This window comes from Scleropages formosus, chromosome 8 (genome assembly GCF_900964775.1).
Source record: "Scleropages formosus chromosome 8, fSclFor1.1, whole genome shotgun sequence".
NCBI lineage: Eukaryota > Metazoa > Chordata > Actinopteri > Osteoglossiformes > Osteoglossidae > Scleropages > Scleropages formosus.
Genome location: NC_041813.1, coordinates 16,099,611 through 16,238,567, shown reverse-complemented (window position 1 = coordinate 16,238,567; position 138,957 = coordinate 16,099,611). Strand labels below are relative to the sequence as shown.

Below are 138,957 nucleotides of genomic sequence, written 5' to 3'. Positions count from 1 at the left end.
TTAAAAAGGCTACAGGCCAATTCAATTAATGTCCTAGGACCATAAGGGACATTGGACTTCCTGAACTAGTGGTATGTCCTGAGTTATAACTGGCTGGGCAGGTTTATGATTCTGCCTGGGAGCCTGTTGGGTTGTGTGTCAGTGTTACCCTGGTCGATAATTTCACGTCCACTCTCAAACGCCATCGCCGGGCGAGTTGGGGTTAGTCATCTTCTTTAATTCTGTTTCACATTTTTTAATTGTCTGGGGAGAGTTTCCATAGACACAGTGCATTAGAATTGAACACACACACAAAAATACAAGACCAGCTGTAAACTAGACAACTTACCTGATAACCTACAATAAGGAAATACAGTCAGTCCCCGCGTTACGAACATCCGACTTACACAGAACCCGTAGTTATGAAACCCCCCCCCTTTACTGACTGGAAGTTGATTTGTCACCCTTAAATGAAAATTAAGCCTGTTATAAAAATTCAAGTTATTCTATATACAATGATTCATAACAAACAGGCACTACTTTGTGATGTGCATCTACTGCGGTTTGTGGCCGTGTGAGCCAAAGTAGGACAGACTTCCTTTTCTTGTTAAGAGTCTTGCGTTACGGGATTTGGCTTTTTTTTTTTTTTTGTTTCTACCTTCCTAACCATGGCACCAAAGCATAAATGTGATGCATCAAAGGAAAACTATCACAACAAACTAAAGTGGAAATAACAAAGCGAAAGGTGAAATGCCAACAAAGACTGGAAAAACAAAGTTTAACGTTTTGCGCGCGCGCGCACACACACACAGTACTCTCCTACAAAAGGCACTTCTTCCCAGTTGTTGAATCTCACTCCACACAACTCTCCCCTCTGCGTTCTTAAACCTACCTCGCTTTGCTCTTCCAATCCCCGTTACACATCCCCTAGATAACCACCCGCCTTACTCCCCCCCACCATGATTTCGGATCCTTGCCTCTGGTCAGTTTGCCATCGACCAACCGACCACGAGAACACAGCTAATCCCTTAGTTCTGAATAAACAATCCTGCACTTGGGTCCAACCTCCTTCATGTCCTCTGTTCATCATCACAGTACTAACATTTATCGCTTTCATGTCTATTATACATACTGTAGTTACATTTATTACTGTTCTATTAAAAATGTTTGTGTATCCGGAAGTGTTTCTTTAATGTATATGTATAGAAAGGTACATGATATACTAAGACAAACATTTGACAAAATGACAGATACCCACCATACCTAAAAGTTCTGACTTACGTCAAAATCTGACAAAGACGGACTGAGGACACGGAACTCATTCGTAATTCGGGGACTACCTGTATATTGAAAGCTTCACTGTAAATAAGTATTAAATCAAAACAATGCCAAAGGTAAAATAAAATCAAGTATGCTTTCATGGTATTCTAGTGACCCCAAAACAGAACTGGTGTTTCACTTTCCACTCAGTTTTCTGCCTATATGGTTAAAATCGAATTCATTAAGTCAGCATACTAGCAAATTTAATAGAAAAATTTTTGGCAACCAGATTATGTGGTATCAGTAGGCTTACAAGAGCTGTTTGCCACATTTTTTTGGCTTCAACTACCAGCTGACACTCCTGCCAGACTGCAGCCAGAGCCAAGAAAACACTTCACACTGCAGTAGTAACCCCAGACACTGCCTTCAATCAGCTTGCTGAACCTACAAATTGCCAACAGCATTTTCATGGACCCAAGGTCAGTGACTGGGGTCACTAAACACAAGCTTAAAGCAGAAGTGACAAATGTGCTGCGGTAACTTCAATGAATGCCTTTTACACAAAACAGGTGAGCCAGCTTCCTGTCCCACTAATACTTTCAATCCCTGAACAGACAAAGCAGAAGAAAGTTTGTAACCTCCCAGCCCCTGAAGACAGAGCCTCCCACCCTACTTAGGCAGATAGATGCAATCAAGTCTCGGGTTGCTCAGGCAAGGGCCTGTTTTTGCATGTGCATGCAGGCAAAAGTAATCAAGCAGGAAGCCAAGAACAGAAAAGATTTAAGTTGCATTTATTCATTGTTTAATTTTTCTTTCTGGAAAACTGTACAGTAAATTTGTGTATTCAAAATTCAACAATTTCTATATGATAAACCCCATAGGCAAGTTATCTGAACTGATTGATTGACAGCTTGGTAAAAGGCAGATTTCTACTTACAATGCACACATTACACACACCTGTCCAGGTAATGGTGTCCCCCATGTCACCAAGCAGGACACCCAGTTTAGGATGCCAACTCAGCTAAATGGAGTGAATTATCCAGTAGAAAGATATCAGGAATAGCCCTATTAGACCATCCTGAATCTTCCTCATAAATAACATGACAGGAAATGAGATTGAGCAAACTCATTTTGATTTCTAAAAAAAATTGCTTGTGAGAGTTTGACATCTTAGATAAACACCATCCTAGACAGCACTCAAATGCTTTTGGACACAGGTGTGTGACATGATACACTTAATTAGGCTTACAACCAGCTTGTCTGAAGGACCAGTTAGCAGTTCAATAAAATTACTTTAACATATGTTAAAATAAAAGCCATTGTACTGGGGCCATCTTGCACGTTTTATAGTTTGTCATGTACACACACCTGGTACACCCTTCAGTCATTTAAAGCAAAGGTAAAGAAACCAGTACACAATGGGGGCTTGGCACAAGATGCAGGAATGAAGGAGACACTGAAACAGGGACCAGACTGGAAATGGGAGTGATACTGGAGTTGTTGCATGCACGCACTTTTCTTCCAGCGCTACAACGTGGGACTGGTGTCAAATTTTTCTCCCTCAACTATTCTGTCACGGCTCTGAGTCCGTCAACTGTTTACTGGAATGTATAAACACACAAATGATATCCCCTCCCGTATCCCGATTTTACAACTGAGTAAGGAGTGAGATCACCATTTGAGCACTCATTTATGGTTCTCAGGCTTTGACTTAGGCAGTACTGGCTCCAGTTTATGGCAGTGTGTAAAATAGCAACATCATAATATTGTCCCTGATTGACTCCATTTTAACATGTTATTTTGTTAAAAAGTAGAAGCATACACATTCATCATTGTACTGCAGGAAAGTAACGCAAAGAGTGAACAAAAACGGTCTACAAGTTTCCCTTTGTATACCTGAGAGCCAAGGCAGTAAATGCAGGTATTTTTTTTTTACTATCTGTACACCAGCATCGCATACAAGTCTTGACCTCTGAAGCGCTTTAACAAGACATGTGCACTTAAAGGTTGTGTGTGGACGGCGCTTTGATCTGTAAATAGATCACATATCGCTGAGAGTCATCTCTGCTGCACTGTTTGCAGTTGAGAATTCGCTTCCCAGCAGGTTTACGTCTACCTCTAAACTACGTGAGCCTGACGGCCAAACACGATTTACGAGAAATTAGATTCCTTAAACATTTGAATGCCTTATCAAGGGCCTGGAATGGAGTCTTTACAAATGACAAAGCTCAGTGTCTAGTGAAAGAAAACACCACTTGGATACTAGGCTACACCGAGTGCTCAAAAAATATTAAGACTAAAAATGCCACTGCATAAATGAGCTCAAAAACTGGTGCACTTGTAACAGCCGATACCGAAACATGCGAGAGCAAGGCAGCGTATTCAGCTGGTTGCACAACTGTTTCTGTGGTGTGTCTGTGCTGAGAAATGAACATACGTCCGGTTAGTTTTTCTAGAGACTCCTTTACTATTATAGGCATAACTGCAAGACAAGGCCTCCCAGCTTGAGTATCTAGAGACCTTAACACTGAATGCAGCCATATAATCAAAAAAAGAAAAAAAAAAAATTACTCCAAGTCTCTAGACTTCCTCCAGATCTAGCCAATTTTCATCACAGCTATAATACACTTAAGTGACATTTAATTTTATATGGGAACATTTTGTTTGGGGATTAAAAAAAAGTTTATTTAAATTTTTGTTTAAAAGTCACTATAGTAAACTTGCTGAGCAAAACATGAAAATAAGTAGCTTCCAACTTGATTTTAGTGTCGGTACAGGTGGCCCTTCTCCACATCTACCGTGAAATAGATACCCAGACACCACACATGGAAACACTGCACTGTCACACACGCAAACAAAACACTGGCAACACAGGGAGAGGAAACTGAAAACAGCAGCTGCACCCAGACATGAACAAAAGAATCACTCACTGAACACACTAAATTTCTGATGAAGAAAGATGAACACAAGGAGACAATACAGTACTTAAGCAGGACATTAGTTGCGCACAGGAGCATCTGTGTGGTACTGATCATTACTAGAGCTTTCTGAGAGTACCTCTTGCTTCAGAGTACCAAAGCGAACACTCGACGGTATGCCTGTCTGGCTGCCACCCCGCCTGCAGAGACAGCACAGGATGCGCTTGAACGTCGTCAGCATCTCCTCATCCCGTAGCGAATAGATAATGGGGTTCACCACTGAGTTGCACTCAGCCAGAACAAGGACGAACTTCTCCACTTTGAGCACACTGCAGGCTGTACACTTAAGCCCATCCAGCAGCAGGACCACCAAACCTGGGGTCCAGCAGATCACAAAGGCCCCTGGGAAAAAGAGGTTTCGCCATGTCAAAATTAACATGCCTCTTTCACAACTACAATATCAACTGAAATGTGCTTTGCTTTGTTAGTATACTTTTCACATAGCATCCTCTAAACCTCAAGATTTGTGCTCTCATCACTCCAGGCACCCAAGAGGAAAAGAAATGTGTCATGCATGTGGAATTCATGCACTCACTGGAGGTTTCATTTAACATACTTTCTGAATGAGGAAATCTCAGATGAAGAAACTCCTCCAAAAGATGTGAGGCTTGTGGCCTATGTGAGAGCATACATAACGTTCTCACCTAGGATCATGGTCACAGTCTTCATGAGGCTCACAACGGTTTCCTTATGCTTCCTCTGCGTGGTGTGCTGCGACATACTTCGGCTCTTGTGGCGTACATAAAGGAAGATCCGCAGGTAGACCACCACCATGATGGAGAAGGTGACCAAGTTCAGCACAGCCCAGAAGACCAGGTAACTGCGGCTATACATGGGTGCCATGACTGAACAGCCTGACAAGTCGCATAGGCAGTTCCATCCCAGTGTGGGGATCAGACCCATGATCACAGCCACCACCCAGATGCCCAAGATAAGTAGCATCACTCTCCGGTTTGTCATCTTGCTGTGCAGCTGCATAGTGAAGATGGTCTGGTGTCGCTCCACTGCCACAGCCAACAAGTTGACCACAGAGGCAGTCAGGCTGGTGTCGATCAGGCCTTGGCGGATGAACCACCCACCCTTGCTCAATTTGCTTGTCCATGGACCCGTGTGGAACATGAGATAAAGGTAAGAGAGGCCAGCAAACAAGTCAGCTGCTGCCAGGTTGCCCAAGAGGTAGTAGATGGGATAGTGGAAGCGCCGGTTGATGAAGATGGCAGCCATGACCAGAACATTGGCCAGGATGACAACAACACACACAGTGAGGCCCAAGCCCACTACCACTAAGTCCTTTGTTCTCCATACCGTACTAATTAGCTTTCCACTTTCGTTGTAGAAGAAGTCTACCGAGCGGTTGCAGTAGCAGCCAGGCTCATCGTTGCCGTCAATGTCCATGCACATTTCCGGTGAGCAGCTGGAGAGTCGGGGGCTGGGTGTGTGGACTACGGTGACAGCTAGGGGGGTGGGGTTGTGGTGGAGAACGTCAGCTCAAGTGAAATTAGGCATTTGTTACTCTGATGAGATCATCACACTTCTTCAGCAGTCAACACTTCAGATTCACGATGATACTCTCCACGCCGCCTCTACAGAACAAAGAAAGTACACTGATTTTAGGCATTTTCAAAGCTACCAAGAACATTACAGCACTACAGTCATCCTACCCAGTTCACCTGTGTGTTAATTCTCAAGGTGTCTACTCTTGTTCTATGGGATGTCTTTGCCGTTGATTGACCAGGATCATATGTTTGGTGTTGATTCATGTTGAAAACTGAAAAAGTGTTTTCTCTGGAAGGAAAAGGGGAACAAAGACTAGTAGAGCAGCTGTGGTGACGTACAGACGCTTATGAAAAGGAGGGGAGCTGCAAGGTCACATGTGAGTCAAACACACATGGCTGTCTCTCTCTGAGCTGAGGAACCTCAAAACCCAGTTACACAACCGCACCATGAAAAATGTCCTACAGTCAAAGAATAATGCAATCAAAACAACTGCGCAATCAGACGACCATAACTGCAAACCCAGTCTGGACCAAAAATACCTTCATGTCCAGATACATCCTTTTCCTTGCTTCCAGAACAACAATATGGTCTAAACTCAGCCCTGCAATTAATTGATGGACAAATACATACATTAAAAAAAAAATTACACATGGGCAGTCCCCAAGAAGCTGTAACTGGGCAGAAGTCAAAGAACTTGACAGCAAACTAATGGAAAGTGAAAGTATTCAAGACCTGCGAGACAAACAGGGCTGAAATATTCAAATCGAGAGTTCAATACACTGGTTTGTACGGCAGGAAAGTACTGTATCCTTGCAGAGTCGGGGCTTTATTGGCCAGAATGTTTAATTTTAAAGCACTTATTTTTGAATGCATGCACAGCAAACTACAAAGAGCAGTCAAAACCACAACTCCCAAACCAGGAAAAGTAGACTTTGTATTCATCACCACTCTTTAGAAACCACCACAGAAACCAGTAACAGCACACTCAGCAAGTCAACATTAATGAAATGCACACAAATGTAGTCAGTTTTAATGCTCAAAGACTCAAGAGGGGTTAAACAACAGGAGAAGTCCATTCCTAATCCTGAGGCAAAGGAATGAATAGAGAACAAAACCTTCAGCTGGTTAGATTTCAGTTAAATTCTAAAAAACATTTCTCATACTTGGGCATCATAGGGGGTGAAAAGTTCCATTCTGAAAATTCGTACTGCGGTGCATGCAAAGGTCAGATCTGTCAAGCTGCACTTCTGAATAAAATTTTATGGCTGACGGAGCTCTTGACCGATAGCAATCAACAGAACGACAGTCAAACTACCTTCCTGTTTTAAAGATGGTGAATACAAATACCAGCATGGGGGGGGGTGGTGGTGGTGGAATTTCTCTCCTCTTTGATCAGATCTAGGAAACAAGTAATCTGTTGATTTTAAGAGGTAAATGAGTTTGCACGCTCTGGGGAGGGACCACTCAGCCAGTCTTCGGAGCAGCTCTGGATGTCCGTTCTATACAGGCTGCTCTGTGCGTGCGCGCAAGTGTTGGGGTGAACAAGTCTGAATCCGTAAACACAATGAGCAAGCCTGTCATTACTACTGCGGCCACACCCGCCTTCCCAGAAGAGGGCCTCCTCCTGCCGCCTCGCTGCCACAAGACTCACTGTTTGCCATTCCTTCTCACTCTCTTTTGCAGACATGGAGGAGTCAACTCGCTGTGCCTGCCCTCCTTCTACCAGTGGAAATCTGTGCCTCGTCAACAATTCCCTGTGGCGATACGCATCCGTAGACGCCGTACGGCTGCAAGGTCAGCCGACACGGTGCCCAGAAGCAGAAGGGATGACGCAAGTGGGCAAAGTGATGGCGGTGGCTCACCGAGGACCCCCAGGACCCACTGACCTCACTCCTCTCGATATATACGCCTGAGACATTGCTCATCCAGACAGGTTTGGTGAGGAGTCATCCATCTGAGAAGCCCTACCAACTCCAGCATCCTAAATTATGAAATGCACCCTCATGCCACCTGTAACTCCTCATAACCCTGCTCTTCTGGTTTGAAGGGTGTCACAAGCCAAAGCTCTACCAGGCAGAGAGGGCAGCAGGAGAGAAGACTGCAAAAAACCAGTGACTCCCCCACCTCAGTTGGCCCAATAAATCAAGAAAGTTTTAGAGTAATACCTTTTCCCCTTACTCACCTTTTAATGTTCCCATCCAGTGAAAGTACTATTATTTAATGCTTCAAGTCATCATCATGTTGCTATTCGTAGTAATACTACTATATAATTTACAAAAGGTTTCCGAGTTTCTGTGAGGTGTAGAAAAGGAGCTGTTGTGTTTGCACAACTGAACTTAACTACAAGAGTATGTTTTTTTTTTTTTTTTTTCTCCCCTAATGCAAACAGAAACTCGGAAACCTGTGCGCCATTGCGTTTGTAAATTATAGACAAAGTATTTTTCTGCTGGGCAGGCAGCGGCACCTATTGTGCCACAACACGTGAGAAATGAAGGAATTCGCACAAGGCGTGTTTTTATTAACTGCGAGGCAGCGGCTTCTCGTTCTTAATCTTAGCGACTCTACCGCGCGCGAACCCTCGAGCGCAGCCGCGTGGAAACTACGCGTTTTTAAAAAACCACAGTAACGAAAGAAAACTGCTCCCTTTCACAAAGGAAACACGAAAACTGAAAAATTATACAAAAAAAACTTCCTCCATTTGAGCAAATACGCGCTTTGATAGATACGTTTCAACTCAAAAACAAAAACAGGTGCAAATTCACAAAACTTGTACTTGTATGAGACGCGTGGTAGAGGACTAGCTCAGCTGTTCTTCCAGAAGTGAAGTCTTCGGAAATTGCTAAAAAAAAAAATTTTTTTTTCTTAAATGGGCAAAAAACATAAGCCCTTACCGGTGGATGAGCGCAGGGGATTATCGCAGGTGCTCTTCCATCCACGCAGTTCTCACAAATCCGAGTTCCAAACCGACATGTAAAGGGTACGTTTACAGCCGCCTTCCCAACCTCACCTGCAGACCATCATTCCCTCGCCTGGCGCACTGGGTGCGGCCGCGCGCTCCTCTCGCTTCTCCAACCTGGACCGCAAAGCCCCGCCTCGGCTCTTCATTGGCTCATAGAAAACCTGAGGGACCCCGCTTGCCGCAAGGCCCCACCTCTTCCATTTTTGCATATTAAAGACCACGCCTTCCATCTTCTAATTGGTTGATTCGATATGAACTAGAAGATCCCGCCTTGCCGTCTCCTGATTGGCTGCAGTAGGGCCCGATACCCAGTAAAAACTGAACCAACTACTGTTATTGACTATGAATGAATATGCGGGAGTCCCTGCAGTCTTTCCTGCAATCCAGTTAATCAAGACGACTGCATTCCAGTTGGTTGCCTGATTGATATTCACAAAAATCTATTCTTTTAACTGTAAGAATAAACCAACAGAGATCCTGGTTGGTTTGATCTCTGACCTAGTTACCACTGCAGTCTGTTTATCACTCAGACACCCAACACCAGGACACCCTTTCGATGCACCAACCACCACACACACCGCTCCTTGAACAAAAATGCAGCATGCTTTCACCAGTTTGGTCTAGTCCAGATAAGGGGAGGAGATTTGAGGCATGTTTGTGCCTGTTGCTGAGTGATCTGCTACCCTTTTGTTCTCATTCTCATTACTACAGTGCCTGTCAAGTAGGAGGGAATATATAAACCCTGGAGGCATTCTGTAAAGTCACAATGCATCAGACAATCGACCAACACCCAAACTCTTTTTAAAAAAAAGTGGCAGATCGTTCATCTTTTTTGCCTGTTGTGTCGTTATAAGAATCAGACATCTGTTAGGTAACCGGTAACAATTCAGCTTTACACAAAGCAGACTGACACGTGATATCAGCCCATATGCCACACTTTATACTGTGTCATGAGGAAAGTATAGAAAGAAACATACAAGCCAATGGGTACCGAGTTGTCCGGTGAAAATGGCGTTACTGGGTGACTGAGCTTCAACTCAAAGCCCCGACTCAAAATCCAAGAAGGGAGATGATCTTAAATCCTTAATTCGGATTGCTTTGTCATCATAAAGCAATCTGATTTATCAATTTATGTCCCAGGAGGACTGAGAAGAGATCAAGTTCCCAGCGGTCACTGTGATCCTTATTCCAGATCTCAATAGTACATGCTGTAAACAGTCTTTGGTAAAGCAGGCCCCTCAGTGACACCACCGCCAGCCATTCAGAATGAGCTTTATTTTGACTTACTTGGAACTGGTTTAGTCGGATTCCTGTGGTTGACGTGGAGACGTGGAAGTCGAGCGCTGTCGTGTACGAGGATCCTTAATAAATAGTTGGGGGCTATTTTCTCAGAGAAGATAAAGATTCCGATGCGATTATTTTCACTCCGCAAGAGTGCCGTCATGTATTTATACGTGGGGGGAAAGGCAACAAGGTGAGAAACGGGGGGCGGGCGGATGACGACAGCGCTGAGAACAGATGCCAGAGGAGGAACACGTGGAGCTCAGTCTCCCATTATGCCCTGGGAGGACTAGAGGCAGATGATACCAGGGAGGACTTTTGAAAAAGGAGAATTTGATCTTTTGGGGACATGGGCAGGGTGGAGGCGCCGGGTACAAAGGAAGGGGAGGGTTTCTGTGGCTGCACTAAAAAATAATGAACTGCATAAAATACACTTCAAACAGCACATCCCACCCCTGCACACACTCCTTACAGTCTGGTAAAAAGAAGTTTTTCGGTCCCGCCTCTGCAGATGTGACCACACATGGAACTAGTTACGGCAGTCAGTGATCTGGAAACGATTATCTGCGAGGAAGGACAGAAGTCAACCTTCAGGCATCTATATCCTGACTCTTTATGGTTGCATGGCGGCCACTCTGGATTCAGCAGCTGCCACAGTCACGATGTGTGCTTTTCACTCTTTGAGAGCACAGCAGTGAAATTGTGGTTCCTCCAGACTCAAGATCAGGGCAATGAAGTGCCAGCCCGAGTTTCACCTGGCCTACAATGCTACCTAGGTGCATGATTCTTGCTGGGTACTGGCTCAAGGTAATGGGAGCTGTTTTATAGCCCTTATTTACGTTGCACGTCTTCGGCAAATGGCTCACAGGCACAAACAAACACATTAATTGCATCACCCTTCTGGGGGGTTGGGGTGGGGGTTGGGGATCCGTTCAAATTACCCAAGGGAAGAATGCCTTCACAGCAACGACTCTGGGAGGGACAGGACAGGGGCCACTCCTCTAATCCCAAATGTGAAGGGATTTTTGAAGGGGGGTAAAACTGTAAGAAACACACACATACACGTAATAAGAGGGCAAAGCAACAACTTTGAAGAAACACAACTTTGGTTCCAGTTTGCTCTCCATATCAACATGAGTCAAATTGTCATGGAAAAACAATGGAATCATCCCGAAGTGAGCTACTGCCTGAATCAATGAGCTCTTGTTCCCGAGATTTTAAAACGCTCGTGAGGAGAACTACAACCAACAGTCAGGCTTCAGGTGGAGAGACAAGGATGGGTGAAGGTTCAGGTGAGGATAACCTGCACAAAGTGAACATCAAGAGAAGCAGGAAGGTGGACGCGTGGAAAGGAGACGGGTGAGGGATGGTGGCTAGAAACCAAGACAGAGGAAAGCGAGGTAGCAAGAAAAATGGCTGGGTACTGAATGGAGATAGAAAAAAAAATTTAAAGCCAAGATGGATACAGCAAACTCCAACAGGCCTGATGCTTCCTGTGGAGGAGAAGCAATCAGTTTCCACTCATACTTTAACAACTTAAAAGTGAAGATGCAGAGCTGTGAGATAACAATTAGACTGTGAATGTGGGACCCTTTAACAGAGAATTTCATAAAGTCATAAACACCACTGTCTCTTACACTGAAAATCTGAATGTATTGATGCCACATGAAAGACAACTACTTCTGCTTATTGGCATCAGATGCCTGCTGGGAGGGGGAGTGACATATTACCAAAATTATTTTATTCAATAGCCTGACACAGTCAGATGAGAGTGACCCCAATATGCATACCTAGCACCCCAAAATACCCACATTGTTACTGTGGCTAATAATAACACCTTGAAAGAGATTTCAACTCAACAATAGAAAGAAAAGTTAAGAACATGTGTACTTTTCACAAAAAAAGGCTTTATATTAAATTTTAGAAATAGAAAGTTGTGTTTTAAAATAAAAAATACACAAAAATGAAATTAGGGGACATAAAAAAAATTTACTTTTCAAAAGCAGACTAGTTCTTAACTTTTATTTTCACTTTTTGAAAATTACCCATAAATACATTATAGAGTACTCCATCCCCTCCAGAAGAATAATGCTCTATTTCTGGGGTACGTGGTGTTGAGATTCTGATTAGCATATCAACACATGCAGTTTTACATTCTGGTCATTTTGACGAATTGTATGCAATGGTGTATCTGTCGGTCATTATTATCACACATTGTGCTTTTTCCTAAAAAGTTCTCTGTATTTCAATGTTGCAAAACATTACATTTTACCGTTTTCTCTGTGGCCCAGGGAGGGCGCGGTAGTGCAGTGGGTCTGGGGTTCGAGTCCCGCTTGGGGTGCTTTGTGTCAGAGTGGCGTCCCGTCCTGGGTGTGTCCCCTCCCCCTCCATCCTTGCGCCCTGTGTTGCCAGGGTAGGCTCCGGCTCCCCGAGACCCCGTCTGGGACAAGCGGTTTCAGATGATGTGTGTGTTTGTGGCCCAGTAAATAATGAGGTAAAGAAGCACTCTTTTTGTATGTGACAACACATTGGTCATTTTTACCCCACTATGGCATTCTGTTGGTTAAGGGTCAAAAAAGACCCCACTTGTGCATTCCAGAGGATAACTCTTGGTAGCATTGCAGATTGCACTGCTGACAACCTGTACAATCACTAAGGCAATATGTAATATGGAGTATTTCCGACTATCTCCAGCATTAATCATGCAAACAGACATCACATTGGGTTTGTAGAGAGATGCTCTCCTCCAATTTTGCAGTTTTCCATGCATACAGTATAATGTTCTTTGCAGGAATCCCAAGTTGCCTGGGATAAATGAATCAACTGAAAAAAACTGAGTAAACTTTTACTTACTAACACTATTACTTATTAACAGAGATTATTTGCTTTCTGATGGGGATGAATTTATGTGTCTTTGCTTCACTCTCTCCCACACAGCAGATTTCAACAGAGAGGCTGAGAAAGAATTTGCACTTTTCCTTCTGCAGTGACCTTCTGGAAGTGCAGCTGCACCAGCCTCACACTGCCACTGCAAAGAGCAAGCATGAGATTTGAGCTCGTGACATTTAAACTGGAAGCTACAGCATCAAGTAATTATTACTGAAGTTTTGCCACAGTTAAGAACTGACCATTTTTTATTTTCATATTCATGACTGGTAACCGCTCCTCCTAACATAAGGATCCAATGGACCAGAACCTGTCTTGGAAATACATGGTGCTGGGCTAGGCAGAGTACACCCTGGACGAGACACCCGTCCACTCCAGGGTGATCGCTAACATAAATTCATTTAATTTCCTGTAAAGTCAGCCCTACATGTCTGCTCACTGTTTTCTGCAGGTCAGTGAGATCACCTCCCCTTACGCATACCACCACAGACTACATGTAAGCATCTGAATGACACCAGCAGCCAGATGTGTTCTGACACAGGCTTCACATTAAAGTGCACGCACACTGTGATTGTGTTTAGCTTGCGGACACTAAATGCTGCTTTGTGCAGGTTTGTCCAAGTTTACAGTATGACACGCGCTCCCAGTTGGAGTATCCAAGACGCTGTGCGTGTTGAAGAGAAAGATGAGACAATCAGCCAGAGTGTGACTGAACGACAGTGGGTGAAAGCTGGTGTGTGTAACTGTGCTCTAAAATGCATTTGTGGGGTCTCTGTTAACCTCAGAATGTGTTTTTACCATGGCAACAAATTTGCTAAACATCATGTTTTGCCATCCCAAAAATATATTAGCCTATGCCTTTTCAATGCCCTGAAACATCAAAAAACAAATTTGGTGTTACAACCGTTATTTCTGTGAACTCAGTACCCATACAATGCAAACGTCTCAAAGAACCACAGATTTATATAGTAAAGAGTCACAAAATGTAAAATTTCATGTTTTGTTTCATTTTTCATTTTTTTTTAATTTCAAAAATATGTAAGAAGTAAGGTGGTGCAGTGGCACAGTGGGTTGGACCACAGTCCTACTCTCCAGTGGGTCTGGGGTTCGAGTCCCACTTGGGGTGCCTTGCGATGGACTGGCGTCCCGTCCTGGGTGTGTCCCCTCCCCCTCCAGCCTTACGCCCTGTGTTGCCGGGTAGGCTCCGGTTCCCCACGACCCTGTATGGGACAAGCGGTTCTGAAAATGTGTGTGTGTGTGTGTGTGTGTGTAAGAAGTAACTGAAGGGAGATGGGGCATGGGCATGGGCAGCAGGGGGCTGGGGTGATTTTATGACCCAAGGAACAAATGGTTTATGGGTAGTAGTTTAGGGCCAAAGGAGTCTTCCTGGCAGGGACAGGTAATATAGGTGCACTTCTAGCTGCTCAGCCATCAGTTGGCATGCCCCCTACTTAGACCCTGAGCGTGCGTGCACACACACACTCATGCAGTGGGAAAGTTGATCACATTGCTTCCTAGTTCATCCTTGCACTTGCTCCTCCTTCTGAGCAGTACATGGTCTCAAATGTCATCCACTCTTGTGTATGTGTGAGAGAGACATTAATATATTAACACACCTTGAAGTCTTCCAAGGAGATAGAGATCTCAGGAAGCAGAAGCAGACATGGCATGGAGCTTATAAGGCTGTTTCAGAACTGGATCTGCAGAGATATGGTGATACACACTCACTCACTCGCCGGGTGCTTTCTCTTTCAGCAGCACATCAATACAGTGTACATCAATTCACTCGCATCTAAACACATCTATTATGACAAGACTGTCTGTGTGCATAAAGGTAGAACATATTACTGAGGACAGCTGTTATCTAGCAGGGGGTGTGGTGGTGCAGTGGGTTGGTCCTGGTCCTGCTCTTCGGTGGGTTTGGGGTTTGAGTCCCACTTGGGGTGCCTTGAGACAGACTGGTGTTCCGTCCTGGGTGTGTCCCCTCCCCCTCTGGCCTTATGCCCCATGTTGCCAGGTTAGGCTCTGGCTCCCTGCGACCCTGTGTGGGACAAGCGGTTTAGACAATGACATGACATGACCTGTTATCCAGCTAAGCGATTGGTGTGTAGCATTCATGATGGCTGGACTCCAGACAAAGTACCAGACCAGCATGCTACCCCTGCCAAGTCAAGGCTAACCAGCATGCAGCTTGTGTAACCTGCAGAGAAAACGCAGATGTGCACATGCAAAAATTTAAAGTGCATGTTAAGACAACACATACAAACACATGTACGAAAAAATAACACAAACAGCATTTTTCTCACTCACTCACAGACAAAACACACTCACCAAGGCCATTTAGTGTCCCTGATGTTGTCCAGTGCTTTTCCAGAGAGTAGACCACAGCCAGAGTCCAGAGTCACAGTGTAATACTGAACAATGAAGTCACATAACTGGGATCTCCATGATAACCTACAGGCCTACAGTGGAACAAGCTATTGAAACCCAGGGCCAAAAACTCTGTCTGACAAACCTACTCCGTATACTAGAGGCATAAATTAAGATAATTATTTACAAGTGGGGGGGCACAGTGGCGCAGCGGGTTTGACCGGGTCCTGCTCTCCGGTGGGTCTGGGGTTCGAGTCCTGCTTGGGGTGCCTTGTGACAGACTGGCATCCCGTCCTGGGTGTGTCCCCTCCCCCTCCAGTCTTCTGCCCCGTGTTGCCGGGTTAGGCTCCGGCTCCTCGCGATCCCGCATGGGACAAGCGGTTTCAGACGATGTGTGTGTGTACTTACCAGTGAAATCAACAAAATATGTCTGGTTTCAGTGGTGAAGCTATATTTTCAGCTAAGTTTGCGCACTGTTTATAGTTAAAAACAGAGTACTACGAAACTTGCAATGTTAATGTTCTGTAGCAGTTATCAATCAATCAACCAACCAGTCAACAACCATGAATAATGATTAATCACTTTATAGTTCCTATCTTGAATAAATGTCAGATATTATTATTATTATTGTTGTTGTTGTTAATAACAATAATAACAACAGTGATAATAGGGGTCAAATCCGATGCTTGCTCTTTGTCGCCCTCCAGAGGCGCTGTTAGGTGGGTGCAGCTGCAGACTCGGAAGGTCACTGAAGAAAAAGTACAAATTCTTTTGTCATGAAGGCTTCGTGTTGAAATCTGCTGCGGGATAGACAGTGAAACAGAGACTCAGAAAATCCTCCATAAAAACAGCAGATAATATCTATGTTTTTCCTAGAATTTTTTTCAGTGGATACCTTCGCCGGCTGATATCAAGGCACTGTTTTCTGAGGAAAGCTTGCACTTTCTGCGCAGAGCAGTTTGTTTGTGTGTGTGCAGGACAGTGATCCTGTGACTTGCTGAGTGAAAGAAGCCAACAGGAACGGATCTGTTCGCAGTTCTCTGGAAACCCATGAAGGACGAGAACAAGGGACTTCGGGGTGTCGAATTTCTCCTCAGTGAATCCACAGTGCCGGGGGGGGGGGGGGGCTCAGATCAATAAAGGGGCAAGAAAAGACAAAGAGAGATCAGTTCATTTTACCGACAGCGAATCATATGAATATAGGAAAGGATTGTGGGGCAGGGGGCGACTGTGCAGGATTGTTTTAAATACGGTGGCACAGGAGGGACCAAGAACCAGTCAGGGGGAGCCCATGGGAAATTAGAAAATCCTGTCAGAAATAAATAAAGTATATATATACATACATAAATTATAAAAAATATAATAAATATTACCGATAAAGTAATATTTGTCTATTTTCTATTTATGTGCTGGTGCACCGCTGCTCAACGGGAAAGTCACTCAGTCATATTCACTGGTCTGCCGACGTTACATTAGCTAAGATATCTAACTAGCTACGTAATATTATAATGAGACTCTTGGGGAGCGTTGAAGCCGTTAGGGTTGTCTCGGGCAATCGAGGCTTAGACCCTTCCGCCGTCGGTCGGCTACGTCTCTCACTACTGTTGCTGTTGGCAGGGAGGTGTTTTAAAAACGTGGTACTGTGATTCCGCATATCAGCTGAGGCAGCTATTGACAGCGCTCTACTCCAATGGGGTTGGGTATTGTCAGATTGACAGTACTCTAACCCAATGGCGTTAGGGAATGCCGGGTTAATCATATTTGTGAAGGCGGTGCCACCCCAGCCAGCCCTTTAGACACGCCCCTGCTTGCGGGGCAAACAAGAAATCGTTGATATGTTTTCCTGAATGTATTTCACGTTTTTGTAATTTTTCTTAGTGCTTTGGAAACTTGTATTTGTCATGCTAATTTTGCATATTTGAAGTACCAACAGGCCCACATCTAATAACAGACCGAAAGTGAAACATGTGAGAGGCAGAAGAAAAAACGAGAGGGTCAGAGAGGGAGACAGAAATAAAGACAGCTTTACTAAAACTGTAGAGAAAAACAAAACAAAGGATGACAAGTTCATGGTTAATTTTATATTCTCTATTTTACACAGGACTAGCAAGAAATGTAAGACATGAACACTAATTACTGATTAAATTCACTGCTTACATGATTTTTTTAATCCAAAGCAAGACTCGGTATTTCCGCATTTTTGTCACAGGGTGTCACATTGTACCAATTCAGAATAAGTACGTGAGTAAGAGTCCTTCAGTAAGAGCAGTAGGAGGAGGGGGGCACAGGGGATACACATGATGGGTCCAGGACAGGGGTGCCTGAATACGGTTGTCTCCACAGATGGAAAAATCACAGTCCAGTGTATAATCTTTCTCTATCAATTTCTAATCATAAACTATCCACAGATTTAATGTAACTAAGTCAGTGTAATGTCACCTTCAGCAAAGCTCTTCATTGATCAATTTTATATCAGTCAAATCTGGTACACAGTGCACAACCCAAAAATCATATAAGACATATAAATACACTAAACCAAAGAAAATATGGCCTCAATCCAGAGCTCTCAGTTCTACGTATAAGAAACTTTTAATGAAAAGCAAAATATAGCCGCGTTATTGCTCTGAACATGTGATTATTGTAGCAAATACGTGATGGCGAATTTATTCGTGGACGCCGATTGGTCAAGTGATCTGAGACACGCAGCCAATCGACGGCAACGCTGTCGGTATCAATCGGGATACAACGAATAGTACATTGGACTCACGGTGACGTTATTAACTCACAGCCTAGGCTCGCGCCGAGCAGTGGAGTTGGAGACCGGAGATCTACGCGGATGAGGTGGGAGTGAGATGGCTGCCTGATCGGACGCGTATTTTGAGCTCTTGCACTAAATTTTGGATAAGTGAAAAGGCTTCTAAATTGAACAGTGACCGTCACGTGCATTTCCCGTTTGTTGACAAATTAGTGAGGTGTTTTTGTTCCAGTCAGTGGTCCGTAGCTTCATGCCGGCTTTCGAGTTTCGTTTTCTTCGGCCGAGGAGTGAGTGTAAATAAAGGCGGTGAGCTCTGCCTGCACGCGTGCTAGCATCCGGGGACACGATTATACACGAGACATGATGACGTGTGAGGACGAGGCGGTGTGTGTACAGCCGAGGAGGAGGAGGAGGAGGAGGAGGAGCCCCCCCCCCCCCCGCTGTCCGCCACCCTGAAGTCGCCCGCTGCCAAAAAGAAATCGCTGGAGTCTGACGCCACGATCGAGGCCAGCTGGCGAGATCGCGTGTCAGTTAGCGAACATCGCCCAAGCTGATAAAACAGCAGGTCCGAGGCGATTGAGAGGCAAATCCCCCACTTCTTGAGACCTGAGGTCTCCGATGAGAAAGTGGAAACTACTGTTACTGACCTCAGGGCAAAGCTGTCATTGTCGTGAAAGTTTCTAACCTCGAGCAGCATTTAGAAAAAAAGAGTGGAGCAGCCTGTCAGGTCGGTGCAGAGGAGATCATTGGAGGAGCTTGGAAAATTACATGAGAAGGAGGAGGAATTTGAAGCTGGTGGGAGTTCCAGAAGATTCCCAAGAGAACGTTCGTCTTGAAGTGATGAGATTTTGCCAGAACGCCTAACCCAGTGAGAAGGATAAGCTTGTTGATGCCTTGACACTATGGCCTCGGCAAGAGCCCGAAGACGGATGGAGGCGGAAGACCTGGAGATCATCCTGCGGTTCACGTCATGTGTGTATGGAGGGCTGCTAAGACTTCTTCCTACCTGAAGAACCATGGCTTGCACTTTAAGGAGTATGTCTCTAAGGAAGATGATGACTTTGTTGAACTCTTTGCTTATTGTTGTTCTCATGTGCCTTATTTAACATAGTTTTGCTACTAGATTGGCCTGTACCAGTAGTGCAGACATAATTTTACATGGGTTTGTGCCATTTTCTAAAGTGCTGGTCAACTTTGATTTAAGAAGCACATTTTATGTTCTTGAAGTGGTCGCTTAAGGTGATGTAGCTTAGATAACTGTAGAATTTTTCGAGAAGTCTCTTCTCACAACTTGAAATGTTCTGTGGTGCTACTCATTTCATTGACCTACTCATCTCATTTTATATAATATAGCATTAGATGCAACAGAGGTTAAAAAGTGTTGTTGGTTTTTTTTTTTTTTTTTTTTTTTAAATTTGATCTTTGTATTTTAATGTATTTTTCAGTTGTGTCTGAATGGCGGGAGGTTGAGACACTGTAAAAGTACTTAAAGTACAAAGCACTTAAAAACTTTTTTTTCTTCTTTTTCCTCTCTTCTCTCCCCCCCCCCCCCCACAAAAGAGACACACTATATTGCTAGTGACAATTTTTGGAAATCACAATTGGGTTGGAATGTCTGGCTGTCTCATGGGTCAGAGCACTCTGCAGGGATTTCTTGCTTAAAAAGCCATTTTGAAGGTAAGGTGCTGCGCACTGACTGATCTTCACGGTCATTTAATTTTAGTTATCAAATATAATTCTATTACTTTGATTGTAGTTAACATTTATTGGTCGCTTTTCGTTTTAGAGTTAAACAAATTACTTGATTTGTTTGAGGAGAGACTTGTACACTGGCACCTGGAGCAACAGAGATGGCTCTAGACCGTCTTGTATAGTGTTGACTGACCCCAAAGCTATCAGTTTTTTTGCTGGAACATCTTACAGTAGAGGGACTTCTTACTGGAAGCTGAACACCTCCCTACTTAAACATGAATGTGAAGTGGAAGCCGAAGAGGCTTATCACTTATTACTGGAATAAAGCCCAGAGGGATGGTATGTTTACTTGCAACTGGGAGATATTAAAGTTTGAAATCGGCAAATATTTAAGAAAATACGGCAGCTCTAACTAAATCGAGACATGTTTTGGAGGAGGAGGTTTTTTTCACTGATCACTACCTAGTTTACTGCCAGGTACCTTATCGGAAGAGGAAAGGTTAAGGTTAACTGAGCTACGGAGTAAATTGGATGACATGTACAGAGTGAGAGCAGTGGGAGCTTTCATAAGGTCTAGACAGAAGTGGTTGGAACATGGGGAGCAAATTTCTGCATATTTCTTCAAGCCTGAGAAGTCATGAGCTAAACATAATTCTGCTTCTCAGCTGAATGTTGAGGGAAGTGTTACTAATAGCCCAGAGGAAATTTCCAACTTTTGTTATAACTATTGCTCCACACTGTACAAATCTAAGTTTAATGATGATGAGTTGGCAGCCTTCTTTAAATATCTCAGCACCCTGAATTACATTAGTAAAGATGAAACACTGATGTGTGACCATCCAGTTATTATAGAGGAAATTTTTGATGCCATTAAATGACTTAAAAATTAAGTCACCGGGCAATGATGGGATCACGGCTGAATTTTATAAGCTCTTTCCTGAGTTCATTGCGGCCTTTTTATTTGAAGTTTATTCAGATAACATTGCTCGAACTGCTCTTCACACTAGTATGACGCAAGGCAAAATCTGTTTAATTCCTAAGTCTAGAAAAGACTTGCTCTTTGCTGACAATTGGAGACCAGTTAGTTTACTTAACATTGACTATAACATTTTTGCCATTGTTTGCCAGAAGATTCTAACAGGTGTTAGATTCAGTTATTGAGGAAGATCAATCTGGATTTATTAGTAACAGGCATATTTTCAGTAATATAAGATTGGTCCTAGACCTCATTGATTATTCTGATTTTGTTGTCGATGATGGCTTTATAGTGTTTTTGGATTTCTACTAGGCTTTTGATACTGTTGAGCACCTCTTTTATTTTTTTATTGTTTACAAAGTTTTTGAGTCAGGAGTTACTTCTGTAGGGAAATGAAAACCCTCTATGCAAATGGTAACAGTTCTGTGAAGTTAAATGATAGTACCTCCTGAAGGTTCTCTCTCAAAAGATATTGGACAGTTGGTCTTCAATTTTCTGTGGGTAAACAGAGTACACTATATCCAGAAGTCTGTTGTTGTCAATTCGTATAAGAATGGTGTCCTTGATTTCTTGGGCTTTATTACCTTGAATTTGACTCTTAAAATTAACTGGATGAAACACACACACTTTCTGAACCGCTTGTCCTATACAGGGTCACAGGGAACCAGAGCCTACTTGGTAATACAGGGCGTATGGCCAGAAGGGAAGGGGACACACCCAGGACGGGACGCCAGTCCGTCACAAGGCACCTCAAGCGGGACTCAAACCCCAGACCCACTGGAGAGCAGGACCCGGTCCAACCCACTGCGCCACCGCACCCCCCTCCTGGATGAAACAGTTTCTGAGAAATGATGCCTCCATCTGGAATTTCTTTCCGAAATTTGTTTTTGACCAAAACGGTGGTCTCTCATTCCTTCTGATGTGCAATTATAAAATAGAGAAGTTACCGGTTAAGTTGTCAGCCTTTCACAGACAGACCCTGTTGGCATGGAAATTAATTTACAAGCACAATTTTCTCCACACCACTATTATATTTGGAACAATGGTGAGGTCCTGTATAAGGGTAGGAGTATTTTTTTAAGAAGTTGGTTCGACAGAAATATCCTTCTGTTGGGCCAGTTGATGACCTCACAAGGTGTTCTTATGAGTTACACTGAATTTGTGTCATATTTTGGGTTTCATGTCACAAAGGAAGAATTTGGCCTGGTAATGAAGGCTATTCCTAATGGTTGTGTGACTCTCCTTAGAGAGGTCTTTTACCCTGCTGTTGTTTCTATAGTGAATCTGGTTGATACTCCTTGTGGAACGATCTGTTTTTTACAATCTTTTAGATATAATAACGGAGCGGCTCATTGTTTCAGAATGAGGTTGCCGCCTTACCTTATGTTACTGCTTACTGGAATACCTTCTGTTTTTCATAAAGAATTTTAGTACACCCTATTGAGGAGTATAATAATAAGACCATTGAGACTGTATATTATTGTAATATATTTAAGGTGTTGATGTAATGTCTCTGGTTACTGGAGCATTTTCTCTTTTTTTTTTTTTTTTTTGTGATTTATTTATTTTATTTCCCTGGCTAGGTTTGGTTGTTTTGGATTAATGTATTTGTAATTGTTTGAAAAAGGGGGAAAAAAGATTACCAACGGCTTCGTTTTGAACGGCTCCGCCAGGCCACCATATTGGAAAAATGTGGTTGTCAAGCAGCACGCAATGCTATGCATGTAACTACTAATTACAGAAAGAAATACAGCAAGGAGAAAGGCTTGTCATTCCACAAGTAAGTACTTCAGTTTCTTCTGGTGTAAAAAATGTCCTAAGGTGGAATTAATATTCCCACAAGTGAGTAAACTCAAGAACAAGTCCAGAAATTATGTCACATATTTGTGCAGTGTCTACTGTCCTTTAAATCTGAATCAGCAAACGTGTTAAAATATTTAATAAGCTGATCTTCAGGAAGGAAAATTATATGGTGTAGCTTAGTTTGACTGTTTTTTCAGGCATACCCACATATCAACACAACTTCTACATTTGTTCATTTAACAGATGCTTTTCTGCAAAGCTACGCACATCTCGGAAAATGTGTGCATTACATTAGCAGGAAGAGATGTAGATGCAGACACATGATTCTTAATGTACATCACACGAGTAGCTGCATAAATTTTTATTGAAATATCACTTATTCCCAATCACCTTCCTAATATTTTATGTCTATATAGACATTTACGTTACATTACAGGAGTAGCTGTGTGAAGGTTTAGCTGTTGTTTAACAGGTACTGTATGAGCTCAGAGTTATAGTTCATGTTCATTTACATGTTAAATGAACTTAAGAGATCATGGGTGAAGTGAGTCTGGAAGAGTTGAGTTTTAAGACCCTTTTTAAATGTGGACAGAGATTCAGCAGTTCTGAGTGAGAAGGGGAGGTCATTCCACCACATTGGAGCTAGAACCGAGAACATTTGTGCTTTTTCTTTTGGACCTTTCGTGCGTGGGACCACCAAGTGGGCAGCGGTGGAGGAGTGCAGCAGTCTGGTTGGGATGTAGTAGATGATCAGGTCTTGTAGATATCTGGGAGCAGTTCCATTTATGCTTTTGTAGGCCATAACCAAGTAGATAACATCCACAGGATCCATCCTTATCTAGTTATGCAGGATGCACCTGCAGGTCTGGTTTGTGGCTTCAATGTGCTGAGAGAAAGATAGATTTGAGTCAATCATCACTCCCACATTTCTAGCTGAGGAGGTAGGCAAAATGTGTGAGTTGTCCAGTTTGAGAAAGAGTTCACAACAGGAAGACAGGCCACCTGGGAGGTGAAGGATCTCTGTTTTGGAGAGGTTGAGTTGGAGGTGGTGATCAGACATCCAGGCAGAGATGTGAGTGGAAATGTCTGATGTTCCCAGTGGAAATGAGAGGGAGATCTGGATATCATTGGCATAGCAATGGTAGTTGAATTCATGGGAGGCAATGACAGGATAAAGTTTTGTCGATAACCGAATATCAATGATATTTTAAAGTTTTATACCGCTACTCACGTGATGTTTATATGGTGGAAAGTAACAAATTACAGTGGAATCTCGGAACTCAAACACTTCTGAACTCGAACGAGTTGTTCGAGAAAGAAACGTCTCAGAACTTGAACTGATGAACCTTTCAGGCTAAAACCTGTCGGACGCGTGACGCATCTTTTTTTTTTTTTTTTTCCCGTAAAACAAAGGGCGCGTATGATGTGTATGACTTGAAATGAGTCAGTCTTGCCTGAAAACTCACGGAGTGAACATCTCGCTGAATTATGCTGTGAATTTCCACTTTTTTTTTTTTTTTTTTTTTAAATCTAATATTAAATAAGCCATCATGGGTCCTAAGAAGGCTACTAGTGAAAGCAATCAGCCAAAAAGGAAAATAGTGAGCGCCATTATAGAGGTTAAAAAGGAAATAATTGAAAAACACAATAGAGGTGTTTGCATGGTTGATCCGGCTGCACAGTATGGAATGCCTAAATCTACGATTTACACTGGATTTTACACTTTTTATTTATGGTTTTAGCATCAGGTTATGTATATGGGGGGCATGGTGGTGCAGCAGGTTTGACTGGTGCCTTGCTGTGTGGCGGGTCTGGGCTTCACGTCCTGCTTGGGGTGTGCGGCGGCCGTGTCTTTCTCCCTGCGTTTGCCTCCCCCACCATGCAGAGGAAGGATCTGGCAACCCACCTCTGTTCCTCCCTTGACTTGTCTTGGAAACCACGCGAGTGGTCGCTATGGGTCGGCTCTGACTCGGCACCTTGCCTGCGTGCATGTATGTATATAGGTTTAAATAGGCAATCATTTGGGGGGTCTGGAATGGATTCATCCAATTTACATTATTTCTTATGGGGAAAAATTAATTCAGAACTCTAACTTTTCAGAACTCAAATGCCCTTCTGGAAAGAATCAAGTTCGAATTCTGAGGTTGCACTGTAACGGTACTTAAGAATCACGCGTCTGCATCCAAGTCGCTCTCTCGCTATCTCTCTCTGCTAATTTAATGCACACGTTGTATTTTCTATGAGATGTCACTTTAGAGAAAAGTGTGTGCTAAATAAAAGTAAATGTAATCACCAGAATATTTTCTGTTAACTGGCATGGGCTGCCCTGCAAAAGGAGCGATGCATCATGAATTCCCTTGGAGCAAATCCATAATAAAGTATTTCTTGGCAAAGGATTTTTAAAATTTTATTTATTCAAAGCAACAACTTTTGAAATCTGTTTTCCCTTGATATCGATATGTTTTGCCCATGATAACTGCTCATCTACAAGAATTCCCAGCAAGTTAAGATTTTTCTAGTTTCAGTATAAGCCCTAGAATTTTTTAAAAAATTCAAGCTTTACAGATTTTACCACAGAATTTCATAGCTTTATAATTCATCAATAGGCACTTTAAGAATAACTGATATTACTAGTATCAAAATAAACTGTATATTTTTATACTACATTGTCAATTTCTTTATAGGCCGGTAAACATCCTCCATTCAGTTAAATTTAATTCAAAATTTGACTGAAAAAAATGACATGACAATTAATTACATTAACCAGCAAACTTTTAAGTTTCTTCGGCTGCCACGTATCAGGTGTATATGGCTATACTAACAGAATGTTGAGATTATTGTATTTTATCTAAATTAAACAAGTCCAAATTCTAGGACAATCTCTGCTATATATTAAGAGATGCTATGAATGTGTGATGATGATGATGATGATGATGATGATATTACTTTGTTCCTGTTATGCATAGGAAGCTCTTATTATGGGAAAACAGGTAAGAGAGATATGGCACCATGTAGAATCTTCAGACTCAAGCACATCAGTTAATACAAAATATACTTTAAACTTTATCATGTTTCAAAAGATAATTTTTCAGTACTGACAGCCTATACTACCTATAGCTCAGTGCCTAGGTACTAATACTGTATATATACATCAGTAAAACTGAACAGTAAAGCATTCAGGTTTTTGTCTGATGTTACATGTATGGTTTGATCAACCGATAGAAAATATATTTTGCTTTAAAACAAGCTATGTTCATGGAAATCAGTTGAGAATTGCCCAAGCTAGACTTTTTGAGGTTGAGTGCATCCAGAGCCTTGTGCTTTTGTTTAGAAGTGTGAATAATGTTTAAAGTATGGTGAACGACGTTGCTGTTGCGGCGCAGACGTAATTGTGTTGAGCCCATCTATGTATCTGTGGTGGAATGGTCAATGAAGAGACAAGGAAATATTAGAATTACCTTTAATTTTAACTCCTCACTTTATTCAGGAACTTTCTAGAATATAAAGTCACAAAGACCTATTGTGTTGGAAACAATAATGAATACAACCAGTGGTTTGACGTGGAGACTGTTCTGAAAGTGTAATGTGGAGGAAGTAGTGCCTCTGGGGGATGACAGTGGTCCTTTTATAACAGACACCCCTCTTATAACAGGTAATCAATGTGAATAACGTCATGATATAGCACACATTCATATTACCAATAGCATACTTGAATTCAACCAAAACTAGCATTGTAGTAATGTATCGAGGGATACCCCGTGCTTTGTGTATACATTCCAGAATTTTCCATCTTTCCATATAATGTAGTGTATTATCCAAATTGAAAAACACAGACATGCCACTAAACACAATAACTAGAACTGAGGTGTAGGAAGTGTGCCCAATGTTTATGGGAGCAACCAAAGGGGGTGTGGTGCGTACACAACTTTGATCAGTTTACAGAGCAGCCTGTTTTACACTGTTCCGAGTTGGGTTAATGGTTAACACAGTATAGATGGGATGAAAAGCATCTACTGCTTCAGGATCTCAGGGAAATTACATCAGTACTACAGGTCCTTGGAAGCAATGAGTAGGGAACCAAAAATGGGAGAGTTGTGGGATGTGCTGAGAAAAGTGGACAAATGTGTGTGAACCAGAGATTAATAAGCATAAACAGTATATGAATCATTAAAGACACCCAACCATGGACAAAAGCTCTTGCACACCCAATCTTCACAGGGTATGTGTTGAGGGTTCTGTCCCCTCCACACCCCAAGGACAACACCTTACCCAAGACGCATTCTTTTTTAAAAAAAAGATGTTTATTCATGATCGTAGACTACTGTTCCTCTCCGAACTCTGGCATAGCAACGGTAATCGAGGAAAACACAAAAACCAAACACACACAAAAAAGACACAAAAGTAAAAACCTGAATAAAGCAAACTTGCGGAGCTGAAGGTCAGCACTTTCTTTGCGGAACAGATATCTATGGCACATAACATCCAACTGTTAACATGGAAACAAAAATCAGAATACAGTAAAAGGCATGAAGGAATGAGGAAATGCGCATTTTTTCTCTTGCTTATTTAAACCAAATTATAAAAATTTTACGCAAATAACCTTCACTGAAATGAATAAAGGAAATAAAACAACAGTGTGAATTGTTCTTTAAACATCTATTCGTTCTTCCTTCTTTACACTTACAACTGTCTGCAGGTCAGCACGCTGAACTGTGCTGAGAACTGTAACACACACAAACACCCATACACACAGCTCTGAGACTATGCTGAATCTCAACTTGAAATATACCAACTGGAGAGAAGAAATATATTGTGTCTGGTGTACATCAAAGAAACAGCTAAAACTAGACTTAAATTGGATCATATTAAGTGGGTAAAATGCTGTATGTGTACAGTGTGTCCTATTTGTACACAAATCCCTCCTGCCTCACCACCCACCCTAACCCTTTCAAAATGTTATCAATTCCAACTAGAATTATACAATACAGGTTCCAAAGGGGGGAGGGCACTAGGGAAAAATTTCAAAGTCTTACACTCCTCTTTTGCTGCCTGAAGAGTAAGAACTCACGCCACTACAATCCAACAAGAATGATAATGAAATGTTCACTTCCATATTTCGTAATTTTCCCCCAAAGCTTCTGCTACAGCTTTCCATGTGCCTAGGATTTAAAGTCCAGGTAGAAAGGTATGCAATGAGAGCACGCATGCTAGGACCACAAGATTGGCAGAGAGGTGAGTCTCATTAGCCTGCATGGGGGTGCGGGTGGCGGGCAGTGACTCTATGCTACTCCACAGCCCTGTCCTCAGAGTCCAACAGTTTAGAGGTGGAGGGAGAGATAAATAAGACTGCTATACTGCTCTGGAAGCATCGCAAACACACCAAGATGAAGAACCACACTGGCACAACCTCCCTTGGTGGTTTTTTTTTTTTTTTTTTTTTTTAAAAAAAAAAAGGAGGAAAAAAAAGGGGGGAGTTGGACAAGTTGTCACAGCACACTGTGAAAAAGGGCAGCGGCTGCTTTTCCGGTGCCATCTTCTTTACTTGTTGCCATGTTGTAGCAAAATCTGTTTTCACTTTCATTCATGCACTACCTTGCTTATTGATGTAGGGCAAAGAAAAAGTTAAATATTTAATATTATATTCCTTTTCTACAAGGAAGCAAAAAAAGCTTAAATGAGTTGTCAGCACTAGAAAGAAAAAGTTTGGCATAAATGGGGAGCAAAGGGCATCAGTGAGGGATGTTAAATAAAACCACTTAAGATAATAAAAAAGTTCTTTACAGTAGATCCTACAAAATGAGATACAGATGCAGAATGAGCTGTGAGCTCCCAACAGGACTGAATTAGTATCCATTTCAACTGTTTGTTCATGTGTGCAGGTGTGTATATATAATATATATTTATATTGTGTATGTATACAGATCAGAAGTGTAAGGCAAGTTCTCGATACCCTCCTCTCTTGAGAAGACTAGTCTCAAGCTGTCCCCCTCCTCAACTTCCTTGCCTGCTTGCATGTACTCTTCAAATTCATAAAACCAAAAAAAAAAAAAAAAAAATGGCCACACCACCATCTTAAAGCCATTGCCCTACCCCCCCTCAAGTCCAGCAGTTTATCCTTTCTTCCTTAGTTTTCTTTTTTGACCATTTCTTTTTCAATACCACTCAATTTGTAATTTCCAGCTGGACAGGTATCTGCACATGGCCCACATGTGGCAGATGCAGATGGTACTGGCAGTCTATCACCTGTGCCAATGGTGACCGCTACAAAGAGGGGTCTATTACTTTGCCCCACTGTCAGGTCCTTAATGCACAGCCACCAGGGGGCGGCCTATCCCTCGAGTTCAGCAGTCTCAGCTCCGTGTCCGGTGCTCCATCAGATGGGTTGCAATCTTTTGTCATTTTGGTCTCCCCTACTACCCCACCCCACATGTGCAGGGGAGTTTGAGTTCATCGATTACCCCAGCTCACTTTTATTTGCATTTATTCAGTGACACTTTTCTGTTCTCCTCTTGCACTCAGAAAAGGTTCTCCTCGAAGATCGCCATCAGGTCACTTTGGAAATTCATATCAATTGTTGCTGCCATCTGTGAACAGAGAGGGTACGTGAAACCTCAGGAAACATTTAAAATCCTCAAATAAAACATCCAAAAATAGAAAATAGCATGCGTACCGCTTCTCTCCTCCTCCTCTCCTGCTCCTTGCGGCGTGCCAGTTCCCTCTGTTGGTCCAGTGCACTCTGTGACGAGGTGGGTGGCGGTGCACTTGACTGGGGTGGCTGGGGGGCTGAACTCCCCTGTGCCTGAGATGGCTGGGCTTGTACGGGCTGTGGTGGCTGCACTGGCTGCGAGTGTTGTTGTTGCTGCTGCTGCTGCTGCTGTTGTTGTTGTTGTTGTTGCTGCTGCTGCTGCTGCTCCTGGCGTCGGCGAGAATCCTCAAGGGGCCTCCTGGCCTGCTCCATGGCCTCCTCCTCCTCCCTCCTGCCAGGACACAGAGAAAGTGACTGCTGCAGTTGCCTGGACAAACACCTCTGTGACCAGTCACTCTAAAGTCTCCATCAGGCTGTTTGGTAATGCCAAAAAATGTTTTCAACATCGCACCACTCAGAGCTCTAATACCATGTGATCACTCTGGAAGACAACGCGACACGGAATCGAGGCACTGGACTGAGTCCTCACCGCAGTCGCTCCTGCTCCCTCCTCAGGCGTTCCTTCTCTGCCTGTTCCGCTTGGGCCTTCAGGGCCTTCTCCCGCTCCTCTTTCTCACGTGCCGCTCGGCGGAACTGCTCAAAGCTGTCGCTCGATGACTTGAGCGTGGAGGAGGGAGCAGACGTTGACTTTTGAGCAAGGCTGGCCCATGGGCCCATGTTCTTCAGCTTCACATCCTGTGAGGTGCGAGCGAGGTATTCGTGTCATCAGCATTTCATTCAGTCAGCCCTTTGTACTAGATAAAATCAGAATAATCAGTCCTGAAGGAAACTACATATACACAAACAGCAGCATACATTCAGCTACATAGTGACAGAAGACACTAGAATCACACTCGAGTAAGTATGACATTTACACAGGTGTGTAAGTTTTAAAAAGCAGTGCAATCAGCTCAGCCCCACCTCAACAGCAAGAGGACTCATTATAGAGCCTAACATTTGAGGAAGGAATAACCTCAGGTAGCTCAACACAACTGGACAAGTCTGGTGCTGAAGTTGCTCTTATGTTTATCAAAAGTGGCGTGCAGAAGGTAAAGGGGCTGTCCAGAATGGATAGGGAATTCTTTAGTGAGCAGCTCATCGCGTAGGTTAGAGCCGCTGCTTTTGGATCTTAAGGTTGCCTTTTAAAAATCTTACTCTAAATTACTCCAGTAAAATTATCAAGCTGTATAAATGGGTGAATAATTGTAGGTAGCTTAACATTTTACATCATTTTAGAGAAAAGCATCAGCTAAATAAATGCCTATGTAGAGTCCCCCTACTTCTAGTCCACTACCTCCAGAGTCCAGCCAGACTCTCAGCACAGAGCCAGCTCCCCTCTTTATTCAGACTGCTGGCATCACCTGTAGTAATGCCATTGCCAAAACATACCAGTCAGTGCTTACAAGACCATATCAGGTGCAAGAGACTGGCAAAACATCTGCCAGTGACCTGTGTACTCCCAAAGAACTGAGCCTCCCCAGAGAGTAAATCTAACTTTGGTCCTTTTTCTACACATCAATGCTCCTGGAGCGCTCCAGCTTGCTGTCCACATGAACCCTAAGGTACTTGTACATCTGTACCACTTCAAATCCACCAATCGTCACTAGGCAATAACTATAATACTGTATTTGGAGAGCAGAAATCAGTAGTTCAGAACATGGGACTTCTGTGGCAAAACATCTACCCTTCATTAATAACTGCTTAGGGTTATGGCAGTCCCGAATCTATCCTGGAAGCACAGGATGTAAAGCAGAGTACTTCCTGGATGGGACACCAGATCACAGAGCAAAAAGAGGTGTATTTACAGTCACCAATTTTGAAAGATCAAAAATCAAACTTACATAAATTTAACAAGCAATAAAACTACAAGTTCAAGCACAATAGATGTTAAGCCAAGCCAAATACACCCAACAGCAGCAGAGTCTTGTACTGGAGCCACACCCAATCCTCCTGTTTCCCACCTTCTTAGGGGCCACTGGAGTCTTTGGCTCCTGTTTGAACTTGTCTTTATCTGGTAAATGCTGGGCAGGACCCCCAGACTCCAGAGAGCGGATGACTGGCCGTGAACTGTCCAATAGCTTTATGTCAGATCCTAGGAGACAGAACCTTCTTGTTACACACGTGTACTAACTGCTACATGTAGAAACACACACAGCATAGAATAGATGCTCACTGGGCGGGGCATGCCCTGCTAGTGGAGGCTTGCTTTCAGGGTGTTTGTGAGGCTCCTGGCGGAGGGGTGGGCTGAACGGTTCCCGTGTCACTGGGGAAGGGGGCAGTTTCTCCTCCTTAACCCCTCCAAGGGCAGGGGGCACCTGCTGCTCCTGATAAAGATGCATAGATACTCATTACATGGCTGTATGGATGTGTGTTGCAGTGTGTGCGTATGAAGACACACGTGACAAACAAGTTCACCGATGGAAGCAGTTGAAGTCACACAGGTATAGGACACCAGAACTTACTGGTTTCTTGGGCTGCAAGTTGTGAGGTGGAGATGGGTGGGCAATCGGGGGGTACTGGGGCATCTGAGGGGAATGCATCATGAGTGGTGGAGGGCTCTCCCTCAGATGTCCTGTCAGAAGAGGGGTGAGAGCCAGGGTTCTCTCCATTTTGTTTGAAGGGACTCGGTACAATATATTTCCAGAGCAAACAGGAAGCTATTTGGAAAACAAATGTGTGTCCCCTTTCACAGCAAACAACAGAAAGGGCCAGTATACAGAAATGACCCCATGTTCACACATCCAGCACCTGATACACAGTGATAAAATCTTGATACCAACAGTAGCCCGGACAGATCAATTATCTTCATTTGGCATCCATTATTGCGATATAGCGCTATATCACTTTGTGTAAGTATACACAAAGTGCTCTAGGAATCGGGCTTGTGCTGGTGTGCATGCGCGCGCCTCACCTGTGCTGTAGGGGTCAGGCTTGTGCTGGTGCGGGGAGGGATGCTGCTGTTGCTGAAGTATCTGCTGCCCCTTCGCAGGGGGTCCAGGTACCTTGTGCTGCTGCTGCTGCGGTGGCTGTGTGAGCTGAGCAGGTCCTGCTGGGTAGGACATCTGCTGCTGCAAGTGCTGTATGTGCCTGGGCGGCTGAGTGTGCTGCTGGGAGAGTGGCTGCTGCTGTGGTGGGGGAGGGGCCTGAGGAAGCTGGGCTGACTGCTGAGGGGGTGCCTGCTGCACTTGTGCAGGCTGCTGAGTCGGGGCTTGTGATTGCACCTGCACCGACTGCAGTAGTGGAGCCTGCTGCGCCTGTGTCTGCTGCAGGTGCTGTAGGTATAGCTGCACCTGATTGAGTGGCAGCTGAACAGGCTCCTCATCATCCTCCAGTAGCATCTGCGGAGGCTGGGCTGACAGCAGGCCCTGCGGGGTCAGTGTAGGGGGGGAGAGCGGGCGCTGCCGCATGGGCTGATGGAGGGGCTGTAGAGAGTTTAAGATATGTGGGGGCAGGGGGTGCTTTGAGGGAATGGTCTGCTGCGGCGGCGGCTGCGGTTGCTGAGGAAGGGGCTGAGGCTGCTGTGGTGGTGCTTGTTGCTGGAGAGGCTTGGCAGGCAGGGGGGCTGCGCGGTTACTCGGACGAGCTGGCTGCTGAGGCATGGCATTGTGCAGGGCTGCACATGTTCCAACAGGAATGAGCAACCAAGAAAGAGACAGGAAAGTGGAAATAACAGTTAAGTCTTGTGACTCATACACAATGTGCACAAGAAATACTTCAAATGAAACTGATAAACAAATAAATCCTAGAATACTAAGTGCAGCAGGGACATCTCGTATGTAAGGTTTTTGTGCAAGAACGATACAATGTACCATAATGTACTGAACTGACAAGTCTAGGAAAAACTACTGGGAAGGATGAGTCCCAAGTGTGAAATTGGTTGAGCAGGTTGAAATTTGTATAACCAAAGTTATTCCTGGACAAGTGTACGGACCACACAGGCAGACCTTTGGATACTGTATATGCAGGTCTCTTATGGACAGCTGAAGACCAAGTTCAAGCTTATCTCAAAGTTTGCAGCAGCCACAGTATGAAGAGGTAGCTTACCTGGGGTGGAGATCATATGCTGGTTGAGGAACGGATGTGTCTCAGCTGCCAGGGGTGACACAGGGCCACTCGGTGGGTGCTGAGCGTTCAGGTTGGGAGGAGCTGGAGGTGACGGTTCACTGGGGTGATGGGACAGGTGCCGCAGCGGCTGGCCGAAGTGTGGTAGCGAGTCAAAGGCATTTCCCAGCATTTGCGAGGACTCCAAGGTCGGCACAGGGGGGGCCACATAGGCCGAGGGGGATGGCGACTGCTTGAGCTGCTGCTGTGCAGGTTGAGGCACAGGGGGCAGGCATGCGGTAGCACTTTCCCCCACCACCTGGGGGTGGGGCTTTTTCCCCTCTTTCCCAGAGTGACTCTTCTTCTTCTGTTTAGAAATGACTCCTAAGAGAAAATTCAGTGTTACGAATTCAGGCACTGCCTGCAATGCTACTGTACACAACTCCCTTGTACGAGAAAAGGTGGTGTGAATGAGTGTGCGCGCATGCGAGAGAACAAGATTCTCACCTGCTTCCGAGCCTTCGCTGTCAGAGGAGCTGGACTCACTGCTGCCTGAGTCTGATGAAGAGCCAGTCTTTGCCTTCATTGTGCTCATCGCTTCCATTGTCTTTTCAGCCACTGCATATGAGGGGAAGGAAAGAGGCATAAGCCAACAACCAGACAGAAACCAGGGCTGTTCAAGAACCTACAGGTGGTGTACAGATATTAGAACCTTAACCTTGCAATTGAAGTTCAAACACCACTCCTGCTACAGAACCCTTGAGTAAGGTAACAAACTGACACAGTAAATAACCCAGCTGTGCAAATGAGTAAATAATTCAATGTACAATCCTGACACCAAGTCATTTCATAGAAAAGTGTCAGAAACGCAAATTAAACCTCTCATAAATGCTGTTCCCACAAGCACACTGCACATTATTGACCAGACCACTGCAACACATAGTGAAAGTAACTAACCAGGCAGCTTCTTCTTCTTGCGCAGGCAGGAGGACACGTATCTCTCAAGCTCCCGCAGCGTCGAAGGCTTCAGTGTCTCAAAGTCAATCTCAATCTCATCAGGGTTAGAGTTTTTGAGTGACGGCTCACGGGACTGGATGATGTGCACCACACGGCCCAGCTTGTCACCCGGAAGCTTGTTGATGTCCAGGCTCAACTGGCGCTTCTCCTCATACGACATAGGTTTGCACCGGTCTCCAGCTGCCAGCCCCAGGTCTTCCTCTGGGTCCACAAGAGCTGATGACGCTGGGGCTGAGGGAACCTGGGCAGCTGGGGGGCCAGCGCGATTGGACTTCATTCCCTCTTTTTTACTGCAGAGAGAAGAGTAAAGGTATGTCACTTTGCAGCACGTCAAACTATGAGCAACATAGTACGATGAAAGCGGCCACTTGTAGCCTACCTGGGCTTCTTAGTCTTCTTCGGCACAGGCTCTTTGCTGCTCTTGTTCTTCTTGGGGATCTGGGCTGGGGGGTCCGGCAGCTCCTCTACCAATGGCGGGGGCCCGCCCGCCTTCTTCTTATGTTTCTCCTTCTTACGCTCTTTCTTCTCCTTCTCTTTCTTCTTTGGCTTGCCAGCCTGTGGCTGCGATAGGGCAGCCAGCTGCTCATGCACTGCCTTCAACTGCAGAGGTATGATTTGGCATCACAATGGCATTCAATCACACACAAGTTCTTGCTGTCAACACAGTACGTGCCTCCCGTCATGACTAGCCCTAAGACTGTCCCTCTCTGTGATGATTATCCTTTGCCACAGGACAACATGTGTCTGAAATTAAGAGGGCCAGTTTGTTTATCTGTGCCAGCTGATTTCCCCAAACTGTGGTTAGGTTCATTAGAGGACAAGCTCTGCATTAAATTAGCCCCACTGCCTCTGCAGAGGGAAGAGGAGCGGATAAGGATGCTCCTCCAAAGGGTCTGCATCCTTGCTCTCCTCACCTGCTCCTGTAGCTCAGCCAGTCTCTGGGCTCTTTCCTCTTCAGAATCATCGGTTGATGAGTCTGACTCTGAGGAGGAGTCACTGGAACTGTCTGAAGATGAAGGTGGGGCTGGCTGCAGCTGCTGCTTAACGGGGGCAGGGAGTGGCACGGGTGAGGGAGCAGGGATGGGCGTCTCCTCGGGCTCATCTGGCATTTTGGCAAAACGCATCTCAAACACATCCTTGAGGAAAGAGAGGGAAAAACAGTTAAGTAAACTCCCCAAAAAAAAAAAAAAAAAAAAAAAAAAAATCATCATCATGAAGGTAGGCCAGCCCCTTTAGTGTGGTTTGTAATGTGGAAAGCTTTCTGTGTGCAAGTGTGTTCACACCTGCAGTTTTCGTGCCATGGCTACCACCTCATGGTCCGGTGGGTTGTATTTGTAGCAGTTGGAGAACATTAACCGCACATCAGCTGCAAACTCCTGTGCCTCTCGGTATTGCCTGGTGTCCAGCTTGGTCTTTGGGTAAAAGGAAGAGCACTAATGATTCTGTGCCCTCAAACCAAACACAACCCATACCTTCTTCCCCCTTCTTCCATGTTCCCATCCCTTACCTTGATGGTGCCAAGGTCCATAGGATGCTTAATAATGTCATAGTAGTCATGCAAGCCCAGTGACTCCACATCCACCGGCTTGTAGAAGGGCCAGGCGTAGGCAGCATGCTTTTTGGACAGCATCTCCCTAACGATACCCGCACAGTAGCGCAACTGCTCCTGCTGCTTGAGGCCAAGGGTAACACCTGCAGCCAGGTGATGCTGGGAATCAGGTGCCTCCTTCTTGGGCTGCTTTGCTGGGCGGCTGCTCTCACGCCGTGGCATCATCTTGCCTGACCTGGGCTCAGAGGTAGCAGGCGACGACTCACTCAGCTGGTCGTTGGCAGTTGGTGTGGTCGTGTCCGCTTTCCTTTTCTGGCTCTTCCTCTGCTGCAAAGCAGAGCCAGTGTATCAGTGAGCATGAGGGCTATACACAACAGTGAGTTAACAGTAAGTTCAAAATAAAGAGACAATGAAAACTGAACTGGAATCTTATTCAACTTTGAACTGAACACCTCCATTCAAACCCATCTTTTACTCACTTTAGCCAGAGGTGGAGCTGTCTGGGAGACAGGCATGGGGGGCAGCGCTGTCTGGGCCAGAGGGGGCACCGAGGTCATGAGGGGGCCTTGGCTAATGCAGTCCGCAGGGCCGAGTGAGTATGGTGGGCCCTGTGGAGGAGCGTGCGTACCAAGTGTGGGGGGTACGCGGGGAGGCAGCCCTTGAATTGCAGGAGGAGGAGGAGGTAGAGGTGGGGCACCCTGCATGGTTGCACCTCTTGCCTGGGGTGCAGATGGGGGGGCAGATAGTGCCCTGGTGTGAGGGGTGGATGATGGAGAGTCCAAGACAGCCCCTGGTTTCACACTCAGGCCTGAGGAGGGAGTAGAAAGGGAACTCCTTTTGAAAGTATCAAAACATAGTTGATGCACCCCTGAGCATGGAGAGAGTCAATACCTGCATCCCTACGGCCTCGGCCACGCCCCTTCCCTGTCATGACTGGGATCTCGGTCTCTTCCTGAGGCATCGCCGAGATCTTCTGCAAGAACATCTTCTCCAGAGCCTCTGCCATGAGGACTATGTCATCTCCAGGCTGGGTGAGAAGGCAAATGCATCAGCAAACTGGAGTGTGACTATTAATGCTGCAGCTATATTACAGCAAGAATGACAGAACACTACACTCTATAAAGCATGATTACTAGAAATTATTAAATACAGTTTTTAACCAACTTCATTTTTTAAAGTGATTTCTAAGTTTTGCATTTCAGCAAGGGAACTAACTACATTATATCACCTGTGAGACGACATGCAGATTTCTTTTCAACACCTTCCACGCTTATCTACACCATCTGTTTTTGAATGGTTGCCAGCATGAAGTGAACCGCTCAACAAGGCTGCAACCCGTATCAGGGTGAAAACAGAGACAGAACCACAAAGTCTTGTCTGCTTCCATAAACACCGGTAAACAGCAGCTCTGGGTTCATACAACTTCAGATGAACCACCTCAGAGAAATGTTCCATTCCAGATAATCAACAAAAAAAGGCTGTAGTAACGACACATACCTCTTACAGCTGTGTACTACTGGAGAGAAAATGGCTTTATGAGAACATCCCCTACTTAAAAATATCCCAGTAGTCTCCTGAGAACACAAGGTCTGTCTGCAGGGTATATAACTATTGTAATCAATCGTTTCCAGCTTCCAGTTTATTTTGAGAGCCATCTCCACCCCCATGCCCCAGATTCTGTGGCACAGATCTGGGCTGGCCAGTCCTGATCAGTTACCCATATAATGGCCAGTGATGTTCTTGCATTGTGTGCAGTCAACCAAGGTGGAATTCACCTCTAAGATGCCACCATAAAGTCAAAAAACTGTCAACACTCACTGTCCCATAACGTATAACATCGAAAAATAAATAAAAATCTCTGTTGCTACTATACAGGAGTCTCAGGTAAAATATCTCACCATCTACACATACACAGAACTTTTTTGGCACACTAGCAGACTTTGTAAAGTGTTCAACAATACCTTGTTGTAAATATAGCAGTTGGTAAACATGGTATTGAAGTCTTGGATACATTCCTGGGCGTTCCAGTAGTAGCTGTTCTCCAGGCGGCGCTTAATCGTTCCCATGTCCATAGGACATTTAATAATCTTGTAATAGTCCTGACAGATGTAATGGCAAATTCTGTTAGTTTCCATTTCCACTGCAGAATGAGACAAGGCCAAACTGCATGTCTTTGCACGTCTGATGTAACACGTGAAGGTTTCAAATTCGCCCACATTCCAGAGATCAGATGGAAACGTACCGCGTACAACATTGCACAGCAAAATCTACAGCATCTCAGTGGAAAGGAGGACATTCACCTTTGACCTGGATACAATCTGAATGTGCTGGATACATTATGTTCACTTATTTGATGCATTTCTGCAGTGAAGTGACTTACAGTGAAGCTAGTTTGCATTGAAGCACCTCATTTTCAGGTAGTGTAAGAATCTAAGTTACAATCATCAGATTGTAAGGGTCATAAGAGTTTTCCAACTGGGCACAACTCTAATGCATCACTCCATTGGGGCACAGATAGGGGAAATGTGATGAGAAACGGAAAGGGAGTCGTCATCGTCAGAACAACAAGAAGCAGAACTTACAGGCAAGTTGAGCTTGTCAGCATCCACAGGCTGTTGGAAGGGCCAGGAGAAGTGGTGCTTCCATAACGTCTTCAGAACTGTTTTTAGCAAGTACTGCAGCTGGTTGGTCTGGCGCTTGGGCCGGTTGGGGTTCGACGTCTCAGGGGGTGGAGGGTTGTAGGAGGTGGGCTGGGCTGAGGGCTGCCCGTGGCTGCTGCTGCCCCCTGACATCTGCGTGGCATCCAAGCCGTCCCCCATGCTAGCAGAGAGGAGTGGGGCTACGTGAGGGGGGACAGAGGAACCCCACTCGTTCAGTGTCGACTCCGGCGCGGGTTGCACTGGGACAGCACCATGGATCCCATTGCACTCCTCACTGGGCTCTCTGGAGAAGAAAAAAATTTTCATCAGTAACACTACCACTTCCTATAAGCAGCACTGACTCCACTATGCATCATAACCCTTCCTTTTCCTGGTCTCTCAGTTTCCAGACATCCAGGTACTCGTCTTTACAGTTCTTTCATTTTTGACAGAAGGCCTGCTTTTCTTCACTTGTGTAGCCACTCACCGGTCATCTCATATCTCCAAACATCTGCTGGCTCAGCATGTAACTTCCTTTTCCTGAGAGGAAGAGTTGGGGGACTCGAAAACAAAGCAACCTTCCTCTAATGACCCACATCCATCCCGAGAAGCTTTGAACAAGGTGGAGGTCACAGCCCTCCATTCACCCTACCTTGTTGCCTGGTTTGGACTTGGCTGACAACTGGAGGGCTTTGTGCTGTGACATGAGATCTATCGCCCCACAAGCTCTTGCCTGATACCCTGCCAGCCACTTAAAAGAATAAAACTCTCAATGGGCCTCATTGAAGGCATTTGTACATCGACACACTAGGCAGCCCAACTGATCACAGGCTCTTTACTACAGACTGGCCAGGTCAAAGGAGAGAACTGGCCACCCAACATGACCGCAGGAGACCATAACTTCAAGTCAGACAACACAGATGAGTGCTTGCAGAGATTTTAATTATTTATTCATTTAGTTGAGCCTCTTCTACACAGCAACATAGAATGTTAGATACTATGTCATACATGATTCGCAGATTTATACAGCTAGGTAATTTTACTGTATCAATTCTGGATAATTACCTTGATCAAGGAAACTACGGCAGGTGGTGGCATTCAAACCCAGACCCTTCAAAGTGTAATTCAAAAACTAACCACTACACCTTCCTATAAGCATACACTCGTGCACATAAACACAAGCAAACACCTGTGCTTGTGCTAACTGGAAATGAACCGGCAAGACCAAGCAGTGCTTGGTTTCCCCCTGAAGGAAGAGGCAGCAGGGATCTTAATTAACGGCTGAGAGAAAAGCACAGGAAATGCTGCTTAGGAGGGGGAATCCCCATGCAGCTCTGCAATGTCTGACCTCAGGGGGCAGGAGCCCCTAGGCTTCTTGTGCTGACAGCAGGGGTGGGGAATTTTAGACCAAGGACCCGTGTCGTAATCTGTCTGCACACATCACTGAAACACGGAACCCTTGAAGGCCCAACAGTTATGACTCATGACCTGAAATTGTCACTGGGACATATTCTGTTAGCCCACTAGCATAACAGATTAAAGTGTATCGACGTGAAGGTGTTGGAATTGCAATAAGTTTTTTTTTTTTTTTTTTTTTAAATAAAAAAAATTGGTCTGCTGGTCCAATGGCAGTCCCCCAAAACACTTGGAACTACATTCCCAGAGGTCTGCGGTGAGGACGGCCTGTTCAGAACATGCCTCCTTCCCCGAGGGCTTAGGTCACGGGAAAACTGCATACGAGATGGAGTGTAGCAGCATCCAAGGCAGCGTGTAGCCCAAGGCAGAATGCTGCTCCTGCACTGTGCCGCTAAAAATACACCACAGTCCAAGAGCGAGGAATGTGGCGGACAAGAAAGAGCCGATTGATCTTTCAGGGGTCAGAAGAACCATCAAGTCTCTCACACACAGCAAGATGCCTCCATCACCCCTCCACCCACAGATATAACAAAACATGGCATTCGTAGGCATTTTCATTGGTTCCCCCCAGTGCTGCATTCCACACCGCAATCAAATGACAACAAGGAACCAGCAAGATGATCAAAACTTGCAGATAGCAAAAATCCAAAGGTTTTGCATTTAATGCTTTTCTTCCTTTACGTGTCTCATGTCTTGATATAGACTGTTCTGTATTGGTAAAAATTTCATATAGCACAATCCGCCAAACAAAACCAATTGTGACTCTGCCAAATGCGAAAACATTGCGAAACCCTGAGGCAGTACCACTGAACTCTGGACTCTCTTGGCTCCACGCTGCTGGTTTTACGCCACACCATTGTGGAAGTGATGGTTCCAGGCTCAGACTTGCTTCTGTCCCTTCAGACACAAGTACCAGTCCCATGGACAAATGAGAAAGGTCTACTGTGCCGCTGGGTCCAAGAATCTGCTGTGGGCCCCTTCCTTTCCAGAAGGCTGCATAACAGCATATCACTAAATATGGTATATGCCTATCAGTGGCATAAGTAATACAAAACATGGGGGGGGGGATACAAAAATACACATTTAAAAAACCAGTTTCAATTAAAAATTAACTCAATTTCAGCATCTGCACACAGTTCCAGTGGATAGGCAAGCTGATACTTAAGCAGTCTTTGACCACCTTTGTGACAATTTAATACTTTTGTTGTATTGCACAGCAGTACAATTAAAACAAAGTCAATTCAATTTTGTGAATCACTCTAGTGTGAAGATGTGGACAGGTGACCTATAAATAACTAAACTAAGTCTTCACAGGGTACAAGACATATAATGGAGTATGTAAGGAAAAGTACAGTGCACTTCAGTACGCTACACCTGAATACTCAAAGAGTTGTGTGACAAACACCGAGCTCTGTGACATGCATCTACTTTAGAAATATGCATCAAAATCCATTACAAGTTGCTTTGTTTGGCTGCTGAAAATGTCAATTAACTGAAAAGAGACTAAAACAAGGATAATGTTCAATATGAACTAAGAGAAAAGACGAAGAAGTGCAGGAGACACTGGGACCACTATGGAACAGGAAGGCGGGTCACTTCTTGTTAAACACTGACAGTCTTCCGGGACAGAAACGTGCAGAGCGGAACACACAGCAGACCTCATACTAACGCTCACACAGATTGCCAATGCGCACAGTTTGTGCTGGAGCCAGACCAAAAAAAAAAAAAAAAAAAAGTCTTTTTTGTCACAACATTCTCTCACATAGGCACACACACAGACCCTAGACCTTCCACTAAGGTATCGGCTTAGGGTACTTATGAAGAAAAGCCAAATTCCCCAAAAGTTTGATTTCAGGTCACAATGAAAATACTTGGAACAATGTCTTACATCCAACCAAGAAGGAAAAGGAAGGAAGGAGGAGAAAAAAAGGGGGATTTCGTAACTCTTGTCCCAACAAACACTGATGTCCTGAAAATCTAGTGTGGTTAAAAAAAGACTTGAGCCCTTAACTGAGACCTGACACGTAAACATAAATATTTAAAACAGCAATCTGTTACCTTTTCACAGGCACTGAGTAGTGAGCTATTTTCTCCAGAAGGGCATCCAAAGTTTGAAAATCCAGCATGTCATTTGACTTGGCGTGCATTCTGTAATCCATTTACGAGTTTATCGATTGAAGAAAAATCCAGGGGGAAGCGGGGACAGCCGTGAGAAGTTTGGTCCCTTTCCAGCAGGGCTCTCCTAGTCTTCAGAAAGGTCGCCTCCAGGAGCAGAGGAAGCCAAAAGTGTTTTAATCCACAGTCCATGCCAGGGTGGGTTTATTCCACAGGGGGACAGCCCGAGAAAAGCCCCGTGAGCCCGGGGCCAGGAGACAAACGGGGGAGGGCGGCGGTGTACGGCAGACTGTGATAGCCGTGTGTACCAGTCTCCGCTGCGCCCCTCCCCCCCTCAGCAGTGTGCCGGCCTCGTCTCCGCACGCTGCCCCCATTGTGCGTCCATTCCTGGGGCCTCCCGCTCGCTCACAGACACACACGTGCTCACGGAGGCCATGTGAGGAAGACAGAGAGAAGAGGCAGAGCAGCGACAGAAGGAGAGGCGGCGGCCGAGAACAGCCCGGTCGGGAACAGGGCCGAGCGCACACACAAAGAGAGCAGCGTGTTGCTGCTTGCCAGCGAATATGGCTCTCTTCCGCTTCCTCATTGAGGAGACTTTAAACCCACCCCCTCCTTCCCTCCCTCCAACTCGCTCACTCGCTCTCTCACTTGCTCACCCATCTTTCAACCCCTCCCTTTTCTCTCCCATCAATAGCTTCGAGCTCCTCTCTCCCACACCCACACAGACACACACCTTCCGCCCCTCCCCTTCTTTCCTTTTCACCCAGTTGCCCTACTCTCCACCTCCCCCTAGCACCCCTCCCCCATACACCAGCACCACCAAATCATGGGCTTGGTTATCAGCCCCTCCTGCCACTCCTGCCGGCCGAGCGCATCTCGCACATTCACACACGTCTAGACTTCACTACGGAGACAAAAGGGTCTGGGCGCAAGGAAGGGGTGAGGGTGGGAGAGGGGAGCATCATGACTGCTTCTTTGGACAGTTTCACTATCAAAGACACTGCACATTAGACTGAAAACCCTGACTGCACATCACACTGCCACATAAGAGAAATGAGCTCCGAGAGATCTCAATGACCAAACAGTAATTTAATTTTTCACCTATGCAATGTATTTATCCACATTTCATTTAACTGATTCTTTACATCAAGGCAACATTTACAAACCTGTTTTTTTTTTTTTTTTTTTTTAACTAAAGGATTAGAGATTAATAACATTCCTAACTAAGCTATTCACAATTCACTCATTTATAGAGCAGAATACTTTGCCATACTGTATAAATTCAGCACTGGTACTAGACCAGCAGCAGGAATTTAAACCCAGGTCCTTCCAGTTGCTAGGGAATAGTACCAACTAAGTTATCTGCTGCCCCAGTTACAGTATTTCTCTCATGTACTGTATCAGTTCAAGGTAAGTTGCTTGATTAAGGGTAATTACAGCAGGAGTGGAGAATGGGGGTTCAAATCAGAAAGACCGACTAAATTCAAGCAAAAAACGGTCAGACTAAACGTACCAAACCACACTTCCTGTGTATCACGACAAAAACATCTCATCCACGGGTCACCTCGAAATGCCATAAGATCAACTGAGCTCTGAATTTCACTTATAGCAGCCATTTCTAAGACCAAACAACTTTGGAAGTTTTCACGGAGCACGGTCCCTAGGAAAAGAAAACTGAAAACAACTGGGAAACGGAGCTGAGGATAAATAATGAACTTCAGACCTTGTGAAGTGTGTGGGCCGATGCAGCCGTGCAGAAACAGCTATATTTCTCGGGACATAATGAAGGGCTATTTACGCAATCAGCTCGGAGGTTGCTGAAGCCGGTTAAAATCAGAACAGCGCCCAGGAAAAAAGAAAAAAGGGGGAAAAAAAAAAAAAACAAATGTAAAAAACCGCAACGGTAACGGCAAAAACTGCACATATGATTCAGTGCTGGTCCACCAGTCAGCTGTTAAAACACCCCATAACCATTAAGACAGTGCATTTAATTTTACCATTTTTCCTTATACGTTTCCTTTAAAAAACAAAAAACATCAGCAACAGACTGAGTAATTGACCATGTTTAATGCTACAACAACGGCAAAAAATATCCTGTGGAATAATACTAATTAACAGTTCTCACGTGTGAAATAATTAACATTAAACAGCCTTTTATCTGAGTTTCACTTTATTACTGTTCATATAACGGTACAAGACTATTGAAATTAACAACTGTTTGCAGTAGATTCATTTGGGACCAGTGTGAGAAACCTTTTATTTGTCTCTGTTGCAGTGGAGGTCCTCTCCTCCCCCATTTCCTGACTAATCTGACTCAGGTCCCGTTCATTCCTACTCTACCACGCAAGGGTGGGTGAGTGGGTGGGGAGTTATTGCGAAAGAAAATCTGTGCAGTTCTAGCAATGATCAGAGTTGATTTTTTCTTTACTTCCTGCCAGTGGAACCCCCTTTCTCTGCCCCATGCTACTGACTGAGTGGAGTAAAGGATGAATCCTGCAGACAGACTTTGGTATGGCGCAGTGGTGGTGAGCACAATCCAGTCAAGGCAAGGCAGTGCAGGTGGGACCTGCATGCAGGACTCTGACTCAACATATTGGAGTGGACTTCCTTCTCTAACTCCAAGAAACAAATGCTACAAGCTCAAGAGAAACATCTCCTTAGGGTGTAGCAGAAGCTGAGACATGCAACAAAGACCAAAACAAGACTAATAAAGCAAAACTCCAGAGCCAGGGATACCAGCTGTTGGTGTGATGAGTGTAGGTGTAGGAGTGCACTGCTAGAGTGTGGACTACTTGCACTCTGGCCACAGATGCTGGTGGTCAAGCTAATGAAAGTGTGAGACTGAACAGCCTTAATTCAGTTTTGAACTAATCACCGCCACTTTGCAACACCACCACCTTGCAAAGCTGGTCAAAACCCAGTCATGAGCCATGGGGACAACTGGCTCACCCTCCCAAGGGCAACGAGGGTCAAGAGGTTAGGATTCAGCCAGAGAATAGACTGCACATCTTAGTGAGGTCATCCTTAGCAGCAGTCCAAAAGCAGCAGATGGGAGACCCCCCACCCCCAATCTACTTCCACTTTACTCCCCCATGCCCCCATCCACAAACAACTGAGGTTATGCTTCACACTTCCTCACAAATTCCCTTCATCTTCAGCAGCTCCTGCTCACTCTCACCCACAACCCCCAAAGGAAGACCCACTGCTGTCCCTGAACAGGAAAGCTTATGTAGTTTCCATGATCTTGAAGTGAAAACCTTTTTATAGCAAGGGAAGAACTGAATGCAAACCAAAAAGTTGTGGTAGCACCCAAATGCACAAAAAATAGAAGTGCCAACATTCTACTGCCCCGCGAATCCATTATCAGATACCCTCCTTCCCAACACCCAACTCACAAAGGGGAGCTCCAGGTCTTCAGAGAGCACAATGAGAGTCAGAGAAGGGGCAGGGTTCACTGTAATCACTGGGACACCTGCCCCCACAACCCCTCCCATGAGTAACCACATAATGCGTGTCCTACCAACTGGGCCATCCCCCCAAAAACAACCCACGTGCATGCCAGTGGAAGACCCACCGTCAGCTGCTGGGCTGACAATGCGGGGTGACCCAGAGGAGGGTGTCCAGACGTATGCTGGGTGGGGGATGAGACGGTTTGTGCCGGCTGGCCAAGTTGGACATGCCATGCAGTGTCGGGCTGTGGGTAGCTGGCTGGGAAGATCTCCAATGGGTGTAAGTTACACTCTTCAACCATAACTTTCCCAAACCATTACTAACTACATCAACAGGACCCTCCTCCTCAAAATCCCAACAACCACTCAATACAAAACACAACTTGCATGATCCAACCTGCTCCCCCTCCACACAGCAGATTAAATATGGAAAAAAACATGCTACAGCACATAAAATCTTTCAAACAGGACTTAAACTTACATTTTTATGGATTTCTGTAGAGGGGCCCCTATCTAAAGGAGCTCATCTTCTCTCTTTGCCGTTTCCAATCAGAGGGTGCCCGTTGGATTGTTCCACAACTCCCTCTGCTTGGCAAACAGCTTCTCAGCACACAGACAGCAAAGATCACGTCCTGTACAGGAAGGGGGTCGTCTTCCACAGGAGGATATACCTGGAGATGCAAGAAGTCAGCTGGAGTCAGGAGAAACCACAAAAGTCTTAGTGAAAATTCACAGTGACGAAACATGATCACAGCAGTTTCACTCATTTGCCTGCCCAGAGAGTACCTCACTCCGCGACTCTACATTCCCAGATTTTTTGGGATAGAAAGAGCAGGTGGTTTCCAGAAAAGTACACAGAGAATACCCTACACTTACTGTTCGGATCCTCACGCTAACACAGACCTTCGAACATTCTGGAAGTCCTGGCAGCACAGCTGCACAAAGGTTTCCTTTGCATGGGACTTGCACCAAGAACTCAAGATGGATGCATTTACCTCAGACACCAGCGCTCAGGTTCCCTGGGTTTTGCTTCCCCCTTTCTTGCTCTCCAACAGCATACCTCCCTTCAATCCAGGAACCAGTTAAAATCAACAACCAGGTTGGCAACAGGGTTTCCATGGCAACAGCACTAACATGAATATACAGCTTTTTGGAGCAGGGGGCAGGAAAAGTACATACCCTCAAAAAGTGAGATTTGAGAAGTAAAAATGAAAAAAAAAATACGGCAAATTAAAATTAAAACAAGCCACTGCATTCTTGCAGTAACATCACACAGCTTGGCAAAGGCGCTGGTGTACGTACAGGTGTGCGACTACCAGTTCGTCTTTAGGGAGAAACTGCCCCAGATTTTCTGAGCTCTAGTTAATGCCATTGGGACTACTGTCCTCTTGGAGAATTTTAAAAAAAGTGACTTCAGGAGAGGAAGAGCTGGACACTGCTGCCTTCTGGCACAATTCTGTGGAACATGGTAAAACTGCAGCCAACTACAACCTGACATGTGCAATGTACTATTAACCATTACCACAAATGTCCTGAACTGCACCAAAACGTAGTGTAAAAACTCACGTGCAGCAGCCTACGTGTACCTGCAATTCTTTTCAACACAAGGAACAAGCACACATATCAGTTTACATATATTCCTGCTAAAACAACCAAGTCAAAATTGTAATGTTCCTTTAATTCAAGGGGGGAGAGGTGAAAATATTTTATATTTTTATGCAGTGCAACTTGAAATAGCTTTTGTTCATTGCGTTAAGCATCTCAGCATGAGGGTTTTAAATGCTAATCAGCACGCTGACAGTTACAGCCCCATACAGTAAGGAAAACAATGACACCCCCCAACAAGGGTTTCCCTTGTTACACATCTTACTGTCCCTATCCCTGATGTGCAGTTCTTTCTCCTCTCTCACGTGTATACAAACTGAGAACGGCACACTTTCTCTGCCAACACTTCAGACCTTCAAACTCATTTATTACGCACACAACAAAATGCCACTCCTGCATAGCACTGTGTACAAACAAAACACCAAGGCATCAAAAACTGCTTTGGATCTGCCCACATATTAAACAAATATTAACAATATAAATTATCAAAGAAACAGACACATGCACAGAGCTCTGCTCACACGAACACTGCACTGCCTTTGACCCAGACAAACCCTCCCTTCCCAATCAACACAACTCACTCCTATCTCAGTGCACTTTGATCGGACGCAACGCCGTTTTATGTATAACTCTCGGCCAGATAAACAGAAAGATGGGCAGAAAGACAAGTCACAGAAAGGTGCGGTTAAACAGTGACAAGGTAGCGCAGTGATTTAATTTTGCTAGAAGAAAGTAATCTTCCTGCTTGTGGGTGAGAGGGTTCAGGGGTGGTCCCGCAGCTGGCTGATCAAAGAGTCCCGACGCTCCCTGTCCCACCCCTCCATTACTCCCACCCGAACTCCACCCAATCTCAGCTTCCTACAATGAATGAAAAATAGTCAAGAAACCTGAACTGATCTTTCCCAGCTGTCAGGTCCATGTGCTAGCATTTGAGTTTGAACACTCGGGGAAGGGTAAACAAGAGCAGCTCCAAAGAGGGCTCCAGGACTTTGGCATGAATGGGGGAGTGGGTGTGATAACCAACCATTGCTGTGGTGTCCTGCAAGGTGTCAAAGGTCATATCACTGTACAGTCAATGTATTCCAGTAGCACTGGTTCTCATCACATTAGAGGTATGTATTAAATTACCAACTTAAGATTTACAGGGAATTGCTGACAGCTGGCATTTTCAGTTAATTTTGTACCAAACACCTCTCAGGAAAAATAAGACAGAAGGGCCAAAAAAAATAAAAAAATTCAATTTTTGAACATCATTATTATTGATTCTTTGATGCGATACCCTTCTCCACAGAGTATCAGTGTTGAGTTTGTATCCTAAGCTACTGATCATAATTTACCAATAGATACAGTTGAATAGTTTTTACTGTATCAATTCAGAGAATTACCTTGCACAACGATATGAAAGTATGAAACTGAAGCATTAAAATGTTCAATCTTCCCCAAAAAATAAACACCTCCACCTACCCAAGGGAAACAGCTGGAAAAACTCTGCCAGGCCTAGGAACATGTCCCAATGCCTTATTACATAGATGCTCAGAAACACAATGCCAGGAGAAAGAAAGCAGAAGCCCCCCCCCCCCAAACACTCACCTCGCCATTACCTCAACCAGAACACCAAGCTTCGGCAGCACAGCACTTTGTAGAAAATCCTTCCTGAAGACACATTCTGCCAACCCACAGCAACCACCTAGAGACTGATATTTTGCATAAACCAAATTACTCAATGAAATTAAAAAAAAAAAAAAAAAAAAAAAAAAAAAAAAAAAACACCTACCACTACAGAAGTATATAAAAACAGACATGTTTAACAAAACTCAAAACTTACACTAACGGTGCAATACTAGGTAAAAGCGTAAAATTACAACAAGACTGCAAGAGCTAAGAAAGAAAATGACATTATCCAGTGTGCAAACCATGCCAAGTTCTAAGGCAAACAGCTGTGTACAAAAACAGGTCACAATATCCTGAGAAAACTGCATTATGGGAGAGAGAGCACACTATCCTTTCTCTTCACCTTCACCACTACAGTGCAGAAATACTTTCCACAGGCAAACAGCAGCTATTTACATTTATCCATTTAGCAGACACTTTTCTCCAAACCAAAGTACATGTCATAGAAAATACAATGTGTGGTTTACATTAACAGAAAGAGCGATGCAGATGTGAGATTCTTAAATGCAGTTAGTTTCTACCATATGAACCAATGTTGATCGCATGAGTAGCTGCATAAAACTATCAGAATATCCATGATTTCTGATCACCTTCCAAGTAATTTTCTTTTGAGATACAGCTATAATTCCTAGACAGTCCTATGGGCGATATGAGGAACAATCATCAAAATCAAAACTGCCAGCAATGAGCAGAAAGGTCTTTGCAATCTTCACTGCAAATCATAAACAAAATAAAAATGTATGGGCAAAATTAATCACTCAAGACACCACAACCTCTAAATCTTCCCAACTATTTTATTTTCAACTGAATACTTTAGCACACGGAAATTGAATACCTATGGTATGGACACTACTCTGCACACCATAATTCACAACGAAAAAATATGTCTGAAACCAGGCACACAAAAAAATCTAGACTGTCAATCTGCAGTCATGCAGTGCACCCAACATAATACGGTATTATATCATACAAGAACGTCATGCTTCTGAAATACACTATTGCAGTCATCACTTAGTTCTGAAACCGTTCCCAACAAAAAGACACCTTTAAAAAAAAAAGATACCCCACGCAGCCTATGAACCCACCAGCTTCGAACACACATTGCTGCATCTCGAGAAAGGTTTTAACACACTCAAGTGATACTTGAACGCAAGAAATGACAGCAATCCCTCACACATAGTGTCATAAATGATCACAATCTCCAAGGTGAACTGCAAATGTGATTTAGACACCTGGGCAATTTTTTTTAGTGTATCGATTCGGAGCACGGACCTTTAGTATAATGCAGCGGGAGATGGGATTTGGAAATGAGTCTTTTACAGCAACATCCCCAACAACTACGCCACCTGCTGAGGTGGTAACATTCCTGAGCACCAAAAAGAGGAGGATCATGAAGCACAAGTTTTTGGAAAACGCCCAGACTCGTAAGGATCGACCGTGCATTTTTTGTATGAATACAAAGGGTGGTGTGGACCTGATCAGGCTGATGTGTATTTTAGCGTGGACACGGGGGCGGCCTAGTACATGTGTTTATTACGTGACAAGATGCTCTAAACTGCGCCTGCGCACCCGCGGCGGCAGCGAAACGCACCACCAGACTGTAAAAATTTAAAAAGAAAATGGAACAAACCCACCTGCACGCAAAGTCAACCCAAAACAGAAACACGGCAGTGGTGATGAGCGAACAGTCACGTAGCAGTTATCCTCCAGCACTCACTAGCCCTTTTCTTTGCTCGCCTCCATCAACGCACAAAATGGCGACTGCGGGCCGTTTCACCTTCCTTTCCCTTCTTCCCGGCACCAAAACACTCACAACCGCACTATAATTCATTATCAGTCGATAGGATACCAGCTAATCAGCCAGGTGACGCGATGTTGGTAGGATTTTGGCCGTGAAACCCTAGCGGATCCACTGCTTTTCCGAAGCGCCGATTGCTAAGACGCAACGCCAACGGCGCTCAGTTACGCTGTGCTAACGCATCCTTCGTTCCAGACCTCCAACTTTAAAATTCAACAAAATATACACTTCGAAACATTTTACCTAATAAAATGCCCCTTCTGTTTGGTAGGATTTAACGCTGTGAATATTATATGCTTTTAATTTCGACTGTAATAAGAAAACACGTCCTGGCACGTAAACGGCGTTTGAGAATAGCGCTCAGGCTGATTGGTAGTCCTGGAAAAAGTTGCGTCCAAATTCTAACGTAGCGACGCAACGTATGGCGCCGGTTACGCGGATTGCGTGGAATGAGGCGTAACATCACGGCCTTGACTTGAGGCCGCGCATAAAAAACAACAACTCGGCTAGCTTAATTATTTCAGTTCTATATTCGAACTGACGCCTTAACGCGGAGCTCTAGAGACACATACTTGAAAAACTAATGCTAAAATGCAGCAGTCACAGCCAAGATTTGAAGGGGCGCTGTGCGAAACGAAAAGGACGTTCAGCTCCCATCCCTCCTCACCTCACTCCGGCGATAGTAGGCCTTCGCTAAGGGAAACTCGCACCCGACGGGCGCCGCTCGAGCTACACGGCGAACCCGGCACCCCTTCAATCAACCCCCGCGCTCGCTCGACACGCCTGACTCACACCTCGTGTAAGAAAACTCGGCCATTCCGCACCGACGGGAAAGCGAAAGAAACGGTTTTGCGTCTTATTTACCTCGTTCGATCGTCTGTGGGGGCGCGCGCGGATCTCTCTTCACCAGAAGCCGAACAAACAGCTCTTTGGACGCCAGTGACGTCAGACGCCACGGAAGACGCGACGTTTTGTTCATGCGAACGCGATTGGACAGCGACACCGTGCGCTCGCACGAGGATGGCGCAAGCGCAGCACCGCGAAAATCAGAACGCAATCGGCGACGAGAGCGTGAGCACGTCGCGGTGTGGACGGGCGGAGAGAGCGAAGTCAATCGCCCATTCTGTCAACAAATGTTACTTGTATAATGGGAGCACGAGTAACGCTGTTGTCTTACAGTGCCTGGGTGGTGCCAAGACTCTTGGCAAGAGGACGTAGTTTCCCCGCTCAGTTTGTATCATACAATCAATACAAATCATACTCCATACGTTGGCACGTTGTCCCAAGTTGTCTGTGCGAGTGACTCTAAGAGTCTATTTCAAAGAGGTATGGATGAGTAAGTAATTGTAAATAGTGTCTCTGCTATTATAAGTCACTTGGGAGAATTAAGTGTGGGCTGATAACACATACAGTTTGTAAGTCACTTTTTTTGGAGAAAAGCGTCTGCTAAATAAAGTAACCTCGACGCAATGGACCAGGACTGGTCTGATCCCAGTATATAATTTCGAGCTATACGATAATAAATAAAAAATTATTTCAAAATTATTTTCTGCTCTCATTTATACACTCATTGTTAATACAGTGTACGTGACTGCGCAACCTTGCAGTCAAGCGCAATGTTTAACTGCGCCACCTGGTGGTGGGAGAGAAGTCGACGAAAAAGCCGTGACGCGCGATCGTGTCCAGGATTGGCGATTCTTTAATTCATTTAATCAGATTTTGTAGAATCAGTTTTTTTTTTTTATCTTGAGCGTCCTCCGTAACTGTAAACATTTAATAGCAATGTTATCAAAATATTTTTCTTCCTCATGTTTTAACATTGTTCAATTTTAATCGCTAAAAAGTGATGTCATTGATGCGGAATCCGTGCAGCTTCTTTCTGCTTGTGTATTTCACACCAGTTTAATTATCCCAGAGTCCTTATCATTCATTTTATTCAAGTGCTGATAGTTTTCAGTGATTTAAAGCTGTTTTCTATATGTTACCCAGTAAACTTAAGATTTGATGGAAAAAAAAGATATTGGGGGGGGTTTAACTTTTAAAAAAGTATAATTTGATTTAAATCCAGCAGCTGTGATCATGTCACCTGCTAACATGTTTTACTTACTCAGTTGCTGAAACTACTTCTAGAAGAAAAAAATACAGTAACTATGGACATATGTCAGAATTACAGCATCATGCAGATTTGATGTTTAGCTTATTTCTGTCCCACATTGTTCTATGTTTTTGTTGCTTTAACTTCAAAGAGACTGGGATATATTCTCATTCGTTTCATCATTTGGAAAGCTGTCAAAACCTTCTACCATGAACACAAAAAAAAAAAAAAAAAAAAAAAAAACAGATGGTAGGTATTGACTTTTATTGAAATGTCCAAAAGTGATAAAAATTAAAGAATGTCACAATAACAGTACATCTGTTTTCCACCCAAACCAAATGTTTCAGTATTGTCCACAGTACAGAAACATTTCTCAGAATGCACACTGCTACACAGCATAGGAAGTAAAACAATGATGGTGTGTTTTGCTGAAGGAGGAGACATGGGTCTGGGACATTTTCCAGAACAAGTAGCAGACGGAAGACCAGTTTCAAGGTTAAAAGCCATGAATGGAAGCATGGAGCACTATTTTGAGAGTGGGGAGGTTACGCTACTGTGTCTACATCTCCTTCCTCCCCTTCCACAACATTCACTCCCTCTTCTTCTCCGTTCCCTGACCCCAGCTCCTCAAGCAGGCTTTCCTTTTCGGCTGCTCCTTGTGAGTCCACTCCTTCTTCCTTCTCTGCCTTTTCTTCTATTCCATGTGTCCCCAACTCCTCAGAAGGACAGACATTTGCTTCTTCTGTGCCCTGATTCTCCTCCCCATGGCCATCATTAACCAGATCTGATTCCGGCACATCCACCATTAGGGAATTGTCTAGGTCCTGGTCATCAGGGTTGGTGTTAAAAGGGTTCTCACCCTAAAGGAAAGGAAACAATACAACCATTTAGACACAAAGCACTGCAAATCTGAAAGATGGAATGAATACATTCGCAGAATGCACGGTAAAGCTTTGGGAGTGGGCCGCACCTTGAGGAAGAGCTCAAGCTTCCTACTGATGACCTTGTGATTGAGAATGCTGCGCGCCACAGACAGGCTGGCTCGTTTTGACTGCTCCATCATGCCCTAGGTCAACAGCACAAACAGGTCAGAACTGCACCTCCAACAACGCAAGCATCCACTACTTTTCAACAACAGTTCTTTTAATCAAGAGATAATCCAGGAAAACACAGGAATGGTTAATGTATCAACACATATAGACACAGTTAAGTGTGATGCTCATTCCAAACTCATTCCACAGCAGCTTACCCTGCGGTTAAAGTTGTGGTCAGGAGACCGGAGGTGTCTCTGGATAAGGTGGTGCTGCATGGGTATGAAGAGGTTGCAGGCAGCACAGTGGGCTGCCTCCACCTTCCTCATGAAGTGCTCCATGCCGAGATCTACATAAGTCCACACAACAGAACACAGTTACTGATGGAACAAGTGGCTGGGAACAGACAAATCTGTTAACGTCTTTCTGGACTGGAACAAAATGAGCAAGCTATAATTAAACAAGGAAAAGCAGTGAGTGAAAGGACAACAAAGGTTCAAAGCAGGAAGGGACCATACAATTTTCTTGGGTGTGCCTCTCACCTCTAGTCAGATCTTGCTCTTCGTACATCTGGCAGATAGCTGCGTTTATGTCATCTATGTGGTTCCTCCTCAACTCTGTCTTCTTATACTTGTCATTCAGGTACTCCTGCCAATGCAGGACACAACATTTTCACAACTTCTGCAGCAGCAGAGGTTCAAGGACATAATTTCAAATGGATTTTTGACACCTTGGTACTTGTTAAATGGGTCAGAAGTTTGGCTCAGCGGGGGTCAGACTCACTTGCAGAAAATCCGTAGTGGGCTTGGACAGTTTGCTGGACAGGAACTTGAACTGCTCTTTGTGGAATCTGCTCTCCAAGTGGGTGTCCATGTCATCCTTGTAGAAGGAGCGATACTTGCACACTGAACAGGCAAACATCATCCTGGTCCGGAGAAATGGTGAGGGGGTGTCAAAACACAGCAGAAAATTCTTCAGTCAAACTCAATGGCTGTTGAGTTTAGGCCATTGAAATCTCTCCACTTTATCATTAAATTATCCAGCCATAAGTAGTCATGTCCAAACAGGTTTAAATAGCAAGGAAGTTTCTAAACTGTTCTTTCACTGTATGGAAAAGCCTGCATAGCCACTGCTGGTGTCAACTAGACACACTTGTGGGAGGGTCTGTTTTGCTCGTGTGTTTCCATAGTCATCTTTTATATAAACTTAATGTTCTTTGCACAATAAAATGTAACTACTAACTAGGCGAGACAGTACGTCCATGGTTAACAATAAGTCCCAGTTATCTGGCACTAGGTATTTTTTAGTCTTTTTTTCTTTTTACACCAGATTTTTAGCAAAATGCCTTCGATTGAAAACTTGTCCAGGTAGCCAGAAATGCCTGCAGCATCAGGCAATGATGTTCACTCTGCTCTAAATCTTACACTCACATTCATCATTTGTGTGCTGACCTGTAACGATGTAATAAAGCTGGTTTAATTTTGGGTCACTTTAGATTTTATTTTAAAAATACATTGAAATGTCTATGGCCTAAGGATGCAAATGAAGAAATTACAGTTTTTATTTGACTTTTACTTCACTTATGAGCCTAACAACATATTTCCAAATAGAGCTCATGCGACATATGGTTCGGTATAATCCAGATTTGCCACTTTGTCCCCGTTCTCGTTTAGGTCAGATAATTGAGACTGCGGTACATAATGGAGGATGACAGCCAGTGTGTGCAAGTTGTGTGCATTAGAGCTTTACGATTTATGTTTGCATAGTAACTCCATTCAGCTCATTCTTGGCTCCCAAGAACATGAATTCATCAACAAAACATAAAAGAATTCAACACTGACAGTATAAATAAAATAAAATAAATAAAGGGGTAGTTGAAAAGCAGCTTAAGTGTTAGAAGTAGGTTCTGACCTCTGAGCATTAAATATGACCCCTGATCTCTCCAGAAAGCGAGTGTTCCTCTTTCTCTGCTTGGGCACTTTGTCCTGGGCGAGTGGCTGCTGTTGCTGGCCTTCCAAGTTCTTCTTCACCTGTGTGGTATCGTCCTGCGTCATCAGGGCTGGGGAGTGAGGAGTGCAGAGAATAGCAACCCAGCTCAGATCCAAGAAGGGTAAGACAAATGTAAACTCACAGTGAAGAGGAGAAATTAAGCAGCCTTACCATCTCCCTCCACTGCTACCATGCCCTCCTATGAAAGAATACAGCAGAAAGTGATACACATGCAACTAAATTTGCTAAAGATGACTATCTTTATCAAGTATGAGGCTTGGGTTTATAATCACAAAACACAAAATTGTTGTATTCTAAAAGAAATTATATCTACACTGCATCTAATGCGAGATATGTACTTTTCCATGTTTTCATGCAAACCAGAGGGTTCTGGTTTCTACCCAGCGCCAAACACATATTGGGCAAACAGTTCTTGATAACTGAAGGATTGATGAATTAGCCAAAATGGATAACAGCTCATTCAAAAGTTTTAAAAAGACATGTGGGATTAGCAAAAACACAACTTTATAAGCTCAGACCTGGGATGCCTTGCTTTCTTCTGCTTTCTCACCAGGTTCCTTTACCTCTGTAAGAGACAGACAAATTTTTCTGAAAACTGTTGAAATGGAATGGAAACAGGGGGAAGGAAAAAAAAAAAAAAAAAAACCACACACACACACACAATGGAATCCAGATGCAGGTGGGTTACCATTGGTGGGCTCTCCGTCGCCTGTCTCAGCTTGGCTTGTTTTAGGATCTGGCTCATCTGCAGCAGATGGCGAGAGCCTCCGCTTCTTCCTCACATCCTTCTCTGGCTTAACCTGCTGGGTGGCGCACTGTCCATCAACACTGACCCCCTCTCTCATGTTTTCTCTCCCCTACTATTTCAATTTAATTAAGCTTTATTAGTATGGTACAGCATGCATGCATACAAAGACAATTTACTACAAATACAATAAAAAGTAAGAACAGGAGTCATTGCCACACTTTCTCTGAAGGAGGGCCAAGCCGTAAGACACTGCACTGAAAGCATTTCCCTTTTTCTCGTCACTGAGGAGGATTTTCCATTTATCTGAACCTAGAAGGTCAAAGACTTTGCAGCACACATTGGTAATTTTTGCAAAACAGATTTTGTTTTTTTTCAATATCCAATCTGGAAATCCAACATTTTAAATCCTTTTCTCATCCATAGACCCACCCAGCCACACCTACACAGATAAGATCTCTAGGTCTCGTGCACAGCAGTTGCACAAGGTTGCAGACATATGGTTGTCACGCAATACCAAAGACAAGTCTGACGATTTCACACAAACATCTCCACCACCATGGTTATAAATATGTACATATCATCTATAAGCAGGTCTGAGTGGACTCCTCAGAAGAAATGCTGCTGTTTTGGATCAAGCTGCTTCTATTTTAATTATAGCCATATGTGAGACCAACTGTCATTACTGCTGCTTACACTTTCTTTTTGAAGTGCTATGCTATTAATGGCAAAATTAGTATGAATCTCAGTAAAACCGCATTGTAAAATAAGCATGACTGCTACATGTATTTTTAAAAAAACCTATAACCAAAAAGTAAATCTGCACACACATTTAAAGCCATTAGTGAATCCATGAATTCATACCCATGCACACAGAAATCAAGTGCAATAGACCACAGAAGTCCACCTCCCCTGGAAGGAGAAATGGGGACATGGCGAAGGGTTCTGGTTGGAATCGACTTCTAAACGCTCACAGTGGAGAGGCAGAGAGAACCAGGTGTCACAGACAAAGCAAGGTTGTGTGTGGCACCAGTTACACTAGTATAAAGTCCCGCAAAAATAGGTAATCGGTAAAACAGCCCCTGAAGCTCCCGTGGTACAGGTGAGCATTTATGGGGTCTTGCCCAAGGGCAGTAAATCAGAACAGAATGGGGAGGGCTTTGCATTGTGGGACGTCTATTTTCAGGAAGGGGCAGGCAGGGGTTTCCACTTCCACTCCAGGCTCATGGCTGCCGGGTGGGAAAGGGGGTCCATGGCGGTACTTACTCGATTGACGGGTCTCTTGCGCCCGCGCTGGTGCCCCGCCCAGGCACCCCCTCCAAAGTGGCCGATGCCGGGGATGTCCTGTGGGCCAGGACCCTGCCGGTACACACCCATCTCTGGGTACACGTGATGGGACAGGAGTGACGGGGGCTTGCCCCGACCGCCAGGGAAATGGCTCCCTGGGCCTCCGCCCATCGAGGGTTCTTGCCAGCGCCCAAACCCGGGACCACCTGGTCCCCTTACCCTGCCCCCTGGGCTGGGTTGCCCTGCCCAAGCTGGGCCAGGGAATGAGTCACGTGGCTGCCGCACCAGCTGAGGCTTGGTGGATCCATAGGAGGAGGAACCTTCATAGCCGCCTCCCCCGGGGCCTGCGCCCCCCCGCTGGCCCTCACTGTAACCATAGTTACCGGATCTGTAGAGATCACGCTGGATTAAGGAGGGACGCGAGTCGAAGGACTCGTATTGGTCAAACCTGCAAAGGAGTCGCAGAGCAAGAAGAGTGAAGGAGAGACTAGCAGAGACGATGCCTTTCTCACATGTACGCGTGACCAAAGGCAAACCAAAACACAACCAATGGAGATCTGAATGCAATGGCAGACTACTTTTCTATACGTTTTCACCACAGGTTGCCCACCTTTCCAACTTCAGACAATTATTGGTCATCTTGAAATAAGATCTCAGTGAGCTGACCTCACTGCCTCTCTGTCCTAAAGCTTAGTGCCAGTAGTCCAACCCACCCTCTTTTCCCTCCTTCAGTCATGTTTTAACATGAACGACTGTCCTGTCTAACTGACTGACTGGTCAGCTGTCCTCTTTCCAGAGCTTACAGTCTGCATGACCTCAGAAAGCTGAGCGTGGTATCTAACCTAAGGGAGCACTCTGATGTGAGAGGTGATGGTTTATACAAAGCAGACGGACAGCAACGTCACCCAGATGGACACAGTGAGGAAGACGATGGGCAGGTGAACTGCAGCATAGTATCAGGGAACTGAAGGGGCAGGTTTCAGGATGGAGGACATCAAAATTGCACAGAACACCATGGCTGTGCGATATACATTTCTGCTTAAGGAGTAATGTAAGATGTCACGTGTCTCAACCCGATTCTACACGTCATGCATACAAAACAGTACACATCCACAAGCACTGGTAATGCTTGATAGGTCCATGTGAGACAGAAGATTTCGTAGTCAGTAACGACTAAAACATCTGACAGGTATTTTGTGAGAACTGCAGCCAATGCATACAGCCATCCCATAAAAGTCCACTTCAAGACCTCCCAAAAAACTGGGAACTATATAGGAAATTTGACCATTTGCCTGGGAACACCTAAACCCTACTACTACAGCAATCAATACAAACACTCCTGCTCATGTAGGAATTATGCAGATTCATATTCATGTTCAGAGATCCAACATTCTTACCCAAAAATCTATGGGAAATCTGTAAAAACTTAGTACTTGTTTATATACGCACACAGAGCCACTCACACAAGCATGTCCGCACACAAGGCTACTTCCAGACAAGCATTAACAAGGATCTGTTTTAACTGCAAACCAAAAACACGTCAAAGAAACTATCAACCATTCGATCGTCAGAATAGGAATGCTAGTTAAAGTTGGGCATCAGCAATTGCTGCCTGTTGCTGCCATACCTCCAAACTCCTCTGAATTAATGGCCTTCACCTAGAAACCCAGTGTTTCAAGATGGTGGTTTGGAACTGCTGAAAATCCACTTTGTTCATTCATACCTTGCCATTTCATCCACTTTGTCCTTCTAATTATGAAACCAATGAAAGCAGACTTTGAAAGTTCAGAGGTGTGTGTGTGGGAGAATCAAGGAGCAGCATGTGGGGCTTTTCTCTGGTTTCTTGGGTGAACCCCTAGGCCAGCGGGAGTAGGTCACATACAGGAGTTGCACAAACCGTTTATGGATGGTTCTGTCAAAGGGGGGTTGGGTGTGGAATGTGTGATAATGGGGATAGGTGCCTAGATGAACCACATAAAAGGAAATTACGATGAACCTGGTGGATATGAGCCCACAGGGAGAATCAAAGGCTGGAGGGTGTTACCTATCACCTCGGCTTCCTCTCTTCATGCCCCCTTCCATCTGGGTCAGCATGTCCAGTCGCTGGTTGATCTTGGCGATGACAACATCGGCGTTTGTACCCGTAGGAGAGGCCACAGACCCTCCAGAGAAACCCCTCTTTGTCAAGCCTGAGCCGCTGGTCCCGTAGCCACCCCTGTACCCTCCATCGCTGTGTGCCCCATAGCTATCTGGGCCTGTGAAAGACATGGATGGATGGATGAGGATGGAAGGGAAGGATCACAATCATCCAGCACCGTTAACGTCTCCATAGAATGGCTGGCTGCAATAAGACCTTGAGTTAAGAAACAGTGACAACTGTTCGAGTACAATCAGGTAGGGGCACCAGGTGGCGTAGTTGCTAGAGCTGCTGCTCTCTTTGGACTCGAAGGACCTGGGTTCGAATCACACCTCCTGCTGATCAAGGCGTACTTATCCCGGACTAATACCGTAAAAATTACCTAGCTGTAGAAATAATTACAGCATTGCGGGCAGATTAAAATCATGAGGTACTTTAGAGAAGTGGTAACAAAATGAAGAAATGTACATGGAAAGTTTTAACAAAAAAACAAAAAAAAAAACATGCTTGGAAAGACATGATTAAAAACGTTGATTCAAAGGAAATCTTGTAATTTCTTACCCCTGTTGGAGGAGTTTCCATGGCCCCAATTTGAATAACCTGACAAAGAAAATAATAATATTAATAGTTAGCCCATCCAGGCAAAGCATATTATATTACGTGTGGTCAACATACACTGACTGAACTTGTTCTGTTCCAGAAAATTGTACGAACAAGTTTGTACAGATAAGAGAAGGAAACAAGAAGGCGATTCATAAATCAAATTCGGTGCAGCTGTAAAATACTGTAATTTTTAAGTGTCCTGCCAGTGGAAAGGCGACACATGGTGACATGGTCAAGGAGCTGTATATAAAAATAAAAAATAGACTAGTCCGTAAAGCTGACGAAGATGAAAAACTGACTTTTTTAAGCGGATGTGTCAACAAAAATTAAAACCTCCAGCAGAAGGGGTCGGGTAACCTCGGGCTACAGTTGCCGTTGTACATCTCATTCACATCTTTTCTGAACTTTTTGGTTGTGTTTTTCTGCCGACCCTCCTCAGCTCCCTCAGAGTGCTCGCACGGACGAGCACAGCGGCCATTTTACCGCGACGTCCGCGACTCCATCTTACCGCACTTCAACATAACAACAACAGTCGTAACAGTAATGGGGGAAAAAAAAAAAGCAGCAATAACGCAAAAAAAAAAAAAAAATAATCACACGCGTTCACCAACACGAATCGAGGCGCAAAGCGCGCGTGGGAGCGACGATTCATTTATCTGCGGATAAATTAAAAGTGTGATAAAATAAACAGATTTTACAGATTTTTACTGCAAACGGCGCCACTACTACGGTGTGGGAGTGGGCAACCCACCAGAATAACACCCAAGGATGAAGGAAAGATACCACTGGTGCCCAGGCAGTTTAGTTACTAATTAGTAGTCCGCTGGATAAAATAATACGAGCTCCTCCTGTGTGTTGTGCAACACACGCGGGCCGCAATCATATTTACATTTAATTATAAATGTAAACACATCCCGTTTTCTTCAATCCGCCACTGCTGGTTCGTTGCATGGTTGTTCATCAGGAGATTTGTATTTAATTGTGCAAATGTTGATGTGGAGCACGGTATAGATTAGTCTATAGAACACCGTCATGATGAGTACGACGAGGCTTATCGTCGCAGACCGAGTCTACAGCCCACCCACTGCAAACACTAAAAATCACGGTTCTGAATACGTGCAACAAAGACGTTTACATACAGTACCTGCACCAAAGCCCCGGCCGTCCATGCCTCTGGTGATGGAGATGTCACCGGTCCGAGAGGTTCTTTATGGGGAGCGGGTCTTGTGTGCGCTATGGACACGACCTGCAGGGGGCGCTGTGCTGCTCCACACGCTATCCCAACGAGGTGCTTAGGGTCACACCAGGAAATGATTGGGCTGTGAAAACTGGATTTTCAAGTACTTGGCTGTGCAAGGGACCAAAAATACTCGATTCTCATTATATGTAATACGAAAATCTTCAGGCAACAAAGAGAGGCATGCTGCATCATGGTCGGCAAAGGTAATAAAGTATCACATTTTTTATTTAACATAAAGAATGCAAAAACAGCTGAAATTCATTAAAAGAAAAATGTCACGTTTAATACCATATTTACGGTTTTAAATAATCTTTGTTACTTTATATTTGAGAGAATACAATTGCCTTCGTGACCGTTGCTAACCACTGATTGGATGATTTATTGACTGACAGTTGGGAATAACCAATGGTATGTAACTACAACGGAAGCGTAAGGGAAGGCTGAAGAAATGGGAGTCAAGATAGAAATTTTCCGGGTATGTGGTTCATATAATTTTTACGTTTAGACGGAAATAACTGTTATTTCGTAGATTTTATAGAGAAATGGTGAAATATAACCCAATTTTCGAAAAACTGTTGCGGATATAGTTTGGCTAAGGATAACGACATTATCACACGAATTGAGGTTGACAGAAAACACACGCACCAGACGGTAGACCAGGATATAATTAGTTCACCTTGCCGCGCTTTTGGTGGTAAGTTGTAAATAGCGAGGCATTTCCTTAAGATTTTTTGCTTAAATATTTTTGGTTATGAATTGCTCAGACTTAGAGTGTGTTCTGCATTCCCGTCCATTGGTACCCGCCACCGGTCCTTTCGCACTTCGGGATAGTTTCCACGGGAATCGATTCCTACAGTAGAAGCAGTTGAATTCAATCATGGAGAAATAGATGTATCAATGTTTTTCATTGCATGTTGATGCACCCAGGCTGAATTGTATGATGTCACTTTGAAGAAAAGCATCTGCTGAATGAATAATTGAAAATTTAAGTCACAGGTAAAAAGTGACATCTGATCTGCTTGTTTTCTTCAGATGATGCTGTACCTTTCCTTCCCTGTGGCCATGTTCTGGATCTCAAATCAGCCAGAGTACTTTGAGGAGTATGTGGTGAAGAGAAAGGTCTGTACAGTTTGTGTTCCTCGCCATTCACTGCTTGATTTTTATTTTTTTAAATAATTTTTAGTTCAAGTTCAACTGGTTAATTCATTGACATGTTTTCATTTGTTCTTTTTCTCCCACTGTCCCTGGTATTTGATGCCTCCCACTGCTGTCGTCATGTAGAGGGAGATCTGCCCCCCCGATGAGGATATACGGGTCAGCATTCAGTTTTTAGCAGCAATAGCAGTGCTAACAACTTCTGTGCTCAGTTATTTCCATCTCTGTGTAATGTAATATGGCACTAAGACAAGTGTGGTAGGAGGTGTGATTCTTTTGAAGGTGTAAATTGGTAAATAGTGACTCACTTTCTTTTTGACAATAGAGAAAAGAGTTGGAGGACTTCAAAGAGCGCATGAGGGAGCTTCGGGAGCAACGACTGCTGAAACAGGCTGGGCTAGCATCAAAAGAGTGAGGAAGAGGAGCCCAAATAGGCAGGAGACTGATACCAGCCCACCATAGAGAATTTGAGATCCTTGAGGGGATTCTTTGGAAGTGAAGAATGGAGAGGGATTAATGGGGTACTATGGTGCCACGAAAGCGGGCCCCAGTAATTGGTGCATGATTAGGTATAACATACCCTGCTTTTATAGTCACCTTGGGGCACTATAAGCAAGATATTTAAGTCCATTCTTTTTTTTCTTTTTTTTTAAAATCACAGCAGTGTGGTGTTGGTTTCTAAGTGTGCTTTTGAATGATTGATGAATTTATTTTTCAGTGATGTTTCCTTTTGGAGTTTATAATGTAAATATATTATTTAATTAAAATGTCAGTGCTTTGGCTCAACTTTTTCATTATTTGCATCATTTGTATAGATAATGTAAGTTCACTTTTCTAAGAATGTCTAAGCCAATTTCCTTATTCTGAAGTCTGTCAGTTTGGTTTTGTCTGAGTGTGCTCAGTGAGTTATGCACATATCTTCATTTTGATTTGTCAAAGGCAAAGCCAGTGCAATTCTAGATCTGCAGATTGTCATACATGTATTATTTTGTGGAGAGGCATAAACAAATAATTTTTTTTACCCATCTAGATAATGTAAAGGTCAGCCTAAAAGGAATCCATAAGTTCCAGAATCTCCTTATTTTACACAATCTGAATGGGACAACAGTGACATAAAGAAATGTTATTGAACCTCTTTTAAAACCTATAAGGTATGGTTAAAGCATTTTTTTTTCAACGTAGGAAGTCAGAAAATTAAAAGGCCAAACGAAACAAACGGTCGATTTGACGTCATGCCTGCTTGTGTCACGCGATCGCTTTTTCCCGGCTGTGACGTCACCGCTATGACAACCAATTACAATTTAAAGCAAAAGAAAAAAAAAATTCCGACGCGGAAGTGGCAAGATGGCACCGAGCGGTTTGAAGGCGGTGGTGGGAGAGAGTAAGTGGTGGAAAAAGTACCGAATTTCAAATTTAGCTGGCGTGACGTGGAGTACTGATGGTAAATTATGTATTTGTTAGTCTTAAGATTTTGTTATTAAGGGATGTAACGGCAGAAGGTGCTCGTTCCGTGCCGTCAAACGGACTTCCTTGTTTTTCCAGCTTGACTGAGCCGCGGGCTGACAGTCTGTCCACTGAGTTACGAGTCAAATGTCACTTACTTTTTTGGCTGCAAACGCTTGCGTACGATTAAAAAGGGGTGTATGCAGAGTTATTGACACACCGGATCGGGTTGTATGTATTTGTGGGCGTTAGGGTGTGGTTGTTTACGTGACAAATTACTTTGTTCCTCCTGTGTTGTTGTTGTTTAGTAGTAGTACTAGTAGTATGATACTAGGTATTTCCTAAGTATTTTGTGTCCAATCACAGTAAAGTTGTATTACTCCCATAAGCTACATAACTGTGCACAAAACAGTGATTAGGCCAGCAGGTGGCGCAGTGGTTTAGGACATTGGGATCTTCCCACTGCTGTTGTACTCTCGATCAAGGTATTTAGCTTGAATTGATACAGTAAAGTTCCCTGCTGTGTGGAAACGTGAAATGTAGTCAATTTTTTTGGGGAGGGGGTCCATGTCTTGTATAAGGTCTTTAGTTTTTGTGGGTACGTGCATGTATGTGTGTACGTGTATAAATATGTGTGTATATATTTTTTTTCGTTTAAAATGATTTGTCTTGTCAAGTGGCCAACAGCTGACTAATGGATTATTTAATATAGCTTTACTTAAATAAAATAGTTCTTGGAATAGCAATATTTTGCGGTTTGTTCTTCCATGTTCAAGGCAGCGTATCGTGTTCATCCAACTGATTCATTCTTTTTCCACCGACACAAGCAATTGATACATCCATTTCTCAAATCTTATTACTTACTACAGATTTTTCACAGCTGTTATTTTTTGTGTACAGTAACATTGCATATTCTTTTCAATGATTTTTTTCCTTTTTTTGACAATCTATATGTAAATGGAGATAGATATATGCTATTGCCTGAGATGACACTCATCTAGTGTGTTTTACCACCTTAAAACAGCACACTTAATGTCTGTACCATTTAGTCTAGCCTTAATAATATTATTGTGGTGTGGACGACTCGTTTGTCTTCCTGTTGAGAAGCTGAGTTAGAAGGTAACCGTGAGGAATTATATTCCCCAAAGTGACTTTATCCAGGAAAAACATTTTCTTGTAAGAAGACGGCAGTCAAATGACAGAAAGCACTAGCTCTCAATGAAAAGTTGCAGCATTATTACAGAGATGCATACTGAGTACTTGGATTTTAAATGATAACAGTTGGTCTTCAAAAGTAGTGTAAGTCATACATTTAGTATTTATGTTTTTACTACAGGCTGAGTCATTTAATTAGCTTTCTGCTGCAGTTGTAAGTGTATATCAAAGTGCTTGGTGGTGGCATGCTCCCTTTTTTTTTTTTTACTAGTCATTCTGTTTCTAGCTGTGTTTGTAAGTCACAGGTTTAATTTTAGAACATATCATGTTTCAGGCATTGCTATCAAAATGAACTTGTGAAATTGAGCAAATGCTCTTAGCCAATCACTGTGCATGTACCCTTGACTTCTCTGTTTTCAGATGTTTTGTTACTTTTGGGGAGGCAGGATGGAAGTCAGAAGTAAAAGTTTTATATAACCAAGCACAATGACCAAAAAAAGCAAATAAATCAGATAAAATGGTATCTGAGTCATTGATAAGCATCTGCATTTCTTAATGGTTGACGCTGTTAAGTCTCTTATCGGGAATAGTGTTTCTCAATATGGGTATAATGACTGAAATGTGATGAATAGTTATAATCTCTCCTGTTCCTACTTTACAGAAATCCTGAATGGAGTGGTCAAAAGTGTGAAGAAGGATGGAGAATGGAAGGTAGGCAGGTTGACCCATATGTTCCAGAAGGGGTCTGAATCCACTTGTCAAGCATCACATGTCATCCATGCAAAAATCTCATTTCTTTATCCCTCTCTGCTTTTTATACTGCAGGCTTTCAGCATACAATCAACAATATTAAGTAAGCAAACTACTACACACAGTAAAATGAATGAATAGGAAAGCAGTGAATATTTTTCCACCCTCTCTCTAGGTGCTGATTGTAGATCACATCAGCATGCGGATCCTGTCTTCCTGTTGCAAGATGTCAGACATCATGGCAGAGGGAGTCACTAGTAAGTAGGGTTTAGGAGGTCATGGGAGAGTTGCGGTTAGTGGGGATATTAGGCTGTTCATCATTGCTTTTTCAGTTGCAGTTATTGATTTCACACATTTTATGGGGATTGATTTGGGCATGGAGGGTTCAGTGGGACTTTCCGATATTTCTGAGGGGAATTTTTTTTGGGCTGTGTGGAGTTTGGGGCTCTGGTCAGGTTGCCAGCTACATTGTGTGTCTCTTTCTGTACTCTAGTTGTGGAGGACATCAACAAGCGCAGGGAGCCCATCTCCAGCCTAGAGGCCATATACCTCATCTCTCCTGTGGAGAAGGTCAGCTGGATGTGAAACTTGAACTCTTAACCATCAACAGTTATAGTAGTGTAATTTCTTGACTATTAGTACTTGGTTGTCAGTCATTAGTGTTGTGAACCTATTGTGTTCTTTTAACTGTGCGGTAATTGTGTAGTTATTAGAGTAAAAACTTTGTGTTCCTCCCTTATTTTCTTCATCCGCTATGTCTTGCTGCCAACGTCTCCTACAGTCGGTTAATGCTCTCATCAATGACTTCAAAGACACAGCCTTCACCTACAAGGCAGCACACGTGTTCTTCACTGATAGTAAGTGACAGTGTATTTCGATACAACTGTACTGTATATTTCTTGAGACAGAGATTGCAAATGAAATTAAACAAATTTACATTTGTATCTGTGTTTCCCAGTTTGTCCAGATGGTCTTTTCAGTCAGATCGCCAAAACCAGAGTGGCCCGTTCCATTAAGACCCTGAAGGAGATCAATGTGGCCTTTCTGCCATATGAGTCCCAGGTTTGCATGTGCAGACTACCAGTCTATCTGACAGTGTTCACCTTGCCACCTGTGTGACCCTGCTCCTATGATGCAACCCTGTATCTCTTCCTCAGGTATACTCTCTGGATGACCCCAGCTCCTTCAAGGTGTTCTATGGCCAGGTCTCAAAGGACGAGCGAAACAGGAGGTTGGAAGCACTAGCTGAGCAGATTGCGACCCTCTGTGATACCCTGAAGGAGTACCCTGCTGTCCGCTACCGCCAGTATGGACTTTACCTGAATGTGTTTCCATGGCAACCATGAACATCAGGACAAATTTAACAATGTTCTCTGTGTGCCTCAGGGGAGCTGAGGAGACTCTCGCCTTGGCTGAGATGGTGCAGGACCGACTGAATGCACACAAAGCAGACAACCCCAGCATGGGGGAGGTGAGCAAATCTGCTGCAACATGGAGAACAAATACTGATTTTACTTATTGTTCTGAATTATAACAGTCAGCTTTGCAAGTGCATTAGTGCAAGGTTGTGTACAGTATACATTTACTTGTTTAACTGTGATTAAAAATGTAATTTAATCGTGAAGCTGACTGTTTTAGCATCTGCTCTGTGAAAGACCTTGTGCTTCCATGTTTAACTGCCTGCTTTGATTTTGCCACAATTTCCTTGGATTGGCAGTGAAACAAATGAATATGAACAATTGAAGTTAGAGCTGGCACAATATTGTTTTATTTTTGATGGCTATCCTCTTGTCTTCTTTTCTCTTGTCATGTTTCCTGCCTTACTCTTAATCTCTACTTTTTCCTTTCATTGTCAGCTGAAAGCTTGCTCCTTTGGATGGAGCCCTGCAGGCATGTACTTGTCTTTTTCTTCTGCTGTTTATCGTCTCCGTCCCTATCTTAATACATTCTTCTACTTGAAATTATTTTATTTCTCTGGAACACTTGTAGCTTTGTTAAAAGGCAGAATTGATCTGTGCTCAACTGCAGCTGAGTTTCTAGAAAATTTAGCTTTTTGAAATGTGCCCCCTTGTGTTTTAGCCCCTGTGGTCCAGAGTGAAAATGGCTTGGTAGAGTTTTTGTTCAGTGTGTCTTGTTCATCTTGACCAGTTCATCACACCAGATTCCCATGTTAATGTTGCCTGGGTATATACATCCTTCAAACTTGCATGTATCAATACTTTAAGTGGTGACTTTGACCTTTTTTTTTCACATTAGAACTTTGTGTCATTCAAGCAATAGGTGAATAGGTGAATATCTCTACCTGTTTTTACTGGCACGTGCCCAGCTGTTCTTCAGCATGTTGATTATAGTGTGTGTCTAATTTGGTAGTACCGCAGTAGTTTCTAAATGGTCAGTTCTGTTATGTGTTGTGTTGGCAGGGAGCTGACAACGCAGGGTCTCAGCTATTGATTGTGGACCGTGGGTATGACCCTATTTCACCAATCCTGCATGAGCTGACCTTCCAGGCCATGGTCTATGATCTTCTGGACATTCAAGGAGACATCTACAAGTGAGCTTGAACGACATATTGCATTTGACACAACCAGTAGAGATTCTTTGCATCCCTCTCAACTAGTCCAGATCATCATAATTGCTGCCCTTATTGCAGCATTTAAGTAATTGTCTTTCTCTGAGTTAATATATCTTTTCAGGTACCAAACAACAGGTCTTGGGGAATCGCGTGAGAAAGAGGTTCTCCTTGATGAAGACGATGAGCTCTGGGTTCAGCTGAGGCACATGCACATCGCTGATGTCACAAAGTACAGTCTCCTCAATGAAACACCATAAATATGTCTGTTGTCTTACATCGATCAGTCTGTTTTGTGTCAGCTTGCTTTCCCTTTGTCGAAACCCAAATTCCAGAAAAACCCACATAAGGAAATGCTTATTTGTTTCTTGCAAGGACCAGTTTGAAGGTCCTGTGGCCTATTTCGAATCAGGTGGATTTCTGATGTAAACTGAAGATGTTCTTGTGCTCACTGCTTCTATGCCTGTCCTCTCTTCTAGGAAGGTAACAGAATTGCTGCGGAACTTTTGTGAAAGCAAGAGAATGTCCACAGAGAAGGTAAGTACTGCTGCATTTGGAGCTGCTCATGGTCACTCACTGTCTCCACTGTTTGTATGAGGTTCCAGAAGTCTTTAGGTTATGATGGACAGTGGTTGTGTTTCTTATCAGGCCAACATCAAAGACCTTTCTCAGATGCTGAAGAAGATGCCTCAGTATCAGAAGGAGCTGAGTCTGGTAAGCTATAATCTGCTTGCTCCTGAACTCTGAACTTCTGAAACATCATCATCCTTGGCCTGTGTGTGTTTTATGAAAACTCAATTTCTCATGTATTAGTACTCAACTCACCTCCACCTTGCTGAGGCCTGCATGAAGAAGTTCAAAGCAAATCTGGACAAGCTTTGTGAAGTTGAGCAGGTTGGTACTACAGACTCATATTTTCAAGCTGAATCCAGTTACTTTTCTACTGTCCCCCCCCCCCCCCCCCCCCTTTCTAGTTGTCTTTGTTTATATCAGCTGGATTCTGCGTTAGATCATCCCAGAGACATGTAGGGTGCTTGCATTATTACACTTGTCCATGCAGAGGATGTGTTGACCTCCAGTCAGCCTTAATGAAATGGACAGTTTAGATTGAAGAGGATTAGGGGTATGAAATCTATGCCACAGAATGAAGGATCAATCACTCAGAGGCCGCGGTCTAGACAGGAGTCAGTTCAGCACTGATAAGTCACACCACACTCAGCAACACAGTTCCTTTTTAACCCAGACAAACAAAGGACAAAGCCGCTTAAATTTAGACAACACCAGTCGCACCTGTTGAGTGCCTACATACTACACTGAGACCAACACTTAAGACATTTAAACCTCTCAAGCTATTACTGTGATCCCCAATGCAACAAAGGCATTCTCATAAATGCGGACTGATATGAAAACACATCTGCTACGTTCTGCATGTCAGAAACACATGCACATACCTGAGAGGTGGGAAACTACGTAAAAGCTGCTGTTGTGACCTTTAACCAAAGCTCAGGAACTGCTGGCATCATAATCTTGGGGCTAATGTGATTTACCCATAAATTCCTATTTCAGAAGATGTGCTGAGGCTTAGATGTATATGAGCCCACACAGAGCTAATGGGTCTTAGGATTGCTTGTTGGAAAGCTTGGCTTAATCCATGAGGCCTAGGTTAGAGGCAGGTATGTTTTTAACAATATGTTGTGTTTTCTAGGACCTGGCAAAGGGGACAGATGCTGAGGGTGAGCCCATCAAGGATGCTATGAAGAGCATTGTCCCGGTGCTGCTCAACAATGACATACAGCCCTACGACAAGATTCGCATCATCCTGCTCTATATATTCCACAAGAAAAAAGGTGCGTTCTTCATTATGGCTCCAGAAATTTCTTCAAGAAACATTTTGGTCAGTCATGCTGATGAGAAAGATAGCTCTCATTTTGCTTAAGTATTCCACAAGAAGACTCAAGGAACTGCATTATAATTTTGAAGGAATCTGGTCTTCGTACAGGAACAGTGGCTATTAACCATGGCAACCCAGAATCCTTGCAACACTTTTAGAATATTTGAATAGTAAGTTCATTGGTGGTATACTTGGAGAATTTTTTTTAATCAACTTATTCACAAACAAGGCTGTTGTAGATTGCAGGCTTAGCTGTAACTTGCAGCTACGTGTACTGCAGCTATCTGGGTGTTACCATGGCTGCTGGTCTCCATGCAGGCATTGGTGAGGAGAACCTGACCAAGCTCATCCAGCATGCCAATGTTCAACAGGACAGCCATATTGTTACCAACCTCCAGCGTTTAGGCTGCTCCATCATTGCAGGGGTGAGAGCTGTGTCTACTGCCATTATACCTGTATGAATCTGAGTTAGTCTGTTGGTCCTGTTCACTTACACATGTTCTTCAGTTCTAGTCAGATGAACATTCTTAGCAGCCATAGTGAGATTCATGGCGCCTGAGTTGTATCGTGACTCTTTCGGTTTAGGGGGCCAACTCCGGGAACGTCCCACCAGTTAGAAAGGAGCGCACGGAGAGCACCTACCAACTTTCCCGATGGACACCTGTTATCAAGGATGTGATGGAGGTGTGTGGGAGGGCATTGGTTTGTGGTGAAAATTAACCCATGCAGCTGGTCGGTGTTTCTGTCTGTCATTCTCTCCATTTGAGGTACCACGCTTCTCTCTTTTGTCTCCCAGAATGCTATAGAGGACAAGCTGGATAAAAAGCTGTGGCCGTTCATTTCTGAACATGCTCCAGTGACTACCAAAAAGACTGTTGTCAGGTGGGTCAGCATGTCAGGGGTCAAAGGCACTGCTAGAAGACTTGGCAGAATGGGGACAGGTGCAAATTTAGAAAGACTTTGACTTCTTTTATTAAATATATAAAACCAACTGTAAAAAAACATAAATGAAACATAAAACACTTGTACTGGGCAGCATCTCCATCCACATCAGTTCTGAAGTCCTAATTTTTTTACAAGTCCTTTGCTTAATCTGTCCGTTTAAAATAACATTGCTTCACCTGACCGTCATTAGCCAGGTGCAGTGATAATCACAGGGGTGAGCATGGCCACACTTCTCTGTGCCACAAAGTAATATGTTCAAATGGCAACATAAATTCCATGTGCTGAACCCTGCACATCAGTCAACCAAACCAGGTAAAACTGCAGTGTAAAGTGTTCAGCCTGGAGTTAGTGGAAGAAGCTGTTTCCCTCTAACTCCTCCTTTTGTTCCTGGCAGTGCACGAGTTGGACACTGGCACAAGAACAAGACGGCAGCAGAGTACCGCAGTGGCCCACGTCTCATTGTCTTTGTGATTGGGGGTGTGTCCCACTCGGAGATGCGGAGTGCGTATGAGGTCACCCGTGCCACTGATGCCAAGTGGGAAGTGTTGATTGGTGAGTGAGAAGTAGGACTGATTAATGTATTACATCACCAGGCTAGTACCACAGACCACTGTAAACTTTCACATTCAATATCAGTTCCGTTAGTCATGGTCATCTTTGTCTCCCCACAGGCTCCTCTCACATTCTCACACCAACCAGCTTCCTGGACAGCCTGAAAAATTTGGATGAGCCCTCCCAGGTCTCATAGTCCAACCTCTGTGCCCTGGCGTTGGTATTGTGTGTCTGCTTGTTGACCTTCTTACACAGTGCACTCAATTGAATGTAATGGTCACACGCAGTTTCTGCCAGCTTCCTCTGACTTGCATCCCAAATCAACCATGTCAAAATTCAGTGGGCATCCACTAGTTGCCCCTCCAGGTTGAACTCCACCCAAGGACACTGTGAAAGGGAATAAATGGTTCTTCTGCACCACGTGCAGTCACCATGGCAGCATCATTGATTAGTGCATGTATAAATGCTCCACAGTTGCAGCTGGTGTGGTGCATGATGAAATGCCACAATCATGTCTGAAACTGCTTCATTTGTTGTGAATTGCTGTGTAAAGTTCATATGTAACAGATTTTCATTTAGTTCTAACAATATCTGCAAATATACCAAAGTATGTGTTCTTGATCTGTTTTGCTCCTTGAAATGGCAGTGTCTGAACTGTGGTCTTTACACTGTCATCCACGCTATGGACATCTAACCTGTTCTGTATAGGCCTTTCTGCCAGTACTGGGTCACTTTTGTAAGTTAAATAATATTTTAACGTGTATCTTGTGATTGATCAGTGCATTCCTAATTCCACTGAAATTTCTGGAATCAACATGTGGCGCAGCTTGTGCCTTTGTAAATCTTTACAGATGTTAATCGTTCTTGTGTACCCACTTCTCACGGTGAAAAAGTGTTTGCAGTAGTCTTAAGCACATTGTCTCCTTTTTTCATGTGTTTATTGCTTAAATTTATAGAAGTTCACAAAACTGAAATGACTCTTGTAGACAAAGGTGTGTTTTTTTTTTTTTTTTTTTCGGTCAGTAGTTTTTTCTCCTCAGTTTTGAACTTTTCTTCCCACAAGTTATGCACTTTCATAAATTGTGTTTAGGAAGGGCTGAAATAAGTTTGTTGGGCCAGTTAAAATAAACTATATGCACATGGAATTTGTTTCAAGTCTGCTATAAATTGCATCTCATGAATATGTTCACCATGTTCAAAAATGGCAGAGAAGTGAGTTGAGAACACATTCATCAACGGGGATGCATGGTGGCACAGCAGGCAGTGCTGCCTTCTCACAGCACCTGGACTGTTTGGGTGCAGGTTCAAATCCAGCTCAGCCTATGTGAAGTTGGCATGTTCTTCCCATGTTAGTGTGTGGTCACTCTTGGTGCTCTGGTTTCCTCCCACAGTCCAAAGCCATGCAGTTTAGGTTGGGTGGTGATGCTAAATTGCATCATAATGCATGCATGTCCAGGGTATAACCCTTCAACCTTGCATGCAGTGATTCCAAAATAGGCTCTGAACCACTACAATCCTGACCAGGACAAGCGGTTAGCATCAATGAGTGACTATGATTACAAATCTTTCCTTCTGTATATCAGTGACTAAGATGACATGTCTATTACCACTTGAAAACCATTCAGTTATTTACAGTGAAGCTGGGGACTGTGTTCCTGTCCCATTCTGTATCTGAAATGTTGCTAAAACATCATCTGAAAACATCTGGACAGACACATTTGACAGATCCTTTGAAACCTACATGCTTCATCACCACGAATAAAATATATACTCATGTAAAATATAATTGTAAACTGACTTAGAAGTATTATTTAATCTAGAATACCCAGGAGCAGTGGGCAGCCACTGGCACTTGGACCCCCAGAGGTTTTCTTTTCTCCCTTGATTTTCAGTTGGGAGTTTTTTGTTCCTTTCTTCCGTGGCCAGTAGTATACTTATAGCTCTATAAAAGTATTGATAATGTATTACGCTAGTCTGTAGTCAACTGTCTTTGTTTCTTTGCCTTATGCCTGTGTTCAAGTGCTCTGTGTCACTGTGAGAAGTGCGCTCTATAAAAATAAATTGAATTGAACTTATATGCACAAACTAAAATATGTACATAGCTTGCTTTTTATGGAGATTAAAAGCAGTGTAGTTCTACAAAGCAGAGAACACTATATATACATTTTGAAATTTTCTTACTAAGGGGAAAAGGTCCGCATCTAATTTACCACTTACATAAAACAGGAATATATAAATAGAAATTTACGTGTTGAAATATTCTGGATTCCTCGTAGGATATACTTTTCAAATCCATTAATGCCGCTTGCTTTCTGAGGTATTTTTAAATAACTGCATCTATTGCAGTGCAACTGTCACCAGCAACAGCAGCCAAAAGAAACTAAACATTTAAACATTTTAGCATTAATTTAAAACTTGTTTTAAATTAATTCTGTATATGGGACAGATATAATTAAGGTATTATTTAACTTCCTATTACTATTTCTTCACGGAATATTTTTGATAGCTGTCTTTCCAATTATTGCTGTTCCAGACCAACATGTGGCAATAACCCCCTGAAAACATGCCTAGAAAAAGCTGGGAAAAAATTATTTTCAGTAATTTTGGTTAAAGTTATTCAGAGATTCTGCTTTTTGTTCTGCAGAGCTTCACTGAATCCTTTGCTGTTTGAATATGGCTTCAGATAAAATGACACGAATCTGATGTTTGTGGGTCATGCACATGAGCAGTACATCACAAAAAGACAAATTAACAGCAGGATTTACAGTAATAATGTTGGTCATAACCCAACAGGGTGCCGTAATTAATGAAAATGATAATTTTCCCCCCCATGCCAGAGGATTATTTCATTTGATCTAGGATTAGGATACTAATATTTTGATGGAAGATACGGGTTGGAGCATTTTGTGCAGCTAGCTTTGAACTATAGCCTTAAGCTGTTTTAAAAGCACCCTGGACAGTTGCTGTCTGCTTCATGCGCATGTGGATGTGGATGAAAAGTTAGATGCCACCATCGTGAATACAACATTTCTCTTGAACCCTTCATATTGGACATTTCTCATTTTTTTTTTTTTGAATTTTGTTTTGGGTTGACTTCACCTATCAGTGAGACCATTTTGTAGTTTCACTTGCAATTGGATTATTTTCAGTTTATTGCATCTCACATTTGTTGATTTTTGAGGAACCACAACAATGACAGCTGTTGATGCAATGAAAGAAACGCGGAATGGAGGAAACGGCGTCGGACCGGTATGTCACTGTGAGAAATACAGCACATCATGTGCTGTTTAACAGTTTACTTATTCCATCATGTTATTCCAAGTACAAAAGAATGGAATGTTATGCTATCTTCTGCATCCTATGTTCTTCACATTCATTTGACAATTGATCTAAGTACTGACTTTCTTCAGATTCTGGGAATACACTGTAGACCCGATATAACCAACGTGGCTGGATACGACGCGGGATTGAATATAAGGAATGTGGTCAGATGTTGGACTTCACTTTCTTTCGATCAATTCCTTTCCATGTGTTTCAAATCTGGGTGGTTCCTAAACACACTTGCAAAAGTCGAAAAGTAAAGTTATGCAAAGCGATTAGAACAACACAGACATACAGTGAAAATTTTTTTAAAAAGAAAAGTTGACATTTTGTGAAAAACCTTTCAAACGGTACCTTGTATCAAAAGGTACTGTTTGAAAGGTTTTTCACAAAATGTCAACATTTTTAGTTGTTTTCTCACTCAAGCTGTAAAGACTTTTATTTCCACAATCTTTTTTTTGGTGTAAATTTTCTTGGTCCAAATATGACTTTAAATTGTAGATACTTTAGTTTGCAAGTTTCTGGTAGGCCTAAATAATGTTTACAAGAAAAAAAATGTGTGAGGAATTTATGAAGAGGTGCATTTAATGTTACAGAATTTGTCACAACTTTATCACACAAGTTCATTGATTGTGGTTCATCAATAAAAACAAGAATTCTTGAATTGCAATTTATTCAGTGTTATTAGTAATTATGAAGGATGTTCGCGACGAAGTTTCACTTATTTTCGCTTGCACACGTGTATGGATGGTTGCTTTTACTTAAGTTAATGTTCTCTCAACTCTCCAATCTTCGTCAAAAGCGGAAACTCGTTACAACTCAGATGCTCTTAAAACGCGGCATGGAAGTTTGGAGCCCGCCATCCACGTTATGTTGGGCCTACAGTGTATGTAGAATTAAAGTTGGGTTGGGTTCCTCCCCTAATTCCAGCTAACTCGAGATGAATACATTTTAGTGGTAATCTGCTCTGAAAAAGCTGATTTCTACCAATCCACCTTGCTGTCCAGAATGGAGGAGCCTCAGTCAGTGAGGACCAGTATGAGTTCTTCTCCTTGCTCAGTCATGTACAAAGAGGACGCATCGATGAGCAGCGCTGTGTGTTTGAACCTGTCAAAAAGACCCCTTGTACACCCTCTTCACCAGGTTCGTATCCATGCCTTTCATGGATATCTCTTTCCCAAAAATATCCAAGCACATAAATGACTTTTATTTACTGTAATTATGATGATCAGTGAACTGTGTACTAAAATAGGATTACCTCTCCTTCAAGAATCTGATATGGATCAACTTTTGAACCTTGTGGCCAACACTCAGAACTGTCGTCTTGATGATCAGCGGCTGTCAATGAGTTCCTCATTACCAGGACTCCATGTTGTTCCTGCGAATCATCTGAGTGCAATACTGAATGTGGAGACTGGACAGAAAGCCAATTATCTTGGCATCACGGTAAGAATCTTTGCAGATGCCTCACAGTGTACTTGGCCAGTATTTGGTCATTATTTCTGAGAGATTTGTCTATAGATGTGGACAGGCACACAGGCCATAAATAAGGTAAGTGAGGACAAATGGGTTTTGCAACCTGCAAAACCAGGGGTCAGGTCTCTGAGATTCCTTTTTTGTCTTCTGTCCAGGGCCCCAGGATGGAGGAGCAGCGGTGCTCTGCTCCCCATATCTTATTGAACTGTGGCACTCAGGTTCCTTCCACAAAAGTCAACTCCAGATCTTCCTCTGCCAGCCAGAACATGGAAGGTCCAGTGTCCACCAAACAGACCCCAAATAGATCAGCCTCTATCACTCCAGCTCCAGATAAAAAGATGCAAAATGGCACAAATCACACAACTCAGGTATGTAGTGCTTGTTATAGCCCTTTACTCGTGAAACAGTGATTAAAAACATGTTCCATCACTTCTTATGACTGCTTATGAAATAATGAAACTGTTGTGTTTATTCTGATCTATTGAAATAGTATTACTGGAGTAAAAAGCAATACTAAATAACAGTTTCTACATTGTGGCTTCCTGAGTGATTGGACACTGCAACTTTCCAACAGAGAAAAGACCCAGATGCTGAGGACAAGGATGAGTTTTTCTCACTTCTCAGTCATGTACAGAGTGGACGAATGGAGGAGCAGCGCTGTGTCTTGGGCTCCAACAAGAAGAACCCTAGATTCACCTCTTCAACTGGTCTGTGCTCAAGTCTTAAAGATGAAAACCCCTTTCATAATATTTATCTTAATATCTTAATATCAACAAACTACATTAAACAAAATGTATACTTACATTCTTTCCTTATACACAAAAATCTTTTCCAGATGCAAATATGGATCGTCTTTTAAATCTTGTGCCCAATTATCAGAGCTCTCATAGTGATCAGTGTGTGTTGAGTGCATCAATGCCAGGCCTTCCCATGGTCTCAGCTAATCATTTGGGTGGGCTGGTGAAAATGGATACTAGACAGAAAGCAAACCATCTTGGCAGTCTGGTGAGTCTTTTTACAAGTGCCATCTGTTATAATTATGCAGCAGTTCGACAGCTATGGGTCAGTTCCATGTGGGCTTTAGATCAGTACAGGCAGTTAAACACAAGTTGGTAGGCAAGATAAGCTGCAGAACCAGTAATAAAGCCTCTGAGGTTCCATTGTTTTTTTTCTGTCCAGCATCCAAGGATGGAGGACCAGCGATGCTCTGCTCCCCATATCCTCCTGAACCCCGGGTCTCAGACTACCTCCACCAAAGGTCACTCTAGACCTTCCTCTCCCAGAGAGAACCTCCAAGGTTCAGTGTCCTGCAATCAGACTCTAAAGAAACCAGCATCTGTCACTCCAGCAGCAAATAAAGAGAAGGTCCAGAGCAGCACAAATCACTCGGCTCAGGTGTGTACAGCTTATTCTAGCTGCATTATTATCAACAAGGTAAACAACGAAGGTTTTTCTTTCCAGTCCATTCCAAAAGGAGCATGAGTACTTCTTTCCATGCAATAGCCCAATGTTTTACTTTTCCAACAGGGGTCAGACTTAGATGGTGAGGAACAGAATCACTTTTTCTCCTTCCTCAGTCATGTACAGAAGGGACGTATGGAGGAGCAGTGCCATGTCAGCAATCCTCACCAGAAGACCGCTTGTTCCTCTTCTCCAACAGGTTCATGCTTAGTCCTCAGACCCATAAACCCCTTAATTGGATGCTTCTTGCCCAAAAATAAATGGAAACATAAACATATGTTTTATTTAAAATAGTTGTGATTAATACTTTTCAATAAAGTGGTCAGGGATAATCAGTCATACTTCCTCTTTTTCCAGAGTCTGATTTGGATCACCTCTTTGGACTTGTGGCCAATACTCAACGATGTCGTCTTGATGATCAGCGTGCTTCAATGAGTGCATCATTGCCAGGTCTCCATGTTGTTTCTGTGAGTCATCTCAATGGACTGGTGAAAATGGAGACTGGACAAAAGACCAGCCAGCTGGTTGTGGGGGTAAAAATCTTTACCGATACTAGAAAGTGTACTTGGTTTTGTTTTGGTGAGGTTTGCGCATGGATGTGGATGAGAAGATAAAAATTGGTACATGTAGACAAGAACAGACAAGTCTTGAACCTTCAGACCCAAGCCTTCTGAAGTTCTTATGTTCTGTGTCTTTTCTCCAGGGCCCCAGAATTGAGGAGCACCAATGCTCTGCTCCTCATAACCTTCTGAGTCTTGGGTCTCATTCTCCTTCCATGAACTCCGATTCCAGATCTTCCTCTCCCAACCAGAACCTCCGAGGTCTAGTGTCCTTCAACCAGACTCCAAAGAGATCAGCATCTGTCACTCCAGCTCCAGATAAAAAGGTCTTGAAGAGCACAAATCACTCAGCTCAGGTATGTAAATTTTCAGAAAGTCCTCATTTGTTAAAAGATAACTGAGAAGTCTTCAGTGATATTGTCATTGATCACTGGATTCAGAATTTGTCTCCAGTTCATAGACTTGTGGATGAATAGAACTTTATTATATCTGAATGCCTGATCCCATGCTGCAGCCTAACTGATGACTGGACACAATTTTTTTTTTCTAATAGAGGGCAGGCTTAGATGCTGAAGACCAGGAGGAGTTCTTCTCCTTTCTCAGCCATGTACAGAGGGGCCATATGGAGGAGCAGCGCTGTGTGATCAACCCTGACAAGAACACCCAATCAACCAATACCCCCACAGGTCTGTGCTATACTATCAGGCATAATATTTATCAGTGATATAAGTATCTTGGTGCAAAACATTCAGGCACTTTTATGTTGCTTTGATTATACATAATTTACTGAAACAATTTAAATGCATTTTAAGATGTATTTCCTGGTTGTTCATCCACTTTTCTCTCTCTGTGCCAGATTCTGAAATTGATCAGTTTTTCAGCCTTGTTGCCAATACTCAAAGATCTCACCTTGATGACCAGCGTGCTTCAATGAGTACATCATTACCAGGACTGCATGTCTCTAGTAGTCTGGTTGGACAAGTGAAAGTGGAAACTGGGCAGAAACCTAACCAACTCGGCACTGAGGTAAAAAGTTTTGCAGATACAGTGCAGTATGCCTTACAATATTTCGGTGAGATATGACTGTGCAGTAGGTGCATACAGGTAATGAATAACTAAATGGTAGAGCCAAAGTAGCTATGGAGATAGACTGTGAAAAAGTATAGGCAGATGTGGACAGACAATCATGTCATGCAAGCTTAATAATCAATCAGTCACTCAATCTCTGGTCCAATTATTTTTTTCTTTCTCCTTCAGGGCCCAAGGCTGGAAGAACAGCGATGCTCTGCTCCCCATATCCTCTTGAACTCTGAGTCTAAGACTTTCTCTGCAAAAGTCCACTCCAGGCCAACATCTACCAATCAGGACAACCATGGACAAGTGTCCTTTAGCCAGACACCTAAGAGATCAGCTTCTGCGACTCCTGCTTCAGGTAGAGAGAAGATCCAGAACAACAGTAATACCCCAGATCAGGTGTGTAATTCTAATTATTTATGTTAAATAATAAAGTGATGCATCAATTGTTATTACGGAGTGGGAATATTAAACTATTTTGATAACTGTTCGACACCACAATTTTATTTGTGCTTTGACACTTTTCCCACAGAGGGTGGACGTAGATGATGAAGACCAGGATGAGTTCTTTTCCTTCCTCAGTCATGTACAGAGGGGACGTATGGAGCAGCAGCGCTGCATCCTGGACCCTAACAAGAAGATCCCTAGAGGCTCCTGTCCAACAGGTCTGTGCTGAGATCACAAACTCACTCATATCCTTGAACCATATCAGTTGTTCTTTAAAGAACACTTAAACACTTGTGTAGAACTTTTGGTAAATCTTATTTCTATCCTAATTGAGCACTTGATGTTGTAATTCAGTTTTTGACTTTTTTTTCCCCCCTTCTCTCCCAGATTCTGATATGGATCAACTATTGAACCTTGTGACCAAATCTCATAGCTCTCGTCTTGATGATCAGCGTGTGTTAATGAGTGCTTCAATGCCAGGACTTCATGTGGTCTCTGCTAATCATATGGGTGAACTGGCGGAAATAAAGACCAGCGAGAAAGCCAACCACCTAGGCATTGTGGTAAGAAATTTTACAAAAACAATACATTTTGAGTATTTTGTAAAATAAGAGTATGGAAAAGGTAAGGTAATTAAGTCCAGGTAGCAAGGACCTATATGCAATAAATAAGTACAGTCCCTTATAACAGAAAGTAAAATTAGTACAAGTATCGTGCAGAAACAATAATGAGGAAAAATGGCGCATTAAAGGATTTGATTTTTGTCTAGTGTCCCAGGAAGGAAGAACAGCGATGTTCTGCTCCACGTGTCCTTCTGAACCCTGGGTCACAGGTTCCTTCCATGAAAGTCAAGTCCAGATCTACCTCTCCCAGCCAGAATCTCCGAGGACCAGCTTCCTTCAATCAGAACCCAAAGAGACCCACATCTAACTCTATTGGCACAGATAAAGAGGCGATTCAGAACAGCACATATCAGTCAATTCAGGTGTGTTAATCTTCATTAAAAAATTCATTTGAAGCTGGTTCAAAGATATTTCTTATTTCAGTAACTGCATATCTGAACAGATCTTCCCATGTAGTAGCTGAAGAGATGACTAGACCCTCTGTACTTTTCCCACAGGGGACAGAATTAGATGCTGAGGACGAGGATGAGTTCTTCTCATTCCTTAGTCATGTACAAAGTGGACGAATGGAGGAGCAGCGCTGTGTCTTAGACCAAAACAAGAAGAACCCTAGATCCTCCTCTGCAACTGGTCTGTTTTAAAGCCTCAGAATCTCTCAGCCCTTGCACAGATTTGCCTTTCTCAAAACATAAGCTATATACATTTGCATTTTGTTTGAAAAAATTATGATGATCATTGAAAAGTTTGTTTTTGAAACAACTAATGTTATAATTAGCGAAAATGTCCCTATTTCCCAGATTCTGATATGGATCAGCTTTTGAACCTTGTGGCCAACACTCAGAGCTGTCGTCTTGATGATCAACGTGTGTCAATGAATGCGTCATTGCCAGGACTCCATGTGCTCTCTGACAGCCATGTGGATGGAGCTGAGGAAAAGGACACTTCACAAAAAGCCAACCAGGTTGGCAGCCTGGTAAGAACAAGTGCAGGTCTCTTGTGCTATAATTAGACAGTAATTCAAAGGCAGTTGACTGTGCTATAGTTGCGTAATAACTATGCACCAGGTACTTGAGTACAGGTAGTTAAGGGAGGTAAAATATTAAACTTGTAGTAATTAAGCCCCCACATTGTTTCTTATCCAGGGCAACGGGATGGAAGACAAACAAGGCTCTGCTACCCAAGTGCTACTTAAACCAAAGTCTAAACCTGAGTCACTAGACTCCAGCACCACTATCCACTCTAGACCTGCTTCCCCCAGCCATGACCGCCCTAGACCTGTGTCCCACAACCAGACTCCAAAGAAATCGGCCTCTGCCACTCCTGCCCTGAACCTGAACAGCACTGATCATCCAGCTCCGGTCTGTAATCTTTTGCTGATAATACAGGAGAGAAGCTACTTTGAAATCTGTAATTCTGTGTTTGACACTTGTTTACTCTGTTTTCCCGAAGTAATCTTTTTTGCAATTAAACTAATCTTTTTTGAATCTTATCTGTGATGGGTCAGTCTCTGATGGTTGATGTTCATGACCAGCAGGGAGAAGACTCTCATTCAGGATCCCCAGATTTCCTTACTCTCCTACATCATGTGCAGTGGGGGCGCTTGCTTGAGGAGAACTGTACTTCTGACCCTGATAAGACCCCTTCTTCCCCAAAAGAGACAACTGTCACTTACATCGGTCTGTCTGTCGCCTCAAACATGTTCGCTTCTTTCTGTATTACAGTGATGTGTACAGGCTTTCCTCATATAGCGGGCTTAACTTGTTCTATAAAACTACCCCATTAGGTTAATTTCTCATTGTATGACGGCTGGATTACCATTATTTGTAATGGAGTAAAAATTAGTTCAAAGATGACAAGTATGACATTTTATTTAAAATTACAATACTGAAATAAAAGATTTTATGCATGACAATGATAATATCAAGGTATTTTAGCAAAAACATTTTTTGTAACTAGTCAATCACTTGCCCAGTGCAACGTTACAATGGTCTGGGGGCTGTTCGGGAAGTATGGGAACTTTCTCAGTTGTTGGAAATACTGTATGTACTAACAATAGAGGAAAGTAGTGTCCTTTTTAGTACACACACACACACACACACACACACACACACACACACACACACACATTGTCTGAAGCCACTTGTCCCAAGTGGGGTCGTGGCGAACCGGAGCCTAACCCGGCAACACAGGGCATAAGGCTGGAGGGGTAGGGGACACACCACCAGGACGGGACGTCAGTCTGTCACAAGGAACCCCAAGCGAGACTCGAGCCCCAGACCCACCGGAGAGCAGGACCTGGCCAAACCCGCTGCACCACCATGCCCCCCTTTCCCTTTTAGTAGCCTCTTTTTATTATCATTTTATCTTATTTATAGCTCAGTGTTTCTGGAAAAAGCAGTTCTAACCTATCCTGGATAGCTTTTCAACTGTGGTTCTCATTTTTAAGAAGTGCCTCACTGGGTAACTGTTTACACTTTTTTAACTTAAAACACTACTGTTAAAGGGCTCTTTTACTGAAGCAGGCATGGAGCACAGCATTCTTTTAACTAGTTTTTAAAATGCTCTGTTTTGCGAGCACGCTCATGGGGAAAATCTACAAAAGAGCCGAATGTCTTTTACCTGTTTTTCGACCGCACTTTTATTGGTTTAATTTGGTTTTTATCAAGCTGTGCTCACAGCCATTTGCATAACACACACACACACACACACACACACTTTCTGAACCGCTTGTCCCATACGGGGTCACGGGGAACCGGAGCCTAACCCGGCAACACAGGGCTTAAGGCTGGAGGGGGAGGGGAAACACCCAGGACGGGATGCCAGTCCATCGCAAGGCACCCCAAGCGGGACTCGAACCCCAGACCCACCGGAGAGCAGGACCCGGTCCAACCCACTGCGCCACCACACCCCCCTCATTTGCATAACATTCTTTATTAATCATGAAATAATTTTTATTAATTCTACTTTTTGTAAATATTTCCATCATGAAACTATTTTTTGCCAGTGCACAAGGTAGTCAAAGCCACACAGCAGTTGCCTTACACTGGGACTGAATTTTTCCTTTTAAAAAATTACCACTGGATGAAATAATCCAAGGGAAAAGGCAACTTTTTCCCCCCACCAGTAGTAGGTAACAGACTAACTTTCCACTAAACTTTTTTTTTTTCTCCTATTCTAAGTCTAGGAAAAAAAATGCCATTGTGCTGAATAAGTCCATTCTATGTATGTATGTAGGTTTGTATATATTTTCAAAACCCATTCAAGCATTTTTTTTGTGTACAGTCCCCCGTTATATGAGGATTGAGTGTACATGTCATTGTTATAGTGTAGTTAAATATTTAGATAATTTGTTTTTGTATACAGGAATTCAAAGATTCTGCGTCTCTCTCTGTCCTCTTTACACAGATGTAAATCAACTTTTCCGCATCTTGGCCACCACACCCAAAGATCTTCTTAATGACCAGTTTGTGCTACTAAATTCGTTGCCAGGGTTACGCGTAATCTCTGCCCGTAACACAGATGATCAGAGAAAATTGACAGATGCTCCTGAGCTGGGTCAGCTTTTTAACAAGTTTTCAGGTGTTCAGGTAAATCTCTGGGGACTGGTGGAATTTCTATCCTTTTCCATTCGGTACATTGTCTCTCAGCACATGCACTCATACTCTGGGACAGTAGACCCATTTCAGGTAGACACAACTTTGATGATGGGAGTGTTGCTGTAAAGTAAAAACAGACACAGATCTATTTATGTACATTTCAAACTTTAGCAGGTCATTTAATCCAGAGAGCTACTTTACAAATAAATACTGTTAGTTTGGTAAAGGTATGGTCTATGTTATGAAATATAGATTGTAAATAATAAACAAGCTGATGGGCCCAGTTCTGTAATGATAGAGAGCCACAGAAAATTAAGTGAACTGTTTAGATGGACTACAAAAATTGCATTAATTCATTGTTTGTTCTCCAGAGTCCTAAGAGAGAGGAGCAGCGATGCTCCCTCCCTTCAAAGCCGCAGACACTAGAGGTCCCTGAAACCCTCAAACCAGGTCCTCTGGGCCTGAGCCTTGCCAAAGCGGCCATGCCTGGAAATCGCTCCGTAAGCCCTCCAAATGGTCCAATCAGCCCAGATGACGACTACTTTTCTCTGATCCACAGAATCCATAGTAGCCGGCTGCAGAATCAGGGAAAGCCAGAGGGAAGGAGGGAGGGATTCAGGGCGGAGAGCAGGGGTGCGGGAAGACGAAATGAAGGAGAAAAAGACAAGGCGTACAGGGAAAGGGCAGGGAGAAGTCCTGCGAGAAGCGGAGAGGAGAGTGAAGGAGAAAGAAGAGGAGGACAAAGTAGAGAGAAAAGTGAGGAAAGAAGTAGAGGCGAGAGCGACGTAGGGAAAAAAGAGCACAAAAAGAAAGGAGGGAGGGGAAAAGATAAGGTGAAGGGGAAGGGAGAGAAAAAGAAAGGAGGGAAGAAAGAAGGGAAAGGAAAGAGAGGGGGAAGAAAGAGTCAGAAGGACTCTTAAATGTAGAAAAAGAGGTAATATGATTATGATTGTAGCTTCTGCAGAGGACGCATGTAATGGAAACCTTGGTATTTTTCAGTGATGGGGAAAATACGGCTTTATCACATGTAGTACATTAAGAAATAAAACTATGTAACAAATACCAGAATACACAGCATATACTCTGAAGTGCAAATGGGAAACTGTGTAGTTGAATGTGTGGTAGATTAACTTCATTAGTAGCAATAAAGAAATTCTTTTTTTTTTACTGTTTTATCATGATAATCCTATAATAAACCAATGAATACACTTAAATTCTGTCTGTTCCATTTTTTTTTTGTGTTGTAATTCTCATTATTCTACCGCTGTAAAATTAACAATTTTTCCACACGTCTTCTGGCTACTTTCAGTGAGTTGTAGATGATGGTAGATAAATTGTAAATTTAATCCGCAGTATAAACATAAATTTTCTCCCAGTTTCAACTCACTCACTGGACTTAAACAACAAAGACTTTCAAACAGACGCACACAACCAGCTCAAGTTGAATTCCTTTATAAAATTAGGACTATATATCCTAAGTTTTGTACACCTACTCGTGCGATGAACATCGAAGAAACTGATATTGTCTATTCGCCGGGAGTGAAAATTTAATTGAAAAATTAAAAGTGCATTATTTCGGCTGCATTATTTCGATTGTAAAAGCAATTATAAGTAATTACATTTACATTTATTCATTTAGCAGGTGCTTTTCTCCAAAGCGACGTACATCTCAGAGAAAAAGACAATTTCATTTGTGCATTTGAATTTGTGCATTACAATAAAGCAAGAGACATAGTTGCAGACATGTGATTCTTAAGTAAACCAATCACGATTCCTACTATAGCTGTAGCCACATACTATAAATAGGTGCATGAACCTGTCATTTCGAACAGAGACCATTAGACAATGGCTTCGTGTCCCAGTACTTGTTGTCCAATCAAACTCCGCGAGGGGCGGAGTTTACTTAGTCCAATCAAATTTCACCAGGGGCGGAACTTTTACGTTCGCTACACGTTTGGTCAAATTGTGTAGGAGCCTGTTACCGGAAAGCGAGTCTAAGCGCCTAAGAGAAGAGTTCTCGCTTTCACGTTTAATTAAAAATATGCCTTCTTTAACGGAGAAGCCGCAAGTCGTATTTGTAAGTAGTAGATGTTCTTGTTTACAATTTACTGAATTGTAGTTCGAAACCGCTTTGTAAAGGTATCTTGTTTTTAGGCCTCCCTGAGGCCTCGGGACTCGATTTGACAGCTAGCCTGTGTTTTGTAGTCGCAGAGCGGATGGCAGCAGCAGGTGGTCGGCCTGATACCTAGTTCGTCGAAAATGGCTATTTTTGTAACAGATTTCCTTATTAACCAGTTAATATGATACATTCTAGCTAAGTTTACAAACACGAAGCTGTGTATATTTTTGTTGTGGTTGTTTCATGAGATAGACAACAACAAATTTAGATGATATTATAATTATTATACTAGTAACACCAGTTCCACCCCTAAGCACATAACTTCTGTGTGGACCTAAACAATTTTACACTCTGCAGTGCTGTCAAGCACGTACACAGCACAGCTGCGTTTGTTTAGAAATACTTCAATAACTGGATGTGACAGTGAGAAATATCATTGTTATGAACCTTGAATGGTAGCACTTGCATGTTCCCTGTCAAAATGTACGTGTTTGGGGATGCTTCCACCACAAGGAAGAAGATGACCTCCCGTATGAGGAAGAGATCATCAGGAATCCCTACTCCGTCAAATGCTGGATGCGTTACATCGAGCACAAGCAGAATGGTGCCAAGTCCATCCTTAACATGATCTACGAGAGGGCACTCAAAGAGCTGCCTGGCAGGTATGTGTACCTTATATTTTCATGCAATGCATCATGTGTACATCACTGAAATGAATTTCTGGGCTGTGAGATTTATTGTTAATCCCTACATTTCTTTCTAGTATGGATTGTAATTGTTGTGTGTGTGTGTGTGTTCATGTACAGCTATAAACTGTGGTATAACTACCTGCGAGAGCGGAGGAAACAGGTGAAAGGGAAGTGCATCACTGAACCAGTCTATGAGGAAGTAAACAATTGTCATGAGAGAGCGTTGGTCTTCATGCACAAGGTAAACTAAATCTCACAGCATGCTGGTGCTGTGCCAGAAAAAAATGTGTTAAGTACCACAAATTAGTGATGTTACTGAATCAGTTAGTGATTTAAACCATCCCACATCTCCCAGATGCCTCGGATCTGGCTGGATTACTGCCAGTTTCTGGTGTCCCAGTGTAAGATCACACGGAGCCGACGGACATTTGACCGTGCGCTGCGGGCACTGCCCATCACGCAGCATGCTCGCATCTGGCCGCTGTACCTCAACTTTGTCCGGAATCTGCCTTTACCTGAGACTGCCATCCGTGTCTATCGCAGATACCTCAAGGTTAGAGCATCAAACTCAACCCCAGTCCAAAAAAAAAACAAAAAATTGGACCAGTGTATATCACTACATGTGTCTTGCAATGTTCATTTCTGATATGTATATGTTGTGACTCATTCCATGCTCCAGTTGTCACCAGAAAATGCAGAAGAGTACATTGATTACTTGCATTCGGTTGGTCGTTTGGACGAAGCGGCAGTTCGACTTGCAGCTGTGGTCAACGATGAGAGCTTTGTATCCAAGGAGGGAAAGTCCAACTACCAGGTGATCCTATTTTAACACTCCATGTAATACAAGACATTTAGCTCCATTGCTGTTATTTTCAGTCTATTTACTGTGTCTTTGTGATGTTAGACAGTTGTGGTGTGAGGTAGCAGTGTTGTGAACTGGATTTTTGTCACACACATTGCGGAGGTCATGTAACCCTGTATCTTCGTACTGTCTTTCTTGCAACTGATCACGTGACAGCTGTGGCACGAGCTGTGTGACCTCATCTCTCAGAACCCCGACAAGGTGAAGTCCCTGAATGTGGGTGCCATCATTCGTGGTGGACTGACCCGCTTCACTGACCAGCTGGGCAAGCTCTGGTGTTCCCTGGCAGATTACTATATCCGCAGTGGCCACTTTGAGAAGGTATATCCTACATGTAGGCTAGGCTCAAGCTGAGAGAACTCCCCCCCCCCCCCCCCCCCCCCCCTCCTCTTTTATCCCAACACTGAGGCTATAATAAAAATCCTAAGTAAATTCCTCCCCCCTTTTTTCTGGTCTTGTGCGCATGAGTTTAAAGAATAGGCGAGGATCCATAATATGTGGTCTTTGCTTTCTGCAGGCTCGAGATGTGTATGAAGAGGCCATTTTAACAGTAGTGACAGTTCGAGACTTCACCCAGGTGTTTGACAGCTACGCCCAATTTGAAGAGAGCATGATTGCAGCCAAGATGGAGACAACATCTGAGATGGGGCAAGATGATGAAGGTAGGGCTGAAATTTCTTGACCGTTACGCTGACCTCATCCTCTGGATCAGTGTGCAATATGGTGGAATATATGAACGTAGCCATGACTGTCACACCGAGCAATTTTGTGGGGGTTTTTATGGTTCAGCCCGCCAACACACACACTGACCTTGCTCTTTCTTCAATCCAAGATGATATTGACCTGGAACTGCGATTAGCACGCTTTGAGCAGCTGATCACAAGACGTCCCCTGCTGTTGAACAGCGTGCTTCTGCGTCAGAACCCCCACAATGTCCATGAGTGGCACAAGAGGGTCAAGCTGTATGAGGGCAATCCACACCAAGTGAGGGACAATGCTTTGCTGTTTCCCGGAAAGCTCATCTCACAGTTCTTTGTGAACTGGACTGGGTGCTGCATGTTCATGCTTGTGCTGTGACAATGCATTCAACGCTTTGTGTGGCAGTGTCTGACCTTTTTACCCATCTACCTCCAGATCATCAATACATACACTGAGGCAGTGCAGACTGTGGACCCCATGAAGGCCACAGGAAAACCTCACTCCCTATGGGTTTCCTTTGCCAAGTTCTATGAAGAGAATGATCAGCTGGATGATGTGAGTGGGCGTGAATATGAATTCAAATCCTAGGATGGACCCCACTGTGGTTTTATTTTTTAAATGATTTGCTTACATTCTTTAAAAGCTGTCACATTAAGAAATTTGACATGAACACTGTTTTGTCGTAGCCAGCTGACACAGTAAAGCTCACCCAGATACTCAGCTTTCAAAAAAAAAAAAAAAGATAAATGTAAAATCATAATCCTGTCTGAATTGTGCTGTGTACTTTAATAATGCTTAAGCTTTTTTTATTATGTGGGTTTATCGCTCATGCTTTTTGGGGACATTCTGTTTTAGAAAGGATTCAGCGTCATCTGATCCTGTGTTTTACTGTCTGCTTCTCCCACCAGGCAAGGACGATCTTTGAGAAGGCCACCAAAGTGAATTACAAGCAGGTAGATGACCTGGCGGTGGTGTGGTGCGAATATGGAGAGATGGAGCTCCGACATGAAAATTATGACCAGGCACTGCGGATACTGCGGGTAGGTCTGTAATACAACAGGTCCTTGGTACAGCAGCACTTATCAGTGTTGGAAAAATGCATTCAGTTGAAGAACATCAGTGTTCCTCTAACATCAGTCTCCACTGAGCCAAAGAGTGCAGTATCACTGCTTACCAAGCCAGGCTAATCCAACAGGTTCAAAGAGGTTCTAATATGACCTGAGATGAGTCCAGTTGCTCCACACAGCATGTGGTATAGTGACTGGAGCTGCCACCATATACTCCTGCTGTAGTACCTCTTGCTTCAGTTAAATAACCCTGCTGCATAAATCATTGTAAATGGCTTAACATTGTAAGTTGCTTTGGAGAAAAGGGTCAAGTAAATTAATAAATGCGATTGATCCCATTTATCCTTTTCCTAATTTAAAGAAAGCCACAGCCATCCCATCAAAGAAAGCAGAATACTTTGATTCCTCAGAGCCAGTCCAAAATCGCATCTACAAATCCCTGAAGGTTTGGTCCATGCTGGCTGACCTTGAAGAGAGTCTGGGGACATTTCAGGTGTGTGTGTGTTGAATGTTTTATTAATGTTTTTATAAAGTTCACTTTGATCAACTTCATAAATCTGCCCTAGTTAGCATGGTGTAATGGAGATGTGGTCTTTGGTCACACAGAGTGTGAGATACTATGATTGTGGCTACAGCTCCAGCCCCTCTGGTATGTCTCTCCTTTTACAGTCTACAAAGGCTGTATATGACCGCATCATTGACCTGCGCATCGCTACACCCCAGATTGTCATCAACTATGCCATGTTCTTGGAAGAGCACAACTATTTTGAGGAGAGTTTTAAGGTGAGAGCTTCCCCATCTGCAAACCAAGTAGGCTTTTTTTTTTTTTGGGAGTAAATATGACTTGAATTTGTTTACCTAACAGGCCTATGAGCGAGGTGTTGCGCTCTTTCGTTGGCCCAACGTGTATGACATCTGGAACACCTACCTCACTAAGTTCATTGACCGCTATGGAGGCAAGAAGCTAGAGAGGGCACGGGATCTGTTTGAGCAAGCGCTTGATGGCTGCCCTCCGAAATTTGCCAAGAGTAAGTGAAGGTGGAGACAAGAACTCATTGTTATGCTGTTGTAACCCCCTGAGGTTGGGTCACTGACTTGTTCTGTGATTAATAGCAATCTACCTGCTCTATGCGAAGCTTGAGGAGGAGTATGGGCTGGCACGCCACGCCATGGCTGTATACGAGAGGGCCACAAAAGCAGTGGATACGTCAGAGCAGCACCACATGTTTAACATCTACATCAAGAGAGCAGCTGAGATCTATGGAGTCACTTATACTAGGAGTATATACCAGAAGGCCATTGAGGTAAGGAGGGTGCTCTGCACAGAGCACAGAAAGGTTTGAGCTTCAACAGGCTGTGGATGCTACTGGTAGAAATGGAAGATTTGATCTGAGTGATGACAGTTTGTGTAAACTATCTCAGGCAGGGAGTTCCTTGGTGGATGGGTTCAAGGTTGTGTGTGTGTGTGTGTGTGTGTGTGGGTGTGTGTGTGTGTGTGTGTGGGTGGGTGGGTGGGTGGGGCCAGTGACACGTGATGCATGGCACGTTTTGGATTTGCTTGTACTCCAGGTTATGTTTTAAAATTTGCTCTTGTTCTTGTTGGTGGTTGGTGGTCACTCAGATATGGTCATAAAAATGTTGGTCCTTATGGTCACGAGTTGGTACTTCTCAGGTGCTCCCTGATGAACATGCAAGGGAGATGTGTCTGCGTTTTGCTGATATGGAGAGCAAGCTGGGTGAGATCGACCGTGCCAGAGCCATCTACTCGTACTGCTCCCAGATCTGTGACCCCAGGGTGAGGCAATTTGGCAAAAATGCAACAGATGGTTCACAGTCACTGAAACAGGAGTCCTGCACCTATACTCCCTTGTTTGCTACTATTTTACCTTATAGAAAGATGCTTAACCTGATATTTTAGGCAAATATCTTGCCATAGTACTTTGTAACATTACATAAGCTGTTTTGTGAAGGCTTGGATTCTGCAGATGTGTAACTTGTAGAGCTTCCACCCCATTTTCAGATGACCCCCACATTCTGGCAGACCTGGAAAGACTTTGAGATTCGCCACGGCAATGAGGACACGATCCGGGAGATGCTGAGGATCAAGCGTAGCGTCCAGGCAACCTACAATACACAAGTCAACTTCATGTCCTCACAGATGCTCAAGGCCACCAACTCCTCCACAGGCACAGGTGAGAACAGGAAAATGCATATTGAAACCTTTCACTGACCTCAGCAGGCACCATGACCTTGTCCAACACCATAGTGCAATGTTTGTGTGAATTGCTGATTAATTTTGGGGGGTGTTTTACATGGGGTCCATGTTTATGCAGTGTCAGACCTGGCTCCGGGACAGAGCGGTGTAGATGACATGAAAGTGCTAGAACAGAAGGCCCAGCAGCTGGCTGCTGAGGCAGAGAAAGACAAGCCAAAACCCAAAGACAAGATTCTCTTCGTCAGGTTAGTGATCACACCCCAGCTGCAGCTGTCCCTCAAAAGTGTCTGGATGAACTTCTATCAAATTCTACAGATGCATCCCAGCTGTAAATAAGCTCTCTGTTCAGCTTACTGATGCAGCGCTTTAACTGCCTCTCCAGAAGCGACACATCTCGCAGTGAGTTGGCTGAACTGGCCAAACAAGCCAACCCAGATGAAATCAACATTGACAATGAAGATGAGGATGAAGAAGAGGATGATGCTGAACCAGATGGTGAGAACAGTGTGTGTGTGTGTGTGTGTGTGTGTGTGTGTGTGTGTGTACACACATATATATGTGTGTATAATATAAAAAAAAAAAAAGAAATAAAAACTTGTATGGGTTTTCTCCTTTACTGAAACAGAGGTGCAGCTGGAACAGAAGATGGTCCCAACTGCTGTGTTTGGTGGACTGAAGGAAGACTGAACTGTTGTGGGATAATGACATGACAGAACAATGACATTGCAGTCCAAATACACACACACACACACACACACACACACACACACACACACACACATACTTATACGACCCAGTAAAGAAAAATGCAGTCTAGCTCTGTATACATGCTGTTTTTTAAAAAAAAAAAAAAATCAAACAATTCCTATTTCTAATGGTACCCACCTGTTTTACATTTTGCCTGTAATTTCTAAGGAAGCTGCTTTGAATAAAATATACTTTCAAAGGATCAATATTCTGTTTTCCTTCTATGCGGGATCTGTAAACCATACAGTACCAGTTCACACCACAGGAGGCTGCTGTCTCACTGTCTTCACTTGAACATGAGGCGCACTTAAACCTGGAGAGAAACAGCAGCTTTTAAACAGTTTTAAATTCACCAGAACTGTTCTATTTATCAGTCCCATGTTGTTCAATATCTAATCAGCAAAATATTGGCTGAGCTTATTGCAGACACTGGAAGGAGAGTGATGGGCGCGATGCGGCTCTGCTGTCCCGGAAAAAGGAAAATCCTGTCCTAGAAAAACATCCCTCTGGGGGGGTGGGGCTTATCTGTTCAACAGCCAATTGCCTGCATTAATGTGTAGCTGGTACAGCCTTTCTGCTGGGGGTGGGGTCTGAGCGACTACAATAGACTGCAGCAGGGTATGCTGTGGGCTGCGGATCCCTGGGAGACCTGCGTAAGCCATTTACTGCTGTAGAAAGTGCGGCACATACCTGTCACCCTGAACAGGTCATTTGCGTTCAGGAAATTGTGCATACAGGCTTTATCCCACTTAAGAGGGTGTGGATGGAGGGTCAAGGGACCTTGTCTACCAATGGCAGACCCATTGCACTGCTTTCGGGTGAATGTCAGCTGGGTCTCTCGCCATGAAGGGCAGTTCAAAGTTCGAAAAAGGCACAGTTTGCTTTCACTTTCCTGGGCACGATAGTGGCCTTTCGGTGAGGCCAGTAGGGCCCCCACAGGTGAAAAAGACATCCTTCCACAAGATGTTAATGTAAGTTATTCCCTGCCAGTGTGGTCAGGGGACTTCTGAGGAATGATCTTTCCATACTATCAGGCCTCACTGATCTGATGGGTCAGTTTGTCATCACAGGGCCACTTGGGGGGGAGTGGGTGGCACAGTGAGTAGTGCTGCTGTCTGACAGCGCCTGGGTGGTGTGGGTTCGATCCCTGCTCAGTCTGTGTGGAGTTTGCATGTTCTCCCCGTGTCTGTGTGGGTTTCCTCTCACAGTCCAAAAACATGCTGTTCAGGTTCCCCCATAGTGTGCGAGTGTCACGGAGTGAGTGTGTTTCACTGATGCATGGATGAGTAACCCCTTGCAAGTAGTGTATCTAGCAGTGTAAATCACCTTGGTGAATAAGATATGTGGGCTGATGACACTATATAGTATCTGTTGTAAGTTGCTTTGGACCAAAGCGTCTGCTAAGCGAATAAATGTAAATGCTGCCAAAAGATATGGAGGCTAAAGAGGTTTTTAAAAACATAACAGAATAACTTCAGTAAAGGGTGGAAAGATTTTTTCCTCCCCCAAAGAGTATTAAAATAGTTTTGCTGTAATCGTCTTAGAAAGTTACGCTAGTGGGTCGCGAACCCTACCACTGGCCCCAGGTTCGAGGGACACCACGTGACATGGGCCTTGCTGAGAACTTTGCTCCCCCCAAATATTGAACTGAATGTGTAGGATTACCTCCAGTAGCACTAGTGTATATGAGCACACAGAGGAACTCCAGAGCTTTTCTGCTGTCCTCATGTGAGAACACAAAGAGTCACACACTGAGGTGTCATGAACACCTATGTCTTTCCAGACAGTATGTTCCTTCAGCCTGTGGAAACGGAGATATTGCAGGTGGGTGATTGACAGCTGTCCATGACTCACTTCTGTACTTTTGTATTCTTTGTTGACCTGTCTTAGTTTCAGTCCCGCCCAGCCGAGTGGAATGTGCCCAAGAGGTGTCGCACAATATCGTGTATTTACTCTATTAGTCGCTGTATTTATTATATTAATTTCTGGATTCACTTGATTTTTTTGCAGTTTGCTTATGGTATTTACCTGTTTAGGTGTATGTTTAAGTTCCTGTTAAAATGCAGAATGAGAACTGGACACACAAAGTTCATTTTCTGTCTGTGCTTTACCAGAATTATTTACATAAGTTGTCATCACTGGTAGAACAAGTTTGTGTTGTCATGAGCCATAAATGAAAATGATAAATGAACGCTGAGGGTTCTGCCCCAAAAGATATGCAACTGTTATTAATTTTGTGGAAAAAATAGAGGAAGTTTTTCAGTATAAAACACAGTTCTTTAGGTATTAGAGCGTTTTTCCTAAATAAACATTGTTCACACGTTTATGAATTACCCTACGTAACCTCCGGCCAGTTATACCTGTACTGCACCTGTCTACCTGCTGGCCGCGTTCACACGTTTCATGCCCCACCCATTTTCGCACCCCTACTGCCGCCCTGGAACGCCATTGGTCATTCTGACTCCTGTGAATTCGTCTCGGAACACAATTGGTCGGCGGGCGGAGTGAGTGACGTGTGCGTGGATCACCTGGAATTCGGTCAGTCGTCAGCGGCGTCTTGCGCGCACTGCGATGGGCGGACGGTGGAACGAGGTCAAAAAACACACCTCGGCTTTTCACCACCGAATGGACGTGGGCCTCCGGTTCACAAACGCATTTTTCTAGTCCTCTCCGACCGTTCTTTAAGGATTTAATACCGCGGACTCGAAAGGGACGCTTCCACAGTCCGCAGCGACATTTTCTTGCTCATTTTTCCCCGTCAGCAAAGACAGAGCGCGCGTCCTGCTCGCGACCAGAATGACTGCCTGATCGGATCCGTACCATCGCTCGCGACGCCGCCTCGCGCTGCTCATTGGCCCTTGGGCGCGCCCCGCCATGGTAGATTCGAGTACCATGAGGAAGACCACTGTGGTCCCGGACATCAAACCGCTGGAGCTGTACGACTTTAGCCGGGCGAAGATCCGCGCGAGTCTGGGCTGGATCCTGGGAAAGACGTTCGGCACTGCAGGTAGGTACTGCTGTATTTGTCTTAATATGTGCAGGTATGTCATGATTATTCCGTAAAAGTATACGTGCGTGAATGTTACGCTGTCCATGTTTGTAACATGTACCATTGACGGACCCCCACCCCCCTCCCCCGCCCTTCTTGTCAGAACGCGTGGAGGCGCGCGCGACGTGCGGACTCAGCGTTTCCTCCACACAAAGAACGCGCATCAGCTGTGTTGTTTTAGCCCCGACTCCCACCGTGCCCTGTGTGGTGGTGATCCCGAACTGTCGTCTCCGCACCACCAAATTCATCCCGTGGTTTCATTCTGTCTTCTCAGCATCTTCACCATCCATCGTCATCATTGCTGAGCGCTAGCCGTCAAATCCCGCGCGCCTGTTTGTCAGAACTTGTCCGGTCCTGTCCGATCTGTTCTTCTGACATCGTACAAGGACACACGGGCCTGGGGGTCCTCAGACAGCGAGCACAAAGAGGAGCTGCTCATAGCCCAGGCTCCTGCACAGTGACAGCAGCAGCAGCAGCCTTTTGTCTCCCTGATCAGTCACACACTACTTGTCTAATGTGGGTGGCTGTTCATGATATGTGTGTTTAATGTGTATAGGAATGAATGAATGTTCCAGAGAAAGACCACAAAGATGCTTTTGTACTATGGTGTAGTGAATGAGGTAAAGCTGATATGCTGGTCTTGGTAGGTCACTGTGTGGATTGCTGCTGAACCCCCCCCCCTTACTCCCCCATATAGCTGTGTGCTGAAGAACACGCTGCAATATAACGCGTTGGGGGTGATGAGATGCCCTTTATTTTATGTATGTATATGTGTGTTGGTATAGGGCTGAATCATGTCCGATGCTTGTAGGCAGTTTCGTGCAATCGCACTGCTGCGAGGAACCCACCCTGGCCTACTTCGTCACACACCCACCTAGTGAAATCCTTTTGTTAAACATACCCCCATAGAATTTAATTTAAAGTGTGCATGTCTTGAGCTTTAGGAGCTGTGTCGAAAATATCCAGTGCGTTTTAATGTTATATTTTCCAGGAATGGCTTTGTGTTCTCTTTCGTTGTTCATTTTGGGCTGTTTTTCATGAGCTGATATAGTGTTATAATGGATGTAAACATGGAATTGCTTCTGGTGGAAGTACAGCTGAGCTCTGTCCCTTTGGGCCTGTTTTGTCAGTGACTCTTTTGCAGGAGGGACAGGAACAGAGCTACATCGGTACGTCCAACTCGAATCGCCCATTCCCCTTCTTCATGTTCACATCATCAAACACAACCTCCTCTTCTGTCCCCTCCACCAGTCTTTGCGTTATTAATATCTTTGTTGCCTTGTCAAATTGGGAGCCTTTTTGAAATGGAAAATAGCACCGAATGTGCGGTGTGAACAGCTGTGCATCCTGATAGGTGTGGGTACCGATTCATGTGTCCTGTGCTGGGGTAGATGCTCTTATGTCATCTTTTATCCTGTTTGTGTCCGTGTGCGCTCTTAGGAAACCCACTCATGTTATTGGAGCTCTGCCTTGGATTTTCTTTGTAATCTTCAACTAAAAAGGAGCTGAGGCTCTTTCGCAACTCCATGGCCTGCTTTGGATTAGGGTGAACTTTGTATCCATGTTTCGGCTCTCCACTGTTGGTGCTGTGGGCAGAGCACCTCGCAGCATGTTGAAATTAAACATTAAAATTTCCCACCAGCCATCTGATGAGGTTGGACCTTGGAAACCACTTACGGTAGATCCAGTCTGTGGGTCACTCAACCCTACTTATAGAACTACAAAGGTGACAGTCTGCTTCTGCAGAAATCGGTTACATTAGGCCTTCCTCACTTTGGTTCATGTCAGCATTACTTATAGCAAACTCATATCTGAGTGACAGATATGCTGTAATAAACTCAAACCTCTGTATGGGATTTGACTTATTTGCATTCTCCAAATTAAGTGTCCTTGGCTTCCTCTGGTCCCAAAAGCTGTCCTCTCTACAGGCACCATGTGGTGTAATGGTTAGAACCATCATCTTGAAATTGAAGGACAACTGTTTGGATCCCTGTTCCATCTGTAGTACCCTTGAGCAAGATACTTTTCTGAATTGAAAAGTAAAAATTACTATCTGAACCGCTTATCCCATAGGGGGTCGCGGGGAACCGGAGCCTAGTAAAAATTACTTTCTTTGTTAAATGGGTAAATTACTGAAAGTTCCTTTGTCTACAGACCTAACAAGTTTTTTGGACAAAGTGTTTCATATACACTCTTTCTTCAGAACACCCAGGTTGATTGTTTGCTGAAGCCATCTGATCAAGTGAAATTCTGTTAGAAGATGGTCAAAGTACTATTTTTTTCATTTTTTTTTGGGGAAAAGTTTACCCTGAATTATTAAAGTAAATATTTACCCTACTGGATGAGTGGGTATGTTATTGTAAGTCACTTTGGAGAAAAGCATCAGCTAAATTAATACGGTAGTACTGGATCTGCTACTGCAGTCGTGTGTGTGTGTGTGTGTGTGTGTGTGTGTGTGTGTGTGTGTACACACATACTTTAGATATGTATGTACAGTTCTGCTTGAAAGTATGTGAACTCCCTGTGTCCCTTAGTTTTATCGCAAAATGGTTATTTAGTGAGAAGCAGAGTTTCTCATCAGATGTAACAGGTGTGAAATGACCAATTCTTTATGCTAGTTTAGAGGAAATCATGGATGCAGTAGAAAAACAGAAGTAGTGCAGGTGTAAAAATAACTGAACCCCAAGGTGCATTGGTTAAACCAAGTAGCTACATAGATGTGTATCAATTATTAATTTCCTCAGTTTATTTTAAGATTTAGATTTTGTTTAATTTTTTATGCAATAATGATGACCAGCCCTCTAGGGTTCACATACTTGGAAGTACCACTTTATATGTTAAAGTTCTGATTGGTTGAAATCGTCGCTGCGATAGAAATTGCGTACAAAGACCCTCTTGGGTGCTGGTTATTAGGTACATGTTAATGGTGTTGGGTTGGAACTTCAGTGCTCATCTTCACTGGACCTCGAGGTTGTGTGCTTTATTTGTGTTTGACTCATGTAGACTTTAGTGACTTTCTGTTATAGGGCCACCTTTTCTGAATGCCATTCCTCCTCTCTTCTGGTCTCTGCCAGATGAGCTGAATGTTGTTCAGACAGAGATGTCTTATGTAAGAGTGTGTGTTTGATTACTGTTTCTTATGATCTTAACCAGTGTGAGAGCAGCACTGAAGTGGCTCTGGACCAGTGTGTAGGACAGAATCACACCCACTGCACTTCCTTTTTCGTGTGTGTGAGCAGTTTTGCGAGATACAGAAATGCTCTTCTGTTGCTCTTGAGGCTGACATGTCGATTGTCTTGTCAAAATGCTTGGCCGTACCAAATGAGACATCTCCAGTGATGTTAGCGTGGCAGTGAGCTGACCGGACGCAGCAGATCAGGGCAGGCAGGAGGCTGCAGCGATGTCTCGTGTTTTTGTGTGCGCGAGATACAGGTGCGAGATACCTCTCCCCTCAGACAATGAATTGAGCAGTTCTCTGTGCGCCATGCCCTGTGTTGAATGGAGCCCTGTCCTCTGTCTCATTGAATTAGGTCTAGTCTCAAGAGGGTCTGCTCTTCCTCCTCTTCATGCCCTGTTTTGCATTATTCTGACCTATCACTGCCATCTGACATCCCTCCCTTCATTTAGATGCCTCAGTGTTCACTTTTCCCTGTTTTTTTTTCCTTTATCTTTTTAGGTCACCCCACTGAGTTATGGAGCTATACATGTTTTTCTTTGGAATTATTACTTTCAAAGTCTGTAAGTGTGGCTGATGAGGGGCTTTTCTCATATTGAGGTTAAAGGTCAGATGGGTAGATCTCACTTCTGTAGCACTGTGGGATTCAGTTGCTGAAGGACCCAGATCTGAACACCTCATCCTGCTTTAGTGCCCTTGGTCATGGTACTTACTCTAAACTGATGTAGTAAAAGTTACCCAGCTGTATAAAGGAGCAAATAATGGTATCCTTATGTACTAACCTCACACTGTCACCTTGGAGAAATGTCAGATGAATGAACATGTGATGATAAATACTCAACAGTCTGTGAAGCAGTCTCTCTCTCTTTCTCGTGTTCCTCCTTGTTTCCTGCCGCTGTGTTCCCACTACCCCATTGGAAGAGAAGGACTTTCTGTGTGAAGTGTGTTTACGTTGGTTCCTGTATGCTCCACCCAGGGAGTGCGTGGCTGTAAGGAAGTGCCGAGATGATTAAAGTGATTAGTCATGATGGCTACACCCCCTGCCACAGGTGGAAGCGGATGAAACGGTGCTCCTGTGCTGCCGGTTTAGTGACGTCACGGGACGTTTTTAAGTGGTGTGTTAGAGGGACATTAAGAGCCAGAATTTGGATTCCATGTATTTTCTTCTTAAAGCATCTGTGCCACTGTCCACCTTGGTTCTCTGTGTGATCAGAAATCAGAACCGTCAACCTCCTGGGTCACGTATAAAATCCATTTCTTTATTTTGTAGTCTGCCACCACAGAATGGGTTCAATAAACGCTCCACAGAACGCCTGTATAGGAACAACAAGGAATCCAGGTGATTAAGGAACTGTGACCAAAATTTGAGATTTAGTATCTTTAAACATGCCATTTAACTTACATTTCCCACTTTGTAAACAATACAAAATTACAAGGTCTTAAGTACTGTGGATAAATTCAGTTAAAATGTGTTGTTATAATTCTCTGCCCCTGCTTGATATAATCAAGTAAGGTCTTAATTTTTATCAGCTCCTAAAAATTAACACTGGTAACAGAAGTATAATAATGTGGAAACAAAATGTATGACAATGCCATGTTTGCTGGGGATGGACTCTCCTTGCTGTTAGTCTTCATGACTTGCATTAGTTTGAATGTGCTCCTTGTCAGATTGTCCTCCATACTGTGGGTTCTCAGGTTTCATTGATAATTTCCTTATCAACTTGTGTGCTGCCATGTGTTTTTGTCTTTGTGCTCTATATACGTCACCCCTACTTCTAAGAGCATACATTGAATTGTGATAATGCGTGTATCAGCCTCTAGTCATGTGATGCAAGCACAGGGTGTGACCTTGGAACCAGCAGGTTGTGGGGTTCAAAAGTAACATGGATATTCTACCAAATGTGGGTGATTTGTGTGTCAGCAGTGGAAACAATCAAGAGGTTTCTAAGGATGCCATGAGCTGGGGAAGAAAACTACCCCTCACTCAGCCGATTAGTCTTCACGTGGTACGTAGTGAATCAGTGTCACTCATTCTTCGCTGTTGTTATTTTTATTATACAGGTAATGGTTTTTGCTAAAGCAACTTACAAGTGTCATCAATAGAGCAGCATATTTTCACTGATGCACTTCATGGTAACTTGTCTAACTCAAGGTATAGCAGCAGGAGTTGAAGCTTTGGTCAGGGGCTTCTGGTCACTCCCTATACTGTACCTTTCTCTGTCGTCTTCGAAGGACTACTGATGAGAACAGAAAGCCGATTGTGCAATTCCCATAAAACAAAGTTAACGTGATATACTGTGTCCATTCCCTGCCTGCCACACCGCCTCCTTAATTGAGGGAAAGGAGCCTTAATGTTCGCTGTTTCCATGGTGACCAGAGCACCAACTCTGGGCCATGTCTTTGACTGTGAGGCTCATGGAGGGAGGGATACAGTTTAACCCTGGGTTTCTTACATGTGGGGAAGTAAGCAACAAGCTGTATGTGTGTTTGCGAGTGCCCACCTTCCTCACCCGAGGTTTCATGTGTATTCCTTTGCTTTTGACAGAGTGGCCTGCTTACTCAATTTATGAATTAAATGGAGTAATCTGTGAATCACTAGGCCATGTGTCATATGGCCAAAGAGATTTGTTCTGTGGTGGGTGGGGTTTGTGGGAGTGGGGGTGCGCCAATGCTATACAGCCCTCCCCTCAAATACTGCCAGTTACTGAATGCTGGGCATGGATGACCCTGTGTTTAGGCCTTGAACAGCTTCTGTGAAGAGAGGATCCTAGACCCAGGATGGTGTAGTTCCTCCATTATCCATGGCCTTGTTTCCACCTGTGTTGTTGTCTGTCAGTCACAGGCACTCAAGTCCTCAAAGGAGGCAGTCGTCGTGCTCATTCAGCACACATTGTTTTTTTGATTTACAGCTGTCACAGTCATACTCTGGGCTTCAGGAACCTGAGGCCCGAAATGGCGTCAAATATTTGGTCGTAAAGCTTGCCGGAGGTAGCATAATATTTGCAGAATGGTGCTCGTGACTAGGTAGTGCAGGATGGTTAAGTGGGAAGAACGTGACACTGCGTTATGCAGTGCAGTAACCTGAGTCACTTCAGGAAACATCCGGCTGGGTAACCAGACCAAACTGTAATGCACAGGTCGCACCATGTAGTGGAGCAAAAAATTGTGCAAAGATAACTGGAGGAACTGCCAAGGTGGGGTTTGGCTCTCTGTTTTTCCTGACTTTTCACAGTCAGCGCGCTACGTGTCATTTTTGGGGAGCTGGGGTCCTTGTTTGTGTCTTCGTACTTTGTCCGAGGCCTGCACATCTCCTGACCTGTGACAAGGCAGGATGGGATTTTGCATCTCATCCACTAAATGCCATTGACCAACATGAGTTTGTAACTTGTGACCAGGACATGCTCATCTGCTCTGGCTGCTGCTCTTGCTCTCCAGGCTTTGTGCACACTCTGCTTTCTGTTCCAGCTATTGTGTGTGTGCATGTGTGTGCGCGCGTGCGTGGACATGCAGTGGGTTGCATCTTTAGGGAGTCCAGTCCAGCTAGATAAGGAGAGATAAAGGGGTTCAGTTTGCTCTCTGCTCCTTTTCTTGTGCTCTTCGATCCAGAAAATTCTCCCTGTGAACATTGAACTTTGACTCCCAGCTATCATCATGGGCTCACCTGAAATTCCTGAGGCATTCAAGGCCAAGGGACTGGAAACTGGTGGGGGAAAGATTTGCAAGGTTCCTCCCCCCTTCCTCTGCTTGTCCTTCATGGGTTTTCAGAGAGACTGCACTCTTGAAAGTGCTCTGGGGTGTGCACTCTGTGCCCGTGTGTGTGAAACGGGGCCCGCTGTTTAGGCATTCGCCTTTCTGCCAGGGCCCACATGGAAATGAGCTCGCTATCGGTCTCCTCCGTCTGACTCAGTCGCCTTTGCATCCTGCTTTGCATCTACACTGTCTCCACTATCTGTCTTTGCTACCGGCTTTCTGCGCCACGCTCTGTGTGCGTGTGTGCGCGCGCGAAAGAGACCTTGTCCCTTTCTGTCTGTCCTCTGCTGTAAATCCTTCAACGAATCTCTCTAAACCATCAGGGATGTACATGCTGAAGTGGGAGTGCAAATGTCTAGGACAGGTGAAGCGTTAAGTCATGTACTGTTTGAGTAGTGAACGTGTGGTGGATGGTTACTGTTTATTCAAATATATTTGATGCCTTTGTCTGAAGTGAATTACAATGTGGGCTACACTGTTTATTTATTTCTATATTTTTAAATTTTTTTTTTTTTTTTTTTTTTAATAAAAGTTTCAACCCATCAAGCACAGGCCAATTTTAACACATAGAGACACAAAGGGAAATTTGAGTCAGCAGTCCACATACGGGACTGTGGGAGTAAATTAATGTTTACATACGGAGAGCACGCACACTCCGGAGACTGAGCTGGATTCAAACCCGTGTCTGAACCACAGCCCAGGAGCTGTGACAGACCAGTTCTATTCCAGACTTTGTGCAACATGTGAATCCAAGTCGGAGAGGATGCACAGGGACCCGACGGCCAAACCATTGTAGGCCAGGTCCTCTTCCACCCATTTCTGCCCCTCTGAGCGGCTGCTCTGTGTGTTCCCATCAGCTCCGTTTCTTCTGTTCCTGTGGGACACGTCTCCTCTGCCCCCTGCTCTCGATCTGTTTATTGTGTCCACAGGCCCACTGTGTCTTGCTTTGGCTGCAGATGCAGATGAACCAGTTTGTTGGTGGAAAACCTGGTGTATCTGGTGTGCGTTTTGGGCGTGTTTATGTGCTGCGTTTTGGTTTGTCAGGTGATGCAGTTCTGCTCTTGCTCTCTGCGTGAATTCAAGTAACTGAGGCCCTAGGCAGAAAAAGGTGAATATCTTCCTGAAGGTGACACACACTTTCTGAACCTGTTGAACTGGGACTTTTGTTTTGTGTAGCACCTTCACACCTGGTGATTAACTAGTGAGTATAGTTTGTCCCAAAAAAAAAAAAACCCGGTTAAACCCAGAAATTAACAGCCCTTATAATGGAATCATAAAATGCCCCTCCAGTGTCTGAACATTGCACAAATATTGTGAAAATGATTGCTGTCTGACTGAACTGAGATACCATATGAAGGACAACGGACATTGTTGCTGTTTTACCCCCCTTTCTCAGTCGATGAAAACTCAATGTGCCACAAATGGTTTTTGTTCATGGGCCTCTGAGGTGCATTAGAATGTGGGTCACAGAGAGGGGTGGGGAATGGGACTATGATCCTGTGTGTGTGTGTGTGTGTGTGTGTGTGTGTGTGTGTGTTGTGCTTTGAGCCTTTGGGCTTATTCTGATAACCTGGATGTTCACATGTTCTCCCGTTTAACCTCATCCACACACTCCAAGCCCACCCCCCTCAAGCTTGGTTAGTCAGTTGGTTTAACCCAAGGTTACTCCGCTCATCCAAATGATTGCAGCCTGAGGGCTCTGTACTGCCTGCTGGATGAGTAGGGAGCCCTGGGTGTTTAGCCTCCCACTCTCCCTGTTATGCCCTCCTTTTCATCCAGACAGAGGTGGTGGGGAGGCTGTATGTTTAGTGATCGCTTTCCGTAATTCTGCCACCTTTAAGGCTGTGGTTTCTTGATTCTATGCCACAGATACGTGTGGGTTTGCATGCTCTATTTGTCCTTTCTGTCTCTTTGCTGAGACTGTTGGTGTGTTTATGTAACATCAGTACCTCATATTGACGACAGATGCTGATCCGCTTTCTTCCTCTTCTCCCCCTGTAGAGAATGTGCCCGTAGAGCTGCGGGACCCTTTCTACTGTGACCAGTATGAGCAGGAGCACATCAAGCCTCCTGTCACGCACTTGCTGCTGTCCTCTGAGCTCTACTCCCGTGCCTACGGCCTGCTCCTGGGGAGCAGGGTAGGGGCTGCAGCGCCCCCTAGAGACAACGCTGCCCTCCTTCAGCTCCTCGCCAACAAGGGTACTGCCCCGAAGGACCAGGGTGCCCTGGTGACTGAGAGTGACCTCCGTATGAAGCCCATTAAAATGGTGAGGTTGCAGAGCTCAAGAAACTGTGTTTCGAAAAAAAGATGAACAAATAACTCAAAGAAGGAATTGAGCATGTGTGTTCGTGCGCGCATGTGTTGAATGAGGTCCAACCCAGAAGATCACAACTGCTGATGTGAGTTGTGTGGTGATGATTGTCAAGCTAGTAATGGGTGCTCCAGCTCATTGGGCAGGCTGAGAGTGTGGTTCCCCACTGGGCTGTGGGCCTGCTAGTAAGGAGAGCTGTATTTGTAAATTGGGTTGGGGGTTCAGGAGACTACATGGGACCTCCTCCAGTAAAGGGATACAGGATGAGTGTGGTCTGAAGATTTCATTTGTTGTTGTTTATTTCTTTTATCTGACTCTTTTGTCTAAAGTGACTTACATTATTGGTGAATAAACTACTTACTAATTTACCCATTTATACAGCTGGATAATTTTTTACTGCATCAAATGAGGATAGTAGTAGTTTAATCAAGGGTACTACAGCAGTAGGAGGAATTTGAACTCAGGTCTTTGCATTGCAAGGGCACCTCTAACCACTATGCCACCTTCCACACTTAATTTCTGCTTGAGTTGTGGAGAAACATGTTACTTCCTGCCCACTGGCCAAGCATGCTGGGAATGGCATGGTAATGGACCAGACTAAGCATCTCTGCCCTGTTGGTGCCTCCCAGTGGCCATGGTCTGTGTAATCTATGAGCTTAGCTGGTACAGCTCGGTGTTTGGCTAGTGCTGTCTGGTTCCCCTGTGAGTCCTGTACACAGCTTGTACCTCATTTAATTCAGCACGCCATTAACTGTACAGTGCCTGTGGGAGCCTTTTCACTCATTTGGCACCACCTGACACATCTGTGGCCTCTGTGCTGGTCCGGGATCCCCAGAGAGCCCCAAGTTTGGCTGATGCTGCCTGGTGCTGGTGTGGAGTGGGTCAGCACGTGGAAAGTGGGTCAGTGCGCAGCATTAGGAGGAGGAGGGGCTGGGTGGGTTCTGGCCAGTGTGCAGCTTTAGCTTTGGCATGGCAATGATCTGCCGCTGCCCACGGCCCACCATCAGCATTTCCAGCAGCCCCCCACTACTTCAGGCACAAAGATTACTGACACAGTGGTAAAAACAAAGTAAAAAATGGTGCAGTCAGGAGAAAGCAATGTGGATAGAGAGCCGTTTTTTAATCAACGCAACTGGAGGCATCAAGAAGGCACACAGAAATGTCAACATTTGGGGTTTAATTATATAACAATCTCCTTTCTGGACCCTTTCCTTCTCCATCTCCTTATTTCTGCCTTCTGTCTTTTGCAATCATGCAAACCCCTAGTCATGGTAAACAGGGTAATTTTAATGCTTTTTTTTCACCAGCCAGGATTGTTTAGCATTGAGACCTTCTCAGCATTTCACTCATTCACTCACTGACTCTGTTAATAGGCGCTTGTTCTAGGCAGGGTGTGTGTTGTGGGTTTTATGCTGTTTGCCAGAACTGGTCCGTTCAGTTCGTGATATCCCAGAATTCCTGGGAAACCCACGCTCTGGCCACAACCTGCCATTCCAGGTGCGGTTCTGCGCAGTGTCACGGCTCTGTCATAGTCACCCAGGACCTTTGAAATGTACTTGAACTGGTAACCCCCTTTTTTTCTTTGGTTCGGAAAAACAATATCTTTAATTTTTGTGAAATTGTTTTTCTAGGCCTATGTATGTTGTCACCCTGCCCCGAAACATCAAATTTTTGCTCCAGGAAGTTTCGTTTTAGTTTTATATTTATTTCATTGTGCGACAGCTCAGCGAGAGAAATTTGACACAGCTCACTGAGCTTTAACACTGTTGCGCTGTGGATGCTTTCACGGGGCTCTTTATAGCTGCTTGGTGGCAGGAATGTGGCCCCGTTCTTGCGCCATGCCCAGTTTTCACAGTCCGCCTCTGCTGCGTAAATGTACCTGTGCCTCTTCTCTGAGGTTGTTGTGTGTTGAACTGGCTGTGAGCCTCTCCTCTGTTTTACACTTATCTCAGTTGTTCATTTAAGGTTATTTGGACTGTTTGATTATCAAGCTTAAGTAGTAAGTAACAGTAACACTATGCCACTTTCTGCCCCATATTTTATATTTGTGCTCCAGGGTTATTGCTCAGCTGTACTAATGGATAAATTAGTGTAATGCTGTACAAACCTTATGCTGTAAGTCATCGTGGAGAAAAGGGTCACAGAAATTAGTAAATATTAAATGCTTGCTGTAGGTAGTCTGGTCTTGAGATATAGATGTTCTTCTGGAAGGTCACAGTGTTGGTCATGCACAGGTTGACCGCAAGAACCACTCGTGATGGTCGTGACAGCTCTGCTCCGAGACTCCGATGTGGGGAGGCTTGTGCTCTGTAGGGGGTCACAGAACCAGGTCATCGACACAGAACACGAAAACACAACTCTTTATCCCGTATCTTAAGGTGGCACTGTCCTTGCTCTGTATGCTGTTCATTGATGGAATTCTGAATGTTGTTGAACTCCTGGTGCACCACCTTGTGTCTTTTTACACTCGGATACCTGTTTTTACTGCATTTGCTCACGGCAGACATGGATTCTGCTTTTCAAACATCATGTATAATAAGACTCAACTTCTTTTTGCATTTGTTAGTGTATTGTTACAGCGGCAGGCGTCGGTGTTCTACCTCAAGTTGTACTTTGCTATAGAAAAGAGCTTCGGCTAAAATATTAAATGTGGATGTTTGTGGATTTGGTTTGGGGGAAGCGCCCCTGCCTCATCTCTCAGACAACGGATAAACGTCTGTGGAGATTAGTGCAAATCTGCTGTCCAGACCAGACTGCATCATCCCTGGCCGGTTAACCCAGACTGGTGGCATACATATAGACACATCTCGCTGCTGGGACCATGCGCACAACACACACACACACACACACTGCATTTTTATATCTGTTTGATTGTGCTCACATGAAATTGTGAAGGTGCTGTTGTGAATACAATGTGTCGCTTTCTTTATTTTGGGACATTGTAAGAATTTTGGTGAACAAGTAACTGGTGCCAGATGGACACAGTTTCTCATGAAGAAGTGGTGCTGAGGTACCGTGTAGGAGGAGGTGCATTGTGGGAGAGTGCATTTACACCCGCCTAGCAGCCCTTGCTCCTCTCTCATTAGTACAGCTTGTGATGGGGCTTAGTGGATTCCAGGGGGCTGCAGACCCTCCCCCACACCCTCCGTGTCACCACCGTGCAGTTCTGCGGCCCCCCCACCTCTGCTCCCTTGTTCCGTTCCCAAGAGTAGGGCAATTCAGGAGTTCACATCCTTCACGGACAGATGTGCTTATCTGCATGTTTCAATATGTGGTGGGGGTTACGTGTGTCATAAAAGAAAAGGATGAGAAGACGAAGTGCTCTCCCTCCCTCTCTCTCACTTACTCACTCACTCACTCACTCACACGCACACTCGCATGCAAGAGGAGCCCTTTCTCTGGCCATCTCCTCATTCCACAGTTAATGGTCTGATGTGAGGTGAGGTCAGCTATTAGTGAGGAAGCAGTCTGACATTGCATAACAGCAGGACATCAATCTTGTGTCAGAGGGTGGGCTTTGGGTGCTCTTGGTTCCGGAGCCTGGAAGAGAATAGAGGCCGGGTTTGAGGGGGGCAGGTGCCGTGTCCGGAGGGTTGGGACTCTGACTTGATCCCTGGCGGAATGTCTTTTATCACACACTGCTAACGTGACCTGAAGGGGATTGATGGGATGGAGCAGCATACCGTTCTGTTCACTGGATCACCAGGGGGTGTTTGCTTCTGTGTGTGCATGCACGTGTGAGAGAGAGAGGTTTCCCATTTGAAGGCACTCACCACGCAGCTGTTTAGCAGTTTTACTGTATTAATCCAAGGCTCTTGCTGCCTGAGCTGGATGATGCACAGGAACATTAATGAGCTTCTCTGTTGAGAGGCAGGGCCTCCAGACAGGTGAGTATTATACTGGTGGACATGTCCCAACTCTACTGGAGCAGCACTCGTTGGTGTGTCTCATCTGTCTTGAGGCCATGTTTCAGGTCGAATCCTGTCATGGAAATTTTGATAAACTGTTTGAATCAATGTCTAAAACTGAGTGCTGGATGTAAACTGCAGATGTACAATGATCAGCCACAACATTAAAACCACTGGCAGATGAAGCGAATAACATTATTTCATTACAGTGGCACCTCTCAAGGGGTGGGATATATTGGGCAGCAAATGAACAGTCAGTTCTTGAATTTGATGTGTTGGAAGTAAGAAAAATGGGCATGGGTAAGGATCTGAGTGACTTTGACAAGGGTCAAATTGTGATGGCTAGACGACTGGGTCGGAGCATCTCCCAAACGACAGGTCTTGTGGGGTGTTCCTGGTATGCAGTGATTAGTACCTACCAAAAGTGGTCTGAGGAAGGACAGCTGGTGAACCAGCGACAGGGTTATGGGTGCCCAAGTCTCATTGATGCGCGTAGGGAGCAAAGGCTAGCCCATCTGGTCCAATCCCCCAAAAGAGCTATTCTAGCACAAATTGCTGAAAACCTTAATGCTGCCCATGACAGAAAGGTGTCAGAACACACAGTGCACCACAGCTTGCTGCGTATGGGGCTGCATAGCTACAGACCGGTCAGAGTGTCCATGCTGATCCTTTTCTACCGCCGAAAGCATCTACAATGGACACGTTGGTGTCAGAACTGGACCATGAAGCAATGGAGGAAGGTGGCCTGGTCTGATGAATCACGTTTTCTTTTAGATCATGTAGACAGCCAGGTGGGTGTGTGTCGTTTACCTGGGGAAGAGATGGCAGTAGGATGCGCTATGAAAAGAAGACAAGCCAACGGAGGCAGTATGATGCTCTGGCCAATGTTCTACTGGGAAACCTTGGGTCCTACCATTAATGTGGATGTTATTTTGACATGTACCACCTAGCTCAAGATTGTTGCAGACCACGTACACCCCTTCATGGTAATGGTATTCCCTGATGGCAGTGGCCCTGCCACACTGCAAAAATTGTTCAGGAATGGTTTGAGGAACATGACAGAGTTCAAAGTGTTGACTTGACCTCCAAATTCCCCAGATCTCAATCTGATCGAGCATCTGTGGGATGTGCTGGAAAAACATGGACGCCCCACCTTGCAACTTACAGGACTTAAAGGATCTGCTGCTAACGCCTTAGTGCCAGATATAACAGGACACCTTCAGTGGTCTTGTAGAGTCCATGTCTCCACTGGTCAGAGCTGTTTTGGTGGCATGAGGGAGACCTACACAATATAAGGGAGGTGGTTTTAATGTTTTGGCTGATTGGTGTATGATGTGAGTGTGTGGAACACTCCAGATCTTCGCAGAACCTGAAATCTCGAGTGGCATGAAACACAGATATGTAACCAACAGACATGGGATTCCTGGGCTTTCTGGAATAATGTACAACACAGCATCAGTTCCCCTGTGAGGTCATTAAATGACCTCACAACTTCCTGCCAACATATAAGATGTTTTCTTAATTTGTAAGAGTGACTTTTTTTTTTTTTTTAATTTTAGTTAGGAGGGTACTTTTGATGTCTTAAGTAAGGGAGGCTGGATTTATGCTGGTAAAGTATTCCAGAAGCAGTTGACTACAGTGTAAGTGGGACAATATAAATGTTTGCCAAATAAGCGTTCCTTGGTTATCTGCATGTTTGGGGGGGTGTCAAAACTGTGGTTTCAACAAAACAGATTTTTCCACCTCACTGAGGCAAGTTGATATTCCATGTGTTTTCTGTCATACTTTCTTGCACAAGCGCATACACACACACAATCCTTACTGCTGACTCAGATCTGGCCAGGTGCTGCAGTGGAGACCCCTTGTGGTGGTGTCGTGTTAAATTTTTCATTGTCCTGGATATTTCACAGTGAAAATGGAGGCTCTTGTTACAGCAAGGAGGTTATGGATCGTAAGCACCATTCTCTGTGTGTGTGGCCAATTGGGTACAGACATGTTTGTGCTGTTATTTCTCCTTTGCTTTGTGTCTGTTTCCACCTCTTAATGTTGCTGCTTTTTCTCTCAACGGAGCAGAGTGCCCACCTGGCGGTAATTGACTCGCTGATGGTGGTGAGTGCCATGGAGACGGTGAGCGCAGCGCAGCTGCAGAGTGGACCAGAACAACTAGGGGGTGGAGCCAGCTGGGAGAAAGCACTGTTCTACTGGGTCAATCTGGTAGGTCCCACACAAAGTCAGTTTTCTGTCACGCTGCTCCCATCCCAGCTCTGACTGGTTCACTCTCCTCATCCTAACAATAATCTCTTGTGATATAGACTGTGTGAATGTTTTATGTGTTTGCTCATAGCCATTATAGTGTATCATGTCTGTGTGTATGTTTGCACGTTCTTGTGTCATCCTCTGGATGTTCGTATCCTGCAGCTGAACCAGAAGCTAAGAGAGAGCACTGAAGGAGAATTGACCCAGGGACCTCAGTCCAGCCCAGATTCACAGTCTGTTCAGCCTGTTGTAAGTAACAGTGGCACACTTGCACAGTCACTCTTACACAGACAAACACATTGTAGCGCAAGCTCCTCGTGCTGTCCACACAGTTGACGCCAGTCCAGACTTCAGAAGATGGCCAAGAACTTTCCATCTACTCATTTTCAACCGGAGTGCCTTTAAACCCCCTTAACGCTGTCCTCCTCTTCTCCTGTCTTTCTCTCTTTCTCTTCCTCATCCTGTCTTCCTCTCTGCTCTCCTTCTCTGACTGCTCTCTGACAGTGTCCTACCCGCTGGTACTGGAAACTTGTTCCTGTAAGTCTTGTTTTTCTTCTCTCAACTCCTTCTCTTGCATCTCCTCTGTGTGCACATGCAACGAGGAGGTGCCTGCATTTAGTCCCGTGTTGCTCTGCCTCTCCCCTGCTGGCAGTGTGATGGAATGGTGCTCCCGCTATCCTGCGCTGGCCTGGGCTGTATGTTGGCCACGGATTATGGGGGGTGTGGTTGTGTGGGACTTGCTTAGTCTCACCTGAGGTATATCATTTTGGCAGCACTGGGATTTTATTCCTTCACACCTAAGACATAAGGTTGTGGGGAACATATTAGTGCTATGCTAGTGTAGGATGCTGTTGTAATGGTTTATCGCTCATCGTTTTCTGGGGACATATAACCATTAAACTGGCATGGTGATGTGACCCCTGGTGGTCTGCAAAGGACACAGGCTTCAGCACAAAGTTTGCAGGTCCTGCCCCACCACTGTGGCATGATGGGACACATGTACTGCAGCACCTTCTGCCTTAGCCATTCCTACCCCCCACCCATTAACCAACTTCTACTGGTGTGCACCACTTAGTATGAGCTGCACAGTATGTGAAGCATATCTGGTGCATATGTTGAACTCTCCATGTGATGTCCACTACGTAAGAATTTCTAATGTTTTTTTTTTTTTTTTTTCATTTGACTATTTTGACAGTTTGTTCTCCAGCAGTGTTCAGTTGGGTGATCACATTTGCACAGGGATTGTAACACCTAGCAGTGTTGAGGTTTTTGTGGTCAGTGTAAGTCGTGTCTTTGATCTGAAGTGATCATCCTCACTACACCCCCTCTCCCTGCTGACCAATCAGACGAGCTTCATGTGGCACCACCAAACCGTGTCTATGCCCCCTTTTGTGCCCATTCCCACAGCAACGCGGCATTTACACGCTTCTCTCTCTGCCATTTGCATCTAGAGTGCCTTCGCTTTTTGTTTGAGGGAATCGAAGGATAAGGAGCCAGCGGTAAGGTGTCACTCTGGGTAGCCATGAGCAGCCTGGGGCCAGAGAGACAGCCAGAAACGCTCAGACTCTCCATGTTCACACATAGCTGTATCACTCCGCGTCTCCATCCTCGCTATTCGTTCTTGTCATGTGTGTGTCCTTTGAACTGGGTAGGGAGGGCCCAGTACTGCTCCCGGCACTGAAAGGAGCTATGTTAGAGCAAAGTCCCTAGCATGCGGACCTGGACATACACCAGGATCCAGCATGGGGATGCACTCCCACACCAACTGGGCTTCCCACTTGGGTTACTGAGACTGAAGTGCAGGAGTGGACAGGGGAATACGATGTGGGATCCTGGAGCAATTCGAACCCCGGGATGGAATTTCCGCACCCCTGTCACCACCTCCTTGTTTACAGCTGCCGCTTCCTGTCCGTTCTCCAGCTCATACCCTCATCCACGTGGAGGCTGTGCGCTCCCCATGGCATGCTAGCTCTCGTCCTCTCCGTTCTCCATTCCTGTCTTGCCCTACATCCGCGCAGTTGAACATGGCCTGTGGTTGGCTAAGCGTCATGTGAGTGTCATGCATGTGCTGTGCGTGTGTGGATTTGGGTGAGTGTGCGTGCGTGACTCCTATGCAGCTGTTACAGTTTGCTGGCTGGCCTTTGGTTTGTGCTGTGTCAGTGTGTCCTTTTTACTTCTTTATGGTCTAATTGGAGACAGACTTTGGGTTGAGATGGTGAGGACAGGGATTGGATGATTCATTGATTTCTGAGGACTTCTGTCATTAATTTCAGATCGACCCGTAGATGCTAGAGGATCACCATTGCTCAGAGTAAGAACTCTAGGATGGTGGCCTCTTGCACAGCCTTTAAGCACACTTAATATGGATCAGTCCATATTAAGCAGACCGTGACCATGCATTGCTCACACTGTAACCAAAACAGGAGCACACCCATTTTGTACTTTGTTGGCTCCTGTTAGGTCTCTGTGTATCTCAGTTTTTTTGTGGTCCTGGTGTAATCACGGTGTGGTCCTGTTGTGATTGCAGTATGAAGATGCCACCTTGCAAAAAGCTGGAGGGAAGGGAGTCTTTGATACCGGCTTGGTCAATTCAATGATGGTCATGTGTCTTCCTGTATAGCCAGGGAGACATTAATGAACCAACCCTTTGACCAGGCCCTGTCTCATCTCCGCGATGCTGGTGCACTCACCCGTCTCTTTTCTTTGTCGCCCTCAGAATCGTTACAGGAAGGATAAAATGGTGCCCAGGCACCCACCAGTGTTCCCCGTGGTCACTAGCGTCAAGGATCTCTCCAGTGGTTGCGTGCTTGCTGCAGTCATCCACTTCTACTGCCCTAACCTCCTGCGTCTGGAAGGTACATCCTTTGCTCTTTGGTCCTTTCCAGCCTCTCACCATCAGACACCCCCTCATATTTCCTTCTCCTTCACCAGATGTATGCTGGAAGGACACCATGTCAGCAGCGGACAGCTTATACAACCTGCAGCTGATCCGAGACTTCTGCGATGGCTGCCTTAAGAGCTGCTGCTCCCTAGCACTGGAGGACTTCCTCTACTCCCCACCAGTGCTAAAGGTATGACAGTGATTCATATAATGTAAAATAATGGGTCTCTATCAGTCCCCATTTAACACAGTGATTTAATATACCCTACTGTCTACCGTTTTAATAAGGTCACTATTCTGGTCACATGACTTAGTAATCTTCTGTTAACCCTGTGCATTTCTCCAGCTGAACATCATGAGCTTTCTGGCGGAGCTGCTGAATTGGTTTGAGGTTCAGAAGCCAGATTTTGTCCACCCGCTGGAGGCACTGAATCTGGAAGGTACTGCAACTGGGGCTGGAGCTTGCAGGCATGCAGTAGCAGAACTGGGATGTGGCAACAAGGGACAGAGGGTACAGTGAGGGACAGTAGACCCCCAGGCCTGATTGGTTGTTCTCAAACAGCTAGTCTGGTTTAGCTTGGCCTTTGTTGTGATAGTGCATGAGGATAATAGAATGTTAGGCTTTGCAGATATGCATTTGTGTTACAGTGACAAGGTATTTGATTTTCTTCAGATTCTTCAGCATGGAATGACTACTTAATCCAGAACAGTGGGAATGGCAACGGGTAGGTCATGACCCTCCGTCTGTTCTGTTGAGTGCAAAGTGAGCATTTAATTTATCAATAAGATGCGAGTCTTTACGGTTACTGGCGGCTAGTGACTGTTACCTCTGTCTATTTCAGTGCCTCGCCTTCTGTTTTCAAGCAGCCCTTTCTGCCCATCTCCTCTGCCGTCACTCCAGGTTAGATCTGCTGGAGATGTTCCTCTTGTTTTAGGTCTCGTGGGTTCCTAGTACCCTGTGGTATGTTTGGTATTCAAATACATGTCTGCTGAACTCTTAACAGGGTGTTTGTTTTTGTGTGTATCAGTTGATCAGAACCAGGTCATCGCAACATTTTGCAGGTGTACCTGCTTTGTGTGTGTGTGTGTGTGTGTGTGTGTGTGTGTGTGTGTGTGATACCAGTCTCTCATCTGATCAGTGTGTCTGTATGTCTAGGATCTCTCACTCAGTCTGCCTCAATGTCTCATGTAGAAGGAGTTGGACGGACATGGACCAAGAAACCATTCAGGTGAGTCGCTACAACTCCTTGCCACCTCTTGTACCTGTATCAGGACTTTGTTGTCATCTTTAACCTTAAACTTGATTTGGAACTGGTTTTCTCTCAACCTTCTCTCTCTCATTCCACGCCTCATTCTCCCCTTTGCTCTCCCCTCTTCATCCCCCCTTATTTTCAATCCATACTCTTTCTCCCCAGTCGTCCCTTATCCTCAGCCGTGTCCTTCAGCATTCCTTTTGGTCTGGACAGCGATGTCGAAGTTGTGATGGGGAACCCCGTGAATCCCATCACACGCTCTGTGAGTTCCGACAGCCTAAACCCCATGGGCCAGGCTATGACACGCGCTCCCTATACCCCCCCAGAGGACCTCAGCCACCTTGTCAGCCAATTGCCAGGCCCCGGTGGTGCTCCAGCCTCAAACCGTGCCTCCTGGGCCACACAGGTGTGCCCCACCCCACTACGGATGGAGCAAAGCAGACCTGTGGAGAATGGGCTTGGGGAGGGCACGGATCTCCCCACCATAGAAGAGGCTTTGCAGATCATCCACAATGAAAGCAAGCTGGAACCCCGTCTGCATCCGGAAGGGGCCCCTGATGGCTTCTACCTGCACTCGCCTGATGACTCCACCAGCATCAGGCACAATGGGACCCCTGCCCCCCTGAGCTCCTCTGCCCCACCTCGCTCTGGCATGATGTACAGAGTGGGAGAGGAGCGTGAGCCTAGCCGACGACGGAATAGGCGTACCTCTGAGGGGTCTCGGGACGACGACTCTGTGCTGCGTGATGGTAGTGTGGACTCTGATGCCTCTGAAGACCTCCCCAAGTCCCAGAGCACACCAACGGCTCCTGTGGCTGCCTCCACCCCAACTGATCGCCCACCTGCAACCCGGGGAGAAGATCTCCTCGACAGCGGTGTAAAAATGACCAGCTTTGCCGAGCGCAAGAAGAAGCTTGCCTCAGACCTGACCACAAATGAAGTTCCTCTACCTCAGATGACTTGGACTCAGAAGTCAGAGGAGAGCCCCAGCAAGAGCCCTGCACTCAACACAGAAATGTCGGAGTTGGGAGCACGACTGGAGGAAAAGCGCAGAGCCATTGAGGCGCAGAAGAAGCGCATTGAGGCCATCTTTGCAAAGCACCGGCAGCGCTTGGGCAAGAGCGCCTTCCTGCAGCTGAAGAGGGAACAGCAACAGGGCGAGCCGGGTGAGGAGAGTGAGGTCATTGCTTCTTCTGCTGCGGATGATCTGAGCCGGCACACCCCTGAGGAAAGGCTGACGCATGTTGATGATGAAGAGCAGCGCCTCTTGGTGGAGGAGACTGGGAAGAGCAATGCTGTTCCCGTGCTGGAAAAGCAGGTGACGTTCTCTAAGGAGCCGGCACAAGGTGATAGAGGTGGGCCAGCTCCGTTAGGCGACTACAACTATGCCGTGTCCAAGTTGAGTGCAGCACTCAGCTCCCTGCAGACAGACATGCAACGACTGTCCGAACAGCAGAACCAACTGATGCGCAAGAAGGCAGCAGCCTCCACTCAGGCCTGGGTTATCCCAGCTGGCCCAAAGCCTGTCGGTTCCCCTGCCCCCCGTTTCACCCGTGAGCACACCCGCGAGCCACCATCCGCAGCCTCATCCGCTTCACCCTCTCCCTCCCCCTCACGCAAGGTCGCGCCCCCAAAATCCCCACAGGTGTCCCACCGCAGAGCCCAGTCTGCACCGCCAAAGAGCCCCAAGCAACACCACCAGACCCGCCCACTGGAGCTCAAGTTCCCCCCTCTCACCCGTGTTCTCACCCCACCACAGAATGTGGACACCTTGCCTCATTTGCGCCGGGTTTCGCCCCGGCAGTGCCAGGTACAGACCTCTTCCTCTTTCAGCCTTGGGAGTCAGATCCAAGACCCTTTTCCCCGGCCAATCGAGGACAATTCCTCCGAGTCAGGCTCTGTTGATGACCACACCATGTTCAGCCTGGACATGGAGGGAGGCCTCGGAGCAAGAAGTGACCGTGGTGCCGGGGGCAGCGGATCTGGGGCCCCCTCTGAATGTTCCTTCGAGAGTGACATACCGGCAGCCTTAAGTGGGAAGCGGAGCAGTCTGATCGAGATCCCCCTGTCATCTCTGAGGAGTGAGGAAGCAGACGATGGCACTGACGCCTTCTCTGACTCCATGAGTGACCAAACGGAGCCTGAGATGAAGAGCGGTGTTGGATTCTTCTTCAAGGTCAGAAGTCACACTGCCTCACCTCTTTTTACCCACTTCCCTTTTCTTTATTCTGATCTGTTTGCATTTGTGTAGGAGGACGAATCTCGGCCCGAAGATGAAATGGAAAAAAGAAGAGCGGCGCTCCTTGAAAAGCAGCAGAAGAGAACAGAAGAAATGAAGAGGCGGAGACAAGAGCAAGAGAGGGAGAGGGAGGCCAGGTAGGACACACACACACACAGACACATACACTTGAGTTGAATGTTAGAACAAATTACTACATGGCTGTGACACATTCATCTGACAAACCAATCTCTGATTCTCTAATTGCACAATATCAGCTGGCCCAGGAGAGGGTGGCAGCCTGGGACTCTAAAGACTTTCTGTCCTGTTACAACAGCAATACTAGAACAATTATTGTAATTCTGGGGAAGTGGTTACTGAAACTGAAATTGCGTGAACTCTGCCCTTCAGAATGGCCAACTTGGAGGAGCCCCGAGCACAGGGGCTTGGGGAGCGCCCTCAGACCCCATGTACCCCTCCTCCCACCAGGACCCCGCCCCCGGAGGGCACCCCGCAACGTCGAGGGGACTTTACTCGACAGGAGTATGAGCGGCGGATGCAGCTGAAGATCATGGAGGATCTAGACAAGGTTCTGCGGCAGAAGCCCACAACTGTGCGCGGAGTCAAGAAGCAAAGGCCCAAAACTGTGTTCCGAGATGATTCTGTTCTCTCCCGGAGTCCCGCCAAGGGCTTTGCTGGTAAATACTGCTGCCCCTCTGTCTCACCATGCTCAAACCTGACCGTTGTCTTGTCCACACAATGACCTCCTGTTCTGCACCTCCAGGCTCCAGGCTCAACAAAGTCTACTCACACTCAACCCTCAGCTTGTCCACCATGGCCAATGACACTGGCAACAGTGGGTCGCTTGCTGTCAGGAAATCTCCGAGGTAACTGTCCTGTGATCAAGAGCATCGCTAATCTCCATGGCAACTGTTCTCCACTCAGCACCACATAACATGCTGATTCACTATGGCTACAATGACTCAGTCTTCTCCTCTCCTGCTGTCCATCAGCCGATCTCATTCACCTTCAAGACTGATGTCACCAGGGCGCTTGGCTAGTCAGAATGGAGAGAAGGACTGGGAGAACGCTTCAACTATTTCCTCCCCAGCCTCAGTCCCTGAATACACAGGTAAGTCATGGAAGAAACAAGAGAGCATAGGCTTTTAGATGGCCTTTTTTTTTTTTTTTTTTAAATAAGATGTCTGTATACTTTTGACATCCTTGTGATGTGGGGTATTTTGTTTTAAATGAATTTAGTTTCTTGATGCCATCTTGAAGGTGTTGTGTATGTTTGTGTTGAAGGGCCCAAACTATACAAAGAGCCCAGTTTCAAGTCCAACAAGTTCATCATTCACAATGCTATTTCTCGCTGCTGCCTGGCTGGAAAAGTCAACGAGCCGCAGAAGAACAAGATGGTAGAGGTCAGATGTCTGATTATAAATTAACTGCCATTTCAACACTGCTTTGACAGCCTCAGTTCCTCTTAGATGCCTTTCCAACATAGCCTCCTTTGTGATTTCCCTATGTTTACCATCCTCCTCTTGTTCTCTCTACCACCCACCCAGGAGATGGAGAAGAGTACGGCAAACCACTTCCTGATCCTCTTCCGGGACTCCAGCTGCCAGTTCCGGGCGGTCTACACCATGAATCCTGAGACAGAAGAGCTGGTGCGCCTAGCGGGCACGGGCCCGCGGGTGGTGAGCTGCTCATTGGTGGAGTCCATGTACAAGTACAGCTCAGACCGCAAGCAGTTCACCCCCATCCCATCCAAGACAATGTCTATGAGCGTGGACGCCTTCACCATCCCTGCCTACCTATGGCAGAACAAGAAGCCAGGAACACCCAAAAAGCCCAGCACCCCCAAATAACAGGGCTTCACCTCTGGATTGGGCTCCCAGGTTACTCTTCTTAGATATGACAGTTCTTTACACCCCAGCACCTCTCCTTGCTGTGTCTGGGCTCAGTGACAGACATGTTCTAGCACTTGGATCTTCTGCTCTGCCACGCAGACGATTTCCCAGAGACAAGAGACGGTTACATGTAAAATCTCTTCCTCTTGAATGTATGGCAACCAAACTGCTGGAGCTCTTTCTGTTGTTTTTTTTTAGTAGACCTATCAGGGTTTGGGACAGGGGCATTTAGTGCTAACACAGGAGGTGTATGCTTGTTCTGTCATGCTGCCGGTTGTTTGTAGGAAGTCCATTTATTACTTGTGTACGACAGGGCTTAACTTGCTTCTGATATCGAGGCATAGTTTGGCCTTCTGGGTTCCATGATTGGAATTTTTTTTTTTTAAATTTTAACTTTTGACATATATGAAGAACTTTGTCTGTAGCCTTCAGTTAATGGGCAGAAGATGTTTGATTTCTGTGCTTCTTTTGCAATTCTTTTCTCCTCATGCCTTTTGTGAGGACTGGAGCAATGTTTTTTGTCCGGGTAGTACGACTGGAAAATGAAGGACTTCTTTATACGCAAGTGAAAAAGATGTAAAAAATGAAAATCAAAAAGTTATGTATATATATTTGAAAGTTGTTTGACAACGATCTTCTTCCCCTCCATTGTTTTTGATGATTGATTTTTATAACAACAAAATCACACGGGATCCTATGGCTATGCTAGCCAGCTGCTTTGGCGCGGGTGACTGCGCATGTGGGTATTACAACAATCTCAGTACTGTGTGCTTGACTTGACCAGTCTGTCTGAGCTGAGCACAACTGATCTGCATCTAGATATGTGTGCATGTACGTATATACACACACACACGTATCCATGTACATGCAATAGGTTACCATTCTGTAGCAGAGCTGCAGTATGAAGGATTAAACATGGTGAGTGATTTGTCACCCCCTGCAAATCCAAGGGCTTTTTAGTGAACCTGTTTGTATGTCCAATGACTCCCCCCCCCCGCTCAAACTGAACTCTCTTCTTGCTTGCCCCATCTATCTGCTTTGCCTCAGGTCTGGTCTTATACTGGCATTAGCCAGCCATGTCCCTAAGTACTTAAGTTACTATGCCAGTGTCTGAGTTGGTGTGATAGGATCAGCAGAGGAAAACACTAGGCTCTTAATGGCTTGTGGTAAGATCAGCAGAAGTATATGTCTGTCTCTCTCTCTTTCTTCCTCCCATATTTTCAGTGTTAAAGGTACCTAGTTACTGTAGACTTTCATATAAAGCAAATCATGGAAGTAAAGGAATGCACAGAGATGGTATGCTGTTGGGCTTTCAATCACTCCCTAACCATGCCTTAATCTGTGGGCACTGCCAAATTCTGCCCTAACCTGTGTGAACTTACTCTAATTACCCATTCCCCCATATCTACCTTTTTCTACCCTCCCTCCCCATTTTCATTATTTATTTTTTCTGTCCTATCTCAAATTTTTATCTTGTGCTGTTTTGTCCTACTTCACATGTGTTCACTGCCTTTCGATCCATTCCATTAATCTCCACTGCCTTTTTTGCCTATTCCAACTATGTCCACTGCCTTGTTTTCTTTCCCTCTATTTCAACCATGTCCACTGCCTTTTTTGCCCATTCCTACCATGTCACTGCCTTGTTTTTGCCCATGTCAAACCTTACCACTACCTTATTCTGTCCTCCTCCACCTGTCTTACACCAAGTAGTAGAAAAGAATAATGGTGAATCTCATCTAACTCCCCTCACCTTTGTGTCTGTTGCCTTCAGAACCCTGGCCTGGAATTTCACTATAGTCTATAAATGAACCATATGCGTATAGGTTGAACGACCTGGATTCTGTGCAATTTGTCTTTAGAAAGATCCATCTCATCTTGAGGTATATTTATTAATAATTAGATGACTTTTTTTTTTTGTTTCATTGAACTTTTTATTTATGTTGGTTAAGGTATTGATTCCACATGTCTGACATGTAGTTTGCTTTCGTTTCGCTCTGTCAATATGCATGGATGCTGGCAGGGACTCCTGTATTGTGCTCTCTCCAGATTGTTCACAAAAAAACTCATCCAGTCTTGCTGGCTAGATCAAATAAAATCCTTTTTAAGCCATCAAGGCCTGTTATGTATTTTCTGGACAAAATGTCTGTTGCTCATTCATTCCAGGATATTTTGACTAGGGACTTCCAGTGTACTATCTCATATGCAGTTTGATGGAGGTGTTCGTGAGGTCTGTGGCCTTTAGAGGTGAGAGACAGTTGAGGTGCTCTTCAGCTGTGCTTTGTGTGGAGCATCTCTGTCAGCAGGGAGTTGCAGGGCAGGTCACCCAGCAGGTGGCGCTGGTACAAGTATTCCTCCACTTGCAGTCCGAGACTCCGGACCTGCGGCAGCTTGAGAAGAAGCTGGCCAAACTTGTCTGATTGCCTGGGGTGCGTTCGCAGTGTATGGTCCATCAAAGCGCGGTTGACCCGCTCCTGAGTCTGCTCCACCAACACGCGGTCCTGAACGGACTTTACATCTGCAACGTGGTCAAATATGCATATTCTTTAGAAAGGCTACTTTCGAAGCACTGCCATACCTATCCACAAAGGCACACGTTATCAAAATAACCAGATACATGCACTCCTGTTCTAGAACACCAATTACTGTAATATTGTACCAAGTAAAAAGGAGTTCGAGGAAAGTTAGCCATTGGTTCAAACGTTCCTCAGACACAGGAATGCCCTAACTTAAGTCACATATATTTTAATTTGTTGCGGTCATCTTAACCTTTCACATCTGCAAAAGTTCAAATGCACCTCTACCTCCCTGTCTGGACCAACCTGGGTTGAAAAGCACCAGGTATTTAAGGCACACAAATTCTTGTCTGTCCAGCTGCAGAATCCTTAGCTTGGATACCAGGTCTTGACCTCTGGACACAAGGCTGCTGAGAGTGACCCCAGCCTGGGACAGAATGGTGGACACCTCGATCTAAGACATGCACAGGGAGTAGGAGAGTGTGAATCTTTCATGCTTAAAATAGAATCATAGTAGCACTAATGTTTACATCTACCTGGCATTCTGCAGAGGCTACAGTGTCCTCAGCCCTGGTTCCGGTGTTTGTTCAAAGTCCACACTTAGTCTTAACTCATCGGTTCATGAAATCGTGTTAGCTGATTGTTTTGAGTTAAAGCAGATTTGTTTATGACTACATCTGGAAAACCAGCTGCACTTGTCCCACCAGGGTCATGAGGCAGTGTGGAAAAAGCAGCTCAGCTCATCATAAAAGACAACTGGTTCCCCTTCCACCCAGTACATAGTACCAAAAGCATTCCCACCCAACACCAACAGTTCCTTTCCTCAAGCCCTTAGACTAATTAATGGTCAGTGATCACTGTGCTCCTCAGAGACAACACTACTTCTTTATCCTCTACATTTCAGTTCTCTCAAACTTTTAGTTGCATTTTATACTTTATACTCAAATTGTACCTATATTATTTTACAATATATATCAGTAAGCTGCTATTACTGCACTTAGTAACAGGGATCTTAAGCTCTGTTTTACCAAATAAGTGTAAGTTACCACTCCCTTAGGGATTACTGCTTGTTTATTTATCATGTCTGTATCTGAATGACTACATTATGTGCAAATTGTGTATGCAGTGTGGTGTGGTATGGCTCTAGGCTGGTTCCTGTTATACCTGAGCCTGCAAAGAATATTTTGTTCCTGCTGTACACCTGTGTATATAGTGAAATGAAAATGCACGTAAAATGAGTTGGTTAGTCCTTCAGCAGACACAAATGAAACTCTAGACCTGAATGTAAATTTATGCCATAGCTCAGACAACCTGTAAACGAATGCTGGAACCACACGGTGCCCGGAGCACAGAATAACGTCTTACCTGTTGCCCAGTGACCAGGTAGATGCTACCATCCGTTCCATATGCTACCTGTCTATACAGGTGGTCTAAGACCAGCAGTTCACTCCAGCAGTTCTGCAGCAGAGACATCTGATCATCCACCTAGACACAGAGGATGGGTGAGTGTGAGTATATCCACATATCTGTAACCCCTGAAAGGCAAGGTAACTTCTTCTCATTTAACCACAGTCCTGCTGATCACAAATTTAGACCCTTGATCACAACTAGTTTTTTAAAAATCTTTAACATTGTGTGTGTGTGTGTGTGTGTGTGTGTTTACCTTAAGGTCTTTGAAAAGAGCGCAGTTGCGGGCCCATTCCACGAGTGCAAAGAGTGTCCGGTCAGCCATCTTGCACATGATGCTGAAGGTATTGAGCCTGTCGTGCTTCCCACGGTTTGCCTGCTCCTTCTGCAGGCTGGCCAGCACCCGCGCACAGAGCTGTGCCTCCTCCGGCTCGCCACTGAGGAGCTCGGTAAGGAAGCAGGTTTCTGAAGGGGGGACGGGCACAGCGGTTGGTGTGCCGCAGCCTGCGGCAAAGGTGCTGGCGGGTGCAGGGGCTTGACTGCAGCTGAAGAGGAGCTCTGCCTTAGCCTGTGTGTACCCCTGAAAATTGGAGTGGTACAGTCCAGCAGTGTGGAAGGAGGCTGGGGCTAGGGGCTGGTTTCTGTTAAGGGTGCAGTCCATGAGAATCGGAAGTTCCGCTTGGCCTAAGCCAGAAGTTGCGAGCTGGGACTGGTGGAAGGGGTCCGAGGGGAGTGTCGTCGGAGAGTGGGTGGTCAGTAGGTGAAGCTCATGCGGCGAAGACAGCTGTGCTACGATGCCTTCCAATTTGACCCGGTAGGGGGCACCACTGGAAAGAAGGTAAGCTTCTCTTTGCTGTTTCAGCTGCCTGTCCCGACGATACAGAGGTCCGAATTTGTTCCGCCCACCCCTCATTCGGTCCGCTCTAACCGCTGTCAAACCCAAACTGTTATTATTATAATCACAATATAATGATAGTATCAGTACTCTGCACATTTTTCCTTAGCAAACAGCAAAAGAAATGTAATCCAGCAACCCTTTGTGTATCTTATAATATTTAAAAAAAAAAAAAAAAAAAAAATTGGTGGGAGGGTATCGGGATTTGTCTATCCTGCGTCTTGTGCACCTACTTGAACGATGAACCTCAGTGCAACAAGTGGTAGGTAACGAATTCGGTTTACTTGAGTCCCATATCTGCACCTATCTCTCTTTCTCTTAATGTAACGCATAAATTGTATTTTTGCTGAGATGCACATCGCTTTGGGCAAAAGCATCTTCTAAATGAATAAATGTAAATGTAAATGATAGCCATTCCAGTGCATTATTACTGTTATACTAACTACTGCCCCAGGTAGTGACACTACTATAGTTTCATCGTCTATTAGAAGAGTGCACATAGACTTAGAATTCAAAGTTCATGTTACAGATACCGGTAGTACACGTAGTACAGTACAGTAAGTTATCTGTGCATCTTATCTCATTCATTACGACCACCAGACCAAAAGGTTTATTGATTAACAGAGAGCCCGTAAAAGGTAGCGAGGTCTACTGTGATGCAGCTGGGCTGTCTTTGAAGATGAAATGCAGGCAGGCGGAACAAAGCAGCCGTGTCTGCTCGGGAATGGAGCTGGGCCGTAAGGAGGCCTTCCGTGACTCCGCCCTTGACGGTGACGCGTTCTCGCCGCACACGTCGAACTGGAGCAGATGTCAGCCGGTCTCTTTCCCTACGTCCTGCACTCTCCCTGTGATCAACCCATGCCATCCCACACCCAGAGCCAAGGAGGCCTCCATACCCTCTTTCCTCATGCCAACGGCCAGGCACTTCTGGAAGCGGCAGTAAGGGCAGCGTTTGCGCTGGGCTGTGTCCATGGGGCAGCTCTGCCTCTCCGCGCAGGTGTACAGCTTGTTGTTCTGCACCGATCGCTTGAAGAACCCCTGGAGGGGAACGAGACGGCACACGGATCTGTATGTGTGGAGAGAGGTGTCTGAGTTTGCGAAAATGTCAAATGACGATGTGTATATGTGCTTCTCCTACCTTACAGCTCTCACAGGTGAGCAGTCCATAATGGTAACCTGATACCCTGTCCCCACAGATGGGGCATCTTTCCACAGGCGTCACTCCGGCATCCGCCTCTGTCTCCGTCTGCTTGGCTGGGGGCAGAGGATGCTGAATTCACGTTCCTGAATGTATGAAACTCAACACTTGAGTTTAGTAACCCACTCAAGGGTATGACAGCAAGTCCCTGCTGGGAACCTGAACACCCTGAGCCCAAGTCGACTGTGCTACCTGCCACCGTGCACTGATCTGTTCCCCGTTCTCTCTTCCCTGAGCTGCCTGTCACTGTTAACACAGTCTGGTCCCTTTTTGGGCTCAACCTCTCTGGTTATTTGGGTGGAATATCTCGCTGTGGGCCAAGGCCGAATGAAGAGACTCCTGAACCATGTCTCCACCTCGCGCACATTGATAAGACTACAATTTTGGCGAATAGATGTTATACAATCGATACCGTTACGCAACCAGACAGTTACTTGGACTGAGGAAGACTGCAAGGGAAAAATCGAGAAAGTGCGAAACTGAGCAACATGCCTGCACTTTCACTATTACATCTAATGCTAGTGCAATTGTAATTTAATAGGATTAATTAAAATAAGTCTTTTAAAGTTACACACAGAAATATCAGTTCTTTAAGTCATTTCCGAATTTGACTCATCACAAAAAGACAGTGTTAGTGTGTCAACCAAATTAAAACTGCCGAAAAACGCAGCGAATGTAAAGAGAAACGATGACCGCGCGATGTTACGTAAACGTGTATTTCATCTTTAATTCCCCTCTGTGCCACATTACATTAACTTGTTGGTACTTACACGTGGAGGGTCCCTCCTTGCACGGCGAATCGGCTCCATGATCAAGCGGGAGAGAAGCTGTGTTGAAGGACTGATCGGGGTGAAACATGGTACCTGTACTGTCACTGTGGACCTGGGGCGCCTGGCACCTGTCACTTTCGGGACCCGCCTTGCATCGCCGGAACTCGAGACGGCCGAGCGGCACGAGAAAGGGTCAGCACTCGAGAGTGGAGAGATGACGGGAAAGCTGAGCAGAGGAAAGATGAAGCGCCTTCGAGGTGGAACTGCACTGCCAGACCGACGCCTTGGAGGCCGGTCGGTCGGACTTTGGTCCCTGCTGAGATTAATAAACCGCTACCTGCCTGGCACTCCTACCAGGCCGCTTTCTACGTGAAGATCACTTTTAATGGCGCTGAAGTGGCTGGTTGATAAGATAAGGGGGCAGTGGTGAGTCCAGTAGGCCATCTAAGTCTTCTCTTCTGTATGAAGCAAGAGCCCCTCTGACAGTCTCTCGACTTCATCGAATGTATGAGGAAAATGCCTTAAATCAGAGCTTATTTTTGTACATTTTGATATCGTATGTACACGTTTTATGTGGATACAAACAGCGGGTAACAACTCACGTTTTTTGGGGGGTGACGGTATTTTGAGTTATGCACAAATAATTGCTACGCCTAGATATATATAATATCCGTCAAATGAATGTGACCACATTATAAAGTTATTATATAGTACGGTATCTAACCTGTACAGCACTCAGTGTAACTATGGTGACAGGTGCACTCTGATAAAGACAAACTGAGTATCTTTGACAAACTTCTGCCAAAACATTAGTTAACTGAGAGAGACAAGTGGATTGACCAAGGCGGACTCAGACTTTGATGCCCACATTACTCTCGGTAATCTACACCGTCCAATGACTGGAGCTCAATTAGCCGCAATATCGGACGGGTTCACGTCATGTCACGTCACTTCACGGCACATCATAAGCTCCCGATTTGATTGGTGACGTTTCTCCTCTGATTCGCTGCCAGGCATCTGAGAAAAAACACGAAGTTCGCGGAATAATGGACTTATCAATGATGCTGGAGTGATCCCAACTGTTGTGCTGGTTTGTCATCACACCAAGGACGTTGTATCATAATGCGCGACTTGAATGACCATGACATAAATTTCATCCGACAAAATTTGACAGAAATACTCGATATATATTTTAGAATCGGTTAGCGTTACTTTTGCCCGTGTGGGTTTTAATTGGCATCAACAGAATTTTGCCAAGGCCTCTATCCTGTGCTACGAGGAATCGGTTTTACACTAAAATAGTTGCATTTCTTTTAAAAAAATGTTTTTCAGTTGTCAGACAGTTCCATGTGTTTAAATACTATATTTTATAAATGTATTTTCATGAATGGGCTGCTTTGCTTTAATGCTTCTAGATATGATGTAATAAATAATTTGGCAACTTGTAATCGATCAATATAAATTTAATGACTGTAGTAATGACCAAGGTTACATTTATTTAGCAGATGCTTTTCTTGAAAGCGACTTCCAATGAACACTATGCAGTGTTATCAGCCCACACACCTTATTCACCAAGGTGACTTACACTGCTAGATACACTACTTACAATGAGTCACTCATCCATACATCAGTGGAATACACTCTCTCTGTCACTCACACACTATGGGGAACCTCAACACAATGTCTTTGGACTGTGGGAGGAAACCAGAGCACCAGGAGAACACACAAACTCACCAGGGAAGGAATCCATGTTCTCTCACACCACAGGACAGCAGCACTACTCACTGTGCCACCATGGAAATACTTTACATTTATTCATTTTGCTGGCACTTTTTTCCTAAAGCAACTTAGAATGTTAACCTTACTACAGTTATTTACCTATTCATGCAGATGGCTAATTTTAATGGAGAGTCCTACAGCCAGAGGTGGGAATGGAACCTGTGAGTCTAAAGGCATGAGCTCTAACCACTATGCTGCCAGCTGTCCACACATACTGTACATATAAGGAATGTAAGGAGGTGATTGCTTCTGCCAGAAAGGAGAAACAAGAGAAAGCTTGGGGATGCTAAGCAGGCTGGGAAGGCTGGCTTGAGGTGCAGGTCCTTCAGGACACGGGGTCCTCGGACTAAGAGCATTGTTTTCCTGTGTGCCGGTGTTCCAGTAAAACGTTCGAGATGAACGCTGCCTATGGTCCTTCTTCACCCCATCTGAACCCAGAGCGCTGCGTGTCACAATATGTACAAGAAAGATTATATGATGCCCAGGTGAAACTAGGTCAGATCATCTGATAAATGAGGCACTTTCTCAAAGTTATCTTTATCACAGATTAATTTTACCACAGAGTGCATGGGTTTGTCTAAATGGCGATGGTTGAAATCAGGAGAGCATACAACTATAAAATCTGCGTTCCAACCACACCTCCAAATGCTACAGCATTTTGCAATAAAACGGCCATATGCTATTGAACTGAATTGTAGCAATACATTTACCTTACTTTTTCCAAAGTGACTTAAAGTTAAGATGCTTCAAATTATTTACCTACTTATACAACTGGGTAATTTTACTTTACAATTTAGGGTAAGTACCTTGATCAACACTACTACAGCTGGGGTGGGATTAGAACCTGCAACCTTTGGAATCAAAGGCAATGGTTTTAATAACACTTAATACACCATCAGGTGCTGCTTTTCTTCCACACAACTTGCACTGTTAATCTACCGCCAGTTACTTACCTCTTTGTACAGGAGCAGTGAGGGTAAACACCTTGCTCAAGGGTACTGTAGCAAGAGGTGAGATTTGAACCTGCAAACTTTGGGTCCAAAGGCAGCAGCACTAACCACCATAGTACCAGCTGTCCATGTAATAGTATTAGTAGAGCTAGTGGTAGCAGCACTGCTTGCTTTAGTCTCTGAAAAATTTAAATTTCAGGATTTGTCTATCCTGGGTTTTATGCAGAGGGGGTGCAGTGAATAAATTGAAATGTAAATGTAAATGAATTGTACTGCACATTAAAATGATAACCTTATGTACCAGTTAATGTGGGCTGCTAACAGGGTCTGCTTGAGCTTCTGCTTCTTTGTGGAGGCACTGATACATGTGGGAATAATGTCCACACCTGAGCTGTCAGCTACATTTACATTTACATTTATTCATTTAGCAGATGCTTTTGTCCAAAGCGATGTACGTCTCATCAAAAGTACAATTTATGTGTTACATTAAGAGAAAGAGACATAGATGCAGATATGGGACTCAAGAAAACCTAATTCGTTACCTACCACTTGCTGCAGAGGTTCATCATTCAAGTAGGTGCATAAGACACAGGATAGACAAATCCCGATACCCACACCAATTTTTTTTATTTATTTTTTTTATTAAATATTATAAGATACACAAATGAGCAGTACAATACCAGAGTAATGGCTGAATAAAGGTTGTATCTGGGGATGCTTCTGGAGTTACGATGCGTGAACAAAGTAAACTAGTTTGTTACCTTCCACTTGATGCACCGATGTTCATCGCTAGAGCAGGTGTACAAAATGCAGGATAGATGAATCCTGATAACCTTCTACCAATGTTTTTTTTAAAATAATAAGATACACAAAATCACATACAATGCTGGAGTAGTGGCTGTATAAAGGCTTATCTGTGGATGCCCATGAAGTTACGGTGCATGAACATTTACACCGTACAGGAGCTGGAGAGATCTTGGGCGAAATGGGTCCAGAAAAGGTGAGTTTTCAGACCCTTCTTCAATGCAGACAGAGTTTCTGCAGTTCTGAGTGGGAGGGGAAGGTCATTCCACCACAACGGAGCCAGAACCGAGAACCTCCGTGCTCTACCTTTTGTGCATGGGACCACCAAGCAAACAGAACATGTGCTATACTTGAGGATTATACTAGATTATATCAATTTATACCTTCTATACAATGCTGTAGCTCCATTGCCACATTTTCCTAATTGTTACACCCTCTATGTAAAATTTCCTTAGCCATTATTTCCCAACTGCCGTGCTAAATATCTTCTATAGGTAAGTATTTTCTAAATAACTGAACAAATACAGGACTCTGACACAGAAGGTTGAAGAGTATCCCAGATCATTTGAGCTGAAAACAATTTGGCTTCTGCAGCAATGCCTCATTTTCTATTGCTCTAAAAACTCTTAGGTTGCTTCAGAGTCAACACATAAGAGCTTGAGTTACACACAAACATGAATTTGTGAAAGCGTATTTATTCAAAGACGTAAAGCAATGTCAAATGTATCAGTTTACATTTCCAAATATGATGACCATTGATTCATCCTCTTCTCCCTCAGGAATCTAGAAAAGACAGGAGGTCTGGATGAAGTGCCCTCATGTACCAGCATATCTAGGCTAGAGCTGGGGTTAGGGTTGGAGCTAGGGGTAGGGTTAGTGTAGAATCATGAAGACACACTGGTAACTTGTCTGAGAAGAACTAAGACTTGAGTGCTCAAAGGCCACTGAAATTTGTGCGTTTAGTCCTCAATTTGTTCCCTCAACTTTTCCTCTCTTCTTTGTCCTTCCTAGCTGACTTCCTGGTATAGACCTACCCTGAGAACTCTGCTTTAGAAGGTCCTACCTGGGTCTGTTTGGCAGTGGAGGCCAATGTTTACTCAGTGTCACTGACGGTGTCAGTGGGTTCACTGCAGACAGGTTCTCCATCAACAATGTACCAGACCTCATTGTGTCTGTTCAATATCTTCTTGGGGCTGCAACAAATGCATATGGTTGAAGTAAGTCTCTGGCAAACACATAATTATCACTAAATTAGTCAAATATTGCATGTAATCCCTACTCGCCGTACCTGTTATAACCTACGGCATAACTGAAGTTCTTGTTGTAGGTGGCATTAACTTTGTCCAGATCTCTCGTCAGCATTTCTGAGTTCAGCTTAGTTGTGACAGAGAGCATCCAGCCCCCATAGCTTCTTACGTACACTCTCGTGTCCGGCATGTCTGTGAAGTACACCTAAAGAAAGCGCCGTGTTCGTGTAAAAAGGAATTTAATAGAAAAACCGCCATGAAGAAAAGAGAGGGAACTCCAGTGGAGGCATTTTTGTGTGCATCTGAAATAAGACATTATATAGAGCACCTGTAAATCTGTGTGTACGTACAGTACATGTGATATTTACCAATATTCAATAATGCATGCATGGAAGGAACCACATGCTAGTAATTGCTTTAGTTGCTTCCTCACATTCCTCCACCCCTCCTCCATTCCTCCAAGCATGATGCATCTTGGCTCTTTTTTTTTGGAATTTTGCCCTATCCAGAACAGTATGTCCTAGGCTAAGTGAGTTTAACCAGTGTCAAGTGTTTCGCTGCTACATCGCTGCCTTTCGTGGAAATCACCTTAGGATCTGTGGGGAGTGGTGCACTTTCTTGGAAGGCAGAGGGCAACAGGAAGCTGAGCGTGTATTTAGAGGACTCCCATATCTTCTTATTCTCCTGTACTTTCACTAGCACTGGAGCTGTCATGTCCATCTTCACACCTGTCAGGTAAACACAGATAACAAGTCCAAGCTTTCTTAGGCACACACTGGACAGGCCCTCACACAGAACCTGGCATGCAGAGAGAAACACTTCCTTGCAAACACAGCACCAGGGGCAGCAGATGGCATTGTAGTTATGGACACGTTTCGGCTTTATAGCCTTTTGCAAGGTAGTCAACATGAGCCTATAAAAATATATAGTTGTAGAGTATGTGTACGGGCAGCATGGTGGCACAGCGAGTAGCACTGCTGCCTCACAGCGCCTGGGTGGTGCAAGAGGACATCGGTTTGATCTGTGCTCAGTCTCTGTGGAGTTTGCATGTTCTCCCTGTGTCTGCGTAGGTTTTGTCCCGGTGCTCTGGTTTCCTCCCATAGTCCAAAGACATGGTGTTTGGGTTCACCCATAGTGTGCGAGTGAGAGAGGGAGTGTGTGTGTGTTGCACTGATGTATGGAGGAGTGATCCAGTGTAAGTAGTGTATCTAGCAGTGTAAGTTACCTTGGTGAATAAGGTGTGTAGGCTGATGACACTACATAGTATCCACTGGAAGCTGCTTTGTAGAAAAGCGTCTGCTAAATAAATGTAAATGTACTCCCTCTGAGTAACATTGTGGGCTAAGAAACGATGCCATGAACCCATACATGCCCAGTAGCTGTGGCCTCACCGTCTGCATTGGCTCCTGTAATGTATTTCAGGAGCCTCCAGAAGGCTTTGGATGTGGCCGACTCAAAAAAATAAGACTCCTCGTCTGTCGACACCCATTTGGTGGGCCTGTAGTGTCGCACCTGGAAGATTAATACACCCACCACTCATTAGGGTGCCAGATGTTTCGGGTGTACGTGAGTGGTGATGTGCACGAGTGTACACTGCATGCATGCACTTCAATGTGTGAAACAGAAAGAAACTATTTATTTACTTCATAGTTTGAGGTCTTGCACACCAGGTCAAAGAGGAGGCATTCTTTAGTTTCAGTGCAGAAGCTTGACTCATTGGAACTACTGCAATGGAAGTGAAGGAGACCAGAGATGAGCACACACATGCGATGCTCCAGTCTGTTCGGCGGCGATTCCTGAGAAGCCTGGCAGGTCTCACTGTGGTGTTAGTGCGTTTCGGACAGCGCGCTGTCATTGCGCGGCTTACCCTACTCTGGCTTCAGTAGCTGCAGCTGCCAGCACCAGCAGGACAAGTCCTGTGAGAAAGGCCCTGAAACACACACACACATACACACACAAACAGAAACAGTAACAGAAAGTATAACGCACACTGTATCCCCTCCCCCTCAAGCCTTACACCCTGTTAGGCTCCAGCTCACTGTGACCCCGCTTAGCACAAGCGGTTTCAGACAGTGTGTGTGTGTGATTCCCAGAATCTCACACACATCATCTGAAACCACTTGTCCCATACGGGGTCATGGGGAGCGGGAGCCTAACCTGGCAACACAGGGCATAAGACTGGAGGGGGGGGGAGACACACCACCAAGACTGGACGCCAGTCCATTGCAAGGCACTCCAAGCGGGACTCGAACCCCAGACCTACCAGAGAGCAGGACCCACTCCAACCCACCGTGCCACCATCCCCCTTATTCCCAAAATTAAGAAATATAAAAATATGAAGCTCATTTCCTGACGCGTTTCTGAAGTTAACCTGATCCTTTCTGAAACCAGCTTCTGATTTAGCCCGTTGTCTCCAGTTGCGTTTTATTAACCATGCAAAATGAATCTGGTAAAAAAGCGTTATGAATACATTTACTAAACATCACCACTGACCGAAAAGCGACCCCGTTAATTATGTGACCACTGACTGAATACTGTGCTGTGAGGCTTGTAGAGATGTGATCACGCATGTTTTAAAAAGCATTATGTGCCGCTGATGCCACCGAAATAGAAAGTTCCCCCACAGGTACGAGGGAAGCGGGACTTGCTGAATCATGTGCAGCCGAAGCTTTTCCGCGTCCCTAAACATAACGGTTATGAATGATGTAATCCGTTGACAGCACAGCTGAGTTGCGCTAAAATCATAACTTCGCGTCTACAAAAGAAGTGAAAAGGCTGTAACTTACATCGTCGTGTGAAGGATGCGCTCTGCGTAGCCGGTGTGCAGAGTCAGTGAAGTCCAGAAATGTCCAAAAAAAGTGCCTCCCTCACTCACTGTGTGTGTCGCCGCTTTATATATCTCGCCTTCTTTGTTATGAAACGAACGAGGCGGGCGGTCAGTGCCGCGTCCACTCCCCCAAACCCCCCGAACTCGTCCCTCCACAGCGAAGTACTGAAAAAGTGTCATCATTTCTCTGTAGTTACACAAACAGCAGCCCACCTCTTTGCCTAAATAAGGTAAGAGCGTTCTGCTGAACTTGCGGATCTGTGGTGTGTGTGTGTGTGTGTGTGTGTGTGTGGTGCGTGTGCGGGAAAGGCTGTCCGTCACTCTCTCCGAAGCCGAAGGATCAGTTACAGCTGAGGATGGACGTGATCCACGGCGGCCCTAGAAATGACATTATGCGACGACGAAGCAGCGCTAGTTATGGAAACCTGAGATTGATGTTAACTGCGATTTATTGCTGCAGTGTGTTGTGATTGTGATTATTATTAATATTACTGTTGTATTTTATCATACCTCTCAGTAAAAATATATTGCAATATAATAATAATTAATAGGGGGTGCGGTGGCGCAGCGGGCTTGACCTGTGCCTGCTCTCTGGGTCTGGGGTTCGAGTCCCGCTTGGGGTGCCTTGCGATGGACTGGCATCCTGTCCTGGGTGTGTCCCCTCCTCCTCTGGCCTTACTCCCTGTGTTGCCGGGTTAGGCTCTGGCTCCCCGCGACCCCGTATGGGACAAGCGGTTCAGACAATGTGTGTGTGTGTGTGTGTGTGTGTGTGTGTGTGTGTGTGTGTGTGTGTGTGTGTAATAGTAATAATAGGGGGCGCTGTGGCGCAGCTGGCCTGTGCCTGCTCTCTGGGTCTGGGGTTCGAGTTCTGTTTGGGGTTCCTTGCGATGGACTGGCATCCCGTCCTGGGTGTCCCCCTCTCCCCTCCAGCCATGCGTCCTGTATTGCCACGTTAGGCTCTGGTTCGCCGCGACCCCGCTCAGGACAAGCGGTTTCAGTCATTGTGTGTGTGTGTGTGTGTATAATAATAATGTTATTATATGTATGCTAAACAACAAACAATACATTATAATATAATTATTATAATACTGAGTGTTTACTCAGCAGTACACTTAGTGTGTGATATAATTGCAACAATTTAAATTGCAATAATCACTTTTAGATATCTAAAGTCATCGCCAATTGCATTACTTGTGGGCTTCGTGGGAGGTCTTGGTTTCTGAAAAACTCAGCATATCTGGTAAGTGCTGACCTTGACCTCTTCTGGATAATGTCAAAATTGCTGGATTGTGGCTGGAAGCATTTTATAGATAATTTTTTTTTTCAAATGGCACGTTATCTAACTGGGGTTTGATGATGAGCCAAGAATTTTTTTCCGTAGAAGCAACTCAGCAACACTGCGCATGATGATTAAGTTCGCAGTTTCGCAGTCCCAGAATCAGAAACCGAGTTAATTTTGACAGCTTTACAGAAATTTTTATCCGACTACAGTATTATCAAAATAACGGAATCGGTTTGGATTTATTATTGTGATGTCCACATTCAAAACAACACACATTTATATTATAAAATACCAAGCAGGCTCAAGTGCGTGAAAGACGCCCTTTTGTAAGAGTGACGTAATTCTTAACACGTGGCCATATAAGCGCACTTGCGTAATACTTTGATTACTGTAACTGTGATGCTCCAGTTAAATTTCCTTCATGACATTCAGCCTTATCTCCTTTCCACCACATTTTATGGCTCTAAACTGTAAGCAAAAGAAGAGTACCCGTCTTAATAGCATAAACGTTTCTCATGCAGTTAGTGTCATAATTTGCCATATCATATGTGCTTCCAGGAATCAATGGTGTTAGGGATACATATGTTATGTTATTCAATAACTTTGTTTGAGTAGCCAGTGGTGCCTCTGGGTTGCTGAATAATCTCATACGCAAGCTTTCAAAAGTTTGGAGTTACCCAGAAATCTGCATGTTTTTGATAGAAATTTCATTTTCAGAACCGCTTGTCCCATACGGGGTCACGGGGAACCGGAGCCTACCCGGCAACACAGGGCGTAAGGCTGGAGGGGGAGGGGACACACCAAGGATGGGATGCCAGTCCATCGCAAGGCACCCCAAGCGGGACTTGAACCCCAGACCCACTGGAGAGGAGGACTGTGGCCCAACCCACTGCGCCACTGCACCCCCCTCTTTGATAGAAATTGATAGTTTTATTCACCAAGGTAGCAATAAATTGATCATAAATGTCAGACAATACATTGAATATGCACATTCATCAAATAATCCACCATTGTGCTGGTCTGTCCACCAAAGACAGTTCTCTGACTTCTTGTTTCTAGGAATAGGTCTTGCATAGCTTAGAAGTGTGCTTTGGATTGTTGTCCTGCTGCAGGGTGAAATTTACACCAATTAAGTACTGACCACAGAGGATGGAAAGACATTATAAAACAGAGGGGTAACCTTTTTGGTTCAGTACTCCTTGTTCTTTGTTTAAATTTTCCACCTTACCAGCACCACAGCAGACCCATACCATTATACTTCCTCCACCATGCTTGACAGGAGGCATCAAACTGTCCTCCAGCATCCTTTTATTTGCTTAACATCTCAAATGTTCTCCTGTTTGATCCAAACACCTCAAACTTAAGATTCACCCATCCATAATACTGTTTTCCAGTCATCCACTGTCCAATATCTGTTTTCTTTTGCCCATTTTAACCTTTTCTATTTTTTGCCACTTTTAGATATGGCTTTTCTTTGAAACTCTGCTTCCAAGGCCAGCATCCTGGAGTCATCTTTTCACTGTTGCAAATGACACTGGTATTTGGCATGTATTATTTAAGGAAGTAACCAGCTAAGGACTTCTAAGGCATCTGTTTCTCAAACCACAGCCTCTGCTGAACTTATTACTGCAGTTGTGCATTTGGGCCTTCTGCTGCTTTATCTGTGTTGGTTAGATCTAGTTTGCCCTCTTCTCTCAAAACAGTAGTGGACAGCATTGTAGGAAATCTTCAGTTTCTTGGGAATCTGACTGGTTAAGCAGTAATAGCCATTTGCAACATTAGTAATGATATCTTGGATATATTTTTAAATCAATTTAACGATACCTTGAAAAGTATAATTTTTTCAAAAACATTCACATTTATGGGTGATTCCAAACTTTTGAACTCTAGTAAATAGTGCTGCTATAACTACGATGTGGGATAATGATCTGTGCTGCCATGACCATATGACTAACTGAGAGGTGGGATAATTGTCCAAGTTATTACCCACCCTCCCTTTCTTCCTCCCTCCCACCCACAGTCTCATCTGGTTTTCCAAACAAAAAGTTGTGTAAGCCTGATTTTGTAATAGCAGAGGTGGTCTGAGGTTAAACACCCTCTTGCAACACAACAACAGATGCATGTCTGACAAAGGCCCGTGGAATATTTTATCAACGCAATGTTCAATTTACCATTTTGGTTGTTATGAATCAGTGTAATAATAAAAAATCCAAACTAACTACAGCAAACAAGGTTCTTATTTTAGTTCTTTTGTATCATTTGTTTTGCACCTTTAAACTAAAGTGTATCTTTTCCAAATGTTTATTTTGTCAGTATAAATGTCAATAATTTTAATGACAAGAGTACTGGTTACCACTGGTAGATATTGCCACGTCATTTTTGTTGTGTATAGTTTGAAAGCAGTTAAAGATCAGATACAAGTTGCATAGTGGTTATAACTGCTACCTTTGGAGTCAGAAGTTTCAGGCTCAAATCCCCCCTCCTGCTGTAGTATCTGTTAACAAGGTTCTTATGCTCAGTTGTTTTAATCTATCCCACTTATGCAATTATCCACCTGTATAAATGCATAGATAATTGTAACTTCAAACTATAACTTGCCTTAAAGAAAAATGTCAATTAAATTAATAAACATAAGGTTGCCTTCTAAAAGTTAACATTGCTTGAACTTAATTGTGTCCCTGCTCACAAAGAAACTCAACAATAGGGAAGCAAGTAAAGCAGCTGGAACAACAGGCAGAGAGTTTAAGGCTTACAGTACAGGCTATGGCAGTGTTCACACAACATAATTAAGTGTGTACATGTAGATGGGAAGGTACTCAGACAACTGTGTATGGGGTGTACATTTGTTTGTTAAAGTAAAATTATCATGTTGGATGTACGGCGGTGTGTCTGGGTGAGTATTTCAGCAGATGTCCAAGCGCTTGTCCAGGTGGGTATACAGGTGTGTGCATAGTTTGGTGGTTGGATCGTTGTATAGGTGCTTGTTTAAGAAACTGTTCAGAGTGGTATAGAGATGTGTGTCCAAGCTGGTGTTGGGATGGCAATACAGGTGCTCTTCCAAACAGTTGTTCACACTGGCGTACATGGGTATATCCAAGCTGGTGCTTTGATTGTTATACAGGTGCTTGGCCAAGTGGTTTTTAAGTGAATCTTCAGGTGGCTGTCCAAGGGGGTGCTTGGGTTGATTTCCAGGGGAATTATCTAGTCGGTTTTGGCTAGATGTCCAAACTGATGATCACATGTGTTTTTGGCTGTTGTCCAGGTAGGTATACAGATGGGTTTTGGCTCTAGATCCTGCTGCTGCTACTGGAGCTGGTGTTGGTTTCGGTATTGCTTTCATCCTCCTCCTGGCCGTCCTCCTCTATCTCCGCTCCCCTTTCCTCACGGATGTCATCCAGGATGATCTGATATAGGTCCATTAGGCTACCTTGGCTGAGGCACGTGTTCACCGTGGAGCCCGAGCTCACGTGGGCCAGGCTCGGGTACACCACACGGGGCTTGTGGTTTTGCAGGCGGCTACGTGGGTGTATGCACTCTGTGCCTGGCACATGGGGTTCTAAGACAGCAGAGGGATAGATATAACAT

General features: G+C 44.5%; 10 protein-coding genes across 20 annotated transcripts in view; 4 read left to right on the top strand and 6 right to left on the bottom strand.

Moving 5' to 3' along the window:
- The window catches only part of lpar2a (lysophosphatidic acid receptor 2a), a 10,053-nt gene extending 3 nt beyond the window's left edge, over positions 1–10,050 (bottom strand). The window contains exons 1-5 of one of the 5 annotated variants that reach the window (XM_018754616.2): positions 8,606–8,767; positions 5,888–6,002; positions 4,862–5,800; positions 4,297–4,559; positions 1–243 (exon numbers count right to left, since the gene is read on the bottom strand). The exon at positions 1–243 is cut by the window's left edge and continues 3 nt beyond it. In XM_018754616.2, the coding sequence (XP_018610132.1) occupies positions 175–243; positions 4,297–4,559; positions 4,862–5,618 (1,089 nt within the window). In that variant the 5' untranslated portion in view covers positions 5,619–5,800; positions 5,888–6,002; positions 8,606–8,767 and the 3' untranslated portion in view covers positions 1–174. Of the gene's footprint in view, positions 244–4,296; positions 4,560–4,861; positions 5,801–5,887; positions 6,003–7,896; positions 8,023–8,605; positions 8,790–9,960 lie in introns of those variants that run through there. The other 4 variants (XM_018754617.2, XM_018754618.2, XM_018754615.2 and 1 more) reach the window with 4 other exon arrangements.
- Positions 10,051–26,724: 16,674 nt separating this feature from the next.
- On the bottom strand, positions 26,725–51,432 carry brd4 (bromodomain containing 4). Of its 5 annotated transcripts, XM_029253987.1 has the most exons (21): positions 51,286–51,432; positions 48,543–48,646; positions 45,829–46,018; positions 38,311–38,671; positions 37,690–37,827; positions 36,620–36,755; positions 36,208–36,536; positions 35,687–36,055; positions 35,463–35,591; positions 35,094–35,315; positions 34,559–34,779; positions 34,120–34,469; positions 33,670–33,780; positions 33,166–33,546; positions 32,033–32,734; positions 31,584–31,693; positions 31,295–31,445; positions 31,083–31,213; positions 29,612–29,817; positions 29,107–29,413; positions 28,952–29,020 (listed from the first exon to the last, which is right to left on the bottom strand). In XM_029253987.1, exons 4-21 carry the CDS (start codon positions 38,545–38,547, stop codon positions 28,952–28,954), a joined length of 4,299 nt encoding a protein of 1,432 aa, XP_029109820.1. In that variant the 5' UTR covers positions 38,548–38,671; positions 45,829–46,018; positions 48,543–48,646; positions 51,286–51,432. The 5 variants fall into 5 exon arrangements, with proteins under 5 accessions (XP_018610087.2, XP_029109820.1, XP_029109819.1 ...); XM_029253986.1 differs by lacking the exon at positions 48,543–48,646; XM_029253988.1 differs by lacking the exons at positions 48,543–48,646; positions 51,286–51,432 and adding an exon at positions 50,665–51,053.
- A 1,338-nt stretch (positions 51,433–52,770) lies between these two features.
- LOC108935752 (A-kinase anchor protein 8-like) lies at positions 52,771–61,592 on the bottom strand. 3 transcript variants are annotated; one of them, XM_018754599.1, is made up of 13 exons: positions 61,474–61,592; positions 60,288–60,326; positions 59,634–59,844; positions 57,569–58,037; positions 56,246–56,360; positions 56,076–56,122; positions 55,708–55,735; positions 55,459–55,606; positions 54,331–54,472; positions 54,090–54,195; positions 53,766–53,896; positions 53,487–53,582; positions 52,771–53,376 (listed from the first exon to the last, which is right to left on the bottom strand). In XM_018754599.1, the coding sequence occupies exons 1-13, from the start codon at positions 61,496–61,498 to the stop codon at positions 53,062–53,064; spliced, it is 1,872 nt and encodes a 623-aa protein (XP_018610115.1). In that variant the 5' UTR covers positions 61,499–61,592; the 3' UTR covers positions 52,771–53,061. The 3 variants fall into 3 exon arrangements, with proteins under 3 accessions (XP_018610115.1, XP_018610114.1, XP_018610112.1); XM_018754598.2 differs by lacking the exon at positions 61,474–61,592 and adding an exon at positions 60,663–60,843 and having other exon boundaries at positions 56,246–56,357; XM_018754596.2 differs by lacking the exon at positions 61,474–61,592 and adding an exon at positions 60,663–60,842.
- A 369-nt stretch (positions 61,593–61,961) lies between these two features.
- On the top strand, positions 61,962–63,408 carry pet100 (PET100 cytochrome c oxidase chaperone). The gene is made up of 4 exons (XM_018754641.1): positions 61,962–62,044; positions 62,602–62,688; positions 62,851–62,883; positions 63,050–63,408. Exons 1-4 carry the CDS (start codon positions 62,018–62,020, stop codon positions 63,137–63,139), a joined length of 237 nt encoding a protein of 78 aa, XP_018610157.1. The 5' UTR covers positions 61,962–62,017; the 3' UTR covers positions 63,140–63,408.
- Positions 63,409–63,504: 96 nt separating this feature from the next.
- On the top strand, positions 63,505–73,337 carry stxbp2 (syntaxin binding protein 2). Its single transcript, XM_018754601.2, has 19 exons — positions 63,505–64,105; positions 65,984–66,033; positions 66,248–66,329; positions 66,566–66,642; positions 66,854–66,929; positions 67,031–67,134; positions 67,230–67,378; positions 67,459–67,543; positions 68,493–68,623; positions 68,766–68,873; positions 69,121–69,178; positions 69,290–69,355; positions 69,455–69,535; positions 70,347–70,488; positions 70,851–70,957; positions 71,118–71,216; positions 71,329–71,414; positions 71,872–72,029; positions 72,149–73,337. Exons 1-19 carry the CDS (start codon positions 64,069–64,071, stop codon positions 72,223–72,225), a joined length of 1,773 nt encoding a protein of 590 aa, XP_018610117.1. The 5' UTR covers positions 63,505–64,068; the 3' UTR covers positions 72,226–73,337.
- Positions 73,338–86,542: 13,205 nt separating this feature from the next.
- xab2 (XPA binding protein 2) lies at positions 86,543–93,388 on the top strand. The gene is made up of 19 exons (XM_018754594.2): positions 86,543–86,664; positions 87,220–87,368; positions 87,513–87,636; positions 87,751–87,948; positions 88,075–88,209; positions 88,414–88,578; positions 88,775–88,919; positions 89,090–89,241; positions 89,392–89,511; positions 89,865–89,996; positions 90,385–90,516; positions 90,693–90,806; positions 90,889–91,051; positions 91,137–91,327; positions 91,696–91,818; positions 92,044–92,215; positions 92,357–92,483; positions 92,621–92,733; positions 92,864–93,388. Exons 1-19 carry the CDS (start codon positions 86,629–86,631, stop codon positions 92,923–92,925), a joined length of 2,553 nt encoding a protein of 850 aa, XP_018610110.1. The 5' UTR covers positions 86,543–86,628; the 3' UTR covers positions 92,926–93,388.
- A 2,131-nt stretch (positions 93,389–95,519) lies between these two features.
- camsap3 (calmodulin regulated spectrin-associated protein family, member 3) lies at positions 95,520–119,658 on the top strand. The gene is made up of 17 exons (XM_018754575.2): positions 95,520–95,992; positions 104,961–105,226; positions 111,253–111,393; positions 111,598–111,684; positions 114,152–114,290; positions 114,367–114,506; positions 114,663–114,756; positions 114,990–115,041; positions 115,159–115,217; positions 115,473–115,545; positions 115,732–117,745; positions 117,821–117,945; positions 118,199–118,485; positions 118,572–118,674; positions 118,801–118,919; positions 119,093–119,211; positions 119,356–119,658. Exons 1-17 carry the CDS (start codon positions 95,860–95,862, stop codon positions 119,656–119,658), a joined length of 4,254 nt encoding a protein of 1,417 aa, XP_018610091.1. The 5' UTR covers positions 95,520–95,859.
- nr5a5 (nuclear receptor subfamily 5, group A, member 5) lies at positions 119,653–126,061 on the bottom strand. The gene is made up of 7 exons (XM_018754558.2): positions 125,995–126,061; positions 125,654–125,769; positions 125,412–125,553; positions 123,877–124,550; positions 123,579–123,698; positions 122,520–122,667; positions 119,653–122,215 (listed from the first exon to the last, which is right to left on the bottom strand). Exons 1-7 carry the CDS (start codon positions 126,059–126,061, stop codon positions 121,968–121,970), a joined length of 1,515 nt encoding a protein of 504 aa, XP_018610074.1. The 3' UTR covers positions 119,653–121,967.
- Positions 126,062–130,691: 4,630 nt separating this feature from the next.
- Positions 130,692–134,324, bottom strand: soul5 (heme-binding protein soul5). Its single transcript, XM_018754628.1, has 8 exons — positions 134,050–134,324; positions 133,131–133,193; positions 132,907–132,988; positions 132,655–132,775; positions 131,852–131,991; positions 131,305–131,468; positions 131,080–131,209; positions 130,692–130,799 (listed from the first exon to the last, which is right to left on the bottom strand). The coding sequence occupies exons 1-7, from the start codon at positions 134,271–134,273 to the stop codon at positions 131,110–131,112; spliced, it is 894 nt and encodes a 297-aa protein (XP_018610144.1). The 5' UTR covers positions 134,274–134,324; the 3' UTR covers positions 130,692–130,799; positions 131,080–131,109.
- Positions 134,325–136,266: 1,942 nt separating this feature from the next.
- Positions 136,267–138,957, bottom strand: part of shfl (shiftless antiviral inhibitor of ribosomal frameshifting) — a 7,156-nt gene continuing 4,465 nt past the window's right edge. Inside the window, exon 9 of the mRNA XM_018754624.2 lies at positions 136,267–138,928. Coding sequence (XP_018610140.1) covers positions 138,660–138,928 — 269 coding nt within the window. The 3' untranslated portion in view covers positions 136,267–138,659. The remainder of the gene's footprint in view (positions 138,929–138,957) is intronic.

What these genes read in the sequence shown, in the direction of transcription:
- brd4 (XM_018754571.2), bottom strand. Translation starts at nt 41,930, where the DNA reads ATGCACGCCAAGTCAAATGACATGCTGGATTTTCAAACTTTGGATGCC. An exon ending in CTGACAAGCTCAACTTGCCT is followed by an intron (nt 37,828 to 38,310) that starts GTAAGTTCTGCT and finishes TACATCTGTCAG; the next exon opens with GACTATTACAAGATTATTAA. An exon ending in CAAGAAGAAGAAGCTGCCTG is followed by an intron (nt 33,781 to 34,119) that starts GTTAGTTACTTT and finishes CCTCATATGCAG; the next exon opens with TGGCTGAAAAGACAATGGAA.
- LOC108935752 (XM_018754596.2), bottom strand. Translation starts at nt 60,717, where the DNA reads ATGAGATGTACAACGGCAACTGTAGCCCGAGGTTACCCGACCCCTTCT. An exon ending in TGGAAACTCCTCCAACAGGG is followed by an intron (nt 59,845 to 60,287) that starts GTAAGAAATTAC and finishes TGTCTTTCACAG; the next exon opens with GCCCAGATAGCTATGGGGCA. An exon ending in AGAGCAAGATCTGACTAGAG is followed by an intron (nt 53,897 to 54,089) that starts GTGAGAGGCACA and finishes GGACTTATGTAG; the next exon opens with ATCTCGGCATGGAGCACTTC.
- pet100 (XM_018754641.1), top strand. Translation starts at nt 62,018, where the DNA reads ATGGGAGTCAAGATAGAAATTTTCCGG. An exon ending in TCAAGATAGAAATTTTCCGG is followed by an intron (nt 62,045 to 62,601) that starts GTATGTGGTTCA and finishes TGTTTTCTTCAG; the next exon opens with ATGATGCTGTACCTTTCCTT. An exon ending in CCCCCGATGAGGATATACGG is followed by an intron (nt 62,884 to 63,049) that starts GTCAGCATTCAG and finishes TTTTGACAATAG; the next exon opens with AGAAAAGAGTTGGAGGACTT.
- stxbp2 (XM_018754601.2), top strand. Translation starts at nt 64,069, where the DNA reads ATGGCACCGAGCGGTTTGAAGGCGGTGGTGGGAGAGA. An exon ending in TTCTGCCATATGAGTCCCAG is followed by an intron (nt 67,135 to 67,229) that starts GTTTGCATGTGC and finishes TCTCTTCCTCAG; the next exon opens with GTATACTCTCTGGATGACCC. An exon ending in CAAGTGGGAAGTGTTGATTG is followed by an intron (nt 72,030 to 72,148) that starts GTGAGTGAGAAG and finishes GTCTCCCCACAG; the next exon opens with GCTCCTCTCACATTCTCACA.
- xab2 (XM_018754594.2), top strand. Translation starts at nt 86,629, where the DNA reads ATGCCTTCTTTAACGGAGAAGCCGCAAGTCGTATTT. An exon ending in GATGGGGCAAGATGATGAAG is followed by an intron (nt 88,920 to 89,089) that starts GTAGGGCTGAAA and finishes CTTCAATCCAAG; the next exon opens with ATGATATTGACCTGGAACTG. An exon ending in CCCTCCGAAATTTGCCAAGA is followed by an intron (nt 91,052 to 91,136) that starts GTAAGTGAAGGT and finishes TGTGATTAATAG; the next exon opens with CAATCTACCTGCTCTATGCG.
- camsap3 (XM_018754575.2), top strand. Translation starts at nt 95,860, where the DNA reads ATGGTAGATTCGAGTACCATGAGGAAGACCACTGTGGTCCCGGACATC. An exon ending in ACTCCCCACCAGTGCTAAAG is followed by an intron (nt 114,507 to 114,662) that starts GTATGACAGTGA and finishes GCATTTCTCCAG; the next exon opens with CTGAACATCATGAGCTTTCT. An exon ending in GAGAGGGAGAGGGAGGCCAG is followed by an intron (nt 117,946 to 118,198) that starts GTAGGACACACA and finishes TCTGCCCTTCAG; the next exon opens with AATGGCCAACTTGGAGGAGC.
- nr5a5 (XM_018754558.2), bottom strand. Translation starts at nt 126,061, where the DNA reads ATGGTTCAGGAGTCTCTTCATTCGGCCTTGGCCCACAGCGAGATATTC. An exon ending in CGTTGGCATGAGGAAAGAGG is followed by an intron (nt 124,551 to 125,411) that starts GTATGGAGGCCT and finishes TGGGTTTGACAG; the next exon opens with CGGTTAGAGCGGACCGAATG. An exon ending in CCTGGTGCTTTTCAACCCAG is followed by an intron (nt 122,216 to 122,519) that starts GTTGGTCCAGAC and finishes ACCACGTTGCAG; the next exon opens with ATGTAAAGTCCGTTCAGGAC.
- soul5 (XM_018754628.1), bottom strand. Translation starts at nt 134,273, where the DNA reads ATGATGACACTTTTTCAGTACTTCGCTGTGGAGGGACGAGTTCGGGGG. An exon ending in TACAGGAGCCAATGCAGACG is followed by an intron (nt 131,992 to 132,654) that starts GTGAGGCCACAG and finishes TTTACCTGACAG; the next exon opens with GTGTGAAGATGGACATGACA. An exon ending in CACTCCCCACAGATCCTAAG is followed by an intron (nt 131,469 to 131,851) that starts GTGATTTCCACG and finishes CGCTTTCTTTAG; the next exon opens with GTGTACTTCACAGACATGCC.